Source organism: Peromyscus californicus, unplaced genomic scaffold (assembly GCF_007827085.1).
Source record: "Peromyscus californicus insignis strain IS unplaced genomic scaffold, ASM782708v3 Scaffold_14__1_contigs__length_90479793_seg_2, whole genome shotgun sequence".
NCBI lineage: Eukaryota > Metazoa > Chordata > Mammalia > Rodentia > Cricetidae > Peromyscus > Peromyscus californicus.
In genome coordinates, this window is record NW_026294436.1 from 54,504,550 (window position 1) to 54,648,728 (window position 144,179).

General features: G+C 42.1%; 1 protein-coding gene and 1 long non-coding RNA gene across 2 annotated transcripts; one reads left to right on the forward strand and one right to left on the reverse strand.

Moving 5' to 3' along the window:
* Positions 1-35,093: 35,093 nt before the first annotated feature.
* Positions 35,094-86,942, reverse strand: LOC128109943 (uncharacterized). The gene is made up of 2 exons (XR_008217970.1): positions 86,781-86,942; positions 35,094-39,524 (listed from the first exon to the last, which is right to left on the reverse strand). It is a non-coding gene; the product is annotated as an uncharacterized LOC128109943 (long non-coding RNA).
* Positions 77,744-78,343, forward strand: LOC128109942 (60S ribosomal protein L23a-like). The gene has a single exon (XM_052737523.1). It carries the CDS (start codon positions 77,855-77,857, stop codon positions 78,341-78,343), a length of 489 nt encoding a protein of 162 aa, XP_052593483.1. The 5' UTR covers positions 77,744-77,854.
* Positions 86,943-144,179: the final 57,237 nt, after the last annotated feature.

Genomic DNA, 144,179 nt, shown 5'->3' on the forward strand with positions numbered 1-144,179 from the left:
TATGTGTACCATGTGTGTGTGGCCGAAGAGCGAGCTTACATTCTCATCTTGAAATAATTGCGATTAATAAATTACAATAGCACAGCAGCCTGAGCTTCACTCCCATGGGAACCGCGTGATGTTTATATTCCTGCAAGTCAGCCTGGGCCTGAACTCAGAAGTTCAGTCCCCAAGGAAGTTTACAGAAGGCCTGGGCTGGGAGTTGGGGGTAGGGAAGGGGATGGAGTTTAGTCCTGGAACATTCTTCTGGAATCCTCTTTTGTTTTCTGGAACAACCCTAGGACAATGTGTCTTTATCACCCCTCCATGCCTTTCAGCTTCAGACCCCACACCAGCAAAGAACACAAGACACAGCACGGTGCCTTCCTTAGCCTTCCACCATTCAAGGGGAGAGGAAGGCAAGAGGATCCTGGAGGACCATGGGAGGACTGCAGGAGGATCATGGGAGGATCCATGGGAAATCTGTGAAAGGATTTGTGACTCTGTGGAAGGATTGGGGGGGGGGGGTATCGTGGGAGGGTCTGTGGGAGATCTGTAGATTTGTGGGAGGATTGTGGGAGGATCTGTGGGAGTGTCTTCGGGAAGTCTCCCGCAGCCATTTTGTCTGCAGCCACTTAGCAGACCGGTTAGTGTAGAACCTGGAAAACGACTGTCCTGGCATGGTGTGGACGGAGTCAGCTGCTCTAACTATCAGAGTCTTCCTTCGCTCCTCTGCTCCTTCTTCCTTTGTTTCCCTAAAATTTTTAGAAACATCGTCTATTTTGAAATATTAGAATTCACTATGTCCGAGTCCTTAGACTCAACCTGAGTGGTACAACAAAGCAGCAATCAGCCCCTCCCCCACCTACCCTGATCAGCATCACCACCACCCCCACATTCCGTGATCAGCCCCCTGCTCCCTGTGATCAGCCCCCTGATCCATGAGATCAGCCCCCTGCTCCCTGAGAGCAGTCCCCTGCTCCCTGTGATCAGCCCCCTGCTCCCTGTGATCAGCCCCCTGCTCCCTGTGATCAGCCCCCTGCTCCCTGTGATCAGCGCCCTGCTCCCGGGCAAGGCTGTCTTCGCTTTCATGCCAGGTTTCATCACTTTACACTGTTTGGCTTCACTAGTTTTTATAACTCACCCACTGCACACATTCCCATCTTGTCACTTGTGAAGTAATGATTAACCATGAGTAATGTCTAATAATAGTAACTTAATATAGCTATGGTTATTATCAGCAGAGATTTGTAATTATCATCATTGTTATCATTAGTAGGAACAATTGGAATCTCCTTCATTGGCTTACCAAGCATTCATGAATGTTCTTCATCACTTTTCAAGCTACTCACAAAAGTACTCTCAGAACCAAGCAATGCTCCATCATGTGCTGGGGAAAGGGAGATGGACACAGCTAGAAGAACAGAAGAAATTTGACTTTGTCTCATCACTCCTGAAATGTCAGCCCTACTTAATTCTTTCTCGGTTAGATTTTGTGATTACTGGGGGACTTTTTTTCAGAGATTATGAAGTAAAGAGCTCTCTAAACTAGTAAAAGACATTCCCCAGGCTGGGGCAGTCACTTGGTAGGAAAAGTGTTTGCTTTATAAAAACTAGGATAGGGAGCTGGGGAAATGGCTCAGTGGGTAAGCGTGCTTGCTAACCAGTCATGAAGCCCTGAGTTCAAATCCCCAGCATCTATATACAAAGTTGGGAGTAGTCTCACATGCACTGTGTAGAGAGCAGAGACAGGAGGGTTACTGGAGCTTGTTGGTCACCAACCTAGCTCTAGAGCAAGACATCTGATATCCTCCTCTGGACTCTATGCTTGCTCAGGCTTCAGCAACTTCACACAAGTACACAAACACCATACTCACAAGTACATACAAAAATAAGCAAATACATGCATAAATAGAATGAGTATCTAACTTTGATCACCAGAATATACATTAAAGTAAAAAAAAAAAAAACAAAAAACTGGGCCTGGTGGCACACACTTGCACTGGGGAGGCAGAGACAGGTAGAACCCTGGCTCTCCTTGGTCAGCCAACTTAACCTATGTAGTGAGTTTCCAAGGCAGTGAGGGACCCTGTCACTAAAAAGCAAGGATGACAGTTCTCAAGGAATAACACTCAAAGTCATGCTGTGCCTTTCACATGCCCACACACGTATATGCATGCACAGGGACCCACACAGTTGCACCTGTATTTCCACACACATGGATTCACAAAGAAACGTTCCCCATAGCTTTGTGTTTGGGGTTCATCTGCTGCTGTTTGGTTTTTAACTACGGTCTTAGTTACTTTTCTACTGCTGCTGCAAAACACCATGACCAAGGCAACTCGGAAAGGACAGCATTTAATAGACTTTATGGTTTCAGAGGGTAACTTCATAGTAAGACAGGATGGCAGCAAACCAGCAGCAACATGAATGCAGAACTCACATCTTGATCCATCAACAAGAAGCAGAGACTGGTGTACCCCAGGGAATGGCACTAGTCTTTTGAAACTTCATAGTCCACCCCCAATAACACACCTTCTCCAATGAGGCCACACCTCCAAATCCTTCCCAAACAGTTCCCCTGTGCCCAAATATTCAAACATATGAGCTGCTTATAGGGGGCTATTCTCATTCAAACCACCACAGCTGCCATCCTCAAGGAAAGAAAGGCAAGCTTTCATCTCTCCTCGAGCTCCTTCACAGACCCGATCTTTTGGGAAGAAGGTAGGGGAGTTGGCTGAGCACTTTGCAAATGCTGGCTCCACCTTTTACGCCAGCTTGCCACCCTACTTTAAAATATTATTTCACTGCCAGTTGTATTGTATCTATCACCTCATATTTCATGTACATTTATATGTTTGGCCTGGACCTCGAAGATTTTTTTGGAAACACCCTTCTCATAAATTCACTGAATCCAGAAGTAAGTGAGATACTCTGTGGTGGTTTGAATAAGAGCTCATGTGTTTGTTAGTGAAAATGTGTAGGAAGGACAAGATGTGGCCTTGTTGGAGTAGTTGTATCGTTAGAGGTGGGCTTTGGGGTTTAAAGTGTCCAGACCAGGTCCAGTGTCTCTTTCTCTCTGCCTGCAATTTGAGGGTCATGCAAGCTCTCAACTACTGTTCTGCTGTCATGCCCTGCCCATACCACACTCCCTACCGTGAGGATCATGGACTAACCCTATGAATCTATAAGCCATCCTCCATGAAACACTTCCTTTTACGAGTTGCCTTGGTCATGGTATCTCCTCACGACAACAAAACAGTCACTAAGGCACACTCTGAGGACATCAAAACTGTTGCCAGACCTAGGAGGTCACTCCAGGATAAGCCTTCCTCTGGCCTCTTCTCCATCCAGTGGTCCTGGATTATGGGTTATGCTCTGCCTCATACTGGGGAGTGGATGCTCAAACTGAGGCATTCCTTCCGTTCCTTCATACACTGATCAGCGCTCCAGGAAGAACAGGTAGACTGGGCTACAGCTTGTGATTTTGGCTACACAAAGGAGCATACTTGTGGTTCAACACATGAGGGAATCTAGTTATGCACGCTGTAGTTGTACTTTCTTGTCATTCTTATTCCCTTTCCCAGGCATATCCTGTGAGGGCCAGGAACACAATGGAGGCAATGATTCCTTTCACACTAGTGCATGTGGCTAGCATAGTTGTTTCAATCCCTTCATAGTCAAGGCAAAACCAACCAAACAAAAACAAAACCAAACAAACCAAAACCCTGGGTTATCAGAAAGCTCTGTCAGTCAGAAAGAGAACCCAGTTGTGAGTCTTAGGCTACCTTCAATGCCTTTAAGGGATTCCACTGGCACATGTCACAAGTTCCGGGAGCAAGTAGGACTGTGGATCGCCTGTCTTCCTGCTCTGCCATCCTTGCAGGGAGGTTTCACCTTAGTGATCTCAGGGTGGCAGCTGCACCTGCAAGCACCCTCCCTGCCTGCTTTCCAGACAGAGGAAGACAAAGGAGCAGAAGGTGAAAGGATGTATGTCGGTTGCGTCCCTTTGGAAAGCTTTCTCGGAAACCTTATCCAGTCACTGCCACTTCCGCTTCACTGAGCAGCACCCCGGTCCGTGGGCATCTCAGCTCCCAAGGAAGTCTGAAAATCATGAATCTTTTTTTTTTCAACAGGCTGACTACCGCCCCAAATTAAATCCCAACGTTGTCAACAGTAAAGGAGAGATTGGAAGCGTCTGCCAAAAGAATGGTGTTGGATGCGAAGACTAAGGTCACCACAGACATCTGTGAAGAAAAAATTTGAGGTCTAATTCACAAGAACACGCTATAAAAGCATAACAGGAAGTTAGAGTGAAATGTTTCCTGGGCTGTGACTCCCAAGGCCAAGAATAAAGCCACAAGTGTCAGGTACAAGTGAATTCTGAAGAGAAGTGGGACATGCACGTACTGGATACCAATGCACAGCCCCAGTGAACAGATGAGGGCTTGGGGTCTGCCTGCCTTAAGTCAGGTGGACAATTCTCCTGGAGAACTCCCAACAGATCTGACTTTTGTCCCGGAGGTTACAGGACACAGAGACTGGCATTTACCCCTGCCCTGGCAGAGACTCGGACAGGAACTTAAGCTTAGTCCTGGCCTAAGGGAAAAACAAAGGAGTTGCCTGTGTTCAGAGTGTGATGTAAGTCCTCTAAAGGCTGGGGGAATGGTAGGTGTTTTCATTTGTTTGTTTTTTCATTTTGTTCTGTTTTCAGGAACCAGATGCGGGACCACACAGAACCAAAACATTCTGGGTTTGTTTTGCAAGTGAGAAAGGCCAAAGGTCAATCCTAAACCACAGCCTTTCTTAATCTCATAGTAGTTGAGTAGTTGTAAGTAGGATGCTTCCCTCCTGGTCAATCTGGGACACTTCCATGGGATGTCTGTTACACTACCAACTTACAAATAGTGCCACCTTTTACTTTCCAAATGTATTTTAGGCTGGATGATAAATTCTGTGGTTACTGGGTGATACAGGATTCTTACCGATTCACAGAGGTGGTTTCTGCAGCTTCAAAACCAGGGGTTCTCAACCTGTGGGCTGTGACCCTCTTAAGGGTAATACATCAGCTATCCTGCATATCAGATATTTACGTTATGATTCTTAACAGTAGCCAAATTCATTGTGAAGTAGCAACGAATTAGTTTTATGGTTGGGGGTCACCACAACATGAAGAACTGTATTAAAGGGTCGCAGCATTAGGAAGGTTGAGAAGCACTCTTCTAAAGTGTGGGGACCCTAAACGTCACTGGAAAGGCACTGCCAAACTGCTTCTGAGCAAAACCGTGGAGCCAGTTGGTATGATCACTTTGAAGTGTCGATTTGGCTATGCCAAGATCAAGAGGAACAACAACAGGGGTTGGCTAAATTGCTTTCTCAGAAGTACAACTCCAGATAACCAGAAGGCTGTTCATCTCCCAAACAGATGAACACGTTTGATGAGAAATCGATGGATGGAAAACAGGTGGAGGATGACAACGTTGATCTTCTGGTTCTATGCTATCCCTCATTTTGTGCTCCTCAAACATTCAGCAAATATGTTTGGGGCATGTCAGCAGAGGGGCTGGCAAACAGCACGCCTGTCATGGATTCTCACAAGTCATAGTTGAGCCTTGTCAATGCATCATACTTTCCGCAATTAAAATCATCAGTTGTTTTATTTCCCTGTAACATTGTTTGGGGCCTGATGGGATTCTAAACGCACACATGAGGGCATGTCCTATATGTGAAAATCAGAAGTTGGATTAAAATGGATCCTTTTTGGATGACAGTCCCTACTACTTTTGGTGTCTCTCCCAGAATATGAAGAAAAACAGAAGAGGAAGAGAAGGAAGAAGCAAATCCGGTCCACACTCCCTAAGTAGAAAACTTTTCTGAAGATAGAGTATGTCGGACAAATGTGATGACATATTTCCTTCAAACTTACTTTATACATACACTCTATGAAAATGTTGACCCAGGTGTGATCATGCACACCTTAGAACTCCAGCATCAAGAAGCTGAGGCAGGGGACTCATGAGTTCAAGGTTAGCCTGGGCTATATAGTGAGGCCTTTTCTCAACTATATTCCCTTTTAAATATTAAAGGGTCCCTTTTGTATTGTTGTAGTTCATTAGTTTCCTGTTGGAAACAGTCATTCAGGTACTTTCTGATTTCAGTATCTTGTGTCCAGCTCATATTTCTCCATGTTCACAGAGTATCATGAGTGAGCTTGTTATGTGCCTTGGTGAAATCCAGCTACATCGACCTCATTTCCCTACTATAGTCATCTAGTAACACTTTCGAAGGACTGATATGGCATGACTTGCTCTTTATGAACCCAACGCCACTTGAACCCTTAGTCATGACTTCCACCAATTCAAGATTTCCTCAAACTCTGTATGGACTGTCTTGTTGCTATCTTGGGATTTCTAAAGTTTGATTTCTTTTCTTTTCTTTCTTTTTTGGAAATCAAAATAGCATTGGCCCATTTAGGCTTCTCACACTTTTCTGATTTACTGTGAGCCTGCAAAGATCACACATTTCAATAAAAGTTGCCACATATTAAATGCTTGCTAAATGTCAATCAGAGGATGAGAGCTCTCATACGCTATTTTCCTTATACACAGGACGAGTGTAACCATCAAATGCTATTTTTGACATTGTAAATGAATGTTACAGAATTGTTGTTTCCTTGCAAGATGCAGGTGTCTGCAAGTCCTCCTACCTGCCACGCAGCCTTCGGCGTATAGCATCCTAAAGACCACTGCTCACGCCCTATTCTCACTGTTTTAGAAGCCCTTGACTTTCTGGAGAGCTTCCAAGGATGCTAACTGAATCCCATTGTCACTTGTCACAAAGAGCAGCTTTTCTGAGCTTTCCTAAATTGCCTCACCAGGCCACTGCATTATGACTTCACTTCTCCACTCTGAGGTTTGATCAGCTCTCCTAACAGTGCTGCTGCTCGGCTGTAGCCAGGGGTAAAACAAATCTGGCCCCATTGCTGGAAGATTGAACCGTGTGGAATGTTTGTTCACATCCACATTCTGATGTGTCCCCACACACACCTCTCAATGAGTTCAAAAAGAGCATTAAGTAATGAGAGGGGACTGATAGTCAAGGTCCTTTATTTTGAATCCTGGGCCCAGGATTGGAACTTACCAGAATCTATCCTGCAGGAACCCATAGCCACACAGTTCCTCCATGTCTCCCAGTTGGTTTATAGAACATAGCAAACCCTTGCTAAGAAAGATGGGAGAAGAGAAGAAATTAGAGCATGCTCAAAAAATGAATGCTACAGATCTGGGGGAGGAGGGGTAGTTATACATATGAGCTGAATATTGATTTCATAGATGACTCCATTTTTAAATGCATTTTTCAGAGTTTTAATTAATTTTAATCTGTATATTCAGCAGAGAAAACTTGTGAGCTTTTGTGAAGATTTTAATTTCTAGAAGCAAGCAAAAGTTATGTCTGACAATTAAGGTGAGTGATGTGCTTCTGGATCAAAAACCAGATGTGACAATCTTGTGAAGACACTGATGTTTTCTTTACCTGGGGAAAGAGCTGTCAAGCACATCCCCAAAGAGGAATTTACAGAGATGCCTGAACTTTTCCCATGAAAGGACTGCGAAGCGGGACACTTGGAGAGGAAGCATAGGGCTGGGATGAAAACATAGTCTTTGAGGGTTATCTCTGGAGCTAAAGTTACACTCTGCTTCTTTGGAGAGCATTTGGGGCATTTTATGTGAGGGGGGTCATTATTCACATTATAGTTTTCAGTTGCAATAAGTGAATAATGTCTGTTTGCAAAGACATATACAGGCTATGGTGCTAGGTTGGTGGCCCATGGTTGGGGCTCTTGATGCTCCTACTTTCCTGTTGCAGAGGACAAAGCCCAAGATTTTTGAAAGCTAACTTCCAGCTTGAAGGTGGGAATTTTAGAACAAGTGAAAGAATCATGTTGCTGTGGAGCATGGAGATCCCAGATCTGATGCTTCTAGGTTTTAACATACATTCAAGCCAAAGAATTATTTCTGAGCATTCGGGAAACAAAGATGTCATACGGATGAGATATGATTGTCTGAACTCCAAACATTCATCAATGGTGACTCCATTTTGACAGATTTCATAAATTGGAGACTTGTTCAGTACTTCATTAAGTCAATTGGTAGAAAGTTCCAGATTGAGCTAGCATATTATCAGAACCCAGAATAAATCATACAAATATTTATTGAACCAAAGTTTTTGTTTATAGAGTATATCTCACCCCCTCCCTTTCTCCCTGTCCTAAACACTGACCCCAGAGCTCTGAGTATACTAGGGAAGTTCTACATCAGAGAGTTGTAGTATATATTTTCATGCAGACACAAATGTGCACACCCATACACTGATGTACATAACAAACAGAGGAAGGGAAAAATGGACACTGAGAGATATATCCAGTCTAGATATTCTAGATTAAAACAATAAAATGATAATAATGATAAGGTATATAAAGGCATAGTTTCTCATGGTGATAGCCTTTAATAGAGAAATTTGTCATTAACTAAGTACACTTATTAAAACTAATTTAAATAATAGTAGCTATGTTGATGGAAACACCAAGTACTGGACTAAATCTGATATAACTGTCACAACTATATTAGTTTATAATAAAATCAGTACCATAGATACACATTCAGGAATCAATTCTGAGAGTGGTAAATATCATTATTGAGGCTTATAGGTCTACTAGTAAAAAAAAAATTCAAAACACTGCGCAAGCAGTTTAGATTTATTGGTACATCATCTGACAATGGAGAGTGGACCAGGTTAACCATATAGAGACTGTTCTTCGACACTGGGGCGGGTAGGGAGGGAGGGAGGATGGGAGGAAGAGAGTCTGTGAGGGCAAGAAGACAGCCCACTCTTCCAAAGAAAATTGTTTATAGCTGCACTGCTGGTGATTTTTACAAAAGGGAAGAGTTCCAAAGCAAGGGCAGGCGTGTTCCTCCAGCAGGCAGAGTTATGGGGTCAGTCTGCAGGCCATAAAGCTCTGAGGTTTGTGAAAGGCTCTATATGGGCCTCGATAAACAACAATGATCATGTTAACCTTTTGCTTCTGAGATACACCTGCCTTCCCGTCTGCAGCTGGGTCTGGTTGTGACGATGGCCAAAGGCATCCCTGACGGATCCCGCCCTTTTGCAGAGTGGATGCAGAGCAATGAAATGACAGACGGGAACCTCAGGATCTAAGGTCTTGATGAGTGTGGATGTGAGACTTGAGTGTGAAGGTGTTTTACCTCCCCACTATCCCTTCAGCTGAACAAAGAGGAAGCACTCCTCTGCAGAGTGTTTATTTTGTTTAAAGTCCCTCTGATGGGCTCCCGGGCTCCGTAGTTATATAACAAAGTGGTGGCGTAATATATGAGGGCAGTGGGGCGGGAGTTGAACATACCTGTATTTGCAGCCATAATGAGAGCTTGGAGGTAACAAGGGGGGTGATTTGGATAATAATTAATAACCTGAGTTGCAGGCACAACTGGAGCCGCATGCAAATTCTATGACCCTGCGGTGGTGCCTCTTGACGAAGAAGGTGCTTTATTGCCTCTGTCAGGCATTCCCTTCTCAGCTGTGATTCCTCACAGCCTTGGTGGTTTGCATACTGCGGCTAAACATTAGGCCGTAATGAATGACAACTCAGCCACTCTGCACACTGCAGCGAGAAGCTGCCATAATTGGCTCCCCCATTGCCATCCCATCCCCCTCTGTGAAGGTGAGCAGGCACTGAACAGATACTGCCACACGATGCAAAGGGCCTGAGGACCCAACACACTGCAAGGGTGCATAGGAAGTGTGCCAATCACATGTTCACATGCCCCCCAGAGACACGGAGACACGTTTCCTTCCCACTTCTGGGACTCCCCTGACTCTGAGGACAGAATATGAGAGCTAGTGTCCTGTGTAAGGTGAGCCCACCCTGTATAAGGGCCTTTTTCCTATGATATGCCTGGGTTCATGAGCAGAGCCACAGGAATAGTTAATGTTCGAGAAAAAATCATCGAACAAATTCTATTTCGTCCTCTCTGAGATAAAGCGAGGGGTTTTGCTGTTGGTTTTGTCTCAAACTGAGTGGCATGACCTTTGTTCTAAATGTATCTTTCTGTACAATATAAAACCCTGAACAGCTGAACAGCAGTGAACTGAGTTGCAAACTGCCATGCTAGCCATGATGACTGAGAAAAAGACCAAAGATTAGCTGAAAATATTTATTAAAATGCAAAATCAAAGGTGTTAGTTGTCTGTTTAGTTGCTACAACAAAATTCTTTACAGAAGCAACTCAAGAAAGGAAGGATTTGATTGGGATCGCTGCTCCTGCGGTCAGGGAATCATGACAGGGAAGTCATGGTAAAAGGAGCTCCAGACAGCTGGTCCCACTCTATTTGGAGTCTAGGAGCAGAGAGCAATGCATGCTGGTACTCCTCCCTCTTCCACTTTTTCCATTCAGTCTGGCAACCGGAATGGGTCTTCCCTCCTTAGCTAATCTAATCTAGAAAACCTCTCATTGACATGCCCAGAGATTTGTCTCCAAAACAATTCTAGATCCCGTCAAAATGACAATCAATTTAAACCATCATGCCATATACATTTAAAAAAAATTATCTTCTTACATCTGTCTTCTGCTCCATGCCCCATTGTAAAGCCTCTTAATGTTATGACGAGACCTACTTCCTGTATCCTGAATTACTTATTAGCAATAGTCTACCTGTGGGACTTCAATGTTTGCATTTAATTATAAACCAAAGTAACTAGCATAAAACTAGAAATGCAGGAACGAAGCTGGTAATGAGCAATGTTAGCCTGATGGGACTTTTAATGTTAGATATAAGGTTAGATGCTCAGAGACAGAACAGTTGACTTTGAAGAGAAGGTTCTTATCTTTTCATTCCAGCTACGAGAAATTCAACTGGGATTATTACTTGATTGCCTTGATTCCTACACTCTTATATGTAGTGATTCTTTTCTTTCTTAATTCATGAATAATGTGAATGGTTTGAAAACAATTCAACTGATATCAAGAAATGATATTGACAGTTACAGTTAGATGCCCAGCACAGGCATTGAGAAAAAGAGCTCTTGAGAGGGATTCCTGAAGTCACAGAAGAATTGAAGATTACTGTGAAGAGGATTAAGAAGATAATCTCAGTTTTCTCAGAATAGGCACAAACATTGGGCAACGGTGATGGGAAGGAAAGAATTGTGTCAGAGAGTTGGAGAAGGAGCCAAGGGTGAGATCATTCAACTTTCAGTCAACTGGCTGTAGTCTGTCTGAAGTCCACTTTCCTCTTCACTCTTACTACAGAAGACTCACTTTCTTGGAACATTAAAGTGTACTCATATAAAGTGATTTTAGTCCCCTTTGAATACAGATATGGACAGGGGATTAGATCCAAGGAGATGTGCATGGGCACCTTCAAATTATACCTTCTTCCAGACAAGTCCCTGCAAAGCCAGGTAAAGCACTATCATGAGACTCTTTCTGCCTTTCCTCCTTAGATGAAAAATAAATTTGATGGCTAGAGGTCCAGCAGGCCTCTGTGGCCATAGAGCAACACTGGGGATCGAAGCTGAGGTCCAGCAGGCCTCTGTGGCCATAGAGCAACACTGGGGATCGAAGCTGAGGTCCAGCAGCCCTGTGTGGTCATAGAGCAACACTGGGGATCGAAGCTGAGGTCCAGCAGGCCTCTGTGGCCATAGAGCAACACTGGGGATCGAAGCTGAGGTCCAGCAGCCCTGTGTGGTCATAGAGCAACACTGGGGATCGAAGCTGAGGTCCAGCAGCCCTGTGTGGTCATAGAGCAACACTGGGGTTCGAAGCTGAGGTCCAGCAGCCCTGTGTGGTCATAGAGCAACACTGGGGATCGAAGCTGAGGCTAGAAAGAGCAGAAGTGAAAAACAAGATACCCCCAGACTTGATGCAGCCACCAAACTGACCCCCAACAATGCCTTCAGAGTGCCTTTCCATAAAAGAATACGCCTTGATTTGTCTCAATCTCTTTGTCAAATCTGTTTCAACAGATGAACACAATTCCTTAAAAACACCAAAAACAGAACTTTCATTTTAACCCTACATTGCTATGAAAAGTCATTGAGAGATTTTTAGATGCATAAATAACATGACTCAATTTACATATTTAAAAATTAAATTGCCACGTGAAGAATGGATTGAAGGAGGGGAAGAGGAAAACACTGAAGTCAATTAGAAACATGTCCCCTTAGTTCTGACTAGAAAGAAATATAGCTTAGCAGCGCCAATAAAAAGAGTGAAATGACCAGGCGGTGACGGCGCACACCTTTAGTACCAGCACTCGGGAGGCAGAGACAGGCAGATCTCTGTGAGTTTGAGGACAGCCTGGTCTATAGAGCAAGTTCCAGGACAGCCAGGACTACACAGAGAGAAACCCTGTCTCAAAAACCCAAACAAACAAACAAAAAAAGTTAAAAGTGAAATAAAGCCAAATTTCCAAATTTGGAACTTTTTTTTTTTTTTTTTTTTTTTTTTTTTAGGGAAGCACTTTAAGTCATGTATGGATGTATCTTCTGGCTGTCAGAATCCACGTTGGAGTTTTGTTCCAACCTTCATAGGCCATATTTGAAACCCAGTAAAGAGGAGGGCATGGCAGAGGTTGGCTGCAGTTTGTCACAAAAGAGACTTTTTATCAGACATCACAAGACATAGACAGACTATTGTTGAGACAATGATGGAAAAGAAAGCATTTAGCACAGTGTGGACACTTTTTTCCCTTAGCAGTACCTCACACCTCCAGTGGGTAAGAAGGCCAAGTTAGAACCCTGGGGGAACAAACAGAGCCTGATGAGCAGGTCGTCTCCTTTTGGGTTCCATACCAATGACCATAGGGAACTGACAAGAACTAAAAATTTAGCATGACCTAGATAAATGCCAAACTATCTTAAAAAATTTTTAAATTTATTTTCAAAAGCTTTCATAGATGTATAGATTATATGTTAAGTCCCCTTCCTATCCCCTTTGCTTCCCTTCCCCCTTCCCATCAGTCCTTTCGTCACCCTTAGACAAAGGTATTTCTGCTTACATGCCACATACACATATAATATGATTTGTATATCTATAAAGAATCATGGAACTATGACTCTGTTTGGACCAACAGCAGATTCCGACAACTAACTAAACCACATGAAAAGAAGAACATCATCCTAGGCTCAAATTTCTAATAGTGCCTACATGGCTCTTGATTAAGAAGTGCCTGAGTTCATGTGGTAGAAAGGACTTGGACAGCCATAGACTTTCAGCAGAAGAGGTAGTGCTGCAAACCGAGAAGGGTGTTCTACAAGAAGGAAACGTGCAGGCATACATGTGCACATGACTTAGAATCTGCCCCCAGTACAGATAATTTGGGATCATTAACAGAGTTGAAGGATAAATACAAAATTCTCAATTGTAATTGAAATTTTAGCATGCTTTTCTCAACTGGTAGGACTATCAGACCATGACAAATCAGAAGGACACATATCAGATTTGAACATCATCATTAGTAAACTTCTAGAAAATTTTTAATTAGTTTACAAAGTAATAGATTTCCATTTCAGGTTTTCATACGTCTTTCATTTCGGTTGATTCCACCTCTGCTCTCTCCTCATCTCCCTACCTTTCTTCTCGGACATACTCTTTCAACCTCCTTTACCCATATTTACTGCCACCTGGATACACTTATTTAGCAGATGGTAAGATCTTCATTCGAGAGAAAACATACAGTATTTGTCATTCTGAGCCTTGAACAACTTGTTTATAATAAAGTTTTCCAGTCCCATCTATTCTACTGAAATTTTCATAATTTCGCTTTTCTTTACAGCTGAATATAATTCCATTTATGTGTGAATGTCATGATTAATCGTTTTCACTGACATGTACATAACACTGGGCAAAACACTGTGAAATACATTTTTCTTTCAACTGCACAAAAGTATTTCCCAAACTTGACCAGAGGGTCATCATCAGCAATGTACAAAACACACAAATCATGCTGAAATTTGTTAAGTTTGTGGTATCTATAACTAGAAGTCTATAATAAAAGAGAACTCAGCTGGTCAGTCATGTTTTAGATAAAATGCAAATCAAAGATGAAAACTTGGTGAAAATTGGAAACCTTGTAAATTTGAATGATGACAAAAATGTATATAAAATATATAAAAACTTACATGAGGCTGGCAAGATGGCTCAGTGGGCGGAGGCACTTGCCAGTAAGTCTGACAACCTGAGCTCAATCCCCAAATCCACCTGGTAGAAGGCTGTTCTCTGACCTTCATACTGGTGCCATGGTGAATGTCCACATGTGCATATAAGCAAGAAAAAACAAATTTGATTTTAGAAACACAGAGGATGCAGCCAAGGCTATGAATAGAAGTAAATGCATAGCCTTAAATGTATACTACTAGACCATAAAAAGCTTCAAATCAAGGGACCAATAATATAACTCAAAAGTCTGGCTGCAAAGTCTTGTTATTCCCACAGCATAAGAGGGAGAAGAGAACATAAAACCAGAAATTGACGAATTGGAAAGCACATATAGAACATAGCATCAACAAAACCAAAACTGAGTCTTTTGAAAAAACTAGTGAAATTAATAATCCGTGGCAAGATTGATCAAAAGAAAAAAGGCAGAGAAATCGCCCTTGTAAATTGCAGAAAACAAGCCTCATCAGATATGCATTAGACCCACTGAGTATCAGTACAACTTTTCAATTTGAAATTTTCAATAAAATGCATCAATTCCTTGGGAAAAATGCAAACTACCCAAATATAATAAAAACAGAACATCTGAATTCCAGCCTATAAATTCAAACCTCCTGCAATGTGACCATCAAGCCCAGATGGCCATAACAACTCCTACCAGCCACTCCAGGAAGAAAAGATGCCAATATTTATACCGACTCCCCTACCACAGAGAAACAAGTTTCCAGTTCATTTTGTAAGCATACAATTTTGACATTTAAAAACCAACAAAGTTGCTTTAAGAAAGGGAACATATAGGACTGTCTCAGATCCAATGGGATAAATATGTAAACACTAAGGAATTTAGTTAAGTCTGATTATACTAAAGAAGCAACAACAGGTGAATCACACCTGCGACACTGGGAACCTGATAGTTGCCCCATTCTAGAGACTGGGTGCCTCGGTAGCTGGAAGAGTGCTGTGGGATGGTCTGTATGTCAAATGTGTTGCTGATTGGTCAATGAATAAATCACTGATTGGCCCATGGCCAGGCAGGAAGTATAGGCGGGACAAGGAGGAGAATAGAGCTAGGAAGTGGAAGGCTGAGAGAGAGACACTGCCAGCCGCCATCAGGACAAGGAAGATGTAAAGTACCGGTAAGCCACAAGCCACGTGGCAAGGTATAGATTTATAGAAATGGATTAATTTAAGCTGTAAGAACAGTTAGCAAGAAGCCTGCCACGGCCATACAGTTTGAAACCAATATAAGTCTCTGTGTTTATTTGATCGGGTTTGAGCGGCTTGGGACTGGCGGGTGAGAGAGATTTGTCCTGACTGTGGGCCAGGCAGGAAAACTCCAGCTACAGAAGAGTCCTGAAGTGGCTGTCTCTTGGTGCATAGGCCAATTTAGTAGTTGCTTAATCCACAAGGCAGAGTACCTCAGCAGTCCAAATCTGGCACTGAGAACCTAGAAAGTACCTGGAGAGCTGATGGTCCTTGGTCCTTAGTCCACAACAGAAGCCTGGAAACACTGGCTCTGATACCACTGAAGCAATCGGCAGCCGCAGCAATAATGAGGTAAATCAACTTGGAGGCTAGCAGGGAGGCCAAAGGGAGAGTAACCTTCCTCTGCCATCCCTTTTATCTGGACTGCTACCTACAAGTGCTTCCCACATCAGTGAAGGCAACCAGGGCAGTTCTTCAGTTGAGGTTCCTGGCTGGAGTGATTCTTATTCGTGACAAGGTGGCATCAAAACCAACAACCATAACAGATGTAAAAAATGCCAACCATTCTCAAAACAACTCACTTCAGCTTCTGAGGATTGTGTCTTTACTTCTGTCCACCGAGTGCCCTCACTGTATTCCTTAATTGGCTTCGCTGAGACCCATTGGCCCTTTCAGTTAGGTCCCCTTTCCTTCTTAAGTCCCAAAGGAAATAAATAAATGGAGCAAGGGGAATTAGTGAAAGATGATGCAGACACATTCATTCACTCTCTCTCTCTCTCTCAGAGTCACTTTAAGTGACGTGGGGATTTTTAAGATGTGGGCTCATAGCCCAGGGAGATGGCCCAGTCAGTAAAGTGCTTACCTAGCAAGCCTGTGGATGTGAATTCTTTTCTCCAGCATCCATGTAAACAGCTGGCAGTGGGTGCTGATAACCCCAGCACTGGGGAGGCAAATCCAGAGCCCCCTGGATCTCGCTGGCCAACCTAGGCAAATCAATGAGCTTCAAGTTCAGTGAGTGACCCTGTCGTTAAAAAAAATCAGGTGGAGGAGAGTGATTGAGGAAGATCCTGACACTGATCTATAGCCTCCTCCTCCTGCGCATGCCTGTGCACGCATGCGTGTGCGCACACACACACACACACACATACAGAGAGAGAGAGAGAGAGAGAAAGATAGGGACAAATGGGGTGAAGACACTGTGACCAGATGATTGCAAATGAAGTGGGAAGAAAGAAAGTGAATGGATAACTGGAAGCAATGGAAGAAAAGGCTACATGGGTGTGTGGAGCCCTGAGACTTACAGATACTGTAAAACCAGACACCTCACAGCTCTTAGGACAGGAGGGATAAGGCACTTTTTCATACATTAAAAGTGATATGTAATGAAAAAGGCAAAAAGAACAAGAGCTCTCTTAGAAATTAAATCTGAGAATAGAAATCTTATGTTTAGGCAGTCTTCTCCTCTCTGCTCTGCCCTTCTCTTCTCCGCCAGTCCAGTGTCCATTTGGTATGTTTCATGGCTTTCCCATTGAGTGACCCTGTCCTTCCCCTACACCCTTCCTTCAATGTCTGGCCCACATTGCTTGGTGCCAGCACCATTATTCTCCTTTTTGGGTCCTTTATGGTCAAGGATGCAGTTATGGAACCCAAGAATGGCCTGACAATCTGTAGAAACTGCCACCCCCATTCTATGGCTACCTCAATATCAAACTAACTCTCATTCATGTCACTGACTCTGAGAAACAGTCTCTCGTGTTACCCGTGCTTCATCGGGCCTCAGTGGTCCGCTCTGCGCAGCTGCCGGCCCAGAAGGAAGGCACTTGCTACGGGACACCATGAGGAAGGAAGCTTTCCAGAGCAGACAGTAATGGCTCCTCCTCCTTCCCCCACTTTCCCATTGGTGACCAATAACTCAGTGTCCCAGCTAAAGACACCCTGCCCAATTTTTAAGATGTGTTTTGTTTTGTGAATAGTGACAGGTGTGTGTGTGTGTGTGTGTGTGTGTGTGTGTGTGTGTGTGTTAATTGAATGGATCAGAGGAATAATAGTTAGGAATGATTACCCTCTGCTGAGAAGGGGAGAAGAAGAAAGTTCCCAGCACCTGCCTTTCTCACTCCTTTCCTGGAGATGATGGGAGCTTCTTAGCTCTTTGGAGGGAAAGACTTGGTCCTGCATCAGAAATAAAATTTATGAAGCAAATTTGAAAGAAAAAAAAAAGAAAGAAAGAAAAAGAAAAGTGTGTATTTCTAGGAAGAGTGGGTGACAAGCAAGGTTGTAAGAATAACAGTCAGGAATAACAGAAATAAAACTACAGGAAGTTGATCGCATTCCCCAGGAAAGAAGCCAGGAAATAGAATATTGAGAGAGGATAGACATAGCTAGAGACAATCACTTCTCGGTGCCCTATTACTAGATTAAAATGAAAATTAGAATTTCTTTTTCCATATTAAAGATTCTGACTCCCACAACTTATCCTCAGACTGCCACCCACATGCTGTGGTACATACACACATGCACACATTAAGTTTTTAAAAGAAGTGTAACTTTTTAATGCACATTTTCTAAATGATTTATTAATCCTAATTCTTTTTCATGAAGCTGTTGGTGTTTTCTACATGTAAGATGACCTTACCTGCAAGCACACCATTTCACTTCTTCCTTTCTGATTTGCAAACTTCTATTTTTTTTTCCTGAACAATTTCTCTGATTAGGACTTCCATTATTACAGAGCAGAAGTTCCGAAAAGCGAGCATCTTTGTCTAGTCCATGGTCTCACGATCAAAGCTGTCAGGTATCCACCCCTGAGTGTAATGTTAGGTACGGGCTTGTCCTACACCACCTTTAGTATGGTCTGGTGTATTTCCTTTACACTGAATGTATTGATATGTTCTTGTCATGAAAGGGTTTTGAATTTTATTGCTTGCCTCCTCTACATTTAAGAAGGCCATGCAATCCTGCAATCTTTCTGGTGCACCAGTTAAATTGATTTGTGTGTATTGAACTATCCTTGGACTTTTCAGGTACTGTTGAATTTAATCAGAGTCTTCTTTTTCCTTGGTTAGTCTAGCTAAAGTTTGCCAATATTTTAATACTTTTAGTAAAATATATTAGTTACATTTGTGTTGCTGTGATAAGACACCATGACCAAGGCAACTTATAAAATAAAGCATTTAATTTGGGGCTTGCAGTTCCAGAGGGAAGTAGAATCCATGACCGTCATGGCAGGGAGCGTGGCAACAGACAGGCAGGAATGGTGCCAGAGTAGTAGCTGAGAACTCACATCTAATCAATAGCAGCAGGGAGAAGAAGAGAGACAAACAGAGACAGACAGACAGACAGACAGACAGACAGACAGACAAAGGAAAGGAATGGGCTACTGAAACCTCAAAGCCCACTCCCAGTGACACACCTCCTCCTAATCCTTCCAAAATAGTTCCACCAACTGGGGACCAGGCATTCAAATATATGACCAATGGGGGCCATTCTTATTCAAACCACCACTTAATATAACTCAGTTTTGTTGACCTTTCCCATGGATTCTCCAGTCTGTATTTTATTCATTTGGGGCATATTCTTCATAACATTTTCTTTGCTACCTTGGTCTTAGCTTTGATTTTCTTTGACTCTGCAAGGCATAGAATTTGACTGTATATTTGACTAATAATTTTTCTTAGTGTATGCATTGATGCCTTGAACTTCCTTCCTTAGCACAGTTTTGCCACATTGCACGAATCACTGTGTGTTGAGCTTCTGTTCTCATATGCCTGAAGCTATGTCATTGCTGCTCTCTCAATTTCGTCTTTGATTTGTTGGTTTATTTTGTCCCTGTGCCTTTTTTTGTTTTTCCTTTTCCTGCTGATTTAGACATCTAGCTTTACATCATTGTGGACAGAAAATCTACTTGAAAGGACTTCTGTGTTCTTAAATTTTTAAAAATCATTTTGTGGTCCAATAAATATTTTTTGTCCCTGAAGGTATCATGTGTGTTTTTTACAGAAATTATTTTCCGTAGCTATTGGATGGAATGCTCTCAACGTGCCTACTAGAGACATGTTGTATATAGTATGGTTTGTGTCTTCTTAGTTCTTTATTGATATTTTAAATCTCTGTTTTATCCACTGTTGAAAGTGGGATGTTGATTACCCCTCCTCTTGTTATGCTGCTGTCAGTTACCTCTGGTTCTGTTGATATTTACTTTCTGTGTTTAGGTGCTCTAATGCTGAGGGCACATATGTTTATAATTATACCTCCTTTATGAACTTGTCCCTCGATTGTTATGACTCCTCTGTCTTTTGTGTCAGTTTTTGACTTAAAGTCTTTTGCCTGGTGTAGGTATAGTTTAACATAGATATGACATAAATGTAGATAAACATCTGCCCTCTTCTGGTCTCCACATACTTAGAACGCCTTTGCCGTTTCTTATCCCTTTATCTTTAGCCTAAGTATCCCTTTAAGTGAGTGTCCTGTGGACAACATACCTTGTTTTCTAGCTAGGCAAATACACTGTGTCTCTCTATTGATGAGTTTCCTCTTCTTGCTTTCAAGGCAAATGCTGATAAATAATACCTTATCACTACTGTTTCAAATGCTCTCTAACTGGTTGCCTCTTCTGATAGAGCAGCTTTAGCAGTATTTTTGTGGGTATGTATTTAGTCCTTTTTTCCCAATGCTGCGTATATACAAGGTTTTTTTTTCTATGTAGGGAATACACAAACATCAGTTTTAATAGTCTATTTTAAACTGATAAGTTAAATGACTATGAAAAATCTACACAATATTCCTTCCCATATTTTATATGATTTTTGTCACAATTCACATTTTTCATATATTGGATGCCAATTCTCAGATTATACATAGTTATTTAGTACCATTTATTAAATAATAATACTATTTAATACTGTGGTCATTTAACTTTTGATGTGATATACCTCTGATACTGTGTTGGAGCATTGTGAATCATACTTCATTTTACTTTGCAGTGGGTTTTATGCATTTACAAGCTTCCATGTTGTTAGTTAGCATTCTTTCAGCTCAAACTAAATAACTTGCTTTTTCATGGCTTGTAAAGTGGGTCTAGTAGAGATGAATGTCCACAGATTTGGGTGGTCTGAGAGTCTTTATCTTTCCTCCATTTGTGGAGGAAGTCTTGTTGGGAGTAGTATTTCCCTTAGCAGAGTTCTCCCTCTTCTAGAACATTCAGCTGATTACCCCACTCTCTCCAGGTTTGGGTACTCTTCTGACGTTTCTTTAAATGCACTCTTGTCTCTTTCTCTTTCTGGGCTCCTTCTGAGACTGTCATACTTGATATATGCATTTACCTAGGGACTTTCTGCAAGTCACATCAGCTTTAAAAAAACAAACTCTTTTTTATTATTATTATTACCTCTTTCTTTAGTTTTCTGGTTTCCAGTGTCCTGCTATCTGCTGTCAGTGCTACTAAGAAGCTGATTCTACTACTTGACTAAGTCACTGTGGAAATTCTCTATGGCATTTCAGTTGTGTTCTGAACTACAGAATTTCTTTGTGAGTCATTTTTGATATTTTCTGTCTCTCTAATAAACCTGTTAGAGTCTCCGTGAAAGCATCATTTTACTCATTCCTATGAGTTTCTTATCTTTTACTTTTTCTTTCCCAATCTTTGTAAATTTTAAAGCATTTCCAAAAAACATTTATCGAGAGGTTAACAGATTAATAAAATATTCTATGATGGTTGAAGATGTGGCTCAATAATAGAATGTCTCCCTAGCAAGTTCAAGTCTCAGGTTTGAGCTCCAAGAAATATGGAAAAAAATTACCATTTGCCTATGAATTTGATAGCTTACACAAAATGTCCAAATTTCTTGGAAAGTTACCTAAAAGCTCTTCTGTACAAACCAGAATAGCCATATATCTATTAAATAAGTTGATGTTGTTATTAATTTCTTCCCACAAAGAAAACTCAAGCTACCAATGACTATATTGTGGATTTTAGCAAACAATTAAAAATAACTTATTACTGAACTTATATAAGCATTTTCAGAAAATAAAATGTGGGTCACACTTCTCAACCCATCTTAGAATGTCAATAGCAAGCTATTTAAAAATTACTAGAAAATAAACTTCGGAAAAATCAGAGTCATTTCAATATGAAGAAAAATAGTTTAGCACATTAATGAGAAGCCACCATATACTCTCTAGGATAAGACTGTTAAAAATCCAACAGTAATGCTTCAGCAACTGGAATCTTGCTATTGTCCTAATCAGAATTTTGAAAGTTACAACTACTTTGGAAAACACTTTGGTAGACTCTTAAAAAATAAACCTGTGGCTACCATATTGATGCAGCCATTCCTCTCTTTAGTAAGTAGACGGGAATAATCTAAATGCAATATGAATGAGCAACTCTTATACAATCCAAGACTACTGAGTATTAAAAAATGATGCCTTGAATATACAGCAGAATGTGGGCATTACAGAAGTATTATGATGCCCATAAGAGTAAACATCGCTGATCTCATGGGCCTGAACTAGAAACTAGAGAACGTTGACCTAAATGATAGAAAGCAAACCCTTAGTGAAGTGGTGGCAAAAGGTGAGGTGGCTGCTCTACAGGGCCACAGAACGTTTTGAGATGATAGAAATGTTTTGCATACTGACTGGGGGGGCAGGTAGCACTACATGTTTTTTAGACTTTTACTCTTAGTCTTTTGTTAGTGAATAAACTCTCTGCACAGGAGTCTCAGTCCAGTAACCCCCACTCTATGCTGATACCTGTTAGCTGTTGGGTTGTATATATATAGTGGTTTTACTTGATTTAGACCAATTTACCTACCTATTTGTCCAAAATGACCTTATTTGTATAAACTCCCAACTCTTTTATTCTTGTATTTCTTCATGTCTTATGAAACTTCAGGATCCCAGATCCTCAAACAGAATCTTGCACAGATGTCTCGCTAATAGCCAACTGCTTAGTAAGTCCTGTTGATTCTACTTCTCAATATTTTTATGTGATCAATCTTTTTTTCTGGTATACAAGATGAATTTCAAATACAAGATGAAGCTCACTTTCCATTGCAGGTTTGGGAAGAAGGAACTACGGTGTGCTCACAGAAACTATTTATCAAATAGTTGGGTTCAGGATCGCGAGTATCAGAGAAGGAAATGAGCCAGAGGTGAAAGCCCAGGTTTGGGATCCCTTGTAATAGAAAGTGGTTTCATTGGTGATGGTTTGAGAACTCACCAGTGACCACATGTGGAAGCTCCAGAGCTTCTATTTCCCCCAGTGGAAAGACTGATTGCTGAGATGAGAAATTTGAGGAAAAGAATGGAACTGTGAAAGAGCTGTTTCAGAGACTTGAGATGGGAAGATGAGAGGATTTGGGGCACAGCTCTAGAACAGCTACGAAAGGCTTTCAAGAGAACGGGATCACCTTGATTTGGGGGATGTGGGGATGTGGGGTGGCTTGGGAGAGAGGGCTGGGGGTGGGAGGAGGGAGGAGGGGGATCTGTAGGTCGTATGTGGAGTGAGTAGAAAATTTCTTAATAAAGAACAGAATGGGTGGGGCCAAGTCCCAGGTAAAAAACTGAAGCGGCTGTCCTGGAAGGAGAGAGAAGTCTGATAACCCTGGAGAACAGAAGTCAAGGAATGGGAGGCCGCAAGAGCAGAGTGCAATAGAAACAAGATTAAAAACCTGTGAAAGGATGAAAGCTGGTGAGAAAATAGAAGCCCATAGAGGCGCTGACAGGTAAACCATGTAAGAGTCATAATTGAGCATGCAATGAACTATAACTTGGAGGCATTGACTGTAATTTCAGCAATTACAGCAAAACCACTAAGTCTCCTCCAGATTGTAAGTGGCCCGGGGCTTACCAAGACCTTTTACCAAATATTCAGGTCATTTTTTTAAGATTGTGAAAGGAGCCAATAGTCATGTCTTGAGGAAAAGAAAAGTTGTAAGTGAGGAGGTCAATAAAGAAACCACCGAAATGGCTGCTCCAGGGGTGAGGGAAGATCTTTATTGTAGGGGAGGTGAGACGGGCCAGGAGGCTAGTGTGGACTTTGAAATGCATAACAACTGTGTGTGCATGCATGTGTGAGTGCAGGCATGCTTGCTTGCATGTGTGAGTGTGTGCATGTGTGTAGCAGAAACCCATTTTGCAGGTTCCTGAGAAATGTTGGTTGTCGTCTTTTAGCAATCCTCCTCTAGTCCAGCTTGAACTGAGTCAAGACTGTCACTTCTGCACTTCTTTTTGGAGTTTGGTGACTGAGAGTTTCCTTTGGGCCTGACAAAAGTATGTTAAGATGGGCATGGTAGTGCATATTTTTATTTCCAGCACTCCAGAGGCAGAAGCAAGGAGACCAGTATTTAGTTCATCTTTGTGGTGATATTGTGTCCCCCCAATATATTGCACACCCTAATAAACTTATCTGGGGTCAGAGAACAGAACATCCACTAGATAGACATAGAGGCAAGAAAATGGTGGCACACACACCTTTGATCCTAGCCTTCTGGAGGCAGAGATCCATCCAGATCTCTGTTGAGTTCAAAGCCACACTGGAAATAACCAGGCATGGTGACATACACCTTTGATCCCAGCACTTGAGATCTCATGTCTTGCTTGGGAAAGACACATATCTTTAATCCCAGGAAGTGATGGCAGGAAGCAGAAAGATATATTAAGGCATGAGGAACTAGAAGCTGTTAAGCTTTTAGGCTTTTAGCAGCAGTTCAGCTGAGATCCATTCAGATGAGGACTCAGACAGAGGCTTCCAGTCTGAGGAAACAGGATCAGCTGAGAAGTTATCGAGGTAAGATTAGCTGTGGCTTGTTCTGTTTCTCTGATCTTTCAGCGTTCACCCCAATACCTGGCTCCTGGTTTGTTTTTATAAATAAAACCTTTTAAGATTCATGTTACACATCCTGATCTACCTAGCAAGTTCTAGGCCATCATGGGTAAATAGTAAGACCCTGACTCAAAAAAAAAAAAAAAATCAGTTAAGTCAACAAATCAATCAATCAATAAATAGAAAAGATATGTGAATTAGAGAGAATTCGAATTTTTCAGGAAATTTGACAGAGCTAGAAGGCAGAAACTGATCCGGGGCTTGGATTGACTGCTGCGGGGGGGGGGGGGGGGGGGGGGGGCAGTGAGTGGAACAATGATGAGTCAAGAGACTGGTTCTGGGAGCCTGGAATTAACGGAGGGGATGGGGAAGGACTGGAGAAGCTTATTCCTGTACGGTCAGGAATCACAAGTCTACCAGTGGTTGTTGGTGGGGGTGGGGGGTGTGGTGGAGGTGGGGGTGGGAGGGTGGGGGCTCTGATGGGGGAGTGTCTGATGGACTGAGATTTTCAGGCTGGAACTTTAAAGAGACACTGTTTCTCTTGGAGTTGGGCAGGAAATGAGGTCAGAGAGACAGTTCTTTTTCTCTTAAAAATACAGAAGTGTAGCAGGAATCTTAAAAGTTCTTATTAATAAAAACAAACCTGGAGTCAGGTATTGGGGTGAATGCTGGAAGATCAGAGAAGTAGAACAAGCCACAGCTTCCTCGCCTCGCCAGTTCCTCAGCTGATCCTGTTTCCTCAGACTGGAAGCCTCTCAGTCTTCATCCCGAATGAATCTCAGCTGAACTGTGCTGCTCCAAAGCCTGAAAGCTTAACCAGCCAAATGCTTCTAGTTTCTGGTCCTCACACCTTATATATCTTTCTGCTTTCTGCCATCACTCCCTGGGATTAAAGGCTCACTTTTGGGGATTAAAGGTGTGAGTCATCATGCCTGGCTGTTTCCAATGTGGCCTTGAACTCATAGAGATCCAGAGGGATTTCTGCCTCTGGAATGCTAGGATTAAAGGTGTGTGCTACCACTGCCTATCCTCTATGTTTAATATTGTGGCTGTTCTCTTCTCTGACCCCAGATAAGTTTATTAGCGTGCACAATATTTTGGGGAACACAATAACACCACACAGAAGTACTTGGAAAAATGTCTCTAGAGAAGCAGTCAGTTGTACCTGTGACAACTTCACCTGGACAGTGTTTCTGGGGTCACTGGGGACATGAACTTCCTGACATTGGCACAGGTCACCCTTGCCTGCAGAAGAATTCAATTAGTATCCCTTATTGACAGACCCGTGGACTCATACTGAAACAGAAACTTGGTGGCTGTGACCTTTTTCTACTCCTCCTTTTAAATGCTAATGAAAAAGGAAGGCTGGGATTTGAGCTGCATTTTTGTTTAATTAAAATTGTTTTAGCTGTTTTTTCCCACTTCTAATTTTTTTTTTTAATCCTAAGTAGAGGCCATGAAGAGAGGCAGAGCAGACAGTGACTGTTCCTGAGGTGTCACCAGAGAACTGAAGCTGAGAAACACACAGGGAAAGATCAAAAGTCTAGCAGCAGACAGAAGAAAGAGAAATCTCACAATTGTGAGCAGCCAACCTGTTATCCCAGTATACCCGGGCATGCTTAGGTGTTTCCATCCATGATGGATTTAACTTCAATGTTAACTACAATGTCTAATTAAGGAGAATTTCTCAAGGCTGATAAAGTAGAAGAAAAAGTAATAGAGATATAGGGGTTGGAGAGTGAGGTTAGAGACAGAAGTATCTAGCTCTCTTCATACCCAGTACTAACTTTGCCTTGCAGGAAGTCAGGCTAATCGGGAGCCTTTGAAAGGATACCCCCATCCCCTTTCTGCCTTACTGGGAGAGTATGAGAAAGGAAATGTGCCTATATCTTCTCAAAAGCCATTCCTGAACTTAATTCTGTCTCAAATCTCAAAAGAAAAGAAATACACTTAGGTAAGCAGATTTGAAGGGAGATGTGTCCTCTTGATCCCAAGATTGTCCTAGGCAAACCTTGAGAATGTGGTGCTTACAAAGGACTTTTCTCCTGCTCATAAGCTGTGCTGACCATTTCAGTGGCTCCCATGCAGAAAGTGATGCATTACCTCTGTGTGTTAGTGTGCCTGCGTTACAAGTGGTAGATTATGTCAACTTTCAGAAACCATGTTACATGGTAGACCGGTATAAATACTGAGGAAATCTTTTGATATTTCGATAGACTACTTATTGGGGTGATGTCACTATGTAATCCAGACCCCAACTATGTAATGGGTGGGATACCAAAAAATATATTAATGTGATGTTTAACATCTGACTAGAAAAAGACAAATGCACATGAAAACTGAAAAGGTGAAACACAAAACAACAAAAAGCAGAGACCAAGAAAAATAAAACATAGTACGAAAAAAAGAGGATGGAGATGGCTGTGAGCTCAAGAGCTCACAGAGAAGAACCCCTTTCACAAGGAGAGATCAGCAAGGAGCAGTGTGCACGTTTTCATGTATGATTTGCCTTGGCTAGATGTCTGTTTTAGAACAGTGGTTCTCAGCTTGTGGGTCATGACCCCCACAGTGGTCATGTATCAGATATTCTGCATATCAGATATTTACATTATGATTCATAACAGTAGCAAAATTACACTTAAGAAGTAGCAATGAAATAATTTAATGGTTGGGGGTCAGCACACCATGAAGAACTGTATTAAAGGGTGGCAGCATTAGGAAGGTGGAGGACCACTGCTTTGTACTATTACTGTGGCAGCAATATTAAAGATGGATTTGCAGGATGTGGAGGCAAGGAAAGTACAGATGCATCTACTGTGAATCAAGGGATCACAGTGGTATTGAGGACAGGGAGACATGGATGCACTGCAGTCCTGCAGAACAGATCTCCTGTCAGAATTTAGTGACTGACTGGAAGAGAGGCCCACCAATCGAGGAAGAGTTAAGCATGACACCCAAGATTTCTACTCAGGGAAACTGCTTATATGGTTTTTCTACCCACTGAGATGGAAGATGTGTATAAAGAGACAGACTTCTATGCTAAGTGTTATCCGAAATATGCAAGAAGACTTTACCCTGGCCTGATTCCACAGTCTATTTTCCCTTTCCTTTCTCCTTCATTTCAATGTTCTTAAATAGTTTCACTTCATAAATTTAGTTAAAATAGTTTGGTGGCTTAACTTGCCAGATACTCTTATTTTAGCACCTCTGAAATTTTTATAAAGGTTTATGAAATATATAAATATTTATAAAGGTTTATTTCAAAATGAGCACAGGTAATCCAAAATAAAGATTTTTCAGGGGGTGTGTGTGTGTGTGTGTGTGTGTGTGTGTGTGTGTGTGTGTGTGTTCATTTCTTTAGTCTCCCATCCCTTTCCTCATCCAACTTTTATAATTAAATGCTGCTAAGAGATCATGACAAATCTTAAATGTTTTTGGAAACTAATGAGGTCTGTGAAAATGCTTTTGGAGCTACTGAACAAACATCCCATCTTTTGCTCGTCTCTAAGGGACATTGCACACAAAAGCATTGGATGGCACAGTCTAGAGTTGCCAGTTCTGAGCCTTCAATTGTATTTTTTTGTTTAATGTGCGTCTGTAAAGATTTCCAATTTTCTGAACATCGAAGCTCTCTGCTGGAAATCTCTTAGGCTCTTTGATTCAGGCCTGAGTTTGTGAGATGTGGACACATTTCTAAGACAGTGTTCAGCAGCTCATTTCCAGCCTCATTTGGCCCAGACAAGAAGCTAGCTCTCCCCAAATTGCAGGTTCTCCCAGGAAAAGGCTTCACCACCCTTGTCTGTTTTACTTAGTCTCCAGAACTGATGAAGCAATGGATGTTTTGTGCAGGAGCAAATGGAGAGAAAGGGGAATTTGCACATGTCAACATCATGTTGGCAGCGAAATGCCACCCCTGATCATGTCTAGAGGCCCTATAGCATAAGCCAAGATAGGATCAACAGAGAGAAACAAGGCACAAGACTACACCCCAACCAAAGTATTCTGAGTCAATGTAATTGATGCAAGGCCCAGATAAGTCACTCGGTGCCCTGTCCCTCAGTGTGTTCTTGGAGGGGCTGAAGGTGCTGTGTTGATTTCTTACCCAACACAAGGAAGACATCTGAGCTTCTGCCAAGAGGAATTCTGGAGTTCAGAAATATTTTTGCAAAGTGTGTTTGCAAAGGCCAAACGCATAGGGATGGCTACAGCAACATCCCCTGGTCAAGTACTGTTTTTTAAAAACCCTAGATCCTTGTGAGGGTATAGAGTTAGACTATTTACTTGTCTGTTTCCTGTTCTGGAACATTCCATGAGAAATGAAGTCAACAGGGTGATTGTGTAAAGTAGAGCCCCCCACAAAGCAAGTTGGTAGCAGAAGCAGCCACCTCGGCAGCAGGAAGCCAGAGTTGAATTCCATTTAAATAAAATGCCAAAAGGCAGTCAGCGAAAGTGACATTTATGGTGTTACTACAAATGCATTCAGCGGGAAAGCTCAGTAGCAGAAGCAAGGGGGAAAAAACAAGCTGTAGTGAAAACTGCCATCTGTATATTGTGCCCCGTTTTTAATATTCTGTATTCTCATAAAAAGTGTTGTTTCTGTCACTATTCAATCTCACAAACTCACACAGAACACTGTTAAAAGTCAGCAGTGTGTGAAATGGTATTTTAAAATAAATGAAACCCGCTCGCAGAGCTGCGGAGGAATATTGCAATGCTGGGCGCTGACAGACAGGCACTGAAAAGTAACAACGGTTATCATCTTAAAGCAAAGCGGATTAAATAAAAACCCACAGCCAGTGGTGCATTACCAAGTCTGATATTGACACAGCTGCTGTGGTGGTTATTTTTCATTGTCTCATCAAGACAAAGCATCATGGGATATCAATCTTCCCTCTGTCAGGCCATGCCTGGTATAAAGTTTTTCGTTTACATTTTCATTATATGCCTTTTATCTCTCTGGTGCCAGCATTTTTTTCTTAACTGTGGGGTGGATTGACCTGTGGGGCACTGTTGAGCTATTACCTTCTGGCCAGAAGAGCTCCCTTCCGGGGGCAGAGGGGACTTTGCTCCCCTACCCTTCCCCCAAAACCTTTAGCTTTCTTCAATGCCATTGATGGTCTGGTCATTACTCTCTTGTGTTGGTGAGGATTAAAAAACGGCATTGTGTGTGAGAGAGAGAGAGAGAGAGAAAGAGAGAGAGTGTGTGTGTGTGTATGCCTGTGTGCTTCTGTGTGTGTGTGTGTGTGTGTGTGTGTGTGTGTATTGTATGCCTGTGTGTGTGTCTGAGTGTGTGTGTGTGTGTGCTTCTGTGTGTGTGTGCCTGTGTGTGTGTGTGTGTGTGTGTGTGTGTGTGTGTGTGTGTGTGCAATAAAAAGCAAGAGGGAGGAACATAATGAGAATGAAAATTACCAGATCATTTGAGGATATTATTTCCTTTCCTTCCCTTTTCATGGGAAAGAATGGAGATAGTTAGAAATGGCAACTCCCTTGAGAACACTCCAGCTGCAGCAACAGATTCATGCTCAACTTTTATACACTGTTTTATTCCCCACATGAAAGGTCTCAGATCCAACAGAGAATACTAAGACAGAGATTGTTCCTTCAGGCCACTAGATTTAACATAATGCTGTGGACAGACAGATAGACAACAGCACAGTAGGGGGTCTGAGGAGAGGTCAGGGCCCATTATCATCAGAGACAGACAACATGCCAGAGTCTCTAAAGAGAAGAAATTGGGGCCCCTGTGGGAGAAGTGGCAGTCTCTTCTTAGACCTTTTTAATGGGGTGTTTGCCCAGTACAAGCCTACAACCATGCTCTCTGCTGTTACTAGACAAGAGGCAGGAAAGGGATGGAGAGATATAGGACCACAGATACTCACTTTTGATCTAAACTCACTTCCAGGTAAGAAATCCTGCTACCAGGAAGTCTGTGAACTAAGAACTCACAGACTCACCACAGGGTGCCTGTGGGTGTCTGTGAGAGAGAAGAACCTCTACAAAAATTGTGGCCTGAGCAATGTCAGGTACAAAGGAAGTTCCATTTCCCCAAATTCCAAAGGGCAGTCCAAATATTTCTGGGGGTTAGATAAAAGCCGGCATTCCTCAGGAACTTGTGAAACAGGTTCCCTCTATCCAAAGGAACCATTTCCCTTATCTCTGTCAAAAGGGCCAAACGGCTACCTGTGGCCCCTATGGGCATACCAAAGCCCATGCTGGCCTCCTGGTCCCTGCAGTATCACATCTCAAAGCCCATGCTGGCACCCTACCTTAGACTCTCTCCAGCTAGGGTCTTCCTTCTCCCCAGCTACTCATTCTCCTTATAACCCTGCTATTCCTTAACTGCCCCATCCCCTTCTCCTGCTTCTCTCATGTCAAGGCACAGTCTTCTGGCCATGTTAAGTCTGCTGGACTCTTCCAGATGCCTCTGGCTGTTCTCTCTGTCATATCTACAGTAAAGACCTTCCCCTTAACCATACCATGGAGCGGTCATGCCATCAGTGTATACAAGCAGCAGCCAATTCTGACATTGCATGCCTATGTTACAATGGCTCCCCCTTCCTAGAGCTGACTTTCCATTCAGAAATCGACTGATCTGTGGGAAACTTACTTTAATTTGAGTCTGCAAAACCAGGCGAGGGGAAGAGGAAAGTGGGAAACATGCCATGCATGTCAGACAGCAGAGAAAACAGTACTACAGAAAAGCTTAGCCTCTGCCTCATCCCACTTGCCTATCCCATCAAACTCAGCTACTGTGTCTTCTTCTTCCGCCTCTGTTTCCACACTGTCTGCCCTTTATAAGCCAGCACTCAGTCTATAGAAATGTTCATCCAACCGTGTTCTGCTTATCAACCAGGCAATGACAACTCCCAAAAGGGTGACTTCATATAACGGACATCAATGGTGTTAATGGACTGGGCTTTGACGGGGCTCAAGGTGACAATTCTTGCCCAATGTCTCCCATCAGGTAGCCACGGGACAACTAGGTTGGGTCAACTCAAAGGCTTCTTGGTGGTTTAGATGTCTGGACTATAACACTCAAGCAATTGTGTTAAAAATATTTGGAACTCCTTGAATATCTCACTCTGTGAGTGACCTCTGTCTCAGCAGAGTCCTCTACACATTGTCTCAGTGTAGCTAGACTTCTTACCTGGTCACCAAGGCTCTCATAATTTGCCAAATGACACCAGGGGTTTTTAAGTTGTTAGGTGGCCTTTCTAGCAGAGTCTCAGAAGCCAGGTGGTGTTATTTCTGTCACATTCTGACCATCAAATCACAAATGTTTCCCTCTCCCTTGCTTTCCCCAAAGATCAAGGGAAAGAAGTGGATCCCATGTATCATTATAAAATTATCACAAGCCTGAAATCTTTTAAGTACTTCTTTTGGTCTGATGAGATGGCTTAGTGGGGAAAGCAAGCTTGTCGATAAGGTTAACAAACTGAGTTTGATCTCACTCACACTGTGAAAGGGGAGATCCAATTCCAGCAAGTGTTCCTCTGACCTCTACATGAATGCCTTGGTGCACGCGCACACACACACACACACACACACACACACACACACACACACCCCTACAAAATAGGCATCTTCTGGGAGAAAAGAACTTAACAAATGCTGATGTTTCCATCCCTACAAAATAGGTGTCTTCTGGGAGAAAAGGACATAACAAATGCTGATGTTTCAATAAAAGCTCTATCCCTGGAGATTAAAATAGAAATAGGCCTATGTGGTGGTATTGTGTTCCCCAAAATATTGTGCACTCTAATAAACTTATCTGGGGTCAGAGAACAGAACAGCCACAATATTAAACATAGAGGTTAGGCGGTGGTAGCACACGCCTTTAATCCTAGCATTCCAGAGGCAGAGATCCTCCTGGATCTCTGTGAGTTCAAGGCCACACTGGAAACAACCAGGCATGGTACCAAGAGCCTTTAATCCCATGAAGTGAGTCTTTAATCCCAGGAAGTGATGGCAGAAAGCAGAAAGGTATACAAGGCGTGAAGACCAGGAACTAGAGCCTGGTTAAGCTTTCAGGCTTTCGAGAAGCAGTTCAGTTTAGATTCATTCTGGATGAGGACTCAGAGGCTTCCAGTCTGAGGAAACAGGATCAGCTGAGGAAGTGGCAAGGTGAGAAAGCTGTGGCTTGTTCTGCTTCTCTGATCTTCCAGCGTTCACCCCAATAACGGGCCCTAGGTTTGTTTTTATTAATAAGAACTTTTAAGATTTGTGCTACAAGTCTGAAATGTTAGTTGTCATCAAACAGACACAAAACTATTCATGGTGTAAGAATTTTTTTTTTTACCTTAGTCACTTCATTTATACTATTTTCCCACTTGCAATAACAGAGGTCCATCTAGAACTCCTTTGACTATGGTGTTATCTTATACTCATATGTGCCTCCCTTAATGTATTCTAAAGTACAGAACGGTTCGGTTTGACCAAAAGTCAAGATTAGAGAAAGTTTTGAAGAACCTCTAAATGAGACAGTATCTCAAGTGCCTGGACAGCCTACCTAATTCATATCCTTCCTCTTCGAAAGGACTTGGTCAGAGGAGACAGTTAATAGGCAACAGAGTAGCTAAGGAAGTGTTCACCATTATCCTTGCAACTGAAGGCTCTTGACTCTACTCTTGTCTTCAAAGTAAGTCCTGTCTCAGTGTGTCCATTGTGCATTGTCACAGCAAAATGGGCAAGACCATAGACTGTATGAATTAAAAGCCCTCTGGGAGGGCTCGAGATGTTATATCTAAGCAAGGTCAAGAGCATGATACCAGCATCTTCTTATCCTCCTGCTGTATCACAGCTTGGCAGAGAAGAAAAAAGGCACAATGACTATGTGCAAAGAGGAGGCAAGAGCACGGGAGTGTCAACGTGGAGGTGCCAGGCTCTCTCTGTAACAGCTCACTCTTGTAGCAACTAATCCCATCCCAGGAGACACAGCTCACTCTCAGGAAACCAATCCAGTCTTGATATCCCCATCAGAACTGTATCATGAAGCTGACACACCAAACCTAACTACCCAACGTTCTCAAGAAAGATATTAGCCAGTTCATGGGGATTCTGCCACCATGATCTATTCACCACCCACAGGGTCCTACCTCTTAAAGGTCCTACCACCGCCTCATACTGTTACCATGAAGATCAACCCTCTAGAACATGAGCCTTTGGAAAACTATTTCCAAACTACTAAAGCCTCCACATTCAGGACCAAAATCTGGTTCTTCACGGCATTGTTGCCTGAAGATGAGTGTGCTGAAGATGGTCTGGACACCCTTGGGTCCTCCAAGTTCCACATTTCCTTTTAACTTCATCTATCTTGACTCTTCCTTAGGATACTCTTGTGTACTGGTGGCAGCACTATGACAGCTGCTGACGATCCCATTCCTGTGTGCCTCTCTGAGGCATGGAAATTCTGCCCAATACTGAGTTCCACCTCTCCACATCATGAATATTCAAGAACATTCTTCGCATAATCACAACGACGCTTCCACCCAACCAGCAAAGATTCCCAGTTCTGTGTCATCCCCCACCAAACTGGACCTCTCCACAGAGCAGGTTGAAGAGATTTGGACTAGCGGCCAAAGTTGTCCCTTTGGTCCTGGGTCTGTATCTTACTGTTGTTTATGTTCTTCTCCATGCAGTGTGCCATTGAGTTTGTACTCTGCTGCACAATAAGTCCTGGACTTGTACTTACAGACAAATATGAATTATCCATTACCCAGTGTAACCACTTGATTTTACCACCCATGTTCTCATCTCCTGAGTTGTATCTTTGGTTGGCACTTAACTCATAAAATTTATAGCATTATTAAAGTGACCCAGTTTTAATTTCTGCCAATCTATGGCATCTCTAGGTTAGTGATATAGTGTCTTTTTTTATTCAGCATAGGAAAGCAGTGTTCTCATTAATCAGGTGTTTTGATAATTAGAAAGCCATAATTGAAATATTCTAAACCACCTGTTGTGAGATAGAACAGGACATACTTTTGTCACCATTCAAACTTTGATAATTCAGAAGAAGCATTAGAATCCTATCGTGGATTCTAACACATCATCTTCACAAGCATCCTCTAACATGGGGTTGTCTCTGGGTGAGGGAATTGTTCACCAATAGGAAATGGGCAGCTAGTATGATGGATAATAGAGGGAACTTTATGGTACTGCTAGCCACTGCCAGATGAGCATCCTCTAGAAAGTTGTGAGAAGAAAATAATCAAAGTGCAGCTGTGGTCTCTGTAGATCTCCTTGAATTTTAAATGTCAAGTGCAGTGCTGACATCCTTTACCATACATGGCTTGTCTTCGGAAATACAATAGGCTTACTTCTCACACCTTCTTCCTTCACACACACACACACACACACACACACACACACACACACACACACACACACACACACACATGCCTGTGCATGCATTCATAAAAATGGTACAAGGCCATAGAATCATTTAAAAATCTGATTTTCCTTTTCCAAAAATGCATGATACATTTTCTATTTTAAAATCCAGATTAAATGACTTAGCACCAGTAAGAAACAGACAATGCCACCATCATTCTGCAGATATTTCTGATTTAGCAAACGTTACTTGTGGCAGGCTGAAGTGAATAGCTATCTCTAATTCTAAGCAAATGACTACGTTCCATTTCCAACCACATTATCATGACCGCTCATCAACATCCCTCTGATTAGGGATTTTTGGATCACAAGCTTAATTTGTGTACACTTTATATGATTCCAAACGTAGTGGAAGGCTCTTAGGATACATGCTAATTTCATAAAGTTAATGATTCTTCTCTTTTTTTTTTTTAGAACTTAAAAGTTTTGAGTTCCTAAAATTCAATCTTAAAACAATAATATGAGTTTCATGACATAGGATTTATTCTCCTGTAATGCAAATAAGGAAACCAAGTCATTAAAAACAAGATCCTTTTCTGGGATCCCAAAGAATCTCATCATTACATTATATACTGGAGTTACAAGGAATGAAGGTCAACTGACACTTAATCAGGTACCCTTGTGCCTTTCTCAGCCTTTGGATTCTCAGACTAAAGCATAGTCATCCTCACTCTGTTCTGTGCCCAACATGGACTCCTGCCCCAGACGCTCTTGAGTACAGTATTCTCTAAGTCTTCCCTGGTAGGTCAGCGTTACAATATAGTGATGTGTCTTGTGCATAATTTGAGTGACCTTCACATCACCTGTTAAAGCTTCATAGAGTATCACAAACATGGAAAAGAGTCACAACATGTTTCCAATTCATAATTATACTCAGCCCAAGCATTCCTTCTTCATAAGAAGCCCTTTAGCAACACGTCTTTCGAAGCCCATTAGTCACATGTGTTAGCAGAAGGAAGCAGGGATGATATTCTTTGTTTATCTATTCAACATCATTTTGTTTTGCATACTGGAAAGATTATGGGCTATGAGTCAGATAGATTCAGATTTAAATCCCAGCTCTGGCATTTACCAGCTCTCTAACGTTGACAAATTACCTACCCTTCTTAGTTCTCAGTTTCTTCCTGTATGAAATGAAATAAGAACCTTCTTGCAGGGTAATTTGAAGGATTAAGATAATACCAATAAAGATACAGACACAGACTAGTCACCCAATCACTTGTAAATGTCATGGCCTCATCTTTACTTCTTTATAATGTCAGTTTGCTCAGAAAAAAAAGGCATCTCTGGTCTTGATGGTTTTCAGAGATTGTTTCAGAGGTCTATGGGCCTTCTCTCAAGGGCAGCTCCTTAGGTGCTTCACTTTTTTTCAAGAAATATAGTCAAAATATTCCCAATAATTCTATATTCATGTTCATAAAGCCCTCCTTTATTTAGAGTGCATTTCCTAGTATAAATTATATAAATAAAACATTTCACTATAAAATATATGTTATATATACTTTTTCATTACAATTCCTCACACAGCATTTATATTCTAGAGTACAAAGTTAATTATTTAGAGATTTTTTTCAACTATTTGCGTTTGTCGTTTATGTATTCCAGCTGATAGGCAGAGGAGTGTACAATATCCTCGAAATTCCTAATTACTTCTGTGACACCTTGCCAGGAAACTATTTCTAATTGTGACTGTGTGGCGTAATTTTTACTCATGATCAGACTGACTAGAAAATTTTCCCTTAAGTACTGTCATCAAAATCATCATCCAGACCAGAGAATACATTGTGTATTATCTCAGAATTCTCTCAAAAGTCAAGAAGAGGGTGACTCTAAAGAAAAGAAGGCTGGCAATACCCTGCCCTCCTGAAGACTGTGTTGTACACAGGCTACAGAGTTCTAGGTGGCACTTCAAAGAGGGTTCAAAAATGGCTGAACTCTGTTCTTTTAAATGGTTCTGGTAAAAAGTAGTGTGTTCATTTGATGCACTTGTGTGGCCACATCAAATTTCATCACTTGACAGTGGACAACTGAAGACAGACCCTGAATTTAGAACAGACCCTGCAATATCTACAATTAGATATTGGCCTTCAACATCAGTGGCTCTTGGCCAAATCTGTTTATCATGATCCAATATCTTGGCCCTTATTCCTCCTCATTTACAAAATTATTTGAATACACATTGAACAGCATATTTACCAACATTCAATTTCACGGTGATTATGTGGCACATTTCTTTAGTATGATTAACTACAGAGTGCAAGCACTTTTCATTAGTAGGATTCATTTTTAACGCACTCAACAAGGGTTCCAAAAAGCATCATGGCTCCTCCAAACTGCCCAAGTAGGCACATATCCATGGCCTTCATTCTAAGGCCATTTCAGCATCAGCATCAGATGGACTTTGGATCCAATCCTTCTCCATACACTATAAAAATGGCATTTTTAAATATCAGCTTGTCTGCTTACACTAACTCCAATGGACTGTAAGATACTTAGGGTTACTTCTCAATAACTGGATTGATACCTCTAGATATTAACTCTCATAAGAATAATTATCTCTGTTATCTCTGTTTTTATACCACAGTGTTGAAATAAAAGTCTTCTTAGTCCTTACTTACTTACTGAAATTATTTTACTAAGGCAGTAAACTTGGCAATCAAATAAACAGTCATCCAAACCCTCATATATCTCAGAAAGGGAACTACTAAACAGGCTATCTATATTATCTCCCTTGTGTCTGAACCTCTTCGAAGGCTCAATTTAGTATTGTTTATACTTGTTCAAGACAAAACAGATTTCTAGATGTCTGTGGGGAGAGCAATTCCTTTTTTAATTCTTCTTTTAAGAGGTCAAATGTTGACCTACTGACCATAAATGTTGGAGGGGGGTTGTATGTATAAATCTTCATTATATATGTATATAAGTATGTGTGCATGTGCATATATGTGTATGAATGTGTATATTCATATTTTATGTATGTATGTTTATAGAAGTATGTGGTGTATATGAGTGTGTATGTGTGCATATCTGTGTATGTGTATAGGTGTATATGTATTTGTAGTGTGTGTGCTTGTATGGGTATGTGTGCATGTATGCATATATCTGTGTGTCTCCGTGTGTGTATGCCTATGTGTGTATATATGTGTGAATGTATATATATATATATACACATATATATGTGCACATGTGTGTGTTTGTGTCTGTCTGTGTGTAATGTGCATGTATGTTTGTGTATGTGTGTGCATGTATGTGTGGAGCTGTGCAGTTTGTATAAGTATGTACGTAGATATGTATATTTGTGTATATGTGTGCAGTGAATGTATATAAGTGTGCTTCCCTGTGTGTGTGTGTGCTCATGTGTGTATGTGGAGGTGTGAGGTTTGTATGAGTGTGTATGTATAATATATATGTGTGTATATTGTCTGTGTCTGCATGTTTATGTGTGTGTGCAAGCATGTATTTGTATGTGTGGATATGTATATATGTATGCATGTATATTGGTGCATGCATGTGGAAGGGGGTCTGGGAAAAAATAGAAATTACTTTATTAAATTAGAAGGAAAACTGAGAGTCAGAGGAGTGAACTAACATCTAGAGAAAATAATAGAAGTCCAAATATGGGGAAAATTATACTCCAAGCCTAAGCCTCAACAGGTAAAGGTAGAAACAGGAAATGTAGTCAAGAGAGAAAAGAGCACAGAAAGGGCTCAACATTAGAAAGATGGTTTCTCTGAGGCAACTGCAGAGCATATGCCAGTGAAAACAAGCTTGGGTGCATGGTGAGTGGGTGCCGGGAACAATCACAAAGACCTCTAGCTGGTAAACTGTCTTTATCAATGCAGGTTAATGAGTTCATAAATGAGGCAGGCTTGTTTCAATGCCGGAGGCAGGATGTCAATTGCCTAGCAGCAAGCAAGCAATCTTTGGACACAGTATTGAGGCTTCAACACTCTACAAAGACATGGCAAACATGCCAGAGCTTGTCTGTGGCTCTGGCTGCCACCCCCTACCCAGATGATAGGAACATGCCATGCAGGACTTGAACGTTTAAACCCTATCCTCTCCCTCTCTTTCTCTTTCCCTATTTCGTTCAACAATTCTTCCCATATTCGGGCAGTAAATTAGGAACCATCTCTAGTGCAGAAAGAATGAGAGGTGTGTTTGTATGAAGCTTACAGATACTGGAGAAAGACAATAGGTTAACAGATGGGCTACCAAATGGTCACCTTCAGTATCTATGATACTTTGTAAATGAATGATTTAATAGTTTCCTCTAGTGACTTTGACTGTACACAAACAATAGATGATGGCAGGTCTCTACTGAGACAGTCATGTGTCTAAGAACTAGCCAGGGAGGTGCCTATTCTTCTATACAGTCATCATATCCCTCTGTTTGCAGCTTTCCCGTGGTACCTGGGTCATGTGACCTGCTGGAAGTACTCTTGCCAATCCACTTAAGCCACATAAAGATCACTCAAAGGCTGAATATCTGCTTTGAGTCAGAAAATCCGCAGTTATTAAATCTTTCAGCAATGTCTTTTCTTTCCCCTGGTCTTGGCAGTGGCGCTTCGCATTTTGTAGGACAATGTTTCCTCTATTACACAGCTCCAGTGTTGTTGAAAAGAGCTGGTGACACGGAGATCCCAGGAGGTATTGTCTCCTAAGATGCAATGTTCTCAAGAGTGCTTCCAGATGCAGGCTAGTACACTTAAAGCCTGGAGGGTCCTTGAGTTCTTTCTCACACTTGAAGTGTTCAAGATGGTGTCCTGGTTTTGAAAAATGCCAAAGGGAAGCAGTTACTGTCAGCAGACGGACGTTGGAACCGACTTTGCAGTAGCATCATTCAGGCTGTCTTACATCGTCAACAGTTAAAACTCCATCTGCCCAGGGACCTAGTGTAAAATATGTAGGATTTTATATGTTAAAATAATTGCATGAAAGAAATATCACCTCTGCTTAGATACCCCTAAAGAGTGTGATTCCTTCCACGAAACCCTGTGGGTGTAAGCACCGTGCTTTCAGAGGGCAGGCCACTGTTGGCAAATCTCTAATGTGCTGATTTATGTAGCTCACTTGACATTCCTTTAAAAAAAAATCAGGGTTATGAACATTCTTATGTGACAAGAGAAAAACTAAGGCAAGAAGAGAAATTATTCACACCAAGGTAACAAACTTGGAGTTCAACATCAGAGGAATTCCTGCTGCAGAGATAACCTGGAAGGAATACCCAGAATTGTATTCTTGATTTCATCAGTCAGTTACACCAAAATGTATTATTGTTATTACCACTATTATTATCATTAGTATTTGTGTGCATACCACGTGGACATCATAGGACAATTTTGTGGAGCTGATTTTTTCCTTCAACCTCTACTTGAGATCCATGTACTGAACTCACATTGCAGGTTTTTACAGCAAGGCCTGTAGCCACTGAGCCAGCTTGAAGGCCCACTAGTCAGTACCCCATTATTTCTTGCCAGAAAAATATAACCAATTTGATTTGGATAGCTCTATCTATTGCCAACTGCCAACCACCCAAAATAATGCTGGAAATTTTTTTTGAAAATTTTAATATACAGCCCATTGAAATTTTATAATCATTGGTAATTTTTATCTAATGTCCAAGCATGGGTGACCATTTGGATTCACTGCTTTTAAGTTCATAAGTTGGCCCCAAGTTATTTCTGCGGGCTTACTTATATTATTGTGTTTTTGTTGTTTGGTAGCTTTCTTTCCATAGGCTTTCCTGGACTCATTAATTCCCACCAAAAAAAAAAAGTCTTCACAGGTAGTCTGATCCAGTTCTCCTTACCTTCTGAACTCAAAGAAACAGAATCATGATAAGTCCATAGAAACAGAAAATAGATGAATGTTTGCTGGGACATGGGAAGGGGTAAGACAGGGAGATGGATCACAGCTACAGTGTTTTCTTTGCAGTGTCAATCTGGAACTAAAGAGCAGCAATGGGTGCCAGCATTTTGAACACCATAGTAAGAGCCATAGAGCAGAGCATATTAAAATGGCTGAAGGACTAATTCTGGGCCATTCAAATTTTGTCTCAACTAAAAAGAAAGAAAAGGCTGGGGTTCGGGGAGGGTTGTGGGGGGTTTGTTTGTTTTGTTTTTTATAGCCTCACTCAACCCTGACTCAAGAAACCCAAGAGACTCCTATAATTTTCTAGATGAAGAGGTCTTTAACATCGTAAGTAACTACCTGACTTCACTATTTATCAGCTTTTGAAAGCTGGCATTCTGCCCAAACCACACCTAAAATGTTTTTGTATTGTGGGGTTTTTTTTGTGTGGCCATATTTGTTACTGTTATTGTTGTTGTGGTTGATGATGATGATGATGATGATGATGATGATGATGATGATGCAGTAGGGCTTTACTTCAACTAATCATACTGCACTGTAGGCTGGCCTGGAACTCAAAGTAATCCTCTTGCCTAAATCTCTCAAATGCTGAGGTTACAAGTGTGAGCCACCACTCCTGGGTCCACCCAAGTCCTAAACAGTGGTTTTTAAACATGTCTTCAAAGTTTTCAGCCCTGTTTGCCATAGAAAATAGAATCTAACACCCTTCTGCCATTAATCATTGGCTGGAATTAGTGTCTATATATGACAAATAAAACTAGGCAGAAATGACACAACATGATGAGGCTATGAGGGAGTGGTCCCGCTTCTCTGCAGGAGCTCGTTGCCTGAGACAAGGATACTCCAGTAGCAAATAAAGAGAACCACACAGTGAGTCACTGGCAATGAGCTCCCTTCATAAAACCCATGCGAGAGAGCCATTCTGCCTTCAGCTCTAGGCAAGGATTCAGATGACTTTGTTATCTAACACACCCTAGCTGCAAACGTCACAGATGACCCCAGCTAGCACCGTCTGTCTAGCTAGAGATTCTTCCTGGACTCCTCACTGGCAACCATCAGAGCTGGCGCCTGTGCGATGCTCTAATCCAGTTCATTTCACAGTGATTTGCTGTGCAGCAATAGATAGCTAACATAATTTCCTCTATTACCTTCCTCCCAGCCACCACTGTTTCTCCATCTTCTTATTCCATCACTTTCTTGTCTGAACTCCTCAAATCAACACCTTTTAATTGTCTACTGATTATTCCACAAAGTGAATTAAACATGTCAAATGCAGTGAAATTGAATTTTACAGTGGATAACTATGTACCCACCACTTAGAAATTTGATCATTTACTGATCTTGCCTTAGCACATCTTTATCTGCCTACTCATTTCTTCTTCTAATCACTAATCCATCTTATTTTCTATGCATCCCAAAGTCAATTGCTTATCAGTGACCCTTTACCTTAACTATTTCAGTATACATGGCAGGATATATGTTTTTATACTTACTTGTGGTTGTTTTCTTACTTGAAGAAAAACAAACACTGTGAAATAGATGATTTTCCATGTGTGTCTGCCAATTGTGACAAACTTACCTGAAGATGCAGAACATCCATGAGTGGGAATTTACATTCACTGCCACGGCCTACAAGATAACACCTTATAATTCTATATAGACAGAGTTTCTGTGTGTCTCAGTAGCCGCTCCCAAATAACTATTCAGAGACTTATATTTATAATTAATTATAAATGCTCAGCAGATAGCTCAGGCTTGTTAGCTAACTCTTACATTTTAAATTAACCCACATTTCTTATCTAACTTCTGCCACATGGTGGTACCTTCTTTCAACACAGCACATTCATCTTGCTTCCTCTGCATTGGCCCTGATTCCCAAGACTCTGCCCTTCTTCCCAGCATTCTTTCTGCCTGAAAAATCCTGCCTAGCTATTGACCAATCAGCTTTTTATTAATTAACAATGAAAGGCACACATTTCACAATGTAAAGAAGGATTATTCCACAGCAAATCTGTGCCTTTCTCACAGTACCTAATGGCATCTGGTACAGAGTAGGTGCTCAACCAAAATGTGAATATTCCCCGAAAGGGGGAAAAGTAAAGCATCAATTGACTCTGACAAGTCAGAAAACAAAGACATTTGGAAGCCTCAAGAAGCCAGAGGAAGGACAGAGAAGATGCCCTCTGGTCTTTGTCTACACAAAACCCCTTAAGAAATAATTTGTCTGCTGAAATTGGCATGGTGTAGGGATGGCAAAAATGCCAAGAACAGCAATCTGTTTTCCACAGAATTCACCAGTTGACCCAGATTGTTAGGCATTACTGAAATCTCCACTTGGGAAACCCTGTTATCTCCTTTCCTTGCAACAACCCCTTGGCCCGAACATTATGACCAGGACACCCAGCAACCGTGATGCTTTGCTGCAACATTTTAATGGCTTTCAAGAGGCTTGTGAGACAAAGATAGCTTATAAGTGAGAAAATGAAGAGCAGCCTTGGGTTTTAGCAGGAAGCAGATAAGAGGAGAGAGACACTTGTGCCTCTGTCCTTACATGGGCCCTGCTCAGTGTCAGAGCTACCTGTGTTTGTGATCTCAACACTCACCTCTGCCTTCTGACTCTTTTCCATTGCCCTCAGCCATGTCGTGGCCCTGGCTGACAAGAGATTGCTCCCATCAGTCCCTTGAAATTGCCCATGTGGAGGCAGGCCTAGATTTTTTTTTTTTCTTTGTTTTTCCTTCGGCTCTTCTCTGTCTTCTCTCTCTGAGCTGCTCTCCTTGTGTCTCATCCCTGTCTATTGCTCTCCTCTCAACACATTTTCTTCCGGCTGTTTGGCTCATCTAATTTATTTCTCCCTCTCACCACCAATCTCGTTCATGCTGGCTCTCGCATTGTTTTTATCGGTACCTTCTCACATTCTTTTTCTCATCCCTCTTTTTCTCTTTACATTTTTTTTTTTTTTTTTTTGCCTCGCACACTCTCAGTCTCATACCAAGCACCCACTTTTTCAGTTCGTTCCCTTTCCATGCCCCCTGCCGGCTACACCAGCATGTCACCCATGTGCAAACTTTGTAAAATGGAACTTTCCCCCTTTCCTATAACCATCAGACTCGCTCTTTGGTAGCAGACTGAAGAGACCGGATTGTCAACCGTGAAGGTTGCCCAGTGATGTCTAATTTGTCAGCCTGGTTCCACCTGCCATATGCACAGCCTGAAGCCCCTTGACAGCCCTCATTTTCTGAGCTGAACTTCAGCCTTTGCCCTCTGACCCTTTTGTTCGCATTCTGTTATTGCAGAGGGCCAGAAACACAACCCACGGGGACCTTATTACAGTTTTAATTTCCCGAGTAGTTCCCCCACCTCATTTTCACCTTCAGCCTCCCTCTCTCTCTGCAAGCACACTCATCTGCTGACTGTGAAACGCAGTTCTGAGAACCGGATTTGTATCCTCTCTCAGACTGTGATGAGATTTGCTTTAGGTGTTTTTTTTTGTTTGTTTTGTTTTTTTTTTTTTCAGTTCTTCTGCCCTACTGTGATTAAAGAAGCACGGAGTGATTAGCATATGTATATAGTGATACGCATATAGATATCTTTTAACAATTAATATAAAACATGTAGATGGATCTAGAACTCTTCTGTAATTTCTGAATTTTTTGAGGTCTTATCATTGTTATTTTCTCCATTGTTGCTCCCATTCAGCAGCTCACAGTCATTTCAAATATGTACAATCTAAGTCAGGGACTGCTGGTCAAACCATCTGCTTTCTGAATGTTCCCCCATGCTGGGCCCATGTTGTTTTGAAACTATGCTTAAGATGAATGGCAGTCTACTTGCACACCATGCCACCCCCTTGTTCATTTAAAAATCTAATTTATCTAGAAATTTCTAAGCAAATGACTAGAAAACTCAATGAATAATTCCCCACAGAAACTAACTTAACTGAAATATATGTAACTAACATGATTGTATAACTGCATTTAAAACATCTCTGTGGAGCACCAGGTGACAAACAGGCCCCACATCTGGTCTTTCCAGGCTTCTTAGACCTTGTAGACTGGAGTTTGAACCATTATTGAAAATTATGTCATTTTCTTTCAACTTTCAGTGATTAACAAGGCAGCAGACACATAACCTATACTCAATAAACTCATGAAATCTGTTAATTCAACCTGACTGATCAATCTAATCATTAGTTATCATTCTCATTTTGCATTGTAGAAGCGTAAGAGGAAAGAACCTGATGAAATCCGTGAATGTCCGCAGAACAGACCTGGAAGGAAACACATCACTTCTCTCTAGAGCCTAGAGCTCGGTCTCTTCATGTGGAAGGCAAGAAGAGGGAAAGGGGTTACCTCCCTCACCTCTGATCTCTCCAGTACTCTAAGATAATGGGCCTGCCACAACCCCATGGAATGAGACCATACACACAACCACACAACATTTAACAAAGACTGCTGAAGAAACTCATGTGTGGGAGCACTAAGACACATGAATTATTTATGAAGGTCAGGCGAACACAACACTGTGTTCTCCAAGGACCCTCAGCCTAATGAAGAAGTGAAGTTTAATGGAAATGGTTTATAAAAATTCATCGTCTTGTTGCTGTCGTTATTTTTTTTATAAAGACAGGCATAGTTTTCTCTGCCTTTCTTTCTTCTTCCACTTTCCTAAAATTCTTCCCAACTACATTTTTACAACAGTTGGTAGCCGTTTGGCTCCAACAAATTGAATATTAATAGTGAGTACAAACTATATTCCACAACTTTGACTATGAATATCCTTGCAGGCCACAAACACAAGGGCTGAGGAGTGAGAATGTTAAGATTCAACCAGATCAAGTCAAGGAGGGGAATGTAAGAGTCTTCAATGACTTCCTAGCACACATCAAATGTTGTGCTGCACACTCTGACAAAGGCAAGAAGGGAACCACATAATTGTGATAAAACCACCATTTCTGTCCACAAAGAAAGTTCACTAGACATGGGCATAAATATCTCTTATGCAACAAAAACCCATAATTAATGCTCACTGGGAAACACTAACAAGGTCATAATGCAAACTGAAGAATTACAAAAATAGTGAGCTTTGTGAGAATAATGACATTTAAGCTTACTTTTGAAGAATGAATAAAACCTAACCACCTAAGATGAGTTGGGTACAAGTGGTTATTGAGTGGTAAATGTTGGAGGACATCCTACAGTAATCTGGAAAACAGATTTTGATGAGTTGAGATGGAAGGCTGTGACTTGGAGTCTGATTCTGAAGATAAAGAGGATCTGTGGTGGGTTTTAGGCAGAAGAATTCCATGCTTGGAAGAATACTGTGGCAGATGTTCATGGAGTAGGTTGGAGAAGAGAAAATGAGGGACCACTAGTAGATGACTCAGGATGCCACAAAGAGCTGCTAGTGTTTGGGATTCTGCTTTTGTTTTTATTAGTGTTGTTTTTCTTGGTTGGTTGGTTGGTTGGTTGGTTGGTTGGTTGGTTGGTTGGTTGGCTTGCTTTTGAAACAATTCTCTATATAACACAGCATCACCTGGAACTCTAAATTCCCTTGCCCTGCCCTTCTAAGAACTTGGATTACACCATGCCCACTTTTTTAGGTAGTCTTAACTTGACACAACAAATGTTTCAGTTTTGCTCCTGTTCAGAAGGATTATGCTTCCCTAATCCCCAGAAATTGAGCTTGGCCACATGGCTTGTTTTGACCAAGAAAGTGGATCAGAAATGATGTGCACTCTTTCGAAGTAGAAATGTTTATTCCTTATACTGAACCTCACATTTTCTCTCTCCCCCTGCTTCAGTAACTTGTGATTCTCTAGATGACAGGCTCCTCTTCAGTCTTCACCTCTGAGTGGAGAATGATGGGAAAAGGTGATCCTAGCTAACTTGACATGGAAAAGTAACAAAAATTGACTGAATAAATAAACTTCTGATAAGTTAAACATTCACATTTGAAATATTGTCACATTGCTTGGTCTATTATCATCTGGTGTCTTACTTCTATTGTAGTCTCATGCTGTCTAATGAAGACTTTCTTCTCATTTTTTTAATCATACATTATCATTTTGCTGTTTTTCTGCTTTTAGAGAAACTATGTTGTGGCAATGCCTATATTGCTAGGAAGAACAAGTAGAGCTTTGATGACAATGGTGGTTTGAAAGAAAATGGCCCCCAAAGGGAGTAGCACTATTAGGAGGTGTGGATTTATTGGAGCGGGTATGGCCTTGTTGGGGGAAGTGTATTACTGTGGGAGTGAGCTTTGAGGTCTCTTTTGCTCAAGATACCACACAGTGTTTCAGACCATTTCCTGTTTTCTGCTAAGTGTAGGACTCTCAGCTACTTCTCAGGCACTACATCTGCTTACATGCTTATCATCACCACGATGATAATGGATTGAACTTCTGAACTGTAAGCAATCCACCCCAATTAAAGGTTTTCCTTTATAAGAGTTGCTATGGTTCCATGGTGTCTCTTCATAGCAATAGAAACCCTAACTAAGACAATGACTATAATTCTTCATTGGACTTAAACATTTACAGTGATTAGGACCTCAGGTTGTCATTCTGTCACCCTGTCTTCATGATGCCAGGAAGCATCATGGACTTAATCATAGGACTAGTGAATGGAAATGGAAATACATTCTATTTCTTTTGTGATAAATTCAATAGCAATACATTCCTGTAGGGGATGAGTAAAGTCTTGAGTGAATGTGTGTTGTTGACATGGGCACATCCATGTCAAGGACCAATGCCGCAGACCCATGGAAGTGGCAAAGCCTTCCCTGGGTGAGACTCAAGAGAATGGCAAAGCCTTCCTCAGGTGTGAGTGCAAATGTTGCAATGTAAGCAAAAAATTTCCAACATAGCTTTCTTCCCCCTAGATATTTACAGCCTGAAGATTGCTCCCCTACAGAGACTGCTTCTTCTGAGATTAGCTAACCCTGCCTCCTTGTTGGTTTGTATACCATAAACCCTGCCTCCTTATTCAGCTGTATGCAGTAACTCTGTGTCTCTAATCAACTGTATATAGTAAACAAACCAAGTTTCCCAATGCTATGGATTCTCCATCTGAGAGCCCCAGTCACCTGATCCTAGTTTTTCTGTGTACATTTGTGTGTCTGTCCTTTCTTCAATCCCTCGTCATCCCTAGTCAGGGTTCAGGACCCAAACCATGCAAGCAATCAGCTCATTCCATTCTTGGTTCTCCAATTTTAAAATTCCATGAGGATTATTTCTAGTTCTGTCCACTATGGTCAATTCTTTGAACTTTTGGTTCCTAAGGCCTTTACCTTATGTAGATGGGTCTGCCTTCTTTGTAGAATAAAGGATAATTAGTTCCTCCATCTGACAGAGGTCAGATGGAGCTCTGAACTTAGACGCAAAAAAAAAAAACCAAAAACCAAAACAAAACAAAAAAAACAGTTCAAATGTTACCATTTCCTCTGCAAAGGTTTTCCCGAGACAATCATCCTTCCTGTCACTACCCAGGAATATTAAGCTGTGAAAGCAGAAGCAAGATAGATGAGAATTTGAGGAACTCTAGTTCAAAGCTCAAATTCCCAAGCTTTAGGGCCCAAGTTAGGGTTGCATCCTCCCAAAAGAAAAAGGAACTATGTATAGCTTACTCAGGTACCTCATATGTGCTAGCTACATCCTCCTTCCATTTTTTGCCAAAAAAATACCCATAAAATAGACAACCAATTCCATTTTCCCCTCTCTCCCAAGCTCCTTCTTGACTCCAGAGCATCCTTTGCAATGATTTTTCTTGGTCTTTATAAGCTTATGTTAGAACACCGGGATGTTCTACACATTCCTTAAGGATATGTGCTAGCATCCATTCACTTGGGGTCCCTAGATTTAGACACTATCATGGCTCTGTGATAAATTAACGATGAAAAGCCAACTGATGAACCAACCAACATCCCATTCATTAGTGGTATTATTTCGGGCCACATGGGCCCTCTAAGTCTTTATGCCTCTGAGACATAAAGTTTGGAGTCAATGATCCCTGGTGTTCTACTCTGAAGCCCCTTTAACATTGAGTCTAAACTAGCCCCATCCTATTTCAGAGGTCTCTGTTTGTTTGTTTGTTTTTTCTTCATCTCAGGCTCAACTTCATTTCTACATCAAATTTATACGATAGTTGTCCTTTGTGGACATTTTCTCCTTATTCTTCTTACTCTTATCCCTCTGCAAAGACTCCTACAGCATCTAGTGAATTCCTTTCCCCAATTACCGCCTGCTCACCTCCCATGAGCCTCTCATATTGACAGAATCTTTTGGTACTTGGTTCACTGGCTGCTCTAATCTTGAGTTCAGGATCTTCCTGGTTAGCTCCAGTTTCCCTGAAAAGAGAAACATATCCCAGTGTTGCCTCACTGTCTTTTGTCTTTGATTCTAGTTGTTTTGAACTTCACCGGACTCATTTACTCAAACAGCTACACTCTTGTCCTCTTAAAATACTCCAGAATCTTCACTGGCGTCAGTCACATTTTAATCTTTGGAGTTTCTGTCTTCTCAGCTCATACAATAACTGTTCAAATTTGATCCAGACATCATTTCCTTTATTTCTGATTTCTCCGTACTTTGTTTGCTTTCTCTTCTTTATTTCATTTCGTTATTTCTATGGCTCACAAAATATGGCTCACATCAGCAACTATCTCTTCATAATGTCTTTAACCAACCTATTTTTTTTTGTCTTTCCGCCTCACTCAACCACTCAATGCTAAATCTATCCGATTTGTCTTCTGTGTTTCTAAAACCTAGGTTTTCAAAATCTACTGGAGAGAACCTCTTCGTCACTCATGTTAGTACCACAGACTCTTATTTTCCATATTAATGTATCCCTCACCATGGAACCTTGAAAACACTCTGTTTACTCATATATATAAAAACATTCCATCCAAGAATTTTCAACACTTCTCAAGATTCCAATGCCAGTATTTCTCTTCTGATAATTTTGGTTCTTTATTCTCTGAAAACAGAGGTGTTCAGGCAAGAACCTATCATTTCCTGCTCTAACCTTATAATCGTTCATCCTCTCCCTGAGTGATCAGGTGACTCATATCAATTCCAACAGCTAATGACACTAAGGAATGTGATCCAGGCCCATTTGAGCCCAAAGTCTTTATTTGTAAGCATTATGTTGCACAGGTCAGTAATTAACAATATCAACTCCAGCAATTCAGCCCTGTTAAATTTAGCTTAGCCACTGACAAGTTCTATGACTGGCCTGTGCCTATGTTCCTCTATAATGATATTGCATAACCTTATCACAGCTATGGTCAGGATTCCATGAATAAATACATACACTTTGAGCTATACCTGGCACATACTCCCTAAATCTCAGCCCTTATTTGAGGAGAATCAAGCTAGAGTTTGGGTAGAGAGTGTAAGACAAATGACAAGACTTTTAAGAAATGAAGATGAGAAATGGACAACACATCACCCACAAGTTTAAAAGGATGTTAAGTTCTAAAACTACCATTGAACTTATTGAGCAGGAAATCTATTTTGTGGTAGGAAGAAAAGGTTGAGTACATGCTAAGTGCTCAATATTCAACACAGTTTTGCTGATGGTGTTGTTTCCTTAACCTCTTGAGTCTCCCAATACTCCCCTTCCTACCTCAACTGTTCATTCAAATTTATTCAGGAATTTCCTTGTCTGCTTTCTCAGTTTTCCAGAGATTTCCTTAAGTCTCTAGCTCCAACTTTTAGAGAGATAACAGGATCCAGACCTATGGGAGCTTCCCACTGAAACCCTGTGCTCGTCAAGCCTGCATAAGTATCTACTGATTGGACTCCACCTCTGAGCTTCTAATTCAGTATGTCAGGATTAAATTCAGATCTTTAAAAAGAAAATAAAACAATTCCAGACAATTTTGATTTGCAGCTCAGTTGCAATTTTCAAGTCTTCACTGATATTTTTGACCTGAATATTCTGTGGTTGCTCTCAAATTAAACATGTCTAAATCCATACTTTATACTCTCGCCCATTGTCACGATGCCAACAGTGCGTTCTGTTAGGGTTAAGAAGAAACATTACAGCCTAACACAATGGGCTGTAGCTTTGTTCTCACTGCTGCTGGTGGTGGTGTTATTTCATCAATAAGAAACCCAGAGACAGACAGCTCTGGCTCAAGCTTAGTGGATCCAGGATACTAGACTTGCTTGTGAAATACTCTTGGCCTTTCCTTCATGATCACAGGATGCCAAGCACAATTTTACCCATCACACCTGCTTTCCAGGCAGAAGGAACAAGGCTCGAAGCTGGAAGGTGTATCTTTCAGAAATATAAGGCTATAAATAGAATAGAAATTAGAATTAGAATAGAGATAAAATAGAAAATCGGGTTCCACTTATCTGTCATTGGCCAGTAGCCCATAACACAAATGCACCCCAGTTTATATAACCACTCTGTAACATGGTATGGAAATCTAGTCATTTTAGCTTTTCATCTATGGTGGCAACAAAAAAAAAGGGGGGAAGAGACAGAGACGGGAAGAGAATGAAGCAGACATTTATTAGAGTATCCACCATGAGGTCAAACATCTTATGGGTTTCCTTTTCTTTCACTGTGTTTTTATTCATTGAAAATCTGTCTACCATATGCAGGATAGATAGATCAGTTAAGAGCACTGGCTGCTCTAACAGAAGACACAAGTTCAACTCCCAGCACTCACATGGTGGCTCACAACTATCTAACTCCAGAGGACCCAATGCCCTGTTCTGGCCTTTGGAAGCACCAAGAATGCAAGTGGTCCCAGATATGCATAAATGCTAAACACCTGTGGTGATATTGTGTCCCCCCACAATATATTGTGCACCTTAATAAATGTATCTGGGGTCAGAGAACAGAACAGCCGCTAGATAGACATAAAGGCCAGAAAATGGTGGCACACACACCTTTAATCCTATCACTTGGGAGGCAGAGATCCAATCGGAACTCTGTGAGTTCAAAGCCACACTGGAAACAGCCAGGCATGGTGACACACACCTTTAATCCCAGGAAGTGATGTCAGGAAGCAGAAAGGTATAAAAGGTGTGACAACTAGGAACTAGAGCTTGTTAAGCTTTTAGACTTTTGAGCAGCAGTTCAGCTGAGATCCATTCGGATGAAGACACAGAGGCTTCCAGTGTGAGGAAACCAGATCAGCTGAGGAACTGGCGAGGTGAGGTTAGCTGTGGCTTGCTCTGTTTCCCTGATCCCAGATAAGTTTACTAAGGTGCCCAATATATTGGGGGACGCAATATCACCACAAACACCCATACACATAAAACAAAATTTTAAAAATTATAAGAAAGCCTGCTTCTCTTGACAGCCAGTCCCCAAAGCTGGCGTCACCTCAGCTGTCCTCCACAACTTGTGTTCACCATTTTCCAAAGAAGCTTTCGACCCTTCATTCATAACTGTGATATCACCACACTAATTCACACCCTTGATATCTCAGACCTGGAGGGACATCTGACATCCTGCCTCCTCTCTTCCTGTGCTTCCCCCACACCACCTTGCAGTCCACCAACAGCCACCTTACTGAGGGCATCCTAGGCCTGTGGGGACCCCCTTACACTCGCAGGGAGACTTTCACTACAGACTGGGCTAGTCATTGGGCATGCCCTAGTTCAACTCAGGGCCACTGCTTTCTCTCTGATTCATTGTTTTCCAGCTTCCACCTCTCTCAGAGAGAGACAGTTGCGTCATGAGAGCACAATGTTAAAATCAAGGACTCACTATGGTAATTCAACAGCTTCTCATGCCTAGTCCCCAGAGAACTAGATCTTTGTAACAGGGTTCAGTCTTTCACACTGTTATGGCTAGAAGCAGTTTTATTTTGTCCCCTGGACACACACTAGACACACAGGCTACACAAGCACGGAGCATAGACTGTCTGGCTTACCCTTCCTCAGGACCAGTTTTGTGGGCTTTTCTTTCTCCCTCTGAAGATATAGCACTGCAAGCCTAGGGAACTGAGACGTTCTGGCCTAGGGAACTAAGATGTTCTGGCCTAGGGAGCTGAGATGTTCTGGCTTGCCTTGAGACACAGGTACATGAGGCTTTCAGACTAGAGCCAGCCTAACTCCAGAGTAGCTACCCTGGAATCATAACAACAAATCTCTCTCTCTCTCTCTCTCTCTCTCTCTCTCTCTCTCATGGATCTTGGTATGCTTAAGAATCCTTTTTATTAGGGGAAAATCATTTGTTTGTCACAGTGGTTGATTTCTGTGGCATAAACATTCCAACCACAACCAATTTCAAACTGTCAACAGGGTATCACTGAACCCAGAGCTGAGAAAAGATAGACACAATTAACTCTTCCAAGGAGGTGTGAGCTAAAAGGCAGAACCCCACCATGTGCTACTCACTCATTTGTTGTCTGCTTATTAAGCATGCACTGTATTCTAGGTTGCAGTACCAAGATGCCGCAGGGAACACAATTGGTCTGATTACATTAAATTCTCTTCTCTTACATTAAAACCTAATTGGAGGATTAAAGCCACCTCTTTGGGAAACCAATTTAATTTTACACTTTTTTAATGCTGCCTATAAGTTTATTCCTTTTGAATGGACCCTTTATATGAGCCCCAGCATAAATAGCCAGTGCTTTACACATGGTGAGCTTTGGACATATTTACTAAAGAGAAGTAAATGTAGGAATGTTGACTTGTTTGTTTTTGAGGGGCCTGGCAGGGCAATAGGAATTGGGGATGAAATGCAGAGAAAACCCATGGGCAAGGCTTCCACCCTCGAGTCCCTTCCTGTCCCAGGTGGGTGATCTCATTATACAAGCCATGCTTTGAATGACTTCAACCATACCCTCCTCCTCCACTCAGCTCCAAATAAAAATGAGTTACACAGAACCCACCAGCAGTACTTTACGAGTACCAGCAATTGCTACCGTGCATCCTTAATAGTGGCATAATCAAAAGTTATGATGCATTTTTCTGTAATCACAAGAAATGATCCCACTTAGTGCTAAGTAAAGCCAATTCCCCACCACACAAAAAGGCAAAAGCATTTCCATTTTCATTTTGAAACGAGTGGAGTCAGAATCAATTTGGTAAAGCAGTTAACAGCAACTGTGTGCCCCTTTCCAGTGCATAACAGGTACAATTTTCTTTTAACAAACAGCTGAGCAGAGGTCTCTGTTGCTGGATTAACATGGTGTGTTCAAACCTTCCGACCATTGTGTATTTAAATTGGGTAATAGAGACCATCAGACAGACGCCAATATGAATCTCCAGAAGCAGACCAATTTGCTAGCCTCCAAGCATATCTTTAGAGAAAATATAAATGTGAATGTGCTGGGAAGGAGGTTTTTCGTGGGGATTTCAACACACTGCAGCCTCAAAGAGTGTCCCATGTGCCTCTGTGTGAGCAAAACCCAAGCTGCAGACGGAAAGAAACATCTTTATTTTGTAAAAAGCGTCTGTGCACTGAATTTCCTCACTCTTCCTCCCAAAGTGAGGATGTCAGCTAAAAAGAAACAAGTGTTAAATTTTAATTGGGTTTAGAAAACTTTCTTCCGCATTATTACCATATGCATATGCGAGTGCAGACACACACACACACACACACACACACACACACACACACACACACACACACACAGCCTTCTCTAGGAACCATGAAGACAGTGGACAAAATGTATCTGTCTAATATAATTAGTGTCCACATGAACTTGTGTTTTAATAAGGAAACATTTAATTGTCACACACATGTCTTGTGTGTCTCCTTTTTTCACCTTCCTCCTCCTCTTCCTCCTCTCCCCTTTCTTCCTCAACCTCCTCCTCTTCCTCCTGCTCCTTTTTCTCTTCTTTTGGCATTTTGAAACAGAGTCTCATGTAGCCTACATTAGCTTTGAACTTGCTGGAGCTAAAGCTAGCCTTAAAATGCTAATAATCCTCCTGCCTCTGCTTCCCCAGCATTGAAACTGCAGGTATGCACTACCACATGTAGCTCTGTCTTTAATAGGAAACAGCACTGAACTGCATGTGGGTGCATAAACATGCAAATGTTTAGGTGTTTTGTAGAGTTATCGGAACATTGAAAAATTCATGTTCTTATATGTGATTGGCATATTGGCTTTTAGTCTTGCTCACATTTATTTGTTTAGTCAAGGGTCCTGGTGAAAGCTATGGATTGATCTCGCTAGTTGAAGAGAGAACCTGCAGCCAAACAGACCTGGAAGAAAGGTACAAGGAGCCTCCTTTTGTTCCTACTCATGAGTTATGGCTGTCTTGCCAGAGCCGGGGATCGAGCCTCCCCTCAGAAGAAGAGAGTTTGCTTCATTCCGCCAAGGGGTCACTGTGTGGTAAGCTATGTTCCAGATTCATAGCGGTAGGAATGGCACAGTCAGTATAATGCCTAGAACACAAGCGTGGGGACCTAAGTTTGGAACCCCAAGACTTACAGAAAGGAAGAATGCGCAGGCATACATCGAGCTCAGGCACACACGGAGCTCATTGGCCATTCAGTGTACCCGTGTGTGAGAACTTCAAGTGGGGTGAAAGCCCTGTCTCAGGAGGGAGGGGGGAAGAGGAGGTAAGCCATCAATGGAGGAAAATACCCAACATCGGGCTCTGATCTTCACATTCATTCACACATGTACACACACCCAAACACACATGTATATATAGTGCATGCACAGATACACATTTAAAGTTAGAATTAAAGAAGAGCGCAACCTAGAGAAACTGTCTAATTGAACAAGTTGCTGGAAATATCCTGGTCACAGGAGAGTGCAGTGAGAGTCGGAACCATGGACGTAGTGAAGATGTGTGTTCACAGCCACTAACGTAGGAGAGAACATCAGTGCGTTCTTACCTCCTCTCCTCCCCTAAATGTGTTTGATTCTCTGTTGCTCAGGGCAGCCTCACCCACAAGTCTGTGTAAGAGACTCTGCCATGGTGCATGTGGGGGACTGAAATCCAGTCACTGTCACTTCTGGCTCTAGTTCCCTGGCATGGGGTGAACCTCGGGAAGAAGACTCTCTTCTCTGATCATCCAACCACACTGTGTAAGGCTGTACCGCATCATATTGTCGGTAAACTAGTTCCAGTTTTGAGTTGGGGTATTTTAAAAACCCATCCATAGTTCTTTCCTCATACCTGCAATGCTCAGGAGAACATTTTAACACACATAGCCCAGTATCCCATCCTTTCCTCTTCCAAACCCACACTTGGGCAGTTGAACACAAGAGCAAGTGAACAGAGAGACCGGATGTGCAGAAAGTGATAACCATGAAATAAAGTGACTTAGTTTAATCCTGTAGCAAGTCCAGTGTTTGTGTGTGCACGTATTTGTGTGTGTTTACAGCTACACATGCCTGAGTGTGTGTGAATGTAGAGGACAGAATTCATCACTGGGGTCTTCCTTGGTCACACTCCCCCATTTTTTTTAGACCGGGTCTCTCAATGAACCTGAAGCTTGAGTGTTTAGCTAGACTGGCTGCCAAGCAAATTCCAAAGGTCCTTCTGCCTCGTCCTCCCTGGCGATCCCGGAAACCTGAGGCTCTGTTCAGCTCTTTTATGAGGTTGTTGGGGATGGAATTTAGGTTCTCATGTTTGTGCAGCAAATACTTTAGTAATCGAGCCATCTTCCCAACCCCCATTTGGAGGATTTTTTTTTAATTGTTTAGATTTGTTTATTTTATATTATGTGTTTGAGTGTTTTGTCTGCGTGAAGTTATGTGTACCACATGGATTCCTGGTACCCTGGGACCTCAAAGGAGAGCATAGGATCCACTGAGACTGGAGGTTATAGAGGTTGTAAAACACCATGTGGGCATTGGAAGCTCTTAGCCACAGACCCATCTGCCCAAGCTCCATTTTGACAAATCTTGTTGCATAGTTGTGGTACGCATACACGTAGAGATTAGCACATGAGTTCAGTGACTAAAAGGAACCTTCAAGGAACTCATGGCCACCCTTTTCCTTCACTGACTTCCTGTCAGTCTTGTCTGTGGTTATGGTTTCTCTGGATAGGCCCACTGGAAAAGCATGGTACCCCATCGAGTTCTTTTTATGTATCTCCTTAGTCACAGTCAGAGCAATTGATCATGTGCAATTCTGATATTCGATTTAGCTAAGCAAGTCACTAAGAGATTAGGAGGGCACTATCGAGTTCCCCTGGTCCTATAACCTTGGCCAACTCACTCAAGGAACGAGGGTGTGGATTGTTCAAAAATTACCAGACTGTTGCCCACAATAAAAAATCTGGCGTTGGCAAGCAGGGGCTGGACAAGCCAGTGAGGGAAGAAGCCATTTGTCCATTGTGTAATCAGCAGCCTAGTAACACAGAGCAGCTAAGCACCGACTGCAGTCACAGGTCCTGACTGGAGCTCCTACTGAAACAGAAATGCGAGGGGAGGGATAGCGATGTGGAAGATACACAATTAGGGTGTCAAGAGATTCCTTCTGATCCTCTCCCCTTTACTAAATCCATCTCCATGGATACCCTTTAAAAACTATCCTTGAATGAAATTCAAAAGGAACCCTAGGTTTTGGAATGTAGAATAGGGACATATGAGCCTCAGAATCACAGACTTTTATAGCTGGGAGGAAACACTGAGACCCTCAAGGCAAGTTTTCACAGTGTTCTGGGGACTTCTCTCGTCTCAGAGCCTAAGTGATTTGGCAGGGAGAGACTTGGCTGGCACCGAGAAAAGGGACTAGGCAGGGGATCACTTTACTGTCTTTTCTATATTCGGATTTTATTTAATGCTTTCTTTAGAGAAAAAATGGTCAGATATTAAAGGTAAGGGAGCAACCCTTGTTTTTACAGACAAAGTCCACGAACTCATTCAGGCAAGGAAATCATTCCCAGGGATCTACAAGCTGATGACAGTGACTCTGGTCTCCTGACTCTGGGATATTCACCACCACACCAGGCTGCCTCTCATTATGCAGCCTAATTCCCTGTGAGATGGCTTAATTAAAATCGTGGCCATTTTGGTTTTAATCTTGAGACTCTAATTATTTTATGTTAAATATCTTTGTAGCTAATAAAAATGAATTAAACATATAGATACAACATGAAGTTTAAATAATATTTTAAACAGTGTTTGGATCCTGTCTTTCCTCCTCTGTGGACTTGAGTATTTTAATCTCTGACTGCCTCTGCAGATAAAGCTGCATGGCACTCCTGAGCGTAAAGACCTAATAACTTCTTTTTCCTAGGTCAGGATGTTATTTTGTAGGAAGAAAATTGTCCTCCTAAACTGGCCAAGTATAATTACCACGTGTTTTTATTATTGTGCTAGAATTTACATAGGAGTGATAAGCAGTGATGGTGGAATTCTTTCTAATCCCTTCCCAGCCAGCTCTGATACTGTCATAAACCTCCAGGAAAAAAAGACTGAAACCACAGGAACCCAAGATTGCATTTACCACCCTGGGTTTTATGCTCTTTGTTGGAGACACAAAGGAATCAGAGCTGAAGCTACAAGGCACATGGTGTCTTAGTACTCCTCCTGGCCTGGTAATATCTCCCTCCTACAGCAGGTCTTAAATAATAAACATATATGTTTATGTCTAACATTGTTAAGGCACCTTCCATTTATTATTATACTACTAAACCTTCACAAGGACATGAAGCAGTGGCTATGAACTATTCTTTCTATACTATAAAAGCAGAAATGAAGGCATAAAGATTAATTTGCCCAAAGTCATTCAGAATTAATTCTAGGCTCCTGGAATTCGGAGTCCAGGAAAAGAAACCCAGAGACATACTCTGACCTAGAAGTCAGACCTAAAGAAATGAATGAAGCCATTGTTTGAAGGATTCGGTTAAGATTCATGCACACTTGCATACACACACACACACGCACGCACGCACGCACGCACGCGCGCACACACACACACACACACACACACACACACGCACACACACAGACATATACACAATGTCAGTACATGGCATCCTCTTTTTGGTAAGGCTTGAATTCCCAAAAGCAACCTGGAAGGAGAATTGAGAGTCAAGGAGGAGATGTAGAAGGAGTTACCTGTTAAGATGCTCCATCCAGACTCGCAGCATATTAAGTGATCTAAGCATCCAATGGCATGAAGGTATGGGGAAGGGGCAGCTTAGATCAGATTAGAATACAGGGGGAATCTGGGAAGTCTCGGATATGGGAGGGACATAGGCACTGAAGAGCTGAAAGAAGCAGCCTAGAGGAAGATCAGGGGAGATAGATAGGGAACTGGCCAAGAAACCCAGGAGGCCACAAGAGAAGCAGAGCATCATGCATTGCTGTAGAATATTATTTTCAGGGGTGTTACTTTTGTTTATGTTGCATTTATTTAACTCTGTGAAGCTGTGTTACTTTGGCCATCTAAAACACCTGATGGTCTAATAAAGAACTGAACGGCCAATAGCAAGGCAGGAGAAAGGATAGGTGGGACCAGCAGGCAGAGAGAATATATAGAAGGAGAAATCTAGGAATGAGAGAGGAAGGAGGAGGACATCAGGGGTCAGCTACCTAGCTACACAGCCAGCCATGAACGAGGAGTAAGAGTAAGATTTACAGAAGTAAGAGAACGGGAAAAGTCCAGAGGCAAAAGGTACATGGGATCATTTAAGTTAAGAAAAGCTGGGAAGAAACAAGCCAAGCTAAGGCTGGGCATTTATAATTCAGAATAAGCCTCTGTGTGAGATTTATTTGGGAGCTGGGTAGGGGGGCCCCAAAAGAGCAAAAACAAACAATGGTACAGAAAGAAGAGGAGCCAAATGGCTTAGGAGTGGGTGCCACCACTGGTCATATTGTCTTCCTCCAGGGAGCACAAGCCCTCAGTTACCATTCCCCAGTTTCACAGTGAACTTGAAAGCAAGGATCATGTCTAATGCCTCTTGAGTTCTTCATATGGTACACATTTTTCAAGATCCAAGCAGGGCAAAAAGTGAACTCTCTGGAGAATTTTAGAGTATTCCTTTATTGGCTGCAGTTAACGTTCAGCTAGCACCTTGTCTTGCTCCTACCAGCAACAGGCACATAGCAATTATGCCTGGAATGAAGCTGAATTGATTGGCACCACTCTTGATGCTTCAGGCATGCAGAAGACATGTTGGTGAAGTAAGTGGAAGTTTCTCCACTTCTCAAAGCATCCTTGGTGTAGACAAATAGAGTGATACTCTCTAGGAGGGCACAGACGTGAAGTGGATACAGCAGCTTTCTATACCATCCTCCCCTCAACTGAACCCTTCTTGGTTGAACACAGGAAGAGCAAAGATGTTGAGGAAAAAAGGATGCTGGAGGGGACCAAACTCTTTGCTCATCTCAGGGAGGGGAGATTTGCCTAACAGAGTAGCTGGTGTGGAGGGGAAAGCCCCAAAGCCTCCCTAAAAGTAGAAGCACCATCTCTACTGCTCTGTTTATTGCCTCCTCTGCCTAGATGCATCTGTTTCCATTTGAAGCAAATGCAAACCTCCCTTTTCTCTGTTGACATCAAAGCCAGAGATCCAGGTTCAGCTTATTGTCATAGCTGCTGTCATTAATAATACTTACGACCATGATTATCATACCATCTACTCTGAGCTCTAAAAGAGAGAAGTGCAGGCTACCGACAATAGGAACCAGATCTCACAGGATGCAAGGGAACATTCCTGCCGCCATAGGCTCACCCCAGGTTTCAAGCAGAAACCCAGTAAAGTGGTCACTGAATGCAGCTTTCCTTGAGAAGATGGAAGCTGCCGGCTGGGGTAGGTTGTGCGGTTCCCAGTCGGCAGCGACAATCGACTACTCTGGGGATTGTTCCCTTCTGTTTTCAGTGTGAATACAATGGGGGGCCCATCCATCTCCTTCACTCCTTGCTTTCTGTTATCCCCCTTCCTGAATCTGAGTGACAAACAATGACCCTTCACCAGTTGCAACAATGCACAGATTTGTGAGAATTGAACCCGACTCAACACAGCGTACGAAACTATAAAGGACCTTGGAGGTCTCAAAAAAAGTAAGTCAGATGATAGACAGGAATGAAAAATAGTCTAGGCTGCATTTCCTTTCTGTATTTTTCTTGGTGGTTCATGGGAACTGGACAGGAAACCAGGAGTCAGGGGGAGGATTCCCAGGCGCACAGAACTGCCTCTATCCATATGGGCCCTGCTTAGAACCCTTAAAAGGACAGAATTGAGTCAAGATTAGCTTACAGTGGAAAGATATGAAAGCATCATTGAGAGTGTTTCAAGTTAATATAAAGAGACACACAACTGTATTTGGCACCCAAATTATGGAATCAACAAAAACTAAAATGTACAATTATATTAGAATAGATGTTTTCTGTATTTTCCTGGCTTTCACTGTTACTAGGCCATCTATTTCTTCTCTTTCCCACTCACCCTGGCACCTGAAGTTCTTAATGCAAGAAGCTGTTTGCTGGTTCCTAAATCCATCATACATCTACCCAGGCTGGCCTTCCCTAGAGCCCATCTCAGAATCTGAGCCCATCCTCTCAAACCTTACCCGAGTTCCATCTAGCCTAGAAGGATGTCCCTTGACTTTTCTGAGGGAAAGTTCACTTTTCTCCACCCTTCCATTCTATTGTGAGGTACTGATGAGTGCCCAAGGATGTTTGTGTTGTGTCTAACTGCACTGAATTCTTTGCCAGGAAGGGCTAAGAAGACAGGTATTAGAAGGGTGAAAAGTACATGATCTGTTCTCAGTCAATGTCGATGAGTGCAGAAATCCTCTTCCATTGATTTGTGACAAATTGAGCAGGTTTTCCATGACCAAAGCACACCAAACCAACCAATTCTACAACATACACAGTGGACAAGGAGAAAAGCAAGGAAAAGTAGATGTTCACAAATCCATTCTTACCCTGCAAAATAAATGGACCAAGAAGTATGACTGGTGAAATATTAACAGCAATTCAATCTCAAGCAGGCAGGAAGAAGAGCATGTTAGTTTGATGTTTAACTACTTAGGGTACGCACATTCTGTGGTGAATGTACCTTCCTCTGCTCTCCACAGATGTGCCCCCACTGGATTCTGAGAGGCTGGCATAAAATTATTTCACTGAACTGTGACTTCCTATAATAGCCTTAAAATTACCACTGCATCTACAACAAAAACAACATTTGTCTACATTGTACTCAAGGTCCTTGTTATTAGTGTCTACACTATATAAACTCCACTCAGAATCTGGTGTCATCCCTAACTAATGAATATGCATTTTTTTCAAGACAGTGAGGGTAAATTTCACTTTTGCCTTGGACCAAAAGTTATCATAAGTATATATATTTATTTGTCATAACACTTCATCTCAAATTGCTAATTTTAATAACATTTTTCTTTTTCTGACAACTTCTATGTATATGCATGTGTAATTTTTTAATATTTTAAGCTATGCCAAGTCCATACAGGATACAGGCAGATTATAAATCATACACTAAATGAAAAGTAAACATAAAGAACAACTGAGCATTATTAGGAATGAGGCAGGCAATGCTGTTAGACTAGTAACTTTCCCAGACTCAGCCTATTGATTTTAATTATAGGAAATAGTCAGTACCTATCATGTTTTATTTTTAATAATGGTGGAAATATATTTTTAATCTTAATTTTTTTATTCCCATGGGTCAGTTTTAGAATGTTTGCTGTTTCATTATTCTGTGTGCATTGGCCTAAATTTTCACTTCACCACATTGATTTCCAGACTCAACTGCACATTCTACTCATTTGTGGAGATTATAAATACTCTCTGCCCACCAACACACACATAAAATCTTTACCTCATGCTGGGCGGTGGTGGCTCACACCTTTAATCCCAGCACTCAGGAGGCAGAGGCAGGCAGATCTCTGTGAGTTCAAGACCAGCCTGGTCTACAGAGTGAGATCCAGGACAGGCACCAAAACTACACAGAGAAACCCTGTCTCAGAAAAAAAACAAACAAAAAAGTTATAATTACTTAAGCCGGGTGGTGGTGGTGCACGCCTTTAAACCCAGCACTCGGGAGGCAGAGCCAGGTAGATCTCTGTGAGTTCGAGGCCAGTCTAGGCTACCAAGTGAGTTCCAGGAAAGGCTCAAAGCTACACAGAGAAACCCTGTCTCAAAAAAACCAAAAAAAAAAAAAAAAAAAAAAAAAAGCAATCACAGAATGATTGGGTGATGGTTAGTTGGTTATTTGAATGGATTTGTGCGTTGTAACCCTGTCAAAACACTGAAGACTGAGGAGAAGCTGGGTAAAGAAACTGCATGTGAATCAAGAGAGAGCATGAAACACTTGAGAATGGAAAAGACAGCATTTAAGAACTATGATCAAGTTGTAGAAATAACTTGACTGCCTATTCTAACTGTCTAGAAGTTCATGGAGTTGTACAAACTTTGGGTCTGGTAAATTTTGGTATGTGGTGTTTTTATTTAAGTATTTTATAGTGAAGTTCATAATTTTAAAAAAATTGCTAAGTTGTTATGTGTCTATCACTCATCCATCTCCACCATTGTTCATTTAGGACACTCCTAATTGGTTCATAATTCAGCCACTCTGGACCACAATTCTATAGGTTGTGTTGCCATATTGAAAACACCCAAAAATATAAGCAAAGTACACAATATATATGTATGAACATGTCATGCAAAAAAGCCATTGTTTTGTATGCTTACTAAATATTTAGTTAAAAGAGAATGTGCTGACAAAATACATTATTTACAGCCTTGAAAAGGTATGTGGCTCATTTGGATATAGGTGAAAAATGGATGGTGGAAGATAAGTGGTCTTCTTAGGGCAGAAAATATCTCTTAGAACTAAACACAAACATCAGAATTTTCTTTTTTTTTCCTATTGCTTCTACTTCACTTTTTTATTTTTAATATTTTTATTTTATAATTAATTTAATTTTACATATCAGCCACAGATTCCCCTGTCCTCCCTCCTCCCACCTCCAGCCCTCCCCCCCAATCCACTCCCCATTCCCACCTCCTCCAAGGCAAGGTCTCCCCTGGGAAGTCAGCCCAGTCTGGTAGATTCAGCAGAGGCAGGTCCAGCCCCTCCACCCTACACCAAGGCTGAGCAAAGTGTCTCAGCATAGGCCTCAGGTTCCAAAAAGCCAGCTCATGCACCAAGGACAGGTCCCAGTTCCACTGCCTGGGGACCTTCCAAACAGTTCAAGCCAATCAACTGTCCTACCCATCCAGAGGACCTGGTCTAGTTCCATGGGGGCTCCCCAGCCATTGGTTCACAGTTTATGGGTTTCCACTAGTCTGGCTATTCGTCCCTGTGCTTTTTCCAATCATGGTCTCAATATCTCTTACTCATATACTCCCTCCTCTTTCTCGCTGATTGGACTCCCGGAGCTCCACCTGGGGCTTGGCTGTGGATCTCTGCATCTGCTTCCACCAGTCACTGGATGAGAGTTCTATCATGACAGTTACTTTGGAAATCAATATGGCGCTTTCTTAGAAAACTGGTAATCACCCTCCTTCAAGACCCAGCTATACCACTCTTGGGCATATACCCAAAGAATGCTCAGTCATACCACAAGGACACATGCTCAAAAATATTCATAGCAGCATTGTTTGTAATAGTCAGAACCTGGAAACAACCTAGATGCCCTTCAACTGAAGAATGGATAAATAAAATGTGGTACATATACACAATGGAGTACTACTCAGCAGAGAAAAACAATGACATCATGAGGTTTGCAGGCAAGTGGATGGAACTAGAAAATATCATCCTTAGTGAGGTAACCCAAACTCAGAAAGACAAACATGGTATGTACTCACTCATAAGTGGATAGTAGATGTAGAGCAGAGGATGTCCAGACTGCAACTCACAGCTCCAGGGAGGCTACCTGGCAGGGAGGACCCTAGGAGGGACATGGAGATCGCCCAGAGACAGAGAGGTGGATGAGATCTACATGAGCAACCTGGAGGTGAGGGGGGTTAATGGATGGCAATGGTCAGGGTAAAGAGAGCTTAGGGGAGCAGGAGATCCCAGCTGGATAGGGAACAGAGTGGGAGAGCAGGGAAGGAGATAACATGATGGGTGGGGACCCCATGGGAATGGGAAGAGGCAGAGTGCTGGAGAGGTCCCCAGAAATCCACAAAGATACCTTCATGATAGACTACTGGCAATGGTCAAGAGAAGACCCAAGCTGGCCTACTCTGGTGATCAGATGGCCGGACGTCAGAATTTCTTAAAGCTTGCCAGATAATTCTCCTGGAGAGCTTCGGTTGGAACCCACAGCTCTACAGCGACTACTCATTAACGCTTTAGGCCCTTCTACCTGCAGATCTAGTAGACTCCATCAACCTCATCTAGTTGTCAAGAGGACCCTATGCTGCCTACCCTAAAACCTAAGAGACTAGTCCTAAGCTGATTTTCTTGCTAGATCCCCAAGCTTTGGTCATTCCAGTCTCCAATCCTGATGCTTCAGGGTTACTAGTAGTTAAAAACAGGAGTCCCCTGGCCCCACTCTTCACCCCTGTGACATTATCAGGTGCCATCTTTCCTACTTCTTTTCTGGGTAGGCACAGAAACAGCTTAGTAGACAGGCCCTCTGAACCCTTGACTCCACCTGTGGGTGGGAAACCTTTTGTGCTGATGGAGTTTCTTCTTTCCCAAAACATCAAAGTGGAGTGGCTAGAAGGGAGACTTCTCTCCTCACTTCTTCCAGCTCTGCTCTTGCAATGTTTTTCCAGTCTGCCCAACTATCTGTAAGCAGACGTCTGCTTCAATTCTAAATGCTTGGCAATGGCTAGCCTTGCCTTTGGAGACCTGGGCATCGCCCACCTTGGCAGGGCAGCCTGAAGAGCTAGTGATGTAAGCCAGATGCCGAGGGCTTCAGGCTGAGCCTGACATCATCCTCTTGTCAAGGACTCCCCATCTCCTGCCATTGGCCGCTTCTGGGTATGCCGAAGTTCAAGGTGGACACTTAGCACATTTATTACATACGGGGTTTATTAGATAACTGGGCTCCGTGGTGATAAATTGGTTGTGTGCTTCATTTAGACTCTCAATGCTCTGCAGGTTTTTCTAATTTAGTTTTGCCATGGCTCAGCCAAGATGAGATTCAGGAGAAGGAAAAGGGAGAAAGAGAGCGCGAACAAAAAGCTTGTGTTGTATATCAAGTCCTTGCTCTGCCTCGTGCGGGCTCGGAAATGAAGGGCCTTTTAAGCTGCCATCCTCAACAGCATCCACAGAGCTGTCTTCTGGGAGATATGTTTTTCTTAACGGGCCCCCACTCTTTCATGATGACTCCCCCATTCATTATGAATAGCTGCTGCTTTAAGCCTGTCACTTTTTTCTTCCTTTTAAGTTTGGATTTAAATGTGCACACACACACACACACACACACACACACACACACACACACACACACACCCCTATCTCCTCAGCACCACTGAGTAACACAGATGGGTAAGAAGAAGGAAGAGCCTTGCAGAAAGCAGGTAGGAAAGGGCTGCTGGCTGGGTCCTGTGTGGATTGCTCCATACCTGCAGCCTTTGAGAGCCTTCAGATCTCTCCTGCTCCAAGCGAACACTAGGGCATTGAAGGCTGCTTTGAAATGTGGCAGGCTCTGAGTGCCTACGTGCGCACTCGTGCAATGAAACACAAAAATCTATTTCCCTATCAGAGTGACTGACGTTTCTTTCCTCCTTAATGCAGGCCTTGATCTTTCCCTGACTGAATTTTCTGATCCCCTCCAGCTTGCCTTATCAGTAAATGAACTCGCATCAAAGGACATGATATCAAGTGGTTCTTGATGCCAGGCTTGGCTTCGCCTATTAAAGCCACTGACCACTTCCCAAAGGCGACATGCATGGAGCAGATGCTAACTCAGTAGCTTTCAGTGGGGCAATCCCACAATGCCATTTTCCTCCTTCTTTTAAAAACTTGGAAAGCAGATGTATGTGTGTTTCTTCCACCTCTCTAGTGTCTGTGGGGTAATTCCCCACAGAGAACACTTGACTACAACCCACCCCACCACCATCTATACCACCCCACTAATTTCACTCATCCTACTATGTAAGTAAGGGTGAGGTTTTGTAAAAATATGAGCAGTGCCTAGTAGATAAGCTCTGGGCTGTTTTGATAATGAGATACTCACATTCAAAATATATTCCTGACTTATATTTAGGTAAGCTGTTTAACTTTCTTAAACCTTCATTTCCCTCCACGAATAAAAGGGGTAAAAGGCTATACAAAGGGTACAAAGAGTTGTGCTCTCCTGTACTGTGGGGCTGGTGTCATTAAGGTGTCAATTTTAAGCATTCATTGTCATGACTATCTACCTCTCTACTAGACAACTTGAAATTGCCCACGCTCATTTTGATAACCTCTTCAAGATCTTACATCATCAAGGACCGGGTCCACAGAGCGGTAGCTGGAGGATGGGATGGTGAATGACTGAGCAGAACAAGACATTACATTGTTGTCTGAATAACAGAGGGCTGAAGGACCAGGAAATGCACCTTCCATGACTCAAGGCTCCCCATTCTAGGCTGTACATTTTGTTTTGGTTTGGAATTCACAATTTTCTATTCATATTTATGTTTACATGGTAGCAATTTTTCCTTTGACTATTAAATTGAAGTACAGCTTATAATTTATGGCATCTTTAGAATTCAGAACTTAAAACTATTTCAGAACAACAACAAGAAAAAAACCTATTTCAAAATAGAATATGTCATTTTTCAACCCTACTCAGTGGACTTACTTCCATTTTTACTCAGAATGGCCAACCAAGATGGGGCTAAGCCTTCCTGTTGGGTGTCATTCTCCTTGGAAGTGGGGGAAATTACAGAACCCTGCATCATTCCTGAAACCTCCTGAGCTACCTGATGGCATCATGGGAATATCTCATCTTATCTAGAGGGTAACTGACCAGAACTCAAAATCACAACACAGCAATTCTTTTTTTTTTTTTTTTTTTGGTGGAGGGGGGATTTTATTTTATTTTATTTTATTTTATTTATTATTAAGAAATTTTCTATTCACTTTACATACCAAGCACAGATCCTCCCCTCTTCCCTCTTCCCACCCCCCAGCCTTCCCCCCAACCCACCTCCCACCCCCACATTTTCCAAGTCAAGGCCTCCCATGGGGAGTCAGTAGAGCCTAGCACACTCAGCTGAGGCAGGTCCAAGCCCCTCCCCCCTGCACCAAGGCTGTGCAGGGTGTCACAACCTAGGCACTGGGCTCCAAAAAGCCTGACCATGCACCAGGGACAGATCCTGATCTCCCTGCCTGGGGCCCCCCTACAGTTCAAGCTAAACAACTATTTCCTGTATCCAGAGGGCCGAGTCTAGTCCTTTGGGGGCTCCACAGTTATTAGTCCACAGTTCTTGGGTTTCCACTAGACAACACAGTAATTCTACCAAATGTGCAAGCATTTGTAAAGACCTGTTCCATACGCTTCAGAACACTATCCTTCATTTATATTCCTTCTTCTGTCTTTGGAAATTGGCTACTGACATTTCCTGAGTCACCATCTGCCAGGTAAAGGCTTGGGATACTATGATAGTTAATACTGTCATCCTGAAAGGATCCAGAATCACAGAAAGAGTAAGCCTCTAGGCATGTCTGTAATGGATTACTAGATTGGGCTAGTTGAGGTGAGGAACATGGCCTAAGATCTCAGACTGCATGAAAAGCAGAAAAGGAAGTGAGCACCAGCGACCATCGCTCTCTGCTTCCTGGCTATAGATGCAACGTGGTCAGATGACTCACATCTCTGCTGTCGTGATTTCCCAACCATGATGGACCATGCTCTCAACAGTGAGCCAAAAAGAAACATTTCCTTTCTTAAGTTGCCTTGGCCAGGCATATTCTCACCACAATGAGAAAAGTAACATGTATATACACAAAGATGAGCTTGCCCTCAAACATTTTATTGTCTGATCAAAGACAAAAATTAGAAAGATCTATTTTCTAAATGTGAAGCTATATGGTGTGTTAGCCTCAGAATAACATAGGTTTGGATTTCTTATTCGCAATTTATGGGTGGAGAAGCAATGTTACACGCTGTTAAGAGAATCCAAATGATCCCATCGGAGAGAGAAGTGAGTATGTAAACCACTCTGAACAGTGCAATCTAGTTCTGCTCCAGCTTCCCTGATCTTCACCCTTTCTCTACTTTTTCTTTTGTTTGCTGACTTGTCTCTTATCGTTTCTAGCATCCTATATCATTTAGCCACTTTTTAATGAAACTTTTCTTTCTTGGCATTTCAAGCCACTGGATCACCACAGTGCCCATTTTGTTAAATGGCTGCACACAGATGTTTAAATACATTGAAGGAGCTGGAGGGAGGGAACTTGAGAAAGGCTGGAGGGAGGAAAGGGGGAAAGCAACATAATTATATTTTAATTATAATGATAAAAATATACAGCTATTGGACAGCTGGGTTTGTGGATGGTACGAAAGCCTAGATTTTTCTTCCCCTTGCTGTAATTCTAGTGTGTCAACAACAGTATTTACAGACCTCAGTGAAATGTTATGTGAGTTCACCAAAACAACTAAAATTATTGATTAAATCTTGGTATGAAAGGCAAAAGTATTCCTGCAGGGTTTATCAAAGTCTGACCCACAGGGGTCTCTTCTGCCAGGATTGTTAACAATGCTGGTTCCTGGGCCCCTTCCTGGGCACACTACGTTGATGACTAGGAACTTGAAAATGTGCATTTTAACCCATCTGCCAGGCTACTGTTGTGCACTCCAAAGTCTGGGAATCACTGAGGAGTTACAGATGGAAGTCAAGCCTTGGGAAACAGCAATATTAAATATTTTTGTAGATAAAGAATTGAGGAACAGACGTATTCAGTCATTTGTCCCAAATCACATGGCCAATAAGTCAGGATTTGGTGTCAAGGCCTTTTCTGGTGAATTTTATTGGCTTTAGGGAATCATCTTTTACTTCTTAACATCTCTCCAGCACAGTACTTCATCAATAAATGTTTACTGAACAAGCCAATGGCTTATACTGTGGAGTGAGGTTGAGTGATTGCCCTAACTCTCACAACTCTTGGCAGCTGAGGATCTTCATTTATATGAACTTCCTCCCAGCCAACCCTTGAAATCCCAGACTTTAAAACCCAGGCTCTGGCAAAGGCAAGAAACAGACAGACTGCCACGACTCTGCTCATGGCAAGGTCTGTCCCTGTCTGGCCAGTAGAGAGTTCATCATGGGACAGTAATGGCATAGGAATAGGAAGAACGCAAGAAAAATATAGAAGGCCGTGAAGGGCTCCAATCTGGCCAGAGTATTTGTTCTACACACCCCTCTATTTCTGTCCCTGTCTCTCTGTCTGTGTCTGTCTCTGTCTCTCTGTCTCTGTCTCTGTCTCTCTCTCTCTCTCTCTCTCTCTCTCTCTCTCTCTCTCTCTCTCTCCATCCTTAAGGTTAACTTGGCTTTCAATCAAGTGCCTGTACCATGTATCCAGTTCTGTGGCTCCATCATTCCTTTACATTTCCAACCAAGGGCTTAATTGCAACAACAATAAAAGCAAGAAGATTAAGTTTTATTTTTACCACAAGTTTCAAAAAAGAGAAAGGAGGGGGGAGGAAAAGACAGAAAACACACTCTGACAACATCCCATGTCCTGTCACATCCTATTTTTATAGGATAGCTGTGGGGTGTGTGATCCACAGCCAGAAATAAAACAGGACTGGAAGAGTCAGCCATCTGTCTGGAAGCTCACACAGTCCCAGATGGTACTTCCTTTCTGGCTTTCTGGTAACAATCTCCTCTGTCTAACGAAATGAGGCAGAAATTGCCCAGTGAGTTAGTGGGGATGATGGACCCTCATCCTCCCAGCTCTGGCACTGGGACCTGAGATTCCCTCAGCAATACCTGGCTTCTTTGTGCATATTATCTTACCTTTGCTATTGTTGTGCACCAGACCTATTCCTCTGAGGTAATTCTCCACCACAGCTGCTTTGGCCTGAGTTTTTCAAAGGGAGGAACCATTTCCTCCCCCTCCCCTTCAGGTGGCACCCCGTCCTAGGCCACCTGAAGGATAATATGTTTTTTGTGCCCTACACACAGTAGGGATAAATGCTCCCTGACTGGCTGATTGACTTACTAATATTCAAGCACCTGGCTGGAGACAAGGAAACAGTTCTTCACGAGTGTGACAACTGTGGCCTGCCTTGGCTTCCTATCTTAGTTACTTTTCTATTGCCGTGATAAACCACCATGAACAAGGCAACTTCGAATTTGGCTTATGGCTTCAGAGGGTTAAAGTGCATGAGGGCAGAGCAAAGGGACAGCAAAAAGTTCATATCTTGATCCACAACTACAAGACAGAGAAAGAGCACTGGGAATTGCACGGATCTTTTGAAACCAGAAACCCCACACCCAGTAACACAACTCCTCTAACAGGTCACACCTTGTGGTCTTTCCCAAACCCCCCACCAGGGGACCAACCGAGTCTTCAAATGTATGAACCTGTGGGAGCAATTCTCACTCAAACCACCACATTTCCCCCATCGCTTCCCTAGAGGCACTTCTTTGAAGATCAACAGCCCAACCTAAGTGTACATGATTTTAAAGCTGGGAACTATGGGTAGGAAGAGCAAAAGTACCTGTTTCGTGTCCTAACGACCCCTGGATTGCCCTCAGAGCCCACTTTGACTCTACTGCTAATAGAATTAGGACTTTAGGCAAAGAAAATATTTCACCTTCAGGAATCTTACGTTTCTTATTTTATATAATAAATTTAGAACCCTTTTGGGTACCATACATTTTTCTCAGAATCACTTGAAAAGCTGGTGATGACAGGTTGCAAGGATCACACCCTGCACCTTGTTTCTGATTCAGTGGCTCTGATATGAAGTCTAAGAATTTTTGCTTGGAGAAGTTTCCAAATGGTGGTATTGCCACAGAGCCTGGAACCACACTCTGAGGAACCCAGCACATGCTATCACACAGCAAGGATTCGAAAATGTTTGTCTACATGAGTAAACGCATAAGCAAACTGGCAAAGGAATGGGAAGTAGGTAACTTTGACGTGAGTCACAACTATGGACTATAACGCTGCCTCTTTTTTTGAGATTTAGAATCATTGAGTTTTGACCCACAGCTTACCAACCTACAAGCAAGAGACTGGAAGCCCAAGCCAAAAAAATATTGCTTTCCAACTTATAAAATCTTAATAAGCTGAGAAAACAACCCAAAGACTTTATGGAAGGCTGACTCTAACAATGGAGTTTGAAATAAAATGCTTGCTTTCTTCGTGGTAAGGGTATTTTAGCCCTGGGAAGTTAAAGATTAAGAAAGTAAGATGATATGGCTTTTGTACATATTTAAGTCCCTTTATATTAAAAGCACTCTACAGTAGCAAACAAAAAATCTTCACACTCATGCTTCAGTTCAAAACAATTTAGATTTTTGTTGTTTTTGTTTATTTTTGCAATAGACCTTATCTATTGCCTGTTATTAAAGTGCCATAAAAACAAACTGGCTTTGCTTTTACTTGTCAGTTATTGTTGCTTTTCCTGGCTAGGCATCAACAAGGGCTTGCCTTTGCTTGAATAAGGAAACTTACAAAGAGGTAAACTAAGGCCGAGCATCATCATAAATGAAGGGTTTCTGTGGATTTCTCTGAATCCCAGTATGCAGTACTGGAAGTCAACAATTAGTAAGCTGAGATTTTCCAACATTTCCTCTTAAACCCTTCCTATGAATGAATAATATGGAGACACTTTTAAACTCAATAAAAATGTCATTGATCCATGTATCATGTGTTGATATCCCCCACTCTAGCTTGTCAGAGCTCATTAATGGCTGTGCAGCCTTCAGAATGCAAGAGACATTGCAGAATGGCTAGCTCAAGCCAATCAAGCCGTTTCAACATGCAATCTATCCCATATTTCTGCGGCGAGAGTCTGTTCAACATCCTCTTGGAAACTGATATTAAAAGATGAGATGATGATGATGATTTCCAAGTCCATTAGATTCTTATTGTATTTCAGCCACTTACATTTACTGAGTAGCATATGAAAACTTACACTGAATGAGGATGATATCGATACAACTATGAAAAGAGTCTTGAAAGTGTTCACAGGAAGGTTGTCTTTGAGGGAAGGGGGACAGCAGGCGAGTGCTGCACGCACTCCAGTTTTCTGCCAGTATGCTGAGATCACCTTCAAACCACCATCTAGGGAAGTGGACTCCAAAAAGTAAGTAACAGCCTCCCTAATCGAGGAGGCACATCTACACACTAGACTGCAGAAGCAGCTGTACTCTGTGAGCTAAAAACTGGAAACAGTCAAGTAACAACTCCCCAAACTCGGAGTGCATGACTTTTTGTTGGAAGAGAGGAGGGTTAGCCAAACACACTTCATTTTGCAGACTGAGACTCCTTGAAGCTGGCAGAGGTTGAGTTCAGGAAGAACTGAATGGAATGGGCATCCTGAAGCCTCCACAACAGCGATGGAGCTCTGTCAGGCAAGAGCAGGGAATAAATACCCCAAACTCGCAGTTGGAAACCCAGAAAGATCATGCCTTAGAAGAATGGCTACTCACAACCCACTCTAAAGTGGCCTTAGATCAGCTCTTAAAAGGATCAAGCTTTTGTGTCAGTGAATGAACTGTATCTCAGAACAAAGCTTAATACTATGTAAAGGAAAAGAACAAAACAATCTATCAGTCTCTATGCAGTAAGAGATGGTAAACGTTCAAAGAAGCAGGAAAAACACATTTAATCAAGCAGGATTAAAAGAAAAAGAAAAGCCTCGGGCTGGGATGATAAAATTACTGTACAAAAATCTTAAAGGACTCTTAGAGTTATATCAAAGTATGGTCTGCCTGTCCTTGTGATGTGTTTCTAGACTTTGAAGTACAGAAAGGCCAGTCTATCCTCAGACTTCAGAATCCTGACCCAATCCTACTATAACCGAATAATTAAGGCTAATATTGAAAGGATAAAGTGTGGCAAAGTGGGTACCTTCAGGGGGCCTGCCAAGGGATGTCCCTAAGAGAACATGCCATGGTGCAACAGAGTTAGTGTAAGAGGTTTATTGGGGGAGGAGGGAGTGAAAGTGAAAGTCTGTCTTGGAGTGGGGACATAAGAGAGGCAAGCAGGCAGACAGACAGACTGACAAGAAAGCAAGAGGAGCAAGAAGGGCAAGAGAGGGGACTTGAGGGATGGACACTTTTAAGGAGTGCATGTGTCATATATGTGGAAAGGCACCTGGCAGCCAGTGATGACTGACTGCCGAGGCAGGCACGGTGGGAGCCAACAAATACAAACAGTAAGTTGGGCTTAGCTTATATGTGTGATGTCATTCAAAGGGAAATCTGGCCCTCCTGTCTTCTCTCCAGATCCGATAAACCATGTATAGCTATGAGAAAAACATTACACAACCATTGAGAAACATTGTACAAACACTGGACCTGCTCCAATCCATAAGGGATTAGATAGATTGACACAGACCAGAGAAGAAAAGAAGACAAAAAGACTAAATGGAATAGAGTACACTAGATGGAATCTTGGACTAGGAAAAGAAGATGAAGGGAGGAGAGACCAAATTCAAATAAATTTTACTTCATAACAGCAAATAGTGTTGATCCTTACTGTAATTGGGAGCACAGAAAAGAAAACACCCAATGGCTACTCCATTAGAGTGAAGGTTTTTATTGTGGTAAGAGAGAAAGAGCAACCAGAGGCATCTGGAAGAGTTCAGAGCAGAGAGAAGAGGAAGCAGACTGGACATGGCCACGGCTATCTCTTAAGAGTAGAGAGAAGAGGAAGAATAGCAGAGAATGGCAAGAAATAGAATAGTAGAGAATTTTGGGGAGAGGGGTGGGAAATGACTCCTTTTCACAAGTTCCTGAAGAATGCTGGCTTTTATCTAACTCGCCAGAAATCCTTCTATAGTCTAGCTTGAGCTAAGCCAAGACTGTCATGTCTGGACATAAGCACTTCCTGAGATGTCACACTTACTAGTGACAAATCCACCATAGAGATGCAAGATATTAGCCATAGATACAAATGTGTGACAACACACAGCTTTCACTATACTGTGCTAGTTTACTATGAATTTATAACTAATCTAAAACAGCATGTATGTTCAATAAATTACAAATTGCTTCCTCAAACTTATCTTTGGGAAAGGAACAAAGGAAATGATGGATACAATAAATGAACAGATAGAAGATCGCAACAGAGACAAGTAATTTGTTAAATATTAAAATTATTCAACTGAGTAAAAATTTGAGTGTACTAATGAAGTCACAAGTGGTAAATATGACAAATTAATAACTGATGAAGGAATGTATATAAGAAACAAGGGTAAGAAAGGAAATGGGCGAAGTAATGTATATAAGAAACAAGGGAGGTCCAGTCCCCTCCTCTTGGATTGGGGGGAGGAGGGGGGCGGGAGGAGGGAGGACAAGGGAATCCGTGGCTGATATGTAAAATTAAATTAATCATAAAATTTAAAAAAAATAAAAAAAGAAACAAGGGTAAGAAAGGAAGCAGACAATAAATATTAAATGAGACAATATTAAGTGGTCTGACATTCATGGAATTGGAATTAAAGATGTGGCAGAGAAAAAAGAGATATAAAAGAAAACAATAATTAACAGTTCTTGCTAATTTGGTTTGAAAAATCATTTGAATATAAAAGGCTCAATAAATTTCAATCAGAAAACTCAACGAGGTATATTTTAGTGAAACTCATAGATTCTGAAGGCAAAGGCAAGCTCATGAAACAATTAGAAAAAGAAGACATGGACGGTACCAATTAGAAGATCCATTGCTGACTTTTCATCTGAAACAGTGAAAGTTAAAATATAAGCCAATGGCCATTTTAAAGATGACAGTAGGGAAAAATTAACTACTTATTCTGCAACAAGGTAAAGTGTCTTTAGAAACTGGGATAAAATAGAGATTTTTTTTTCTCCACTGAGAAACTTTACCAGCAATAAATCCACACAAGAAAGTAAGTATCTAAGGAAGTCTGTGAAGCTAAATGGAGACAATAGGAGATAGAATTAGTAGCCACAGGGAGAGATGGGGGTGACCAGATAGAATAAAATGTGGTTACGTTAAAGTCAGAATGAGTTCTTTAAATTGTAATGGGCTATTTAGTCAAAGTAACAAAGATGTGCTATGTAATTTATGACAATCAGACATAGAAAATGTTTACACAGTATCACAAAGACGGTCAGGATTGAGTGTAAATATACATGCTGGAATTATTATACACAAAGAAGTGTAATGTTAATTCAACGTTTACTGAGATAAGTTATACATGTGTATTGTAATTACCCCTAGAACCACAAATACAAATAACTAACTATAATAAAGAAACATGGTTAATGGGGCTGCAGAGATGGCTCAGTAGTTAAGAGCATATGTTGCTCTTTCAGAGGACCCAAGTTCAGTTCCCAGCACCTGCATCAGGTGACTCACTACCATCAGTAACTCTAGCTCCAGGGGTCCTGGCAACCTCTTCTGGTCTCCCTTGGCACTTGCACACTGCACACACACACACTAAAAAATAAATATTTAAAAAGAAATGTTGCTAAAAAGCCAATTTGAGACACCGGATACTTTAAAGACATGCTTTATCTACTGAAGAAACACGAAAAAGAAATCATGACTAGGGACGTAGTTTAGTTAGTAAAATGCTTGCCTTGAAAGCAGAAGGATGTGGGTTTAATTCCCAGAATTCATGCTAAAAAAGAAATAGAGAAAGAAAAAAGATGCGTCTGGAAGCATGTATTTGCAAGCCTAGCAGGGGAGGCAGCAACAGACAGATCCCTAGGGCTCACTGGCCAACAACCTGGCTTACCAGGGAAGTTCCAAGCTAGAGAGAGAAAGTGTCTCAATAAAAGAAAGATAGACAGTATCTGAAAACTGACAGGACTTCTGACCTCCACACTCACAAACATCACACACACACACACACACACACTCACGAACGCACACATACACATATGTATTTCACACACACATAGAAGGAGAAAAGACAGATTAAAACAAACAGAACACGAACAACAGACTCACACTTAACCATATTAAGGTGTTAAATGTAAAAGAGCAAACATTATATTAAAAGGCAAAGATCATGAGATTGGATTTTAAGAAGTTAACCTGGGCATAACTATACACTGTATCCCAGATTTTCAATTTAAATTTAAGTACACTGATAAATTAAAATAGAAGCGTTGGGAAGTATGTTCCATTGAATCATAAGAATGCTGAAGTTGTTATTTTAATGACACACAGATACCAGCACGAAAAGTTTTACTAAGTAGAAACAGTGCATGGCAATAAATGTGCCAATTCATCACAAGATGATCCTGAACCTTGGTGTGCTTAATAACATGTCATCATCAGAACACATGATGTCAAAAGCAAAGACAGACAAAAGCTGAGTAGAGCTTCAGACACTGCTTTCTCAATAACAGACCAGACACAGACAGAAAACTCAGGAAGGGTGCCAAGATCTGAACAGCATTGACCAGCAGCTCAATCTAGTTAGAACACTCCATGACATCTTAAGAATACATCATTTTCACAGTGTATGTGAAGTGTTTTGAAAGAACCAAATACTATACCATAAAAACAACCTGATGTATATTTAAAGCACTTGAATCAAATACAGCACACTCTGGGAAAAATGAACAAACGTCTTTGTCTTTTTTACTCTTCAGTAGTGAGATTAAGGAATACTCTCAAAATTACCCATGAGTCAAAGTAAAGAGCATAAAAGAAGTATTTCCAGCAAATGATCTGAAACATGCACGCACATACAGACATGCAGGGTGCACTTTAAAGAGTGCTAAGCATGTAAGTTCAATAACAGAGGGCTGGCTTAGCATGTGTGAGGTCCTGGGTTTGATCCTTAGCACTACTTAGAAAACAAAGGTCAGAGGGCAGGGAAATACTTTAAAGAAAATGTATATTTTCAAATGCTTATATTATCATATATATTATGTATATATATGATTTAAAGATTAATGATCTAATCTTCATCTAGATTAAGTATAGAGTGAGAAATGGGATTGAAATCAGTGAACTAGCAAAAAGACACAGAGAGAGAGAGAAAGAAAGAAAGAGAGAGAGAGAGAAAGAAAGAAAGGAAGGAAGGAAGGAATAAAGAAAAGGAAGAGAAATAAAAAGAAAGAAGGAAAGAAAAAAAGAAGGAAAGAAAGAGAAAGAAAAGAAAGAAAGATAATTACTGAACTAAACCTAGTGATTTGTTAAAGAGTATGATGGGAGAGTTACAAATTAGGGTCTCTGGTCTTTTTCTTTTGTCTAAATGAAACATGTGAAGATGCTGGGGTGTTCTGCAGCTCCTCAGGCCACCAGCCCAAAACATATATGATACCCAAAAAAGGCACAGCGAAAAGAAGCTGGGTCCTTGGAATACGGTTGAAGTCTTGCACCCCCTTCTTTAATGTCTCATTGCAAGCTTTTCGCCAAGATGCGCCAAACAAAGAAGGAAGCTCCTGCCCCTCCCAAAGCTGAAGACAAAGAGAAGGCCTTGAAAGCGGAGAAGGCAGTGATGAAAGGCATTCACAGCCACAAAAAGAAGATCCCATGTTACCCACCTTCTGGGGCCCAAGACCTGCGGCTCCGGAGGCAGCCCAAATATCCTCGAAAGAGCGCGCCCAGGAAAAACAAGCTCGACCACTACGCCATCATCAAACTCCCCCTGACCACTGAGTCAGCCATGAAGAAGATAGAAGACAACACCACACTTGTGTTCATTGTGGATGTCAAAGCCAACAAGCACTGGGTCAAACAGGCTGGGAAGACGCTCTCTGACATTGATGTGGCCAAAGTCAACATCCTCATAAGGTCCGACAGAGAGAGGAAGGCGTATGTTCAGTTGGCTCCTGACTATGATGCTCTGGATGTTGCCAACAAAATTGGGATCGTCTAAACTGAGTCCAGCTGGCTAATTCTAAATATACTTTTTCACCATTAAAAAAAAAAGTCTCATTACAAAAATAATGCAATGTCTTTGCTCAAGCCACTCTAAGATGAATTTTCTCTTAAATACCATCCTAACGGGCTCACAATCAGAATTACAAATAAGATTTACGAGGAACAGAAAACCTTGAGTGTGCAACAAAGAAACTCATTCTGTGAGGCAGGAAGGAGAGTGACGAAAAGGAAGACAGAGCCCTGTACTCAGCAGAGTGAAAGTATGGGAGTTTGTTTTTAAGGTTTATTAATTTCTGTTTTATGCCTGTGAGTGTTTTGCACGCGTGCATGTATTGTATGCACTGTGCAATGCTGAGTGCTTAAGGAGGCCAAAAAGGAGTGCCAGATCCCCCAGAACTGGAGCTACTGACAGATGTGAGCCACGATATGAGTCCTTGGAACTGAACCCAGGTCCTCCACGATGACAGCAAGTGCTCTTAGCCTCTAAGCCCTTTCTTCGGCCCCACCAGGAACTTTTCATACCATAATACTATTTAAACTAATTCCAGGATCAGTAGCTCCTTCTTCTTTGGATGGACCAGTAAGGCACATGAAAAGATATTGGAAATGAATTCATTCAAAACCATTCCATTATCCCACTCACAAAGCCACCAGATCTTAGATTTCCTAAAAAGATTCCAGTCAGTGTTCGTAAGAATCAGGAAGTCACACGTTGTAGACATCTCTCACTATAGGCTTAGGAAGGGAGCTTTGCTAGTCTCCAAGGAGAAAGCTCAGGAAGCATGTAAGAAAAAGCAAGATCTTCAAAGGTATTAACTGTGTTTCTGGTGCTTTAAAGCTGAGGCCTTGCTGGCTCTGAAGGGACACCATCACCCCTCACAGTTTGTCACTTCCTAGATGCAGCAGAGGACTTGTCTGAAAACCCTATCTTCAAAAATTAGCATTTATTTTTATTTTTAATTGTATCTGTGCATGCATGTCTTAAGGACGGGGTAGGGGAAAATCTGTGTATATGAGCACAGTTGCCCACAGAGGCCAGAAGGCGGCACTGGACTCCCTGGAACTAGTTACAGGCAGTTAAGAACCAATAAACATGGGTTCTGAGAACCCAATTTAGATACTATACAAGAACAGTATATATGCTGTTTAATTGCTGATCTATTTCTCCAGCCCCACCTCAATACTTTCTTTCCATGTTTTTTATGTTTTAAAAAAAAAACTGAAATAGAAATTTATCACTTCCCCTCCCGTTCCTTCCTGCAGCCTCTCCCAGCCATCTCCCTGTGTCTCCCACTCTCAAGTTGCCTCCTTTTCTTTGATTATTGTTGTTACATACATACATGTGTGTATGTATATAAACATGTGTCTGCACAGGTACATAAAAATACAGCCGACTTGAGTCCACTTTTTCTGTTTGTGTGTATCTGGTTTCGGTGCTGACCACTCTGCATCGGACAACTAACAAGGGGGTTCATCCCTGGGAGAGGCTAATTCTTCTCCCAGCAGTCAGTAGTGGCCTGTAGTTCTTTGTCTAGGGATGAGGCCCCTGGAAGTTTCTCTGCTTCCACACTAACATGTCTGTATTGCTATTGCCTTTGTTCCAGTCTTGTTTCTGCAGCCATTTATGGGAGAGTCTGGGTCACAGCCGACTTCCTGGTCCCCTGGCTCTCACAGTCTTTCCTCCCCCTCTTCTGTGATGTTCCCTGAGCTAGAGATGCAAGAACCGTGATGTAGATGTATTCTCTGGGGCTGGGCTCTGTGCAGTCCACTGACTCTGCATTGTGTCCAGTGGTAATGAGCGTCAAATGGGGGGAAGACAATGGGGGTCAATACAGAAGGAGAAGAGACGAGCTACACATAATACCAAGGTTGTTTGAATAAAACCTTGAGGAATTATATTATCACACACACACACATACACACACACACACACACACACACACACACACACACACACACACAATCTTAAAGGAAGTTAAGTCACTGCGCTCCTCACAAGAACCATAAACTAACAAAACCCCCAGTAGCAGGCATAAGAAACCTCTTTTTGAATGGTGGATTAAGGGTAGTCCAAATGACTCCCCAAACAATATAAATGATAGGTGTAGCCCTTGGTTACCTCTCAGGGGTTATGGGTGGGCCCCTATTACTGAAGGTACCACACACTTAGGACACAGGACTGAGATGACTCAAGAGGAATCTGACCTGAGAGCCTCTTTCCTGTGGTCAAGCTTCCAAAAATTACTATGCTAGCTGTCAAGGGAGGGAAGCAATTAAACAGTCCTACTCAGTTGCAACACCTGTGAACACATGGCAAGGTATGCATGAAGGTGCAATGAGGGGTTTTCACATGTCCATGGCAACTAAGAGCTGTCGAGTTGGACTTAAGACCCATTCCACAGAAAGAAGTCAAGCCTGATACTGGAAACCTAGCCAGTTGCTCAGCGATAGTGAGGTCACAGACCTTAGAAAGGAATCTACCATTGATACTTGGCTAAACAAGCATAAGTTCTTATTACATTCTAAATCCTATCCTTATACTCACAGGTAAGTGTGGCTACCAACCTTCATTAAAGAGGCCTCCATCTACAGAAATGGAGACCATCACAGAAAACATACTTTTATATGAAATCCAACCAGTTAAAGGCTATTACCCCACTAGCCCTTCATTTGGCTCTTACAATCCTGGCCACTATTTCCCCTACCCTAACACACAGCACCAGCTCTTCCACCCATAATTTATCCTAGCCAATCCTAAACGTTCAAAGCCTGGCTTGCCCAATCCTTCCCGTGGAAACTGTAATAAAGGCTCTTGGCCTCCTGTAGCATGGACCCTCTTCTCTTCGGAGAAAGAATCTTGCAGTGTAGTTAGTAATCACTTGGTGTGCCAGTCTATCATGCCTGAACAACAATAATAAACACCTGCATTTCAAAGCAGAAAAGAAACAAATAGCATAAAGAAAACTCATTGCTACATCTAAATAATGTCCAAATTGCATCAAAATTCTGTGACATCAACATTGTTTACCAGGCCCACATCCTTTCACTGGTCTCACACTTAGTGATGCCCCTCAAACTTGACTACAGTGAGAAGCACCTGCTCCCCCTACCTCAGCCTAAGAGTGAAAGTTCAGGCTTAAAGTTAGTTTATGTAATCACTGTTCAATGCCACAGTGATAGGTCTCGAAGGCTCTGCCTCCCCTGCCGTGGGTAACGTTCCCCTTTGTCAAGAAGATTCTTGTTGAAACTAACCATAGTTTGTAGCTACAGTTTTCCTGCCTGGCCCACAGTCAGGACAAATCTCTCTCACCTGTCAGTCCCACAGCCACTCAGACCCAACCAAGTAAACACAGAGACTTATATTGCTTACAAACTGTATGGCCGTGGCAGGCTTCTTGCTAACTTTCTTACAGCTTAAATTAATCCATTTCTATAAATCTATACCTTGCCACGTGGCTCGTGGCTCACCCGCATCTTCACATGCTGTTTGTCATCTTGGCGGCTGGCAGTGTCTCTCTCTCTCAGCCTTCCACTTCCCAGCTTTATTCTCCTCCTTGTCCCGCCTATACTTCCTGCCTGGCCACTGGCCAATCAGTGATTTATTTATTGACCAATCAGCAACACATTTGACATACAGACCATCCCACAGCACTTCCCCTTTTCTTTTTTTTTTTTCTTTCTGTCTTTTTTTTTCAAAAAGGAAGGTTTTAACCTTAACAAAGTAAAATTACATATAATTTGGGAATTTGGGCGTAGCTTCTCTCACTACTTCCTGCTGGAGGGGGGCTCTGTATCTTATGGGGACACAAAGAAAATTTTAGGATTATGAAACTGTCCATGAGGCTCTATTGTCTGAGCCAGTTGCCTTCAAACCATTCTGGATGTTTAATCATCTGGGCCATGGTGTCATCAGAGACCTTTCAGGGGGTGTTGGCTGGTCAAACCTGATGTATCTTAATCTGGAACAAATCCATAGCTTTTGGCTTTCTGTGGGAACAAAAGCAGAGTCTCCTTTCCAAAGCAACATATCCTTATATCCAAATTTTGAAGTCAAGGTACCTTTAAAATATACATTTTGGCATAACTCAACAGCTTTTACAATCAAATGTTTTTCTGTAGTTAAAAATCCCAAAGACAACACAATCCAGATTCTCTGTGTGATATCCACCTTTAGGTGGCTTATTTTTCATATTAGTTTTACTATCTCTTTAAAGACTTTATTTTTTTAACTATGTATTTGTTTATATAACTGTATATATCACCTTTTTTGTCTCTTTCAAGCCTACATGTATTTTACACACATTGTAAACTATTACATCTGAATCTGTCTTATTGTGAATCTATTACTTTAAACTGCAGCAGCTGTGGCTGCTGGCTCCACCCACCTCAGCTTCCCAACTTGGCAGTGGTACGTTTTCCACCAGCTCTGGGAGCTATCGTGGGTCTATGCTTTTATCCAAGCAGCGTGTAGCCCAGAAACCTCTTTTTTTGTTTTATACTAGCAAAGGCTAAATCCACCATGCAGCTTAATGTGCCACTTGCAGAGGCCTCATTCCTGCCATACTGCAGGTCGAACACACATGCTAGGAACCCACAAGTAGCTCAAACTGGCAGCTGCCGCTCATTTGAGAGAGACAATTAGGAACTGTTTTTAGCTCAGTTTTAGAATCTTTTTTCTCAGGTTTTTAGGTGGAAACTCTTGCCCCACGTTGGGCGCCATTTGTAGCTGGAGTTTTCCTGCCTGGCCCACAGTCAGGACAAATCTCTCTCACCTGCCAGTCCCACAGCCACTCAGACCCGACCAAGTAAACACAGAGACTTATATTGCTTACAAACTGTATGGCCATGGCAGGCTTCTTGCTAACTGTTCTACAGCTTAAATTAATCCATTTCTATAAATCTATACCTTGCCACGTGGCTCGTGGCTTACCGGCATCTTCACATGCTGTCTGTCATCTTGGCGACTGTCAGTGTCTCTCTCTCTCTCAGCCTTCCCCTTCCCAGCTTTATTCTCCTCCTTGTCCCACCTACACTTCCTGCCTGGCCACTGGCCAATCAGTGACTTATTTATTGACCAATCAGCAACACATTTGACATACAGACCATCCCACAGCACTAGTTCACTGGGATCTTTATAGTATTTATTTCTTTCCTGCTCCATTAGTTAGAGGCAGTGTCGATCTACCTGCCCTATTGTCAATTCTAAACGTGCTGTGGTATCAAGGGGCTCCATATTTTTATTCTAGTAGCATAGAAACCATTCCTCCACTAACCTGTCCTTGCAGCTCATCTCATTCATGGACTGATTTTCTTTATTCCTACAACATTCTATGATGTGACTATAAACTAACCTCATCTATCAAGACTCTTATACTAAATAATGTGCCACGCAAACTCCAAAGACAATGCATGATAGTTCATTCCAGAGTCAAATATGAGCAGCCATGGCCCAGGAACACAGATTCAAGTTACTCCTAATTCCATGTACCGATGTGGCAGCAGTTTGATAAAGCTGTTATAGTAACAGAACAAAGAAAGTCATAAGTTAAGGCACCTTCCGATATATTGGTGGAACACTAGGGTAGGTCAGGTGAAGCAAAGCAGGAAATCTCTGCTATATCGGCATTGGATACAATCTGATGGTACAGCCTTTCCAGTTGGTAGAATCCAGTGGTCTGCAAGTACATTTCACAGTTTTACATGTTAGCCGCAGGAATGTTGGTAGACATAGAAGTGGGAAAGAAATGACTACTAAAAGGGATGAAAATGGCCCAAGATAAAACCATCATCAGACTCTGGACCTGCAGCTTCCCAACCTCCTCACAGCCATTTCAAGTTCTTGTCAACTATCAGCTTAGGAGAAGGTTCAGTCGAAGGTGAGGCCTTCCTTCACAGCTCATTTTCCTTCCTGCATTTTCATTTTCCTATCCCATCACCCAGCATGCCCTTCTTCCATCTCCAGCCTTGCTGAGGATTTGCCTCTTCCATGAAACATTATGGACTCCCTCTTCCTGCTCTCCTGACCTCTTGAACTTTCTTCCTCTGTCCTTGTACAACAGTTCCATGCAGAAGAATCAGCTCATGGCAAAATTAAGCATCTTACAAGTTTGTTGATTTCACGTACAATAGAAAAATGGCCCTCTTGTTAGTAAGAGGGCTAGCCTGGGCGACTATGTCTCCTGGCCTGTTCCTCTGTTCTGTGGCATGGGAGTAAAGAGAGAAAGGGTGGCTCATTTCAAAAACAGAATCAGAACCATGGATGATTTCATCTTTATCATTGTATGGCTCCTCAGGTGTCACTCAAACAGGAAAAAAATCACCTCTCCCATTTACATGAGGTGTAAATGTGTTTTCACACTTCTGCCTGGCAAGTACTTTCTGTAATGTTGATGGTTAATTACCTGACAAGGAGTCCTCTTGGGGAAGGCAGTGGGGGAAGGACAGAGAAGATTATCTGGATTGCACTTGCGCACACAAAGCAAGCAAAGTGACACCTGCTACTCTCTGGAAGATGTTTTCTCCAAAACCTGCAACATTCCTGTCCCCCAGCTCCTCCCATACCTTCCTGTTTTACTCTCCTTTGCCTCTTTCCAATCACAGAGCATGCCAAGTAACCTACTGGGTTTTTAGAAGATTTCATTGTACTTGCTAATATGTGATTTATAAACATAAATAAAATAAATAGGATTCTGAGGGAATAAATTCTAAGTAGAATATCAATAAATCTCCTCCCTCTGATGCTGTGCTATGATTTCCCTCCCTTAGTCCTTTCTCCCTACAGCCTGCTCACACCCAAGGAATCATCAACTCTTCTTTACATTGGAGGAAATTGGGGGTGGGGACAAGTAGGACATAGGGGAAGAGGTTGTGTGGGAACCCTAACACAGCGCTGCATTGAAATGTAAATTTCTTCAAATTATTAAGCACCAGAGAGCAGCTCTCACCAGCCCTCTGTTCCTCTGAGTCAGAATGTATAATCTCAAAGAATAAATATCCAGTCAGATATCAGCCACACAAAGAAATTGGGGCCATACATATTCAGAGCTCCAAGTCCTGCACTCACCCCTCTCCTTATCAGGGAGGTTCTGGTCATAGCTACCAATCACAGGTCAGAAAATGTCTAATGCTGAGGGAGGAGGGGGAGTGTCTGGGTGGTAATCAATCCCTGGTTGCCCCAATTCTCAGCCCTGCACTTCCACCCTAAGTCCTACCACTGTCTAGAAAACTAGATCACGCTGCCACTGTCCAGGCTGAAAACACAAAGCCACCTGGTTAACTCCGAGACACAGTAGCTGGGACTTCCTTTCTTGGCAGAGAAGAGGTACTTTGCCAACATCTTTGCCTGGAGTTGCACAGCTCACAGCTTGAGATGAATGACTCTGAGCTCTCATTTACATTTTTAATTCCCTCTTAGCTTCAGGAGCCCACAGATCTGTAGGAGGACAGATAATTGTCTGTCTTTTCCTCTCCTGCCATCCCATTTCAAGCCAGTACATTCAACTCTGAACACATAAAGGTGGAAACGGCCCATTTTACAGGACGCACCAGGCATGGTAACTTCTCAGCTTAGTGGACTCTGGCTTCCATCACTGTCTCTCCAATTTCTATCTCTTCTAACCAAAAAGTCCTTGAGGTCAGACGCCCAGACTTTATTCATTGCCCTCTCTCCTCTGTTCCCACCATGTGCTTAGCACACAGTAGGTCCTTGGAAAACTGACTGGCAGTTTATATGCACCCACAGGATAAATGAGGGTGTGGCGAGTGTGGTAAAGGTCACCAGAGGGGCTGGTGGGAAGGGCGGGCATCTATTTCAAAGTCAGTGTGCTCTGTATTTCCTGGTCTTTGACTTTCTTTCTAAATAGAGTTCAAGACTGGGGAGAAAGCTAAGTAGGAAAGTACTTGCTGCGCAAGCACAGAAACCAGAGTTTGATCTCCAGCCCCCTCATAAACATGAAAAATAAGACCCAGGCTCAGCAGATACACAGGCTACACTCCTAGACATAGAGGTAAGAAACTTGCCAGCTAGCTAGATTAGCCAGGTGAGCTCCGAGTTCAGTGAGAGAGATCTTGTCCCAAAGCTAAGGAAGAGAGCCGTTGAGGAAGATGTCCAAAGTCAACCTCTAGCCGCCACACACACGCTCACATGCATACACACACACACACAAACACACACACACACACACACACACACACACACACACACACACACACACACAAATGCATAGGTTTTATCAAAGCGGTGGTTGTTCCGAGGGACTACTCCATCTTTACTCTCACCCCAAAGTCTGTGCCTTCTGAAGACACACCAGTCTTTGCTTCATAGTTCTTGGTGAGACCTGTGTCTAAGTTAGGGTTTACTTTTGCTGTGAAGAAACACCATGACCACAGCAACTCTGATAAAGAAAATATTTAATTGAGGGTAGCTCACTTACAGTTTCGGAGGTTCAGCCCATTATCATCATGGAGGGGAGCATGGCAGCATGCAGGCAGATGTGGTGCTGGAGCTGAGAGTGCTACATCTTGCAGGCAACAAGAAGTCGACCGACTGTCACACTGAGGGAAGCTTGAGAAAGAGACCTCGAAGTCCACCCCCACAGTGACACACTTCCTCCAACGAGTCCAAACCTCTTAATAGTGTCACTCCCTTTAGGGGCAATTTTCTTTCAAACCACCACAACCTGTCACTTTATTCCAGTACACATTAAAGTCTGAGCTGATCCATACAAAGTTGCTGTTCTCCTAGGCTGGAGTCTGTCTAAGAATGTAGGCCACACAGCGGTCATCTATCATACAAAGTCTTAAGGGAGGCGTCAGTTGCACGCCCCACCCCTTCATCTTCCCTGCTGCCTGGTGTCCTTGACCAACACTCTGAAATCCACTGGGTCTGCAACGGCCTCCTAATTCATTGACAAGACCACACCTGCCTTCTGTTCTTGATGCCCCTGACTTTCACCAGCTTCCTTCAATAACAACACTGGGGAACTGTGTTTCTTAAGACTTTGTGGAAGCCCTGCCTTCATGCTTGCCTTGACAGTATGGAAGCTGCTAGTACAGACTTCTCTTTCCTGCTTGTTTTTCAATCAGCTACTTTATCCAAGTGAACAATCCTGGATGTGACCTGTCCTCTGCTACAGGTGCTGGTAGCCCTGAATGGCCACAACCCTCTTTACCCTCAGGACTTTTCCCATCAGGAAAGTATGGTCACTATTGATCTTTTTTTTCTGACAGGATATCAAGTATGGCATACAAAGAGCAAAGAAAGGCAGGGTTTGCCCTCATCTCCCTGTGTTGTAGCAAAGGTAAGCTCAGCTAAATATAAGTGAGATTCAGTTGCTAGGCCTAGAATTCTGCTCAAAGAATTTTTGAGTGAAAGAAATCCATGGTATCTGCATTGATTGATGACTACATCTGGAAAAAAATACAGGATCCTAGGTCTGAATCGGAGTAGGCTTGAACATACACTGTACTCATCTAGCATGGCAGTGGGAAGACAGAGCTTCTCTCCAGGCTAGGCATGTGTTTTTAATGTGAGGCCTTCAGATCCTGCAGTTTGCCCAACAACCTTAGAAGCATTTTCAAAAAGTAAAAAGTAACAGCCCCCCAAAATAGATCTTAGTAATTAGTTTCTTAGAGTCAAATCAGATACTTTCAATTAAAATTGCACTTAAATGTCTGATGTCATGGAAACTAAATACCTGCTTTGTAAATTAATGAGCAGAAAAATGTACAAATGAATGAGAAATGGGTGAACAATAAGATAAAAACATTAGTTCACTTTGCAGTGACAACTGATAGAATATGGATATAGTTTTTTAACTAAAGATGATATAAAATGCATCCTTTCTGACCACTGCTCTTTGGGTTGACAAAGTTTTCCCATAGCTTCTTCCCATTGCATTGGAGAAGTTCAAAGGAATATATGGAAATGTTGGTAATGTACTTGGAATGGGACAAAAGTTTTCCAGTGTAAGACCAAGTTTGTTCCTTCATCCCCTATGTGTCTGTTTGCAAATGTTCATTTTCATCCTCTGGGTTCACTTAAAAGTAAAGCCACCAATCACAGTGTCACTTGGGTGCATTCTTAAAACCCTGTCATATCAACAACCTCAAGAATTGCTTCTGTACCTCTTTGAGACTCAGAACAGGTGGTCTGAGTGAGAAGTGCCCCCGGCAGGCTTATGTATTTGAACACTTGGTCCCCAGCTGGTGATGCTGTTTGGGGAAGTTGTGGAACCTGTAGGAAGTGGAGCCTTGCAAGAGGAAGGATGTCACTAAGGATGGGCCTTGAGGGTTTAGAGTCTGGTTCTACTTTCTGTTTCTTCTCTCTGCTTCTTTTGGGAAGTGAGAGTGTGATCATCCCGCTTCCTGCTCTTGTCATGCTTTGCATGCCATTGTGGGTGCCATCCCTCTGGATGCATAAGCCCACTTAACCCTTTCTTCCCCTTGGTCAGGCTATTTTATCACAGCAACAGAAAAGTGACTGATGCAATACCCATCTGCAGATTTTAAAAATGGGAGAAACAGAGAATGGAGTTTTTGAGTGGCCAAGTCTTCCCAGGCAATCCTTCCTCAGGTTCACCAGGGTTCTCTCTAAGGCAGAAAACACCAAAACTGTCTGTCAGAGCCTCTGTTAGTTACCTTTCTTTTGCTGTGATAAAACATGGCCAAGGTGACTCATAGAAGGGCCAGCTTATCTTGGGCTGAGAGATAAGAGACCATCACCATCACAATAGACGTGGTGGTTTGAATGAGAATGTCCCCCCAAAGCTCTGACATATGAATACTTGGTCCCCAATTAGTGGTACTATTTGGAGAGACTTAGGGGGTGTGGCCTTTCTAGAAGAACTAAGTCACTGGGGGTGGGCCTGAAGAGTCTAAAGACTTCCATTTCAAGTTTACTCTCTCTGTTTCCTGTTTGTGGTTCTAAGATGTCATCGCTCAGCTGTTCCTGCCGCCATGCCTGTGGTCTGCTACCATGCTTCCCTGGGTGACAGTGATGGGCTGTCATCCCTCTGGAACTAGATACCCAAAGTAAACTCTTCCTTCTAGAAGCCACCTCGGCCATGGTTTTGTAACAGCAACAGAAAAAGTAATGAACAGAGAGCCAAGGCTCCACGTAGCTTTGCTGTGCATTTTTCCTCCCAGCTGTCCTCCGCATTTCTTCTGCTCTTATTCTGAGCCAGTGATGGAGCTGAGGAGCAAATTGCCATGAACTTGGTGCATTGACACCACTTACCATAGCTCTCAGTTCTGAGAGTAAGAACCAGGTTCTCTGTTGAGGACTAAAAAAAATCAGGAAATGCTCGTCGACTGAAAAAGCAGGAAGTGTGGTAGGATCCCGTGAGTATGTGCTGTCTGGAGGTGCTGAGGAAGACTGTCTGTCCAGGCCCAGGCAGGTCGTCTGAAGAATTTACTTCCTTATGGTGTAAACTAAAACTCCTTTTTTCTTGCTGACTGTTGGCCAGGAATCACTGTGCCACTAGCGACTGCTGCCAGGCCCTCGTTCCATGGCCATCTCCCTAGGAAAGCCAGTAGTAACACGTGGAATGGTTCTCATGCCACAAACCTCTCTTCCTTTTCTAGCAGCCAGGAGACTGCTTTTAAAGTGCTCACATCCTTAATTCAGGGCAATTTGGCCTCTACACCATCCACTGACCTAAGACTTTAGTGGCTTCTGTGAAATCCTTCACCCTAGCTCTAAGATTGGTGTGAGACTGGACAGCCAGGGCTGGGGATCAGGGTGAGGGAGATGTCAGTCTGCTGCTCACCTCAGGGCTGATGTTGGCCTGTGGTTATAGACACCAAGGGAGTCCTTTGTCTTGGACTTATCTATGGTTCCTCTAGTTGGTGTCCGTGGTTCATTTAGACCAGAGGAAGGAGACTAGTTACATAGACAACATTTTGTAAACTTAAAAATCATTCTAAGTTCATCATCTCAGCCCTAAACCGTACTTCCATTAAAGGATGACACTTCATCATCCTTAGTCCTTGCCTGCCCTGGGACTACTTGTCCAGGAAGATAAGCCCAATGACTCACCTGTACTCACAACTGCTGCTTCACGCTCACAGGAGCAGGTGGCCAGAGATAATTGTGGCAACAATAGATGGAGCTCCTGGGAAGTAACCATGCTCTCTGCGGTGCCCTCTGTGGACAATAGGAGAGCCCATTATCTCCAGGGGCTCCTGGAAAAATAACAAGGCTATCAAGAACAACAAAGATATTAAAACTAGAAGCAAACATTTCAGAAAAGAAAACTAATAAAATGTAGAGACAACTGGAAAGAAATTCACTGGAACTAAAAAATACACATGAAAAAAATCTTAGCGCTCTTAGGAGAATTTACAATGAGGACACCAAAGAAACATCACACAGATTTCTTGTCTAGGCTGAAGAAATAGAGTGAGCCAAAGTTCAGTCAGCTAAAGAAACATAGGGTGTCAATAACATGGTTTATAGAGTAAATGCACAGAGCCCATTTTGAAGAAATGACTTCCTAGATTTTGAAAAGTTATTAAATGGTGGAATTCCACAACATCCTGAAGTCACTATATTGTACAAGTTTGGGAGTATACTTGTATGAACTTACATGCTTTTATCTGGAGGTTGGGTGCCTGAAAAGGAGCCCACTACTTTGCAAGAACACACAGAAGCAAGAGATACAAAGACAACAACGGTGTGGTTCCTGGAGAATGATTAAATGCCACTGCAAGTGATGAGACCTCATGTGACATTTTATTTTTCTTGGGGTCTTCTTTTTTATAGCCCACTGCTATAGGTCAAATACTTGTTGTTTTTTTTTTTAAAAAAATCATATCTTGAACCCCTAAGCCCAACTCAGTAACATTAGGAAGAGGGGGCTTGAATCTTAGGAGGAAAGACAAGGCAGGGCCTCGTACTGACTTGAAATGCTAGAGCAGAAAGAGAATGCCCAGGAGTCTGAAGTTCCCTTGATGACATCAGTTCCCTTCTAAGATGAGAAACCTGGAGCATGCTCTCTCATCATTGTGTAACATTATGGCAGGGAGGTGTCTATTTGCAGTCCAAAATGAGAGCTCTCAGAAAATCTGCCAACACCTTGATCATGAACTTCCCAATCTCCAGAACAGCACTTTATTACAAAGGCCCAAACATACCAAGATACTTCTATCTGGAGCTTGGTGTCTTTGCTGGGAATGGTTGTTTAGTCCCTTGATATTCAGGAGGATATGTGCAAATGAGGAGGCTAGATCAGGTTGTCACAGAGTTATGACCTGGAATTTCAAGTGTTACTAAACCATTGTTGCTATTACTGTTGTTTTCAAATCCTAACAACCCCCATACAGGAATCTGATTCCTCCTAAGAGGCGTCACTTACCTGGACCAAAGGTTACAACAGGACCAGAAATTCGAGTATGTCCTAGCAAAATTCAGGAACAGCACTTTAATCACATCTCTAAACTACCTTATAACTTGGCAAGAAGCAAAAGTATAATTTTTATTTATATATATACTGCTTTGCCTAAAAGTTGAGCTTGGGGATGAGGAACCTAGCCTGTCTCCAAGTGAAATTGTTGCTACTGAAAAGCCATTAATGTGATACTCAAACAACTATGATTCTTCAACTCTAAAGATGAGTAAGTGAGTGTTGCAACTCTCGGGGAAAGATATCCTGACTGCTCGGGGGAGTTAGGTGATATCTTGAGTTGCTAGGACAGCTCTGGCAGCTGGAGCTGTAATGGGACAGCTCAGCTCTGGAGGGAAAGGTATCCTGACTGCTGGGGAAGTCAGGAGATACCTGGATTTGGGTTCCGGTGAGGGATGGTCTCCCTGCAGGATATAACAATCCTGTTCCTCTCCTGGAGAGCTGCTTCAGCTGAGCTTTGCTGAGTCCCCACTTAAGGGGGCTGCCCAGCAGAGCTCTGCTTCTTCTCCAGCCCAAGATGTTACTTCTTTTGCTTCACTCTGCTAAAGGGGAAACCTCTGCAGAAATATAGCAATCTCCTCTGGCTCTGGGGAAAAGTTGTTACTTTTTCTGCCCCACCTTACTCAGTCCCCTAAGGTTAAGTCTCAGCAAGGTTCTTCTTTTCAGCTCTCCCTTGCTCAGCCCTCTAAGGGAACACTCAGCAAGTTGTTTTTTTTTTTTTTTTTTTCTGCTCAGTCCCCTAAGGGACATCTTAGTAAGGTTCCTCTTCTCTGCATCAGCAAGTGAAGATCTTCGCACCAAAGACTCTTTTAAGAAAGAGATTTATTTGGGAAGGAGGAGTCCAGGAGAGTGGCTGCCTCTGCCAGGGTGGGAAAGAACAGTCAGCAACTGACCAGGCAGGGTGGTTTATATGGGATTTCTTAAGGGCAGAGTTTCTCCAGGAAGAACATTTTCTGTCCAGGGATTGGTTAGTTCTTTTGCTCAGGGATTGGTTAGTTTCATGCGGTAGGGGCAGAGATGGCCCTGATTTCAGAACCAAACTGTTTCTTTCACTGGCCTTTCTTAGCTTTTTGGCTATAATTCTAAAGCCAGGGCATATTTCTTTCACTGGCTCTGATTCCAGGGACAAAGTGTGTTTCTTTGGCACTGGTTTCAGAGTCCAGGCTTGTTTTTTAGGTTCTGGCTTCAGGGCTAAAGTGTTTCTTTCACTGGCTGGGTTCCCAGATCAAGGCTGTGTTTCTTTCGCTGGTCCTGGTCTCCAGAGTCAGGATGGGTTTCTTTAGCTGACCCTTTTTCCCCTACAAGTGGGGCAAATCATTATTGCCTTAGAAGTTTAGGGATATTTTGAATATCTTAATGTCTGAAGCTCCCCAGGATATTTCTACTGATGGGGCACTTCCCATAGGGAAAGCAGTTTTTTTCTCTCTCATTTCCTGATTTAAAGAAAACCAAAATCCCTTGCTCTTCTTCTGTCTCTGATAATTCTTCAGGCACCTGATATGTGCTATGTCCTGGCATTTTTCTTCTATCTTCCTACTTGTATTCTACCCATCTAGTCACTGATGAGCTGTACCTTTGTGCCAGCTGTTATCTGTACAAACAGCTGGCCAGGAAGAATCTAATCCATCCTAGATCTTTGTCAGGGCGATTCTGTGTAAGGGACAACTTATGAGGAATGAAGAGGGCATCTCCAAGAAAAAGAACAAAGTTTAATCCCAAAGAAAAGGAAATGAGATATACAGTTGCCTTTTGGCTTCAAGGAATTTAACTGTGGCTCTAACAGTTTCAATATCACCCTACTTTATGTCCCTCACTTTATGGCATGATGGCTACCTTCTGCTCAGGCATAGTGAACACTAGTCATGAAATAAAAGGAGAATGGAATATGTCATGCTTTCCTGATATTCGGATCTTTCATAAAAGGACAGAAAGACAGAGAGGTAGTGAAAATGGGGCAGGGAGGTATGAAAATATTTCTACTGTAGTGACCACCATTTATTGTCCCAGAGCCCAACCCAATGTGCAAGACCCAAGCCAGGATAAGATCAGCTGCCTTCTCTGTGGCCTGTCCACGTGGATTTCTGGGATTGGACTGGGTACCAGGAATGGAAAATGCAGGCTCCACCTGGAAAAGTCAGTCCAGCTCCAGGTACAAAGTGTTGTTTCAATCACTTATTCGGTTTTCAAGGAGAGTTTTTATTTGTCTTGTTATAGAATGAATTGCAGGTTCTCGTGATATATAGATATAGATATAGATATAGATATAGATATAGATATAGATCCCAAGCCCATTAGCCAGGGCTGCCTTTCCCACCTCTGACACAACTTCAGCAGCTGGGGTCCACGGGAGGAGTCAAAGCAAAGGAGTCAAAGCTGGGTCCCTCATACAGATTCTTCTTAAGACATGTGAGTTGTAGGCTACAAATCAAAGCTCAAGAGAGTATCTGTCAAAATAGACCTGAATTGAATACACATTTTCCCTGGTTCCCATTTGGGGGCTTCTAGCCTAATTATTCTGAAACTTGGTTCCCACTTACAAAATAAAGGCAAATGCGTCTTCACAGGATGACCTGTCACCCCCGTAGCCACCTCGTTCCTCTAGAAATGAGTTTTCACCATCACAGATTACGATGGTAGCGGAATAAAGATTCACATGGATGTCCATAAGAGTGCCAGTAGATGAAAGGGTGGCTTGAAGAACAAAGGGGGATTATGGTGGAGGGAGGGAGAAGAGAAAAAAGAGTGGATGTGGTCAAAGCTCAATATATGCTTGTGTGAAGATGTCCTTATAAAACCCATCGACATAATGGATACATGACAATAAAAAAGAAAGTCTTTGTTCTTGTTTGGGGGTTTTGTTTCTAGCTTTGGTTTTGCAACCATCCCATGGCTAATTCAATCTGCAGAGGAGAAAAGACTCAAAGGGCTGAAATTCCCTAATATGTACCCTCGGGATAATGCACAAAGAGAAAAAAATACATCTCCGTAGTGCTGACGTCAGTATGCCCTCAGCATTGCCCCTCCACTCTCCTGAGCAAAATACTCTGTAGATGATACCAATGAGTGACTCAGAATGCCTGAAGAAGGGAGGAAAACAAAGGAGGCCATGAACGCTGTGAAGCAAATGGAAGCGGGTATTAATGTCCACTTTATGGGTTCATGAAAAAAACTGTCATCCATACATCTATCTATCCATCTATCATCTGTCCATCCATCTCTCTGCCTATGTGTTTCATTCATAACATAGAATGATGTGTGGACATATATATTTTATGTACAATATTTATAATAATATTCATTAAACAAATGGCAGTTGTTACATTTTATCATTATTACCAAGATGGCAGTTAACATTTACAAATGACCGTGTCCTTAGAGGTGGATTAATGTATATTCCGCATTGCTAGTTAACGCTGGCTTTCCCTCTGCTCGCCTTGTCTTTCCTCCTTGTAGTTAATCTTCAGTAGAGAACACATAATCTACCTCTCATATCCCCTAACTCTGGAAACCAACTAATAGGGCTTCTTCAGCAGCCTCTGGGACCTTCCTCATGTGAAACCATTTTTTACTTGGGATATCCTATCTGAGCTACTATTATTACATTTTTCAGTCAAGACAGATAGTTAGCTCTTACTCTCCTTTCAGTTTGGGGTTTTGGTGATTGAGACGCAATCAAACCCAGAGTGAGTCCTTAGTCCATCAAACTGTCAACAACGCCTCCGCAAGAGCTGGAAACAGAGAAAATATTATGCCAATAACGGTATGTAAAAAGAAGGGCTCTCTTTATTGGTAACATCTGGCACGCTTTGTCAGAACATTCTAACCATGTGGCCAGGCGAGTATTTACTCTGATAAATGAGAACCAGCGTGACTGTGGGTACACACAGGGGCTCCCCATTCCCCACAAGAATTGTTCCAGCCCTCCATCCAGTAGCTTTCTTCAAGATTTTGTCTTTCTTCTATAATTTCAACCACATGTCTTTCCGGGTTGGAAGCTGCCTACCTCCCTACAAAACCTACATTCTGACAGAAATCCCAAGGCCTGGGACAGTAAGTGAGTTCAGGATTCTACTTCTCTCTTATAAGCATTGTTCTGACTAATGTCAATGGCCATTCTGTCTCACCTCCAACCAAACTCCCACAGACTTTGGAACTGCCTCCATCCAGATCCTCTTCCTAGGGATTCAGCTACCATAATGGATAAATTTAAGAAAGTCTCTATTTTCTCTGCTCATCCCTGGCTGAGGGTCAGAAGATTCACTTTATATTTTGAAACGGTTCATTTGGATGACTAGCTGGAGGATCTGCTGTAGGGAGGTGAGGTGTATGTGTCTGCTGCTTTAAACCAGCAGAGAGACAAGGGGACTGAGAAATGATCAGAGTCAGGGTGCATTTCAAAGGAAGAGCTGGTACAATTGAATAGTGAATTGGTTAATGAGTTATAAAACATGAAATAATTATGAATAAGAGATAATTCAAGGATGGGGACTGAACGTTTTATTCATGAAAAATGTAGAAATGGAGAAGAGGGTGATAAGTCAGTGGGTAAGAGGGTCTGAGCATGTGCCTGTCAGCCCAGCATTGGGAAGTGAAGTCAGGCAGATCCCTAGAGTTTGCTAGTCAGCTATCCTAACTGAAATGCTGGGTTTCGGGTTCAGTGAGAGACTCTACCTCTGGACAATAAGGCACGGAGCAATTGAGAAAGAAAGACATCTGATATCCTGTTCTGGCCTCCCCATGCATGCACACAGGTGTATGCATTTGCATACTCATGTGTATGTGCCACACATCACACACACACACACACACACACACACACACACACACACACACACACACACCACTCAAATGTAGAAGAGAAAATGCCATTTCTCAGAATGGGAGGAATAGAGGGGAAACAAGTGGGAAGGATAATCAGGAGTGAGGCTGAAGTCAGAGATGCTCGAAGCACCTGAGACTGAATGAGGATGACCAAGCAGCTGGACTGAGCAAAGTTCAGGGCTAGAGTTCAGGTCCAGTGGATCTTAACACACGAAACATGAGACTGGAGGCTATCCCTTAACAGATGAATGTGGTGATATTGTGTTCCCCAATATATTGTGCACCCTAATAAACTTATCTGGGGTCGGAGAACAGAACAGCCACTAGATATAGAGGCCAGAAAATGGTGGCGCACACACCTTTAATCCTAGCATTCCGAAGGCAGAGATTCATCTGAATCTCTGAGTTCAAAGCCACACTGGAAACAGCCAGACGTGGTGGCACATGCCTTTAATCCCAGGAAGTGATGGCAGGAAGCAGAAAGGAATATAAGGCGTGAGGACCAGGAACTAGAGCCTGGTTAAGCTTTTAGGCTTTTGAGTAGCAGTTCAGCTGAGATCCATTTGGATGAGGACTCAGAGGCTTCCAGTCTGAGGAAACAGGATCAGCTGAGAAGTTGTCGAGGTGAGATTAGCCGTGGCTGGTTCTGTCTCTCTGATCTTTCAGAATTTACCCCAATAGCTGGCACTGAATTTTTTATTAATAAGACCTTCTAACAACTCGTGCTACAGGTGAGTAAGGACCGAGTATTGTGCCCTTGGTTACTCTAGAGTTGAAAGACCTGTGAGGGGGGAAGCAGTGAAGGGAGTGGAACCATCTCCAATGGATTAGGAAGTATGCCAGAAAGGGAGGTGCCTAGCACTCGCAAAGCCAAACTGAACAAGGGCAGTGACAGTCTGTGTCAAATGCTGCCCTGAGAAGGACAGAGGAGGACTGGAAATGCCATTGAACTTCCTAGAGACGGTCCTGAGTGTTTCTCTGGGACACTTTGGTAAGGAAGTGGAGGCAAAAGCCTGATATAGGTGTGGGTTGTACTGGTAATAGGAACGACAATTCTAAGATTTGTGTCATGGGCATGAAAGGCAGGAGATGTTAACTAGAGAAAGATGGCAGGTCAAGAGGATATTTTAATCCCCTATATCTTCTGGATATGGAGGGAGTGGAGGGAGTTATGGCATGCTCGCCTGTGAATGGATATCAATTAACAAAGAGGGAATTGGAGTGCTGGAGGAAAGACAAGAGGGATCTGATGGAGATGCCATAGCCTACTCTCCCATTCACTAAATGGTATGTCCTATATTCTAGAGAAATCTATACACACATACAATGAAATATGGTTATATCTACCTCCCACTTCCCTCCTCAACTCTCCTCTTGCTAAAATTTCTTCGTAGGGATGTAAGCCATGTTCATCCCTTCTCCTAAAGTCCCAATGACAAACCCAGGTATGATTCCACCAAAGTTTACTCCAAGGAACCAATAGGTTTTGTTCCTTACAGAGCAATAGGTGAAGGGTTAGAAAATGTGAGCACTCCTCCCCCAACCAGGCAAACCTGAAAGTCTTACCCAGCCTAGATGAGGGGCTCCCTGGAGCCACCTAAAAGGATCCACCACTGTAGTCTTCCCATGGCTTTATACACTCCAGCCCTTCCCCCAAGTCATGTGCCGAGGTGTCAGGTCTTAAGGAGCAGCTGGATATGCAGGAAAAATCTTGTGCCCTACTCGGCTCCTCTATGGTAAGGGTGGTGTGTATAGCACCAATAAGCCCAGCTGGCATGATGTTTTGCAAGAGGGCATAGCTGAAAGCCCTAAGATGGAAATTGCTTAATTCAGAGAATAGTCACTCAGAACATCCCCAGCATATCTCCTCCCAATTCCGTGTCTTTTTTTTTTTTCTTTTGATAACCCACTAAATCTGCTGTTCATATGTACACGGTAAGGGGCCATCCACTAAAACATAGGAATCCTACCAGGGGCCACATCTTCCAAAAAGAATGACTCTGCAATTCTCCAGCAACTATGAACTGCCAATAACTCCTCAGTAGGGGGTTGGCCTAGAGATCATCTACTGAATCTATACCAGAATTTTGGCTGGCTTGGTATTGTACAGGCCTTGTGCAGGTAACCATAGATGCTGTAAGCTCATGAGTACAATCACGAGGTCATGTCCACAAGATAGCATTTCACAGCACTCCCCTCCACCCTCAAACTCTTACATTCTTTCCACTTCTTCTTCCAGGGTGATACTTGAGTCTAGGCTGTGGTGAAGTTTTGTTGTTGTTGTTTTTGTTGTTGTTATTTGAGGGTGGAATGTTGATTATAGATGTCTGGTTTAGACCTGAGCATCGAGTCTCTTATCCTTGCTACTGTGACCACTTACATATATCTCCATTGACTGTGGCCTTCTGCAAAATGTATAAGCAGAGTTGAGAATAGCCTGGGTCTATGTGTATTAACATAAATATTTAGAAGGCAATTTGACAACATGACCATTTCACAAAACACGTCATTTTTATATCTAAAAATGTTTAAGTGAGCATTTCCAGTGCATGAAATCAGGGGAAAAATTATAAAATATGCCCATCCCCCTTTAAAAATAACCATTTACTCTCTAATAGAAGATGTGTCCCAAATACTATAAATGGAGACAGTATGTGATAAATTTCATAAAAGAGACACCATCAAAAGCACTAAGTGCCTTAAGGGGAAGAAAAGATAGAGCCAAGGTTGATTTCTTAAAGGGAACATATATGTTAGTACACAAGAATTTCTCAGAAGACATCATGGTGTGACATGAGGAACATATGGCCACCCTCCCTAGCATTCATATTGCCTCATTGCATGTGACACTTCTTGTTTGGTTTTTCTCTTCCATTGATTGGGGTTAAGAACGACAGACTTATTCAAGAAAAATCTGTGACTAGCCATTATTATATGAGGCATTCATTATTCAGTAACCTTGTTGTAAAATCAAGATATATGTATACACACACACACACACACACACACACACACACACACACACACACGCACACATGCACGCACACATGCACACACAAATTGTTGCCAAGGACAGAACCCAAATTCAAAAGTAGGAATTACTTTAGGTCACAAAATGAGGGGTAGAGATAGAAGAGGGAGATTGGGAAATACTTCCTGAATGCATGCATTCATCAAACTGCAGCCTCAGCCATGGGCATGATAGACCGTTTAGTGTCCCTGGAAAGAAAAAGGATATAGGACATTCCTTGACTCCTTGACTCTCCTCAGCCAGGTGCTGGTGGAACAGACTTAGAGTAGGCAAGGGCGTCTGCGGGCCACTCCTACTTCTGTCCACCTCTGCGACCTTGCTAACTCTCCCAAGCATTCAGCTCAGCATGTGTCTCTTCACCATCTCCACTCCACACAGACACATCAGGTGCCTTGTGTATGGCCACTGTTTGGGCTGGGACCCGAGGAGAACCCTCAATAAGTCAGAAGAAACCTTTACTAATTTCAGGTTTTCTAGAATGGATGGTTCGTTTAAAAATTATATGAATGTGTGGTCATGGCCCAGTGAGGATGGCTTCACTAACCAAACTACGAAGAAGAGTTTTCCTTTGTGAAAATTATCTTTAAAATGGAAAGCAGCTATTACAGAACAAATAGAAAGTATTATGTATATGTTACGATGCGTAAATTAATTGATCCAACCTTGTTTCCTGGGTATGTTTTCCATTGTGAAAGACACCTGTCTCTCAATGTTCTTCATCACCCTACTGGACAGTCATTTTGCTGTTTCTTGTCCCGGGGTGCTTCCAAGTCTTTGTCGGCACCAGCCAATCCTGACAAGCCAGCCCTCTCCAAGGTTAAGCTAATTGACTCCCCCATTAGAAAGTTAATCTGGATTCTTAACTGGATGGGATTTAGAATTACCATGGAAACACACCTCTGAATGTGTCTGTGAGGGTGCTTCCAGGAACCTTGAACAAAAGAGGGAAGATTCACAGTAAACATGGATGGTACCATCAGTGGGTTGGAGTCCTGGACTGAGTAAAAAGAAGAAAGCCACGGCCCTTGTTACCATTGAGGCCATACAGATGTCTGTGATCTGTGCCGCCATCAGAGGCCATTGTTGATGTCATGGGTCCTGTTACCACCGAAGGCCATGTAGTATGTCTGTCGTCTGTGCTGCCTCCTGAATCCATGTTGACGTCCATGGGTTAGTCTGCCACTGGGGACATATTGGTGTCCGTGGCCCGTGTTGTCCAGAAGGCTAGTTGGTATTATTGGCCTGTACTGCCACCAAGGACTATGATGGTACTGTGGCCTGAGCTGTGGCAGAGGGCCGTGTTGATGTCCATGGTCTGTACTGCCACCAGAGACCATGCTGAGGTCCATGACACATGCTGACACCGGACACCATGTGGCTGTCTGTGGTCTGTGCTATCGCCAGAAAACCATGTATATATGATCCATGATTTGTGCTCCCACTCACTGTAAAGGACAAAGAAGTTACTTTTGCAATTTATCCATGATTGTGGACTCACGACTGAGAAAAAGGGACATATAAGGCTTCTGTGACAACCCCTACTCCCACTTCCACCCCCCCAAAAAAGAAACAGTCTAGATAGAAAGCCAAATTACAAATTGTGATAAGGATGCTGAAGTGTAGCTCTACGTAATTGATGGGTTCTGGTGGGGGTGCTGGTGGGAAGGACTCAGTTTTCTTTAAGGGACTGGCCATTGGAAGTTTGACCATGCTCCAGTGAGTGTATGGGCAACACAAATTGAACTTGATTTTGTTTTTTTTTTCCTTCCTTCCTTCCTTCCTTCCTTCCTTCCTTCCTTCCTCCTTTCCTTCCTTTTCTTCTTTCTTCCTTTCTTTCTTCTTCTTTTTTGGAGAGGAGGTCAGAAGAGTAGGAGGGCAGACCTGGGAAGTGATTAGGGTGCATGATGTGAAATTCCCTAATAGTCAATAAAAAAATATTATGTTGGGGAAAAAAAAAGAAAGCAAGTAAGCATTCCATAGAGCATGACCCTGACTCTGCTCTGTGACTGAAGTGACAGTGTGACCAGCTGCCTCGTGCCCCGTTCACCGTGACAACTGTTCCCTCGGACTGTGAACAAAAATAAGCTCTCCTCTTCTTCAATCGCTTTTGCCATAACACACCTGGAAAAGTAACTAACACACCTGGAAAAGTAACTAACACACCTGGAAAAGTAACTGACACACCTGGAAAAGTAACTAACACACCTGGAAAAGTACCCAGCACACCTGGAGAAGTACCTAACACACCCACCAAGCTCGAATGTCAACCCTCCTCACTCTTCTCACCTCCATGCCTCATGAGTCTGAGTAAAGAACACTGACCTCTTTCTTTTAGGCTGTGAGTCCCATCTCCTAGGTCATCAGCAATAATTGTAAATGATGCCCATCATCTTCACAATTCAGAAGTCCTATGAGATGGGTGGAGCTTGCATCGTTTCTGTTTTACAGACGAGAAAATTAAGCTCAGTCAGTCCTGGTTAAACAGCCCATAAAATTTGCCCACAGATAGAAAGTGATAGCGCCCTGGCTGGACCCCAGCTCTTGTCTGTGTCCTGTGTATTCTCTGGTGCCCCAGGTTCCCTCCACAGAGCATTGCCGAGTGGACAGCTGTCTAAAGATATGATTGCACACTTCTCAGAGTACCTCCCAAAGCCAGTGTGGTGGCTCACATCTGTAATCCCAGCACTTGTGAGGCTGAGGCAGGAGGGTTGTCATAAGTTTGGGGCTAACATGTGCTACAGAGGGTCAGGTGATCCAGAGCTACAAACTGAAATCTTGTCTCAAAAAAAAAAAAACAATCCTCCGGATTTTAATTTTCTATGACTTCTCCTCTGTTGTTTCTGGCACTCTACTACCACAGAGGAATGTTTTGGAAGAAACGTAGCTTTTCCTCCAACTTTCAGTCTCAGAACTAAATATACTGGGATAGTGCTGTCACCTCTGAGAACCCTGCAATAAACAGAACTAACTCAAACTTTGAAGCCTAACACACCCAGTTCAATACTTAGCCTGTTCATGGCAAGTCTCTTAATGTTTCTATGAAGACGTGCAGTTGCATTTAGTTGCACAGGCATCCACATGTGTGCATGCGTGCATATGTGGAGGTGAGAAGACAGTTTCAGTTGTCCTTTCTCAAGTGCTACCCACCTTTGGGTGCAAGGCAGAATCTCCTGTAGGCCTGGAATTTTCCTAGTAGACTATGCTGACTGGCCAGCAAGCCCCAAGTGTAAAGTACCCTGTGTGTGTGTGTGTGTGTGTGTGTGTGTGTGTGTGTGTGTGTGTGTGTGACACCATTTTCCAAATACACATAGTTAAATGTGGCATCAGGGTCCTAGGAGTTTAGATTGGATTGTTCTGCCACTCAATAAAAAAGGTAACTGCTCTGCTCATTAATTTTCATATCTATGAAACAGTGTCATAATATTATCAACACTATCCTCACAAACAAATGCATTAATGCATTAGAAGTTGTTCCTAGAGCAGGTAGAAAAAAAAAAACAGCTAGGTGATAGCCTCAATTATTATCATCACTTCTGCCACAGGATGAGCTCCAGGCATTCATCTGTCCAGGATCTCTTGATCCTTCCAAACATCAGCATCATAGGCTGATGGAACTTCCTCATGACAGAGTGTACCAGGACATCCAGAAGAGAGCCCTGAAGATAGAAAGAGGGGAAAAAAAGGGGGAGCATCCAAGAGGTCACAAATGCAAATTCTGTCACTTCTACACTGTGGTACCCAGAGGGTATCTACCCTCTCCCAGATAGGTGCTGAGGCCCACTCCTGGGAAGGGAGTCTGTGGCTGCCCTCTCCTCCTCCTCAAGGCACTACACAAACCTCCTTAGCCTCACTGAGGAATATACCTGTTTGCCGCTGGACCCCCACATCCATCATGGACTGCTGCTCTCTTTCCACTGGTTTCTGTCACTTATTTTCCTCCCTGAGGACACACGTGCTCTGCTCCTCATGTGTGCAAATGCAATGTGGCCTTTCTGATGATTGGAAAAAGAACAGGGGTTCAGGTACGCCCTAATGTAAAGTGCTAGAACCCCAGTACTATGTGCATCACTGCACATAACGGCTCCGGGAAGAGTATTGGGGGAGAGCGTTTCAGGCACTGGCAACAGAGAAACAGCACCCATACACCCCTCCTTCTCAACATAAAGGAGGACAGTCAGGTATCCTTCATGTCCAGAGAACAGAGGTCAGCCCCTGAGTGAGGGAGGTCACTGTCGAAAACGGGCTTCAGGACCAAATTATGTCCCTCATGACATTGGTTTGTAGTGCAGAACCAATTTGAAAATGTGGCATGATCAGCAGTCTCGCCCCAGGAGAGACCGGGACCAGTGGAGAGGGGTGTCATAAATCAAGGCTAGGTTGCCCTGAGTGGGAGCCCCGGTTGGACTAGGCCAGGCAGCTGTAAGGCAGGATTGAGATGCATTGGCAGAGCTGTGACGGTGACCCCCAGAGTGAAGTAATTGGGGTTGGGGGAGGTGCATCACGGGTCAGACTGAGGGGTTGTGGAAGAATATATGGGGGGAAGTGCTTTCAAAAGACCTGCTAGACAATGACAGGCTTTGGTCAGAGTAATTATCTGCCATGTTCAGAAGCGCTGAATTCACTTTTAAAGGAGACACACACATGAACTCTCTCTCTCTCTCTCTCTCTCTCTCTCTCTCTCTCTCTCTCTCTCTCTCTCTCTCTCACACACACACACACACACACACACAAATACACAAGCACAAAAGGAAGGACAACCCTCTTGAGAGAAAACGAAGTACTACTACTGTACAGCAAAAACAATAGCTCCCAGAGGGAAAGGCTGTTGAAACTTAAGAACTTCATTTCAAAGCAAACATTGCCCTCTAGCGGCATAAAGGCCACATGCAGGTGAAGTCAAACAAAAGAAGTTTCAGAGGAGGTGACCCTCCAGCTTTGGATGGCCGGGAAAGGGGAGGATCTCATGCATTTCCTCTTCTGGCTGAGTGTCTATCATCCTGTTGTCTGTGTGGAGCAACTGCAGATACTGTGAGGAAGTCTTTAGCTGAACACAGTTGTCAATGGAATGCTGACATGGGGAGTTTCAGTAAAAAAAATATAAAGAGGAGACTTGAGGACACTTTGTAACATAAATATTTTTGGAACCTATATTGTAAGGCATTTGATCAATTTCCTCAATAAATCTGAATTCAAAAATCATCTCACAAGCACCAGACAAAATATAAAATTCAAATCCACTGGCATCAGGCTGCATGCACGGTGATCTGAGCTTCAGCCATGTTGTCACAGGGAAGCCATGGCTGAGGGTGACCTTCTCCTTCTGCTGGTGGGAGGGGCCAGTGACATAGTCATGGAAGGTGTCTTAAATTGATGTCCAACAAAAGTCATTACGCCCTCTTTCCTTTGCACGGGGAAACGGCAGAGGTTCCAGCCAATAATCTTCTCCTGGATCCACACTGCATAGCAACCACTACTAGACAATGTGCCTGAGTCATTATCACCTGGCCATCCCCCAGCATCACCACCATCATCTGAAGAATAAATCCATACTTCTCAGACATGTAATGCTCTTTCAGTCCATAGACTATTGCACCTTCTATCTCACTGCCTGTCTGGAGCAGTCTAAGCCAGGCTGGCCATTCACTTGCCTCTCCAAACACACCACATATGCTTTCTCCCTTACTGTCTCCACTGGGGAGACTACATGACTATTTCTACTCCTTTGCTATCAAAAGTTCATATTCTACCATCTTTCTGGGCCACACTCAAGACTCATGTTTGCTGAGACTTCTCTAGCTATTCCTAGCCCTTGATGATATCTTGACCAGTTTGGTCTCTGGAGTGTGGCGTAAACCTAGTTTTGAGTGCTAGGGTTGAACTCAGAGAGCCCAGGACCTCCCACATGCTAAGAAAGTGCTCTGTCGCTGCCCAGCCCCTTTTCAGGCCTCATTAACTTAAAAATTAAAACTATATGAAGAATGATATACATCTCTAAGTATTGACATGGAGAGGTGACAGCTTCATTGGAGATGTAAAGGAATGAATATGGTATGTATTTTCTAAGCCATTTCTGTTTTTGAGAAACAAGTATACATACACACATCTGTACGCATCTACACACACAGTCAAAATAGACAAGGATGATCAGGAATTTCTGCTTTTTAAACATTCTGTGTCATTTGACTTTTTTCCACTCTGTCTGTATACACTTTTTGATTTCAGAAAAATGACATTTTTCAAATAAATCAACAAACATTCACTGCCAAGCATTGATTTAATTGTTAGGAGGCCTCCAGGGTGGTCTCAACTTTCTACAGAATTAACATCTGGGAGAAAACCCAACAGAAGACTGAGACAGGAACATGCAAAGAGCTACAAGCTTAGGAGTCCAAGCCAAAGGAACTTTGAGACACAGAAGGCCAGCTTTGTTGGAGGCAAAGCAACCAGGACCAGGCAGAGGAAAACCACAGCAGTCTTGACATGGAAGAGAGTGAGTGTCTATTGAGTGGAAAAGAAAACATTGGGCATTCTTGGTGGAGGGAAAATATGCACAAAAACAAAGTGGCATTTGCGTGTTCCTTGTCTAGGGATGAGCAAGTAATTTGTACGTGCAAATACAAAATATAGGGTCAAGGAACGAAATGAGAATCTAGAGTCTGGAGCAGTAGTTCTCAACCTTCCTAACACTGCAACCCTTTAATCCAGTTCCTCATGTTGTGGTGACCCCCAATCATAAAATTTTTTTGCTACTTCATAACTGCAATTTTGCTACTGTTATTAATCATAGTGTAAAATGTGGTACGCAGGATATCTGATATGCAACACCTTGTGAAGGAGTGATCCAACCCAAGGGGTCTCAACCCACAGTTGAGAACCACTGGCCTAGAGTCTTATTTCTCTCGCTTTAACTACATTATTCTCGATGGGGGGGGGGGGGGGGGACACGACTCTCACAGGGGCCAGGATCTTACCGTAAAGACTGCTGTGACCGCAGATCAAGTGCTGTCCTGGGTCACTGCTCCACCTTATTTCTGAGAGTTCTCTCACTGAACCTGACAGGCTAGCTAGCTCCCAGGATCTGTTGTCTCCTCCCACTGGGGAAGAGGCTGCTTTACACAAGCGTGGTGGTTGCTCACTCCAAGGGCCCAGACTTGCCCAGTGACCACCTTCCCCAGTGAGCCCTCTCTGCAACCCAGAAACTCATTCTTTACACAGCGGCAAACAACAGACAGTGTGAAATGTGTGCATGATGTGACCGGTGATTTCTTGGTACTACTGTTGAATTATTTCATATGTATGATGACTTTTCTGCATCTATTGCATATGCCTCAGTCTCCAAGTGAGCCACAGAGGCAGTTGGAAATTTGTGCTCAGTCAGAGCAGTGGCTGAGACCTGAGCACATTTTTCACGAACAGAGGGGAAAACTGTGTTGATCTGGGGTGTAAAGGCTGGAGGCAGCCTGGGCTCAGGACCATAGCATTTATTTCTCAGAGCTGTTTTCTGAGTGATCAGCGGCGAAAACTCCACTGTGTCTTACCTTCCTCTTCTGACCCACCCCAGTCCCCAGTGGGACACTCCCCCCTCTCCCCCTCCCCACCCCACCCCATCCCCCGCTGAAGCCACCCCACAGTGGCAGCTTTTGTGAACGTGCTGGAGAGATGGTGGCTTGGCCCAGGGAGCATCCACATGGCTCCCGAAGATAATACCTCAAGCAGGAAAAAAAAAGACAAACTGTTTTCCGCTGATGGCGATGTGTACCAGCCGGCCGAGCTGCTTGGCACAGGCCCTGCAGCTGTGTATTCATGATGTTACGTGTAAGCCAAAAAAAAAAAAAAAAAAAAAAAAAAAATGGTGGGGGGGGGCTTTGAACGATGTAATCAATACAGGCTGAAATTTGTATTTGCCTTTCTCTGCCTATCTGCTCTAAGAGAAGGGGGCTGCTGGGCTGTAGACAGCAGTCTCCCCCCTCAAAAAAGTTTAAACACCCACTGTGTAGAAAAACAGCAACAGATTCCACCACATGTGGTGTCGTTTGGCTGCTTTTCCCATGCGTTCGGGATGATTTCTGTGGCAAACCTTCCCAGTGGGTAGAAGGGAACCAGACATGCCACTGGCTCCCACTCTAGAGGCGGGTGGTGGGGCAAGTGGGCTCCGGGGTGGAGAATGGAACTACTCCACAGAGTTGAGATTAGATGAAAACTGGGCGTCGTGGTGCTGATGTAGTCAAAGAAACAACGCCTGCCATCACAGAGCGCTGGCCCCTTCTCCCGGAGTCGTCTACACTACCAAGAGCCTAAAGCGAAGCCAACCAGACCCTCAATCACTCTTTCCTTCCTTCCTTGGACATGCCCATGAGTGAAGACCTGTGATAACAGCTAGGCTCTGATTACGTTGTCTTTTTTTGCTTCCTTCTTAAGGCACCAAGAGATGAATAGCAGAAATTAAACCTAAAGTTCGCAAAAAGATTAAGGCAATCTGGCAACACTTGGCTACTTTGTCTTAAAATTTGGGGTGAAGCTGAGTTAAACAAAGATGGTTCTAAGGGCTGGAGAAATGGCTGAATGGGTGAAAGTGCTTGGGATACAAGCATGAGGATTCCACAAAAATAGGCCACATGTGGTCATTGCCTATAACCCCAGCACTGTACAGGAGGATCGCTGGGACTTGCTGGCCAGTCAGGCTAGCCAATAAAACATCCTCCTCCTGCCTCTGAACGCCCACGCACAGGTGGTGGAACCTGTACACACAGCACATACAAGCTGACCCAACAGCTCGGCATCCTTCTCCTGTACTGTACTATCTGTACTGTGTTTTACCATCTCTTTATTTAGTTTGAAGGCCTCCAGAAAACATTCAATAGTTAAGACTAGAAAGGAGCTCGGAGGTGACATAGCAGAGCCGTCATCTTTAAGGAAAGTAGATAATTGAAAAAGTATGGAACTTGAAAAGGCTGCCCAGCATTTTCCGTAACAGTATCCACGCGCCCTCCCCATACCATCTTTTGGGAATACCTTTGTAAATACGCTTGCTTTCATTGTCTCCTAACAAGTCACTGGATCCATACTTCAGGAAGGAAGTGGTTCCGATATCCACCTGCTATAAACAGCTTTCTGCGTCTCGAATTCTATGGAGTCATTCATTTGGAATGGATTCTGGAATAAATTATTCAATTTTGGTGACGTGATTCCTCTCTGAGTCTCTTCTGGGGCTCAGATTGGGCCATGTATTAATTATTAAATGACGCAGTTATGTCATGGATGTGTTCCCTAGCTCCCAAATATTTCCCTACAAACAAACATCCAAGGTGTTCTTCTAATCTAATCACCTCAAAGTTTATTTAAAAAAAAATAGTTCATTGATTACAGATAGACTCCTAGAGATCAGCAATCAGGTTAACAATGTTTAGCAGAAAGGAATGTTTAGCAGAAAGGAAGGAGCAGAGGCCTGGTGGGAAACAAGGGTCCCCAAGGCTTCCAGTTCCATCAAGTTTCACTCAGGAGATAATTGTAAAGCAAACAAACTCTCATCTTGTTCCAGCTGAGGAGCTAAGTGAGCAAAACTTACATGTAAGAAAAGAGAAAAGGGGGTCACCCAGCAGGAGCCCTTTCTCTGCCCTGAATCCCAGTCAGGGTGTGTGGTTTTTCACTCTGTGCCCACCAGAAGTGTTTAGGGTGACACAGAACTCATCTCTCTAGGTCCCAGGAACTTTGACATGACTTGGTGGAAATGTTAAGCAAACAGAGGAACAAGCTGCAGAGGTTAACCTGTTCTCTGAAACTCTTGCTGAATTTGCAGGTGCTGACTGGGCAAGGGAAAACACCACAGCAAACGCAGGCTGTGAATTCTTGGTTGATGAGTCGGGGTTCATTTATTTACCAGGGCTGTCCCTGAAGATGAGAACTCTCCCCAAAATGATCCCCAACAGGAACAAAGTGAGAGAAAAATCACTGTGTCCATCCACTCTTCCTGACCTTGTCTTGGATGACATTAGCTGCCATGAAAGGGAAAGAGTCTCCTTCAAAGGGGACTATGGTCGCTCAGAATAAGAAATTAAGATGAAAAAAAAAATAAAATCCAACAGGGTCTCAACAACTAACATAAGTAGTCAAGTATTCACTCAGTGAAAATTCTTGAGTATCTACTAATGTTAAGCAATCATTGGAAATACATTGGTGAACAAACCTAGAAGCATTTGCTTACTAATGGAGGGGCAAGACCATATAGAATAAACATAAAATATAAATGTCTGGTGTGTAAGTCTGAGTAGGCTGGACCAACGAACCCCAAACTTTCAGCAAGTCAACATGAATATTCCAAGTCTACTTTCCATGAGGCCGATCTCCTCCATCCAGAGCTACCCTCCCTACACTACCCTGTAGTGACCTTCAGATCACTACAGAGAAGCAAAAGAGGACTGAAGGGTGATGCTGTTAAGAGTCAGGCCCAGAATGTATTGAGATGCCTCTGCTTCATCTCATCAAGCAAACAGCAAGAGCCTGCTAGTCTCTAGAGAGACAGAAAGACAAGAAAACCCAGGGATGTCTAAGGAGAACTAACAGTCAATGTGTGATTATGGAAACTGGGCCATCAGAGATGATAAAACTTGGGCTTTCTCAGAGAAAAAAAGCACAATTAGCTTCTAGAATTCCCCCTATCCTAGCAACAGTGGGTGAGGGAGAGCATCCTGTTTCCTAGTCCACTCATCTCTGAGTGACAGGGCTACTGAACACCATCCCAACATACATGTGGCTTCTGTCAGACTATTCCCATTGAGTCACTCTTTTCTCATGATTTAGATTGAGGTCTCCCTCTGGACCCTAACTCTCTCTCTCTCCAGTGACCCACCAGATCTACAGATTACTTGCAGATTTCTGCTTATTGCACACATTGGCCAGCCTGAACTCGATGCCACTCCACCTTGGGAATGGAGAGCAGAGGACTCAGTTTCCCCTCTTACACTTCAACAGATTCATCTCTGCCTTTTGCTCACACTGTCTCCCCAGCCTAAGATGGCCAACTTTCTCTCTCTCTCTCTCTCTCTCTCTCTCTCTCTCTCTCTCTCTCTCTCTCTCTCTCTGTCTCTCTTCTCAAGTCCTACATTAAGGCTCTGAATGTTCATGCCTATTTACTTATGGCTGATCAATTAATTTATTATGACAATTTTTCCAAAATATTTTTATTTTTTTCTTTTATCAGAAAGATGTAAACTCCTTGAAGAAACTGGAACAGACCAGGACTCCCCACTCAGTCCCACATTGCCCTCAATGGGTTTTGTGTGAGGAATCAGCTCTCCTGGGCCTCCAAGGAACTCCAAGTCTCTTCCCTCACGTGACTCTGGAGAGTCAGATGTGTCATTATTTTTCCCTTAAACTGAGAAGTCCCAGAATATCCCAAGGTCAAGAATAGAACAAAAGCAGAATCAGCTAAAGAAGGGAGGATGTTTTGAAAAGTTGCCACACCTGAGCTTTGAAACTTGTTAAAACTGGATTCTGACGCAGGATTTACTTTGCTAGTTGGGTGCTCATGGGTAGCTGATCCTTTTTTTTTTTCCCTAAGTTTTGGTTGTCCATTTGAAAAGTGTAGTGGTAGCGCGTGTCGTTCGGGCATATATTGAGGGTTACAGGACATCTATATGAAGCTTCTAGTACTTTCCTACATGGAGACAAAAACAATGAAGTTCTTCCATATTCTCCCCACCTGCCTAATCCCATCACAGCACAGGTCCTGCTTGCTTCTTTTTGTGCCTCTCTGGTTCCGGTGAAGAATGAGAATTCTGAATACCTGTCGAACTCCCTATGGAAATTCTTCTAGCATAGAAGCTGATGCAATAGAAAGCATCCCTCTTGGACAGTGTTTTCCTGTCAGGTGGTCACAAAGGTCATTGGCTTTTCAATGGCTATTTATTTGGGCCTCAGAGTAAGATCCCCATCTAATCCCCTGTGGCTCCCATGTCAGAAAACATGGTCCAAGGCTCAGTGAAGAGCAGCCACACTGTGTAACCAGAAAGTTCTGAACTATTGGTGTACTTTCTTTCTTTCACATTGTTGGAACACCTGGAAAAATCGTAGCTAGCAGAGTAGTGCTTTGAAAGCATCAATCCGTACATAGATCACCTATTAAAACTGCACATTCTAATACATTGGGTCGGGAGTGAGACTGGCTTTCTAACAAGTTCCCAGGAGATGCTCGAGGGTCCACTCTCTGAGAGACAGGACAGTAGAGGGTACAGTCATTGACGTTTCCCCACATCCCTGCCCTGTGATCCGCTTGCGAGCTAGTGGCCCTCAGAGACAATATATTATTGACACTGGCAATTTCTCTTTAGGAAGACTGAGATGGACCCAATATCAGACATGGGGAGCTTCACATGCCTCGCATCGATACTTCCTGAGTGATGGCACTGTCCTACCCTCTACAACTGTGACTTCTCTAAAGGAAATTGTATCATCTCTATGATATCACATGTTCATCATTTTTCAAAGTGCTTGTCATATATCTAGTAGATTCTCAGCAAATATTTATCAAACAGAAATGAATTCCTCCTTGGCATGTACTGAAATGCCTAGTGCACACAGCAGGCACTCAATAAAAGCTTGTTGAGTGAATTAATAAAGCTGGAAAGAAGTAATGACTGCGGTGCTGGGTAGAGGAAAATGTTATTTCTCATCAAAATCATCTGAGCAAGATCACCTCTTAGAGCTAGATGGGCACTGAGGGAAATAGCGCTGATGTTAGACAAAGTCCTTGGAAAGGAGCAGGCCTCAGCTGACAATCCAAATTGGTTTGGGTACCATCTGGTGCTATGATTGAAGCATTTTTCATGCTCACTAATAAAGAACTCAGGCTGGCTTTGGGGAGGACTGGGTCAAACCAGTGACTTCTGAGGTGTAAGCATGGAACTAGCTTGCTGTGGTTGCAGAGGGCTGGGGACTTGGGCTGAAGTTTCACCTGCCAGATCTCCAGGAACTTAGCCTGTGAGAAAACAAAGGCGAACTCTAGGGAGTAGCTCCAGAGCCTCAGCTTTGTGTGGAGCCCACCAGGGAGTACCTGACTGTGAGGCTGGAGCCAATGAAAGGCTTCCTTCTCTATATTTGGCTCATAAAAGAAGCCCCGTGGCTTGAGTCCACCAGCTTCCTGCAATCTCCAACAGCAGAACAGCTCTGAGACCTGCACACAGAGCTGCCAACGCGAAGAACAAAAGACGGCTTGCATTGCTGGAGTTGCACAGGATGTAGCCTAGGAGCTCTGCTTTCATTAAAAAAAGAAAAAAAGAAAGAAAAGAAAAGAGCATTTGGAGTCTGGGATACACAGGAATAGAACAGAATTATTATTCTCTATGAGGAAAACCGGGGGTGCTGGAGGGCAGATCCCAAGCAGAAGGATGTTTAAAGACACAACAGCTTTCAAGTAACAAGGCCTTGGAAGTCTGTACCCGGCTTCCTTCCATCTCCACCCTTGTTTGAAGACATTCCAGAGATACCTGCAGAGGTCATCGGGGCTTGTCTGAACCCTCTTGTTTCCTTGTGTTTTAACTTCTCTCTTTGCTCTTTGTCTGGAGTGAGCTAAGGCAGGGGAATGACTGAAGACAAAGAGATGGATGTGGATAAGAGTGAAAGCCATTCTTAAAGTTTAATGAGCAGCCCCAGCTAAAGTTCAGTGAACAGCCTTAACCAGCTTAAGTTGAAGAATCCCAAAATCCTAAATCTAAAAATGGTCCGAAATCTGAAACGTTTTGGGTATTATATGAGAACTTGGAAAGCTTGGGGTTTCAATGTTTGAGATTTGGGGAACTCAACCAGTAAAATCCATACAAAAATGCCAATATTTTGGCCAGTGAGATGGCTAAGCGTGTAAAGGCCATTGTCATCAAGCCTGACGATCTGAGTTCTGTCTCCAAGCACTCACATGGTGGAAGAAGAGAACTGACCCCCCCTGAAAGTTGCTCTCTGGCCTCTACATGGGCACCAGACTCTGCGACATCACCGTACTTGCATACAAAATACAAAAGCAAGTTAAAATGCAATTGTGTTTTTTTAATCTCCCAATTTGAAAAACTCTGAAATCTAAAGCACTTCTGACCCCAAGTATTTCCAATGAGTGCTACTCGATCTGTGATAACTAATATTAATTACCATGTCTTTGATCACTTATCATGTGCCGGGATCACTCAGAGTGCTTTGCCTGTGTTAAGTAATTGCCATCCACTCCACAGGGGGGGGTTACGTAAAAACCGCTGACATTTTAAAGATGAAGAAATTATGAAACGAGAAGGGCAAGTAACTGTCACAGATATTTTAACAAGTAAAGCCAGGCCTGGAAGCCAATCACTCTGACTCTAGGACCTGTCGTAAACAATGTGTTGCCTCTGTGATGGAACACCACTCCTAGACACCTACTTCTGCTTTGTACGTGGAATCCATTTCTCAGGCACATTGCCCCATGGCTCCAGGGACACCCCACCCAGTAGCACTGATCTACCATGAAAAGTTCTGTGCTGTAGGACAGGAAAAACAACTTCTAATCTCCTCTCTAGGCCCCTACAACCACTCCATCCTATCTCCCATCCAGTCCACACTGCCCTCTCCCCTTCCTGGTCCCAACATATATTTTCTTTACTTCATTTACTCTCCTGGTCATTTTATTTTCCTGTCACAAATCTATGTGATTATTTTCACATTTTACTGACACCTAAAATTTCTCAAAAAATAGAGCACATGTAAATATTTCATCTACATTTCTCTCCACAGCATACCAGAGGTAGTGGATAAGCAAATGAACAAATGAAACTACCCTTTTCTATATTTTCCTTCTAGTCTCCTGACCTCAAGTAAAAAGTGACACCATGTCAGTGGCCTGTGCTGCTGCTGAGGCAATGATGATGTCCATGGTCCATGCTGTGTGATGACTGTGGTCTGTGCTGCCACTGGAAGCCATGTGGATGTCCATGGTCTGTGCTCCCACAGGAGGCCACGTTGATGTCCATAGTTTATATTACCACTGAAGGCCATGTGGATGATTGTGGCTGTACTGCCACCTAAAGCTATGTTGATGGCCATGGCCTATGCTGCCAGCAAGGGCCATGATGGTGTCCATGGTCCATGCTGTGGCCAAGGGCTATATTGATGTCTGAGGTATACATACCTGCAGGAGGCTATGACAGGGTCCCACAACAATTCTACCTAGATTGTGGTAACACCACTAAACTGACATACACCACCCACAGATCAGCTTTGGATAACAAAGTTCTCAGGACAATTTAAGATATTTTAATATAAGGTTTTTTATGACTATGAGATATGTCTACCCCTGGCAGCATCAATCTACTTCAGAGAAGATAATGGGCAATGAAGAAATTCCATATGGAGTTTGCTTTCTTTGTGGCAAAAGTTAGCCACTGGGCAAGAAACTGCTCTTGCCTCAACTGCTGAAAGTATGCTGTCCAAATTGGACAAGCAGGACACAAAAGAAGATGACTGCTGAACTTTGCAAAGAGAAAGTAGGACAGACCTTCAAAATTGCCTGCTTCTCAAAAATGTCTATCAAATATACCAGGCCTGTAGGCCAAAGATGGATGTCCCAACATTACAGAGGAACCTAGAGTGACCGTCCAGGCAGCCAGATGTCCCTGTCATTAGGTAACATTTCACCCTTCTGGGGACTTTGATAAAGTTAAAGACTAAATAATTAGACTTAAAGTTTTCTGTAGTTATGATAAAAAGGTAAATTAGATATGAAACTTTAGACTTACAAAGATAATAGAATATTTTCTCTGATTTTGCCAAATACAAATGGACTGAATATTGTCACTGTAATTTTTACTTGATAGCTGTTTTGTTGTATATAATTTTACTATTTTAAGTTAAAACCTTCCCTTTTTATTTAGACAAAAAGTGGGATGAGCTGTGGAATAATCCTTTTGTACACTGTGTAAATTGGGCTGTGATTGGTTTAATAAAGAAGCTGACTGGTCAATAGCTGGACAGGATAAGGTTAGGAGAAAAAAACAGACTAAGGGTACTGGGAAGAAGGGCAGAGTCAGAGGGTCTCCAGCCAGATGTAGAGGAAGCAGGATGTGTGCAAAATGAGGTAACAAGCCATGAGCCATGCATGTGGTAGAATTTGGATAAGAAAATATGGGTTAATTTAAGTTTTAAGAGCTAGGTAGTAGTAAGCCTGAGCTATGAGCCACGCATTTAAAATTAATACTGTTTCTGTGTGGTTATTTGGGAACTGGTGGTTGGGAAAGAAAACTCTACCTGCAGCTATGTTGATGTCCAGGAGCCTTGCAGCTGCAGGGGGCCATGTTGGTATCTGTAGCCTGTTTCCACGAGAGGCCATGTTGATGTACCTGCCCTGTGTTGCATCCAAGGACCATGTTGATGTCCATAGTCTGTGTTACCACCAAAGATCATGTGGATGTTCATGGTCTGTGCTGCCACCTGAATCTATGTTGATGCCCATGGCCTGTACTGCCATCGAGGGCCATGATGGTGTCTGTGGTCTGTACTACCAGTGGAGTCCATACTGAAGTCCATGGTCAATGCTGTCACTGGAGGCCATATGGATGTCCGTGGTCTGTGCTCTCTCCAGAAACCATGTGGAAGTCCTTGATCCATGCCGCTGCTGACTGTCAAGGGCAAAGAAGATTCTTTTGCAGTGGTATTGATGACTGCAGAGTCACAGTGGAGAATGAGAGACATGGAAGGCTTCTGTGACAACCTCTCCCCCAGACCCCCAAAAGAAACAGTCTAGACAGGAAGCCATTGAAGAGAACTCTTAAAAATTGTGATGCTAAAGTGTAGCTCTTCCCAATTGATTACTTCTGTCAGAGGTGGGAGTGGGGAAGGACTCAGTTTTCTTTAAAGGTCTGACCTCTGGGAGTTTGACCATCCTCCAGTGAGCACATGGGCAACAGAAAATGGACTAGGTATTTTGTTTGGTTTTTTTTCCCCTTTCTTTCTTTCTTCTTTTTCCTCAGAGGAGGTCACAAGAGTGGGTGATAGACCTGGCAGGACTGGGAAGTGAGTATTATCGGGGCGCATTATGTGAAATTCCCAAATAATCAATAAAAATACTATGTTAAAAAAGTGACATCATTTAAACTTCAGGCATCCTAGAGGTGCTGGGATGGGTTATACCATGAATACTGGCAACATAAAAGGGGTCTGAGAGGATCACTAAGGCATTGGGGTCCAGGGTGGACTCAATGTCTCCCCATTACCTCATTGTATAGGAACTCAGGCTTCAGCAACTCTTTTAGGAAAGACAGACTCCTCTTGATTTTCAGAAGTGAAAAATGTCATGCTGGTGAGATAGAAGGGAAAAGAGAAGAGGGGAGCACTCGGAGCACTGTGCCCAAACAAGTACCACTCCTCAGAAACGCATGCAAACTTAGGAAAAGGGAAATAGTGAACATGTAGTATTTTAGCTCTATTCCCCCACAGCATAACAGAGATAGTGAATAGACAAATGAACAAGCAAAACTACTTTAGTCTCTTTCAGTTGTCTCTCTGACTCTTTCATTTTGCTCAGCCTTCAGGCTCATGCATGTCTCCTATGTAAGTGTGTGGTTCACCTAGTAGCATTTGGTCTCCTAGGTCTCGCTAAAATGAAAGGTGGCCTCCTTGGTTGTTTTCCCTGTGTTTGGCTTCCAGCCCAAGTATTCTGCTTTAAGGTCAGGAAGGTATTCTTCTGTATGTCCCTCTGGCCTCAAACAAGCCCCTCACTTACCCATCCTCGTCTTTGTTCAACCCAGCATCACCAAGAAAGGTATGATAAAGATGATGTGGTTTCCTTAGTCACTCTTTAGTGGCAAGTTCATTTTTTTATAATTGGTCAACTCTGAGATTTGGGAACTAATGTTTCAATTCTCTTTGCTATCACAGTGATGTAATGAGCTGTCACAGACAAGGAGTTAATACAGCTCCTGGTCATGTAATTACATTGATGATATTCTCCATGTTTCTTCCAATCCTCCAATTTTCTTCTTTGCACAGGTTTTTTGCTTCTTTAGATTTTCCATTTATAAACCTTTACAATCCCCCTAGCTGCTTACAACTATTTTTTCCCCAAATTCTCAGGCTCAGTCCCAGCTCCAACTTAAAGGAAAGGAGAATGGAAACACTGTAAAGGTGGCCAGCTTAGAAAATACAGATGGAAAGTACTGCAAACCAATGATGGCTTGAAAGCGATTGTGAGTGAAATTCTGTAAGTCTTGGGACACTCTCTAGAACTAAAGCTTGAAAGGAAACAAATCAAATCAGTGTTGCCTTCACTCAGAAGATATACTTGCCTCAGGGATCACAGCAACCTTGGGCAATCTCAGACATGAGCTCTGCAGCTGTGCAGTGTATTGGAGAAGAGAGGGGAAATAACCCATAGCACTTGAGTACTGAATCAATTGTCTCTTTGGGATTTATTGTTGTTGCTCAACATTCAGGTTCATGCAAGACTCATAAGAAGGTGTGTGGGTGAGCTCATAGCATCTGGTGTCTTGGAATCTTGTAGCTATAAATATGCTTGAGAAAGGGCTCCTGAGCACTGATTATGTTGTAAAAAAAAAAAAAAGGGGGGGGAGAAAATAAAGAAAAAGAAAAACAAAACAAACAAAAAAAGCAAAACCCCACCTTTCAACTTTTGCTGTACTCTGACAGCAGGAAAAAGAATTATAAGACAACAAGATGACATTAGGCAAGCAAGCTAACACAGATACCTACCCTTCATAGTATCCTGGGTTCAGGAGTCATTCAGTTTAACTCCTTGCAATACCTCTATTTGCATTATTAGATTATTAGAAATTAGAAGTGTGCATATGCCATATAAGACAGAATAAGATTTGTGCTCAAAGAGAGGTAGATAGCAAAGGAGCCTCCGACAAGAAAAAGGTCATTTGTGTCTAGTTCTATTCAGCTCTAAAGACTAATCAAATTATGAATCTGGAGGAAGATAGATGGAACTGGGAAATGCAATACTAAATGGGGTAACCCAGACCCAGAAAGGCAAATGCTTTAGGTTCCCTCACATATGAAGATCCTACCATTGAAGTTTTTGATTTCCGTGTTTAAGTGGGAGTGAATATCTGTAGATATCAGGCAACAAGAAAGGAACCATGGGATTCCTTCCTTGGGGAAGAGGGGGTAATAAAATAACAATGATTTTTTAAAAAGTAAATGGGGGAAATACTAGGGGAAGAATGGTTTACATGGGGATAGGGGAGGAGATAAGGGAAATGGAGGGGTTGGATGGAGAATCATCAAATACCCAGGGCACATGAAAAAGCTATGTGGAAATTGACTACTTTGTAAGAGAACTAAAAAACCATTTAAAGAATTTGGGTGGAAGTACCCTGCATGAGAGGACTACACTGTTACCCAAAGTCATAGTTTTTGTTTGTTTGTTTGTTTGTTTTTAATGAAAATCTCAATGCCAGATATGAGATACTTCCCTATGTGTTATTGGCCAGGGAGCCAACAGAGGCACCCAAAACAATGGCAGTTATTGCCGCTGCCCTTGGTGATCCACTAGAACCAGATGGAAAGACCCTATTGCTGGAGACAACACACACTTGGGATATAGGACAAAGAGAAATCAAACCAAAACTGAGCTGGACGTTTCCTCTGTATGTCATAGTTCACAGGGCCAGAAAGTGCTATGCATGCAGCTGCAAGGGAGGAAAATTCATCAACAATCTTGCCTAGCTGTGGAATGTACATGCTATGATACTAAGTGGTCAGGCAAGCTCCATCCACTGATACAATAGGTGCATAATTGTTTGGTGGTGGGGTTGGGGGGCAACCAACTGCATTCTGATTAGATAAGTTTATTCTGTTGGAAGGAATACATACCTGGTACTTTAAACTTAGTCAAATGCTTGTGGCTGTGGAGGTCACAGCCCCTAGGAGAAGAGGGTTTTAACTAATGATACTTTGCTAAACCTCTAATTCTAATAGAGGAGAAAGAAAAGGAAAAAAAAAAAAACAACAATCTAACTAGTGGGTCAATCAATAAAATTAAAGGAATTGGTAAATATTTCTCAGTAATAATCTTTAATGGAAATTTCTCAGTTTACCAATAAAGAACATGGAGTAGCAGAGTGGATTAAAGAAAAAGTTCTGATTGTCTGTTGTCCACAAGAAACACACTTCGTTTGCAAGGACACCTACAGAGTGAGGGTCAGGGGATAGAAGTCTGTCTATCAAGCAAATGGAAACTGGCCTGGCTGGTCTGAAAGCTGACAAAGTGGACTTCAAACCAAACCTAATCAGAAAGATAAATCCACCACACATCGACAAAGGAAACAGACCCTCAAGAAGATATAATAATTATATATGCACAAAAAGTTGAAACTTTCAATTTCTTAAAACAAGTACTAATGGACATAAAAATGACAGACACTTCCTAATATAATATTATTGGGTGGTTTCAATACTCCATTCTCATCTCTAGATAACACATCCAAACTAAAATAATTGAAAAAGAATCCTCAGAATTAAACAACACCAAATAAGGATCAAATGGCCTTAATAGTTACACATAGAATATTCTATCCAAATGTTACACAATGCATGATCTTTTCAGCAGTACATGAAACCGCCTATAAAACAGACAGCATTCTAGGCACAAACCAAGTCTTACCAAAACCAAAAAGGATCATAATAATATCTATTGTATTTTCTCAGATCACCATAGTGCAATAAAACTAGAAATCAATACCAATAGGAAGTGTAAATGCTATACAAATTTTTGGACTCTGAATATTCTTGAATAAACAGTAATTCCCCATGGAAATCATAGAGGAAATTTTAATATTCTTAATCAAATGAAAATGAACACAGCAATTACCGGAACCTTCAGGATATAGCTAAGGCAATTCTAAGAGGAAAATGTATAGCTCTGCATGCTTACATTAAAAAATGAGATATATCTCATATAATCTACTGATATATCTTAAGGACATAGAACAACAAAAGTAAGCAAAACCTCCATGTGGTAGGAGGCAAAATATAATAAAGATCCGAGCAGAAATTAATAAAATTGAGACTACGAGATCAACACCTAAAATTAATCAAACAAAACGTTGCTCCTTTGGAAAGGTAGGTAACAGCAAACCTCCACCTAAGCTCAGCATAGATGACTCAGAAGACTCGGGTTATTAAAGTTAGATGTGAATGGAGGGATGATCCAACTGATTTGAAAGAAATCCAGAGGCTTATTAGAGAACTTTTTGAAAACTTATTTATAAAAGAATTGGGAAATGGAGAAGAAATGGATGGATTCTTAGACACACATCACTTGCCAAAATTAAATCATGAAGATGCAAACTACTTAAGAGCCATAATAAGTAGCAAGATCATTGAAGCATTAATTTAAAAAAGAAAAATCTCTACAAAGAAAAACCTAGGACTTGACATATTCAATGTCAAATTCTACCAAACCTTTAAGGAAAAGTTGACATCAATACTCCTCAAACTTTTCTATACAATAGGCAAGAAAGGGACTTTAGCAAACCCTTCCCGGGGAAAAACTGAAAACATTTCCAATCACCTTCACCGTTCTTACTCCAACTAGTACTCAAAGGCTTAGATTGCAAAATCCAACAAGAGAAAGAATGCAAAGGAACACAAATGGGACTGAATGCAAACTAGTCTTCTTAGTAGATAGCATGATCCTGTATCTTAAAATACCATGAAGACTCCACCAGAAAACTCTTAGACCTGAAACACTTTCAGAAAAGTATCAGGATGCAAAGTCAATATACAAAAAAACAGTAGCTTTTCTATATATCAATAATGTGCTTGCTGAGAAATTGGCTTTAAAAAGAGCTAGAGAGAAACCTGGCAGAGGAGATGAAAGACCTCTGCAATGACAATTTTTAAGGCAATGACCAAAGATATAAAGAGAGACACCAGTGTCAGCCATGGTATAAAGCTTCTCTCCACTTGGGTTGAACAATGACGATTCCTAAAACAATAGTAATTTGGTTTCCAGATCTTAAGTAATTTCTTTCTCTAGATCTTGCCCTCTATTCTCTATTGAAGCCTAGTAATGGCCACCAGGATAGGTATTCATCAATGTCTTAACATTCTCTAAGTCACCACTCACTTTATTGGCTTAGCTACTCCAGTCACACACAATGGTCAGCTGCATCCAGTCCTCTTCCTTCTTTCCCTGTCTCCTTCTTTTTTGTCCTATAACTAGCCCAGCCTGTATGAAAATGGTGAGTAGCCTGGTTTCTTGAGCTAGATAATTTCCTTCTGTACAGAGATCTTAAGTAGGAAGTGATCTTCAGAATATCTATTCACTCACCTATATCTTTACAAAGACTATTAAAACATATTAAACCATTTCCTTTAAGACCCTTCATTTTTCCTCTTCTCATCCCATCTTTGGTCAGGTGGATCACTGATATCAAAGTCAGAAGGTAACTGAGAATCCTTTAGTTCAATTCCCATTTGTTGGCAAGGGAACTGAGACTTAGCAAGCTCTAGGAGCCAAGCCTGGGCCAGCAGAGGCCACACCTGTAAGTCACACTCGAGAACTTCTCATCTCACCAAGATGCTCCTTAAGAAGTGATTTCTTCATTTTCACTGTTTCCACCCCAGGGCTAGTTTTCTCATCAGCATTGTTAATATACTTTGGAAACATGCCTGGCATGCCATGGAGTAATAGCTTTGCTAAGCAGTGCCTTTGTTTAAGCCATTTTCCCTTATTTTTATTTTTATTTTATTTTTGCCACTTTCCCTTTAAAGAGTAGAAAGTCTACTTGGCTCTCCTCCAAGGATTCTTGGAATATTTAATCCAGTGGGGTACCCAGAAAATAATGTCCAAGCCATGCCTTAAGCTTGCTAGCATGTAGAATGAAGGGTGACCTGCTAATAAACACCAATGATTGTATTGAATGGTCTCCTGTATATGTCTTTGAAAATAGATGAGGTGATGCCAGTCTTTGCCTCCTTGAAGTGGGTTAGATATTAACTGGCTCGGGGAAATGGAAATTACAGTGGTACATTCAAATCCAAAAAAAAAAAAAAAAGTTTTTTCTCATTTGTAAATGTTAGCTTTGAATCTTTAGATGTGTGTATCTTGCCTGTTAGAGACTGTTCTCAGAACCTAGCCAGGTGGCCCCCTCTACAGTTGCTTCAGGTTACAGCTTTTACTTTTTATATTCTTATTCCAAAAGCTTCTTACTTTGTCATCTCAGGACTCTCCTGCCTAGGTCAGGAGACCACCAAAGCTACTCTTCCATGTGATTAACTCAGTTTTCTGATTGGAACTTGGCTACATCAGCTCAATTCCTTTTGTCATATAAGGTAACCTTTGTGGGAATGACAATGTTCCTTATTTACAGGCTCCACTCTACACAGAGAAGAGGTCACACAGAGCATGTACAGCACAGGACAGAATTCTTTGGACCCTCTTTAGAATTGTGCTTATCACAATGCATATGTATCTTAGCTTCCCTTCAAATCCATAAGATTCTCCATGTCATGGATCAGAACTGAATTAATGAAACACTAATTGAAATGAGTTTTCCCCACTTTTAGTGTCTCTAGTTATCAGTTTATATTGAGATACTCTGGCACAAACTGTAATTAAGCATAGATCTTCATAAAAAAAAAAGGTAGTTTGTAACAGTGATTTGTCAATACGACTGACACTTTAAGGAAGTGAAATTATATAAAGCCAGTGTAATGACTAATTCTGTCTCCAAGATAGCCCATTCACCAAGTATTTATGGGTTAACAACTCTTGTGTGAACTGAGCAACCTCTGAGATTTTTATGGGGCACAAATTTAGACACCATTTTTTTTTCCTCAAGAAGGTCGCAACATAGTGTTGGAGAAAGCTATAAAACACAAGAAAGATTATTATACAATACAAGACAGGGTAGTCGTTAGCTACCCTGAGTGATGCAGAAATACAGTGCAGAAATTTGGGAGTTAGAAATCAAGACTGGCTGAATTAAGAACAGGAGTCAGGTAATCTGAAAGTGTGATGGTATGGTAGCTCCTAACAGTGAGTCAGAGGAGATTCAACTTCATCTGTTAGAAAAGAGTTCTGAAAGGCTTTGATCTGTGACAGGGAGCCATGAAAGCTGCATATGAAGAGCTTGAGTGTGAACAGCAGCTGCAAGATAGATGGAGAAGATGATGGAGAGAATCTAGAAAGCTGAGGTGGTGAAGGCTTGGTCCACAAGCTAGTATTAGGAATAGAATGAAGACTCAATCAGACACACTTTAAATAGTAATAGGAATTGATCCAGGGTTTGACCTAATAGATAAAAATGGGGTTGAAATCTATACATTTTTAACAAAGTTAAAATCTATTGCTTTTAATTTAGGGGGCTGTGGTAGAGAGTGATAGCTGCATTTCAAAATTCAATACCATTTCCTTTCTGGTGAAACAGCTGGGTATTTCTCTGCTTTAGTAGAAATTGCATGTAGCCAAGACACCAAGATCTAGTGCCCAGCTTTCAACTTTTGTGCCATGCCCCTATGTGGATGGGATTGTGCAACTGAAGCAGAATTAAAAAAAAAAATGGCAGGAGTAAAAGGTTAGTGGATGAACAGTAACCATAAGTTAATTGAAATTCAAGCACCTAATGAATCCAAGGTCTTTCTTGGAGCACTCATCAGTGTTACACCCTGAGATTTCACTGAAGCCTTGGGTCTGAACACAACTGTGCACTTTGCACAGGCATGCCATCACACTACAGCAACACATGCTTCCCTAAATATATTAGCTCACATATGAGACAATTACATGTTAGGAACTGCAGCAGCTTTTGCTGCTTTTGAATAAACAGAGTGACTTAATTACAGAAAACAAAGATTTTTAATATTCCCTACTGTCATTCCTCAGCACATAAAGAACAAATTACTATAGCTTTGGGTTGCATCATGTTAGAAGGTTTGATTTTAAAACATCTCTGTTTGTGTTACTGACTTGAATTTCATAAATGTCATTAAATAGATTTTGGCCAGGGAGCAGGACAGAAATCCAACAATTTCTGAAATGGCTTTAAATTTCTGCCATGGTATAATGCGTCTTTATGTGAAGCAGCACTAGTAATTATAAAATCAAAACTTGATCAACTCTGAAAAATGTCGAAGACACTCTGTATCCGGTAATAGGATCTCTTCAGCCAAGATTTAATGTTTTGTGTGAAACTAGCTAAGCACATCCATCTCATTAGTATAGTATTAGTTACTTTCCTATTGCTGTGCTAAAGCATCACAATCAAGGTAACATATAAAAGAAAGCATTTAATTGGGCTTACAGTTTCGGGGGCTTAGAGTTTATAACGGCACAGAAAAAGCATGATTGCAAGAAAAGCTGAGAGCCCAGGTCTTGATCTACAAGCAGAAGGCAGAGAAAGCACATTGGAAGTCTTTTGAAACCTTAAAGCCAGTGACACATGTCCTCTAACAAGGACAAACCTCCTTAACCTTTCCAAACAGTTCCACCAAGTGTTGACCAATTGTCTCAGTTACTGTTTGATTGGTGTGAAGAGACACCATGACCACGTCAACTTTTATAAAAAGAAGGCATTTAATTGGGGCTGGCTCACAGTTTCAGAGGCTTAGTCCATGATCATCATGGCAGGGAGCATGGTGGCATGCTGGCAGACATGGTGCTGGAGAAATAGCTGAAAGTTTTACATTTGAACTGTGAGCAGCAGAAAGGTAGGAGCTCACGGGGCCTGGCTTGGGCTTTTGAACTCTCAAAGCCTTCCCTGAATAACACACTTCCACTAGCAAGGCCATACCTACTTCAATAAGGCCATACATCCTATCACTTAAGTAGCTTCACTCCCTCATGATTAGGCATTCAAATATATGAGCCTATGGGGGCCATTCTTCTTCAAACCTTCACACCAAGCATTCAAATATATGTAGCTATGAGGTCGATTCTCACTCAAATCACCACGAGCATGAAATTTTTCTTTTCTCATTAATAAGTGGTAGTAAATATATATACCAGATAATTGTTTTAAGATAAATTTCTTTACAATTTATTATCAGTAATTGTTTGACTTGTATGCCTACTTAAAAACCAGTCTATCCAATGTCTCTGAAATTTCTTAGATGAAAAGGAAGTATAAGAAGAAAAGGATACCAAAGACCTGATCTAGCCAAAAGAGTAAATAAGGACTATGAGCATTCTCAGGCCTGGACAAAAAAACTTCCTGCATGTACAGTCCATTCTCTTTCCACTTCCCACCTCCCTAGTTTGGAAGCAACCTTCAAGTCCCCAAAGTGGCATCCATCAGAAGGGCCACAATGCAGCCCTCTCCCACTCTCCGCTGTTATGTAAAGAAAAAGCTAACTTCTATTGCATGTGAATCATTATGCACTGTCTGCTTATTTTAGGAACCAGACTACCTTACCATAGGCTTAGAAAAGTACCACTAACAGAAATACCAAAAGAGGTGAAATGCTGAAAAATGCTAACAGAAATGAAAGAGAATTTCACTTGGCGGATATGGAGAGCACTAAATCTAATATACCTGGAGTCAAAGCAAGTCCAAGCATAAGGAGAGAACTCAGGAAGAAGCACAGATTAGTTCTTTGCAAATTAGTTCGCTAATTCTATGGAAAAGGCAAATTCTCAGATTAATAGAGTATATGAACGTAAGAGTTGAGGACTGGGTCTCAAATACAGTTCTGTTGGGGTAGTACTTACCTGAAGGGAAAATAAGAAGATCCAAAAACAAAATTATCTTTAAACTCAATGTCAATAACATAGATTTTGAACGTAAGAGTTGTATATGAACGTAAGAGTTGAGGACTGGGTCTCAAATACAGACTTGCATTAGGTACTGGATAAATGAGGGAGAGCTAGTGAAGAATTGAGAGGGGAGATCCGGGCACACGGGAAAGGAACAAGGTTCAAAGGTAAAATACCACTTCTTAATTCATGGATCTTCTTCCACTGGTCCACACAAAGAAAGTCAAGGTGCAACACCCTCCTTGACCTGGGGCCGTGCTGCAGGGAAAACCAGACACCACCGCTGGAATTGGGCTGCAAGGAGAGCCAGACACTACCGCTGTCTTGCTTAACTCCCTCATCTTCCTCTAACACCCGGAAACACACAAATGAGATTGCCCGGAAAACAGGGAACATCATCATCTCTGTTTTATTTTGTTGAACAATGGATTTATCCACATCTGTATCTTTCATTTCTTTTACATTGCCGCCAGGATGTCTTTTCTTACACAGCACAATGAGATGAGCCTGCCTTCATTCACTGTCGTCTGTGGAAGTTCTGACAGGGTTTGGCCGGGTTTTTGTTTCTAGCATCTATTGACATCACATGAGCAAAACTTCAGAGGTGGCCCATGTGCTGGAAGAATTATCTCCTACTCAACCATTCTGTGGCAGTAGAGTGTGCTTTGCTCATAGTTTTAAAGAAGCAGCTCCCTAATGGGTGTGGTTTAGGTCTGGGTTTAGGAAGCCGACCACGGTGATTTTGTTGCTGTTGTTGGTAGTTCTGTTGGGGTAGTACTTACCTGAAGGGAAAATAAGAAGATCCAAAAACAAAATTATCTTTAAACTCATTGTCAATAACATAGATTTTTTTTTTAGAGGATAATTTTGGGAGAAGCATAAAGAGTATGATTTTTTTTTATGTATAGGAGATTCTGTTCATAGTTCAGAAAATACCAATCAAAGACACCCAGAGTCTAGAGGGGGAGCAAGAATTAGAGGGCCCCTGGGGTAGTCAGGTAGGAACCTTGGCCTGCACATCATCAGCACATGTTGAGCCTGCTAGATCTTCTGGCCCATGTCCCACTAGAACTTGCTCCAAGAGCTTAGCATCATATTTCACTCATCATATTCAACTAATAGGTAGCCTATTAGTTAATTCTTTTTAATTGTTGTAACAAAGTATCTAACAACAGCAATGTAAGGGAGGAAAGGTTTATTTGGGTTTGCTCTGGTGGTCCAGTCTACCATGGCAAAGAAAGCATGGTGATGGGAACGTGAACCAGGTGGCCACATTGCACCTGCAATCATCTAGCAGGGAGGTGAATGCTGGCACTCGGCACATGTTCTCTACCTGATTCAGTTTGAGCCCCCAGGGTCACAGGATGATTGGTCTCACCATGGTGAAAACTCTGAAAATACTCTCACAGGCATGCCCAGAGTCTTGCTTCCTAGGTGATCCCAAATTCTGTCATATTGATAACCAAAATTAACCATCAGGACCTGGGCAGATGACTTTGTGGGAAAGATTGTTTGCTCGGAAAGCATGAGGTCCTGGGTTCGAATCCCCAGTACTCACATAAAAGCCAGGCATAGATGTATGTACCTGAAATTTCATATTGAGAGGCAGAGGCAAATCCTAAGAGTTTGGTGGCCAACCAGCCTAGCTGAAACAGCAAGCTTCCAGTTCATCAAGAAACTCTGTATCAAGACAATAACAAGGTCATCAGTAGAGGAAAACATCCCATGCCCTGTTCTGGCATGTACATGCAGAGGTGATACAATCATACTCTCATGTGTGTGCAACACCACACCACATGCACATACAAAGGTAAAATGAACCATCACAGGCTGGCAGGTACATAACCTGTCAAAAGGAGTGATTTATTCAAAGCCACTTGTACATGATACCAAAGGAAGGGACCATCACAATCAGTCCAGTCAAAAGAATTACTCAAATTAAAAAAGTTAATAAGTCAAATAAATGACTGATGGATGTTTACAAAACAAGAGAACTATTTGGCACACTCTCTTTTGGTAATTTGTGTATTGTGTGAGGGCATAGGACCTTGACATATAGGAAAGCCCTGCTTATTCTCTTTATCATACAAATCACCACCTTCTCCTTCTCCCCTGTTTTATTGGTGTAACTTCCCCCCAACTTTCAGTTAGATGAAATACCAATAGTGGAAATGACTCTATGATCTTTTTAATTTCCTAAGCTCTTTCAACCTCGATAGACCCTACCTTAATGCAAATGAAACTTGAGTAGATTGTACATTACCTACTGAAAAATAGTTTCAATTAGAAATTTAATTACACTGTCTTGAGGAAATGGAAAGGACACTTTCTTTGAATTTTATACATTATGGAAACCTCCAAAGTGCAATAAATCTGCTAATTGATTTCTGTACCTGCTATGTTTGATTAGGTGTATTTTATTGTCTTCTTGGTTTTAATTAACCCTGGGCTTGTCAAAACGCTTCCAACGACAAAGGATATATGATGAAGTGTGATAAACTCTATTAACACAGGCTGACTTTTGTCAGTAATTGCGCTCGAGTACAAGAGTTATTAGAAATTAGCCCACAGGAGGGGAAAAAAAAGAAGCTGTACTTTTGGTAACAATATTTACGACCACCATAAATCTGAGAATCGGCCCCTATGTGCAGATGATAAGCAAGTGTGAATGACCATAGGGCCCTATAGAAGATCAATCGCTCACTAGGTGTCATATAAATATTAACCGTGACAAAAATAAAAGAATTATGAAGTCTGGATGATAAGAGCAAAAATTACGACAACATCCCTGACTGTTCACATTAAGGAAATAGACCCAGAAAGTGAACATAAGTAGGAAAGCCAAATTGTTATCATTGAGTCTGACCCCAAGGGATCCTCGATAGGAGCTCATGCAATCCATACAAGACCAAGCACTTCAACAAATTCATCAGTTTCCCTGATAATGGGGACAGTTTTTCATATAAAAATCATTCTGACCATTAATGTCCTATCAAGGTGCCAGTATAGATCTTTCTCTTGAAAAAAATGAAAAGAAGCATTTATATTCTTCTATCTACTGCTCTAGATAGAGAAGAGAGAAAAGCCTTGATAATTCATCTGTCATTGCAGTTAACTTGTGTTCTCCTTATAGTCCAGCACCAGCAATGTTTTACAGGCCTTTAATCTTGGAAATCCCATCAGAAGCATGCCTCCAGAAAAAATAACTGTGGGAAATTGCTCTTCTGAAATATTATCATGTCAAAACCCCAAACATCTAAATGTGTGACGTAATTTATTATAATCGGGTGACTTTGCCCAATCAGGTTAGAGAAATACCTGTGATGCCTGGGCCTTGGAAGCAGTCTCTGAGTTGAAAGTCCACAATATTTGGTATCATGAGGTTGGTGGTAATCTGGAGGCAAATGGTCATAAGTGCAGCTAGATTAAAATATAAGCAAAGAAATTGCAGAAACGACTTTGTGACATGGATATAAAAGTGTAAACCTTCGCTGGGCAGTGGTGGCACACACCTTTAATCCCAGCACTCGGGAGGCAGAGCCAGGCAGATCTCTGTGAGTTCGAGGCCAGCCTGGGCTACCAAGTGAGTTCCAGGAGAGGCGCAAAGCTACACAGAGAAACCCTGTCTCGAAAAACCAAAAAAAAAAAAAAAAAAAAAAAAAAAAAGTGTAAACCTTCTGCATAGCCAAGGAGAAGGGAATTAGGGAAAGTAATATTGGAAATTTGAGAGGAAATAGTCCCCACACTCAGGAGGCAGAAACAGTAGGGCCATGTCTTTGAGGCCAGCTTGTACTACATAGCAAGTTCCAAGCCAGCCTGGGCTACAGAGCAAGACTATCTCTAGGAAAAGTGATAAGAGGAAAAATGCATTCAATGACAGGTGGATGAGTTGAATTTCTGAATGAAAAGAGGGGGTTTAGTAAGTTCCTATAGACTTGGTACACATTATTGTGTGCTCGACATGCCAAACTCAGAGCGCTGTACCCCACAAATTCCCCAAAATGAGATTCATCTTCCTGAAGAGTGAATACAGTATAAAGAGAACAGACACCAACAGCTCCTAGGAGGTGGCATAGCACATGGAATCTCAGTTTAAAGAGGACCAACTTTGGAAGCTGAAGTGGATGATAGGTGTCCTATTGTCTTATTGGGATAGACATTGTCATCTCATTCCCATCACCAATACTGCCTCCATACCTGGAAGTCCCTTTCCATCACCAGCACTGACTCCATTTATAGCAGTTCATCTCCATCACTGACATACACGGAAGGTCCTCTCCATCTTTTCCTGGTTGTATCTCTTTCATTTCCTTGTCTTACTGTTTTAACTAAGACTTCAAGCACTATAATGAACAAGAGTGAAGAGAGTAGGTACCCTTGTCTTATTCCTGTTCTTAGGTAAAATGTCTTGAGGTTCTCTCCATTTAATGATGTTGGCTATCTGGAGCTGAAAATAACAGTATATAGAATCAATCAAACTAAAAGTTGGCTCTTTGAAAAAAAAAGCAAATAAGAATGACAAACCTGTATTTAAAAAAAAAAAGGTATCCAACTGATGCACATCAACAGAAGTTTCTGGGGGTGGGGGGGGAGTAGGAGGATATGTGCAAGACCAAGGAAAAGCATAAGGTCACATACTATCTCTTTGTCATTTTTACATTTACACTTACTTCTTTTGACATTTATTATTATGTAAGGTCTTAGATAGCAATCCTTTTGTCTTCTCAAAATAGGTAAGCAGATCCCAGTATCCACATTGTCTATTCCATATCAGATTTTTAAAAGATTTATTTTATATTTACGTGTGTGTGTGTGTGTGTGTGTGTGTGTGTGTGTGTGTGTGTGTGTGTGAATCCCCTGGAGCAGGAGCTACAAGCAGTTGTGAGCCACTCAACATGAGTGCTGGGAACCAAATTCCAAATTCCTGCACTTGGAAAGAGCAGCAAGCACCCTCAACGGCTGAGCCATCTCTCCAGCCACTCCATATCAGTTTGAAACACCAGGTTCATCATACAATAAGTCTGAATATTTTATGAAGTTGTTTATGCTCTGCTACTGATCTGTTTGCTTATTTATGAGCTGGTAAAAATATTCATTTCTGAGAAAATATTTTCTGGAGGATTTCAACCTACTGTCTGATGAATCTTATTATGAAACATGAAGGATAAATTATAGGATGTCGATATCATTAAACACACTTCAGTTTTTGGAAGCCAGATGGTCTTCTCCACTAGAGAAATCCTATGTAGATGCCTGTAAGGAAGCAGATTCCTTCGCTGTTAGCAGGCCCACCACCTGCCTTGTATTTGAAACTGTTATTAAATGGAAAGAGCAGTCGATCTTAACAGAAAGCTCTGTTCTTCCATGTTCACTGACCTAGTTTGGAGCTCAGCAAGTTGTTGCTCAGCTTAAAAAAAAAAGTACAAAAAAAAAAAAAAAAAAAAAAAAACCTGGTGACTCCAGAGGGTTTTAAAATACTGGTGCCAGGTGCTACATCCCAGCAAAGGCAAAGCTCAGCGTTTCCAGGCTATTCCATCCCTTCCCCAGGCTGAAGCTAGCAGTTTTGTCAGTCTGTCCCCAAGGTAGCTAGAAATCCCACCAGGAAAGGCGAGTCTTGTTAATTTAATTTCAATTTGCTTTAGAGTGCATATATACACATTTTAGTAAGCGCCCGTGAGAACTCAGCTGTTAACCTAGTAACAATTTCATCGTGCAAATATATTTGGACATCATCTTCTCCTGTTTCCAAGGAGATAGAGGTGTACCCTACATAGATAAAATGCATGTAGGTAAGAAAGACTCCCATTTATAAATACAATTAGAACTATTTCTGTTTTTGACCAAAGATTCCGAGTCTCTTCCAAAGGAGGACAGGCGCAATTTGGCATTCCAAAAATTTAAAAAGTTGAAACCTGGACCAAGTTAGAGAGGATTTTTTGTTTGTTTGTTTGTTTGTCAGGACTGGAAATCAAACTCAGTGCCTTGAGCAGAGTAGGCAAGTGCTCTACTACTGAGCCCCACCAGCACCCCAGAACGATCTAAAAGCAGAGAACAATGCACACCTCTTTCACGGTTGGCACTTGAAAATGTATCACTAGTTCATTTCTACCATTCTGTTCATTTCAGGTCCCCTTCACACACCTTTGGGAAGATATCCTGAAGGAAGAGTTGGATTAGTCACCAACAGTTTTTAGTGGGAGGGGGAAAGGAATCGCCAGTGTCCTTTTGACAGAATTCCAGTTCTACCGAGTGTGACCGCACACGGTTGTGTTCTTCCGTCTCAGACGATGAGTGAGCCTTGTCGTTGGAGAAGAGATAGAAACCAATGCGTGTTTTAAATCCCTGTTACACCCAATGGTCTTGGCGCCAGTTCTTCACAGAAAAATAATTTGACAAAGTAAAATGACTGCAGGTATTTATACTGATTTTTTTTTTATAATATCTAATTAGGGGAAGGTAAATCCTATTACACAGTACAGTCAGACCAAGACTTCATCCACCAAGATACTGGTGTGAACATGACAGTAAAGAACTCAGTTTGTATATGTTTTCAGGGCTGACCATTTGATACTGGCTAAGCAGTTGGCATGCTCCTCCCTGGGGAGGGCGATTTCTCCTGCTCTCCTCATTCCTTGGTTGTCTATAGTTCTTTGTCTAGGGTTGAGGCCTCATGAGCTTTTCCTCTGTCCACATTAGCATGTCTGTTGGTGTTGTCCTTGTTCACACCCACACACACAACAACAACTAAAGAAAAAGAGATCATGAATTTGACCTAGAGCAAGAGAAAAGAGGATGGGGAGATGATGTAATTTTTATACATATCAGGTGAAAACCAGAAGAGGTTTGCAGTCTTTTGGGACATATAGATGAACGTCTATAAAGGTAATCTCTTTGAGTGCAGATATGTTAAACCAAAATAAAAATCACAAAATTAAAATAGTTGAAAACTTGCAATGTGGTTATCCAAACATAAAAGCCAGATTCTGGAGCCTGAGTTTTCTATGTGTAGCCATGAGCAAGATATTTAAGTCCTCCAGTGCCCAACAATATGAAACTTGCCTTGAAAAATTGTTGTGACAATTTACAGGAGGTACTTCAGTGAGATTTTTGTTTTTTAATTGTCGTTAAAGAAATAGAAGTCATTGGTAGCACGTATTGCTAATATATAGAATACACTAATAAACTTTAAAAAGAAAGAAAGAAAAATTAACATCATACATAAAGAGACCATTGACTCAAAAATAAACACAAAAATATCATCCCAACTTCACTTACATGAATAAAAACAGAATGAGATGAATTTCTTGATCACTTTATGATTTATTCATAATTAATAATAAATTAACCATGGAAAGACAGTAGAGAAATGAGCCATCTTAGATGACATGCAGTCTTTCTGGAAAAAGAAAACATCAACATTTATCAAAGGCCTTCAAAATGTTGATGTGGACTTTGGCCCAGTAATTATACTTCAAGTTTTAAGAAGCTCATTAAGCTATAGTTCTCTGTAAAGAAAAAAAAATCTTCATAAATAATGCAGACGTTGAAAAAAAGGTAGTCTTGTGCTATGTTAATAGTTTGCCTTATCATAAAGTTATGAAGAATGTTCATCAATAATTCTTTGAATACTTGGGCTATGATTAAACCATTAAGGAAGAAACAGGAAACAATCTTAGGATTGACAGAATCTCTACTGCATGAAGATACATATGTATCAGTTAGTTAGTTTTGTATAACAAAGAATTGCTCAAAACGTATTAGCTTAAAGCAACTATTTATTAATTGCGTAATTCTACAGGTGAGCTAGGTTGGGCTTAACCGGGTAGGGTTTCTCATTTGGTTGCATCTAGTCAGGCTTGCAAAGGACTTTGGTTAGCTGGGATGGTTAAGCATAGCTTTGGTTGTTATAACTTAACTGTTCTGCACTTGGTCTTTTATTCTTCGTCAGGCAAGCCTGAGGTTGATCTGTTTTGTGTTATATCAGAAGAGAGAGAGAGATAGGTAGCTAAAAGGCTGAAAACGGCCACCCTATCACTTACACTATTCTGTTTTCCAAATTGATTCATGAAACCAACTCATACTAAGTGGAAGGAAAATAAAAACTCGCTTCTTGATGACATAGTACCCACAATAATATTATAAATAGTAAGAAAATTAAAGTAACGTTTATGAACAACCATCTATAGCGTACATAGAAAAAAATTGGGAAGCACCAAAATATGTATCATATTGGTAGAATTATTGGTGATTTTTAGCATATTTTTCCATTTTTTACCTCACCTACAAAAAGCAAGTTTTCCTTTTAATTATCTGGCAAAAATAAATATTTTAGAATGCATATCTCCTATGCATGCTACCTAGTGATACAGACACACCAAAGTGGATTGGGACCACAGGGGAAGAGACTTTGGTCCAGCCTGGGTTGTAAGAGAGGAGGCTAGAAAGGGTGATATTTGATCTGGGTGATGAAAGATACATAGAAAGAACATGGCTAAGCTAGGTAAGATAAGAACATCCCAGGAAGAACAAGGATGTAGGAGACAGTATGCTTTTTAGTAAAATCAGAGGATGGAAATAATAGTAAAGAACACAGCCCAAAAGGGGCCTGCATGAGACTGCAGAACAGGTTGAGCCGGGAAACCCCGTGCAGTTTTAGGAAGAATTCCAAAAGGAGGCAGAAAGCAGAACTCTCTGGTGGAACTCTAGCTTTACTGGCTGAAAGTGGGCACAAAAATTTGAACCCAAAGCTGGGGAAACTTATCAGTCCATAAAGTACTTGGTATGAAAGCCTGAGGACTTGAATTCAAACCCCAGATCCACGTAAAAAGTCATATGTGGCCAGGTGGTGGTGGCACACACCTTCAATCCCAGCCCTCGGGAGGCAGAGCCAGGCAGATCTCTGTGAGTTCAAGGCCAGCTTAGCCTAGAGAGAGATCCAGGACAGATACCAAAACTACACAGAGAAACCCTGTCTCAAAAAACCAAATTAAAAAAAAAAAAAGAAAAGAAAAAGCAAAAAGAAAGACAGTTGTATTTGTCATGCTAGCCTTGGAGAAGCAGAGACAGGTAGACCAAAGGGGCTCAGTGGTCAGCCAGCCTAGTATAACCCGCTATCCCTGAGTCCCATTGACATACCTTGTCTCTGATGGCTTCTGAGGGGTAATGCCAAAGGTTGGTTTCTGGCTTCCACATGTACCACACTCTCAAGTGCTCATGTACCACTCCCTCACATGCTCATATGTGAACACACACACACATACACACACACACACACACACACACACACACATACACACACACACACAGTCCCTTACTAACTCAAAACTGGATAATTTTGAAGGGATTCTCTTTCATACAGTTCTAACGGTACTGTTAGGATCATGTGGACACTGGCACCAGAGGGGCGCTTGCTTTTAACTGAGGCAAGAACTCCCAGGAAATGAAGGCACAGGGATCAAAGGCTGGCAGTCTGGTTTCTTTGCTACCCCAGTGCTCCCCTCCTGGGTTCAAAGGCTAGAGAAGGCGGGCAAGTGCTGTGCTATGGGAGACTTTCAGAGCGGGATTGATCAGCTCCTGATGATTAAATTTGGGGTTATAAAACAGCAATATAGCTGTCACAGTTGCAGCGGCTCTTGCCTGTGTTATGTGTTTATCAATGAGGTGCTTAATTAAAATGAATGCCTAGATATGTAAATCCCTAGATTCAATCAATCAGCTGGTTGTTTCTGACGTATCGAAGGTCCCCTTTGTCCTAAGACTGTTCTGGTGTAGGATGTAGTTTGGGGATCCTAACTAAAGGAAAGTAACCAATTCTGAATTGAGTTCACAGCTTCATCAGGACAAGACTGTGTCAAAAAGAGAGAAAAACACAGAGTCACAGTTATCTGCCATGGGGGTGGAGATGGGAAAGAAGAAGATGGAGGGTGGGAATCCAGTCACCAGCTTAGGGGTGGGCCTGCCCTCTATCCCAGTAGTGTCTCAGCGTTCTTCCTTAAGAAGATTCTGTCCCTTCGTATTTACGTTGAGTGGAAAAGCAATTGGCACTCAGGAAGAGCTGTGCGCACCCACACTTCCTTCCTTCCCCAACGCTCTGTGGCTTTATACAATTATGAGCAGAGAAAACTGAAATAGTATGAAAGATGTGTGTGTCATCCCCAAATCAAATTCCACTGGATGTCTGCGTTTCATCCGCTAAGCATCATTTTAAGTCTTATCAAGGATTGATTATAGAGTCTTTTTCTTTCTTTCTCTCTTTTGTTTTGTTTTTATTTTGCTGTTGTTTGAGACAAAGCCTCATGTAGCTGGCCTCAAACTTAGGATGTAGCCAAGGTTGGTTGGCTTTGAACTCCTCATCTTCCTGCCTCCGTTTCCCAGGTGCAGGGACTGCAGGTATGTGCCGCGTGGCCAGCTTATGAAGCCCATTTTTAGAAATAGCATGGGACGATGACTAGGCAAAAGAGAAGGTGAAGGATTTGCCTGCAGCAGACAAAGTTATGTCAGAAAAAAAAATAGATAATCCGAGCTCTCCCGAGCCCCAGCAGGAGTCTCTCTCCTCACAAGCTCCAGCATGCTTAGGGTTGGAAAGTCACTAGATGAATGTCATTATCTTCTCAGGGGTTCCATGGAGTTGTGTGTAGTATACCCAGAGAAGAAGAAGATGACTTAATTTGCTAATTAACACACTTGGGCTGTCAGCAGCTACCCAGTCCAAATGTGTCAGTGTGTCTTTAAGAAATAGGAAGTATAAAAAAATGACTTACAAAACTTAAAGTTTACTGTTAAGGACGTGACTAAGAAAGAACTCCCGATACATCTACTAGAGTGACCGTAAAAATAGAGTTTGGAAACTCATCTTCAACACCTTCTCATTAAGGAGTTGTTAAACTTGGAGGGGCCAAGAGAGTAAGGCCTCTCTTGTAGAAGCAGACAGATTTCTCCTCTTCTGTCTAGTCCTGTTCTAATCGTAGCCACCTGCTCACATATTACACGTCACACAGACTCTTGCTCTCCTGTTACCTGCTCAGGATGACGCTTCTGTGGACCAGACCAGGGTCTCGTCTGTTACTATGTGAAGATCTTCCTTGGAACTCATCAGAAATCGTTCATTGTGTGTTAGCTTTCCTCCCTGAGTGCGTTCCAAGAGTACCCCTCAGGACATCTCTTTCTTCCAGTTCATTCCGCCAAATGTGTGCTAATTACTTCCCACCCGAGGAAGAGCCTCTCTGCTGGTCCGCTTGGTGCCACAACTCTGCCTTGCTGGATTGCTTCCATGCTCAGGCGACAGCAGGGCGTTTAGCCATTCTCTCAGGGGGGTGTGCTCATTGGAACTGGACTGGAAAATAAATTCCTCACACAGCACTGAAACATCGACTCCCTCTCTCCATTTTTTTCTTTCTTCCACAAATCATTCCCAAGCTCCTATGGTGTGCCAGGCACCAGATTTGGCTCCAGGAATAAAAGGCTGAACCAAAGATTTGGCTCCTGTGGAAATTACTAATTCATTCAGCAGTTCCAATAGTGTAGGATATAAGAGATGTAGAAAATGGCATGTGATGATGTCACAGGTGATCAGCATAGATTAGCATAGAGACAGTTTCTGGAGAGAGTATACTTAAGCTACAGAGCAGTGAGCAAGATTAAAAGAAAAATGGGTGGGTAGTATAAGTGTGTGTTTTTATGCTAATGTGTATATGTGTGTATACATATATGTGTTTGTGTATGTGTGTGGTGTGTTTATGTATGTGCGAGTATATGTATGTATATTTGTATATGTGTTTGTGATGCCTAAATGTGTGAATGGTGTATGTATGTATGTGAACATACATGCATATGTATTTGATATGTGCGTAAGTATGTATATGTATAGTATATGAATGTGTGTATATGTATGAGATATGCATATATATATGTGTGTGTATGTGTGTGTGTATTTGTGTATAGTGTGTGTGCTCCTGTATGTGAATGTGTATACGTACCTGTATATGTGTGTGGTGGTTCGAATAGGAGTGACCCCCATTAGACTCATGTGTTTGAATGCTTGGCCCAAAGGGAGTGGCACTATTAGGAGGTGTGGCCTTGGTGGAGGAAGTGTGTCACTGTGGGGTGGGCTTTGCAGTCTCCTATGCTCAAGCTATGCCCAGTGTGATACACAGTCTCCTTCTACTGCCCACGGATCCTGATGTAGAACTCTCAGCTCCTTCTCCAGCACCATGTCTGCCTGTGTGCTGCCATGGCCTGCCATGATGACAATGGACAGAACCTCTGAAACTGTAAGCCAGTCCCAGTTAAATGTTTCCTTTTTAAGAGTTGCTGTGGTCATGGTGTCTCTTCACAGCAATGAAACTCTAAGATAATGTGTGTGTGGTGTATGTACGTGTATATGTGTATGTATGTGTGTGTGTATGTGTGGTGTGTATGCATGTGTGCATATATGTTTATATGTGCATATGTGTGTGGTATGTATGTACGTGTCTATATATGTATGTGCATATGTATGTGGGGGTAATGTGTGCATGTCTGTGAATGTGTATGTACATGTGGTATACACACATATATGCATGTGTGTATGTTTTTATGTGTTCATGTGGCTTGTGTATATGTATGTATACATTCATGTAGTATGTATGTATGTAAATATGTATATGTGTATACATGTGTGTATGTGTGTGTGCCTTTGTACAGCTGAAACAACATATACAAAGACCCTAAATAAGAAAGAACATGGTATATTTGTGGAAATGTCCATAGCATAAAGGAGTCTTCAGCTGATTCGCAAACACACTGGGGTGCCTGCTCTATGCCAGGACTTCCCTAGAGTATGGGGACAGAGATTGGAATATGACACACACAAGGGGAGTTTGATTCCAGTGGAGAAAGGTGACAGGAGGCAGCTGTGGTGGTATTTTACTTGTACTGAAATGTGATTTTAATTGTATGTTAATAAATAAAGTTGCCTGGGGGTCAGAGCTATTAGAGCCATAGCAAGTGCGTGGCAGCGGTGGCGCACGCCTTTAAGGACCTGGAGGGCGGTACATACAGGCAGTGACAAGGCAGTCACATGTTTGGGTTTACAACCAATGAGAAGGCAGAACAGCTAGAGTATATAAAGACATACACATAGGAAGTAGGTCCCTTTTGGAGAGCTCTCTTGGCTGAAGAGGATCCCTGAATCAGGAAGGGTGAGGCTCTTAGCTCTGACCTCTTGGCTTTCTTCTCTGAATCAGCTCTGTGTTTCTTATTTAATAAGACCATTGGTTACATCTACAGGCAGCAGTGCTAAGACAACCTAAGGTGTTGGTGGGGGTGTTGGAACAACACAGTAACAGAACAGAGACTGAGTGTGGAGTCCGAGCAGGGCTGCTTGGCCCGTCTGGTCAAGGAGCTTGTTTCTGAAGTAACATTTGTGTTGAGGTCTACAGATTGAGGAGCAACAGCCATGTGAAGGTTTGGGGGAGCACGGATATGGTACAAAGATGTCACCAAGGGCTTTTAACGTACTTAGGAGTTCAGGCCTCAGCCTCAGTGGAGACTTGAGGTAGGTGTGCTGTGGTTTGTTGTCAAAGTGATGGTTCCCGTTTTGCTACAAGACAGAGTGTACCAGGTGGATCTAAGTGATAAGAAAGAGACTGGTTCTGGAAACACTTGGAAAGCAGGGTTGACAGGCTTGTTGGTTGAAATATTGGTGGATGAGGAAGAGAGGGGACAGAGGGAAGGCTTGTTCTTTCATGCCTTGTACACTAGGTAGCAGGTGGTATCACTGTCAACCCCGTGAGCTCTTTCTTGGATATGTTGGGTTGGAGGCATCAACAGCGCTTCTAGAAAAAAGCCACAGACAGAAGTCTGACTCTCGGGAGAGAGGTCTGGTTTGGGCATTAGGACAGGGGATTTCTCCGTACTGGTAACTAAAGCTCAGAGAAAGTGTGAATCATATAAACAGGGCCTTGGATCCAGCCTGAGGAATGGCGGGCTGCAGTTACTCAGGTGATGACAGTTTCCCTTACCCAGGTGTGCCCCCTAGACCTCCTCTAAGATCTCCCGTCACAATGCATGCTGGACTTTTATCCTGCAAAAGTTATTGACTACAGCATGAACACGCTCTCTGTTAGGCAAAGTAAAATGCACAGACATACTTTTCGATGTGTTCTGTGTAAGAACCAAAGTGTTGTTGTGGTAGGTATTGGCCAGAAATTGGGGAGCAAACTGTAAATGGGTTTTCTTTCCTGAGTCTGAGAAGCTCATGTTTCCATCCCCATCGGTTCCCCAGTCCACCCACAAAATTTATTCTGTTTCCCCTTCCCAGGGAGATCCATGAATGTCCCTCTCTTTGAGCTCCCTTGTTACTTAGCCTCGCTGGGTCTATGGGTTGTAGCATGATTATCATTTACTTTACAGCTAATATCCACTTCTAAGTGAGTACATTCCATGTTTATCTTTCTGGGTTAGGGTTACCTCACTCGGGATGATTTTTTTCTACTTCCATTCATTTGCCTGCAAATTTCATGATGTCATTGTTTGTAATGACTGAGTAATACTTCATTGTGTAAATGTACCACATTTTCTTTATCCATTCTTCGGTTGAGGGACATCTAGGTTGTTTCCAGTTTCTGGCTATTATAAATAGGGCAGCAATGAACGTGGTTGAGCAAGTGTCCTTGTGGTAGGATGGAGTGTCCTTTGGAGTGTCTATGCCCAAGAGCGGTATAGCCGGGTAGATCAATTCCCAATTTTCTGAAGACCCACTACATTGATTTGTTTTTAAATATGATTATGAATTTTTAGTATTCAGTTAATGTGTATATTTGAAAATGTCACTGTTTTTCATTGGCTATTCCTTGTTCGTTCTACTAGATCCATTCATGATTCTTCGTTTCATTTTGTACTTTGTGACTTTGGCTCTGTTGCTCATTTTTCTTATAACAAGATATAATAATTTGAATTTAAAAGTTATGTCATTGTATAGAATAGTACAACTTTCCAGTTACTTAAGAAACCATCATTGAGAACTAATTAAATTCCTCATTAAAGATGAATTTTACTATAAAAGTAGTACAATTTATCTGCAAACCTATTACTTATGTCTGTCAATCCAATGTTTGGGCCACAAATCTGCCCCCCCCCAAATAGTCCACTGCACAGAGCATAATTGACCCAAGAACCTTCTTGCTCTCTTGAATTCATGATCACATTTTTACTGAAGTCACTCTTCTTACAGATTGTTTTCTTGCTGTGTCTGAGCATGATGGGTATGCTAGTGTAGGCCAGTGCACACAGGGCAGAGGGCCCCTTCCATGGGGATCATTAGTCCTGGGATTCTTCACTGTCTTAGGTAAAACTTGCCCAGACTGGTTTGGTCTAAGTCTTCCTGCCTCCTCCTTGTGATTTGCCTCTCCTTCATGAGGGTTGGACCTGTATCATCTGAATCTTTCCCTTGCCTTCCACTGTTTTGTCTTTTGTTTGTTTGCTTTTACAGACAGGGTTTCTCTGTTTAGTCCTGGCTGTTCTGGAACTCACTCTGTAGACCAGGCTGGCCTCAAACTCACAGATCTGCCTGCCTCTGCATCCCAAGTGCTGGGATCAAAGGTGTGCAACACCACCACCCGGCCCACTGTTTTGTCTTTAAGGAATGGTTTTTTGTTTTGTTTTGTTTTGTTTTTTTGGTTTTTTTTTGAGATAGGGTTCCTCTGTGTAGCTTTGGTGCCTGTCCTGGATCTCGCTCAGTAGACCAGGCTGGCCTCGAACTCACAGAGATCCACCTGGCTCTGCCTCTCAAGTGCTGGGATTAAAGGCGTGTGCCACCACCGCCCGGTTAAAGAATGTTTTATACACCTTTGATATTGTCATGGCACCCTTTCCTCAGAGGATATGGATTGCACACCCCCATATCTTTCTCTTTAAAAATATTTTATAAGTATGTGGTGTGCATATACATATACATATACATGTGCATATATATATATATACTTGGTAACATGTGAGGTTCTTCACTTAACTAAAGAAAAGACCTTGTTAAATTCTACTATTTCCATAAAGGGTATTAATCTATCTTACCCTCCACCCCCCGCCCCGAAAAAGAAGCTCATGGATGATGGTGGTGTCATAAGGAAAATAATAATGAAACACTGACACATGGACATCTTTTTAAGGAGACTGAGGACACGTAAGACTGTATTAGACTTTTTGTCCCTGGACAGATACTTGGGAGAAATAATTTCAAAGGAAGAAAGATCTAATCTGGCTCCAGTTTCAGCCCATTGATCAGTGGTTGGGTTCTTGTTTCTATGGGGAAAGAAGCAGGAACATATCCTGCAGGATGCTCAGGCTGGAGGAGTTGTGGGCCCTGGGCCTATTGCCCAGCAGAGCCTAGAGCCACTGACTTCTTCTAGAAAGTTCCAGCCATCTGGCCTTCCTAGGGAGTGTGTTTGGAGGAGGGAGATACCTATCCTCAGTGCCCAGCTCACTTGGTAAGAGATCCAAACTGAAAAACGGAAATCACCTCAGTTCCCCACAAATCCTAGGCTAATTCTTTCAGGGCCCTGTGGTAAGGCGTAAGAACACACTTAACTGGGGGCATACACTTCTTGTTCCACCTAATCGCTAAGCAACGGGGCAACTGTGCATTTCATCTACTACAAAAATGACTCTGAACGTTTCACAGTTTCCTTCACGAAATGGGGGTGAGGGTGGGTTCCTCCGGCCCCTCTGAGGTGCCATACACACTGGGGCAGGATTTTCTTCTCCTAGCCCAGGCCCTTGGAAAGTTGGTTGGATCCCTCCCTGCACAAATCCCTGTCACAGTGTAATGCCAGGAGTGAACTTCAAAAATCTGGAGCAAGCCAGCGCAGTCTAGTACATTTTTTAAAAATCCAAATTCATTACCATAAAAATGAGCATCTCCTCTTTCACAGCCTGCAAGTCTCCCTGACACTCAACTGATGGATCAGCGGACCTGTGCGTTTGCATTCCTCTTTGATCTGATTTTCCCCTATTTAATAGACAATTATAGGCTCTTTAAATCCCAAGGATTCATAGACAGCAAATAATTACTAGTAGCAATTTTAGGATAAAGCCAATCTAAATGAGTTCAGCTAAATTATGCAACACCAGATAGGTTTTTTTTTTATTATTTTAAATAAGGACAGCTAACCAAAACCCCCAAACAATGCTTAAGCTGCCTCCAATCCCCCGTGACAGCCGCCTGTTAAACTTCTGACCTGTTTGTGAAAATCCCCACAACTGTCTACCAAAGGGGATGCTCACATGATTGCAAACTTCTGCTCTAAGGACACTAAATAAATTATTTCTTTAAGATCATATGGCAGATCTATAATTAATTAAACTCACCCTGATATTATCACAAAATAATTTAGCTTTTTCTAAAAAAGGTAAATGTAATTTGCCAATCTGGTATTTGGAAGAATGCTTTGCCCAAAATCAATTCCTTTAGCTTCCAGAGAATAGAAACTAGAGGCAATCTCATTTTAATTATATCTCTTTATTGCTAACAAAGGAATGATTTATGCAATTAAATTAACTGGCTAGAAAATTATTCTCAGCTGGGCTGTCCTAATTCTTTGCTTTCTGAATTGCAGGCTCTTACACTTTCCTGTGTAGATTAATTTTTCCGATATGCAAACAATGCCTCTTGTGTTCGTCTTTTCCATTTTTCTATTCAAGTCCCCTTTTCTTTCTGCCAGCGACATGAGTAATATTTGTTGAACCGCTAGGCTTTCTGACTAGGCTGGTGCTTTTTTTTTTTTTTTTTCTCCTCTTAATGTTAAGAAGATGGAAAAGATCTTTTCTTTTCCAATCTCATTATTCCAGAGCAGAGCAAGATTTGAGGGTGTCT

Bases quoted from the DNA above. Each gene is read 5' to 3' on its own strand.
- LOC128109942 (XM_052737523.1), top strand. From the start codon at position 77,855: ATGTCTCATTGCAAGCTTTTCGCCAAGATGCGCCAAACAAAGAAGGAA.